This window comes from Eupeodes corollae, chromosome 1, assembly GCF_945859685.1.
Source record: "Eupeodes corollae chromosome 1, idEupCoro1.1, whole genome shotgun sequence".
Taxonomy (NCBI): Eukaryota; Metazoa; Arthropoda; class Insecta; order Diptera; family Syrphidae; genus Eupeodes; species Eupeodes corollae.
The window spans coordinates 41,368,472-41,482,874 of record NC_079147.1 but is presented as its reverse complement, the minus strand read 5'-3'; the positions used below and the strand labels follow the sequence as shown (position 1 = coordinate 41,482,874).

The 114,403-nt window shown below is 32.4% G+C and overlaps 1 protein-coding gene across 1 annotated transcript; it reads right to left on the bottom strand.

Moving 5' to 3' along the window:
• Positions 1–13,002: 13,002 nt before the first annotated feature.
• On the bottom strand, positions 13,003–113,557 carry LOC129942845 (corticotropin-releasing factor-binding protein). The gene is made up of 7 exons (XM_056051939.1): positions 112,824–113,557; positions 31,935–32,004; positions 14,340–14,542; positions 14,167–14,273; positions 13,981–14,099; positions 13,759–13,919; positions 13,003–13,700 (listed from the first exon to the last, which is right to left on the bottom strand). Exons 1-7 carry the CDS (start codon positions 112,872–112,874, stop codon positions 13,461–13,463), a joined length of 951 nt encoding a protein of 316 aa, XP_055907914.1. The 5' UTR covers positions 112,875–113,557; the 3' UTR covers positions 13,003–13,460.
• Between the last annotated feature and the right edge of the window lie 846 nt (positions 113,558–114,403).

The following is a 114,403-nucleotide window of genomic DNA, read 5'->3' as shown; positions in this document are numbered from 1 at the left end:
CTTCTACGGGACCAATCTTTTTAGGACTCGTACTATGGAGTCCTAAAAGATCTTATCATTAAATTCGCTTTTCCGGATGGTATCTCCGGTATTATTTCTAAGTGATTGGTAATACGGCTTTCATAGTAATAAGTCGGGCCACTGATGATCTCATGGTTCATCTCACCGAAAAGTCATATATATCTTTTAATCGTTTTTGTGAAAGTAAGACTATTTCATACCTATTAGATGCATTTGATAAATTCTGTTACCTTGCTCTCTTATTGAAAATGATTTTGCTATCGACGGATCCCTTCTGAATTATAGCTGCAACGGCACAATATGATAAGCTTATTTAATTCCGATGTATTTAAATGGGGTATAAAAAATCGTGTCAGGCTAGAGGTCTCGGGTTCGTTCCCTGCCTAAGCCATCTAAAGTTTTTTGCACGGGTACTGCCTCTTGCGAGGAATTGACAAATTCTCCAAGAGTAATTCTTGTCATGAAAAGTGCTTTCTTTAAATTATCTGTTCGGATTCAACTCAAAATTATAAGTCCCCTTGTCCTTCCTCTAACGCCTATGAACTTGACAACAAAGTCAATGACCTTACTTTATCTATGAACAGATCGCTAGAAATTACTTGTCCACTTATACACATAATAGGAAAGAGGAAACCACAATGGTGGGCCTAAGAGCTTGACTCGCTCAGGAAAGAATGCAAGAAACTTTTCAACCGGGCCAAAGCCACAAGACTAGTCTCTCACTGGGACTCCTACAAAGAATCCCAAAGAATCTACAAGAAAGCACTAAGGAAATCTAAGCGATCTTCTTGGCGATCCTTCTGTGGCACTATAGAAGAAACTTCTGAATCCTCTTGGTTACGGAAAATTCTTTCAACTGGTCTAGCGATGCCAAGCTGCTTGAAAAATGCAGACGGCTCCTAGACAAATTAAAGTAATGAATCGCTGAAACTTACTATTGGACACTCACTTTCCTGGTAGTTCTCTTACCGAAACTTGCAAAATTTATATACGTTCAAGTTCCAATACAACATATCCACAAGGTCTGATCACAAGGGACCAGCTACAATGGGCTCCCAACAGCCTCAAACCATTTAAACCTGCAGGACAAGATGGAATAATACCAGCCGAGCTACAAAAGGCTTTTGACATAATTGCACCAATACTTGAGGCAATTTTTACCAGCTGTCTTTACCTGGTCCATGTTCCCTCGGCATGGAGAGAAGTTAAAGTTGTTTTTATACCCAAAGCAGGTAATGCTCTCAAATCAATCTTAAAGATCTACGACCTATAAGTCTATCATCATTCCTTCTTAAGACCTTGGAAAGATTGATTGATATCCATTTAAGGACAAGTATTGATACAAGACTTCTGTCTTCGTCTCAACATGCCTACTGTAAAGGTAAATCGGTGGAAACAGCGTTACACACTTTAGTACACACCGTCGAATATTCCCTAGATCATAAAGAGTTCACTATGGTTGCTTTCCTTGACATCTAAGGTGCCTTTAACAACGTGGACAAATCTGCAATCACATCTGCACTAACATCTTTAAATGTAGAGAGTTAGCAGAAAAATTAACTCAAAACTGGGCAATTCTCCTGGCAGACGATTCGTTAGAAGAGGGACAACGCAAGGTGGTGTTAAATCCCCTCTCCTCTGGAACCTAGTGGTGAATGAAATCCTAACTAGTCTGGATGCGGATTGTTTCAGAGTGATAGCCTATGCAGACGACGACGTTGCTATAGTAGTTTCCTAAAAGAACTCTTAAAAAATGACTTACTCGTAGACACACTAATTCCTTGGGCTATATTAAAGGAGTCCAATTAAAATTCTTAGACGAGGCTAAATAACTGGGTTTTGTCTTAGACAAAAAACTAAACTGGAAACGCAACGTACAGGAAAGTGTCAAAAAGCTACCGTAGCTCTCCTTCCTTTCAAAAAAGCTATTGGTAATAAATGGGGCTTACAACCCAGAATCTCGCATTGGCTATACACATCGGTAATCAGACCGATTTTTTGTACGGTGTGGAGGTATAGTGGACTGCTTTAGAGAAACGTATAAACAGGGATAAGTTAAATAAAGTTCAACGTTCAGCTTGCCTATGTATAAGCGGATCGCTTCGCACGACCCCATCTACGGCACTGGACACCTTACTCTACCTAACACCTCTTGAAATATTAAGCAAACAAATAGCTGCAAACTCTGCTATTCGCCTCAAAGCTTCGTCGCAGTGGACCTTCAACAACATTGGCTGCTCCGTAATTCTTAGGTATTTATAATCAATTCCAAAGCACACAGACTACATCATCCACCAACTACAATTCGACAGAAACTTCCAGGTTTCTATAGCTTCCAAATCTTTATGCGAGGATAGGGCATTCCTGGAAGACGTGACGAGTCAATCCATTTTTAAAAAGATATTTCAAAAGCAAAAGAAGGGGTTGGTGGAAGTTTGCACTCTGAACGATTGAAATTTATTCTCTCATTCCGCCTTCTCAATCATTGTAGCGTGTTCCAGGTGGTGCTTTTGGCTATAAAATAAGTCTTGTCATGGCTTAACGAAAACGTGATATCAACGTCTGATATCCGTATCTTCTCAGATAGTCAGGCCGCTATCAAATCTCTGGACTCTGTCTCTACAAACTCTATAACAGTCCATAACTGTCGATCATTCCTTATAGAGATAGCACAACAGTTTAATATTCACCTTTGCTGGGTGCCGGGCCATAGAGACATTCCAGGTAACTGTAAGGCAGATGAACTCGCCAGGAATAGTACAGTACAGCCCATCCTACCACGTTTGAAAAATGCTGCAATACCAATCGCTACTTGTAAACTGTTGCTAATGCAAGACGATGTAAGGAGGGCAGGCACCAGGTGGAACAACATCACCACGTGTTAAGTCACAAAAAGCATCTGGCCAATACTGCATTCAAAACGTTCAAGGTGCTTGCTCACTCTAAACAGATCGTATATTAGCTCGATAATAGGTGTCATAACCGGACACTGTCTAATAGGAAAGCACGCCACGAGACTAGGCGTATTCTCAAATGACTTTTGCAGAAGCTGTATGGACGAGGAAGAAACAGTTCTTCATCTTCTCTGCACATGTCCTGATCTGGCTCGAAAACGCAAGAATTACCTAGGAGAATTCTTCTTCTCACGTTTCGTAAGGGGCTCAAACTGGTTCCATTGACCTTAGGAGGAAGCCTCAAGATTCAACGGACTGTTGCACCATCTTATTTAATTATTTTAAGAAATCGTGTGAAATGTAATGCTTCGAAAATCCAACGCTGTCTTATATCGTTAAAGTGTTACTATCTTTATTTAAAACGAGTTTAAACGATGAATAACAGCATTGAAATGATAATGAAACGCTTTTGTGGATGAAAACAGGAGTAAGTATGTCTGTTGGGTAAGTTTATCAAAAAGTGTTGAGTTTTCTGCAGCTAAATTTTAAAACACAAACAAATATTTGACAGTTCATAATATATACATAAATAATATTATTTATATTATATACAAAATACTAAAATACTATACCTCCATTCACTTGTTGCATGTTCTGAAATATATTGTTTCAAATTTAAGAGAGTAATTATTTCTTCTAAGGAAAATTCAAACCTTATTGATTGTAATAGAGTATTATATTTCATCTAAAAGAAAAAAAAAATATATTTAGAAAATTAGTTTATAAGGGTCTAAAACTTTTGCTCTAATAGCATGGTAATGATTTGATTCAATTAAAACACAACAATTACATTAGGTTTTTAAAGCTGTTTCCTAAGTCTTTGCAATATAAAAAGGGATCAAAAGGGTTGACCTTTTTCCACTTATCTTTCTTCTTTAGTTAATCACGATTCTATAGACGATTAGTATTTTTCTTGAAAAGTTTTTTCTACTTTAAGCAAAGTTTAACAAAGAAACTTTATTCTTTAAAGGAAAAGTATTGCTTTAACAAAATCTAATTTAACTTCTACAAATATTGGAGGTACGGACGGTAGGATGTTTTAAAAAATTGATTCGCTCACCGTCTGCTTTTGCAACAATCAATACTCACTCCATCACTTACTCATCATTATTATGAGGTATATAAACATTTGAAGATAATGAACATTAATTATAAAGATAGACTCAAATAAATTAATGTTAATTTGTTTTTAATAGAAGGGGAGACCAATATTGCCAATGGTTACCTGATTTTAAGACAACAACTGATATTTGCTACAACATAACAATTTAAAAATAGACATAGACACATTTCGAAATCTTCTTTGGGGTATAACACAATTATTTTATTAATTAAGATAATCAAAGTTACAATTTAGAAGTAAGAATTTTTTAAGTTTTAAATGAGTTTTGTTGAAAATAAATTATCAAAGAAATGGATTTAATTAAAAAAAAACAACATATTTTGATTAAATCGTGCAAAAGTTATAGGTTTGAAGAATAGAGGCACAGGTCAGCTGAAGTAAAAATGGAAGAAATGTACCACTTTTTCAGGCAGAAATAGTTCTTAGAATCAAAGTCATTAATATAAGAAATATTTAAAAAAGTGACTCTAAATTCAAATAAAATGTTCAAAGGAAACGTTGATGTTTTTAAATAAGTGATAATCTCGATCAAAGGAAATTTTATATAAATTTAAAGTCAGAAGCCACTTTAAACAAAAGTCACGAAAAATAATTAAAAAAATAGTTATCTAATGTCATTTTACAATTTTTCTATTTGTTATTAATGTTAAATAAAATAAAATAGCAAAATGCCTAAAACCCCCCTAAGATATGAGTAGAGTATCTTGAATAGTTTATGAAAACAATCCAAATTGTCAGGACAATAAATGTTTCTAATTATTGTTTATTATTATGGTTTCAATACCTTACTGATGAAAATAATATCTTTAAATACATTGAGCGAACGTGATCAAATATAACTGGAAAGAATAGCTTAAATAAAGATGGGAACGAGAATAGAGATGAAAGTTATGTGCAAGATACTTTTATTTTACAGTTTTTGTAACAAATTAAATGACAAAATAAAAAGATTCTAGGATGGCACCCACACTGATAACTTCCATCACCTCTGTCTATTTGTTTTGAAAACTTTGTAGGTTTTCGTGTTGGGTTATAAAAGTTGTCAATTGAATTATTCTTACAAATTTTAAAATTACCAACAATATTTTTGATAAAAAAAGAAATAGTTTAGTTTGAGAATCTAATTTTGTTTAAAAGATTTTTAGTCGAAAACAAATTTTTACCATTTCTTAAATTTTTACAAATTGGATGGAATGAAATTAATTTGAGAGATATCAAGAACCGAACATCAATTTTTTACCAAATTTGCGTTTTTTTTTGTAGATATCATTTTTTAAATCCAACGGTCCGTTAAAAAAAAAACTATTAAATATCAAAAAAATATTTTCTATGAAATAAACAAAGTTTGTAGACAATATTTTTAATTTTTGAAGAGCTATTTGAGTCGAAACTACATTTTTACCAAGTTTTAGTATTGTTTTTTTTTGTTAGGTTTTTATTTTTGTCAAAAAACTCTCAACTCGATTTCTCCGAATATTGAAAAAAATATTTCTTATAAGTTAAAATTAGTTGGAAGCCATAATGTTAAAGTTTTAAAAATATATTTGAGTCGAAAATCAATTTTTACCAAGTTTTGTTAATTTTTTTGTTTAGGTTTTTATTTTTTGTAAAAAAACTGTCAATTTGATTTTGCTCAAATTTTTTCAGAATGTTGACGATAATATTTCTCATAAGAAAAAATTAAATGGAAACCAAAATCTCAAATTTTTGAAAAGATATTTGTGTTGAAAATCAATGTTTACCAACTTTCGTTAAAGTTTTTCTTAAGTTTTTATTTTTTGTAAAACAAATTGTCAATTCTATTTACTCAAAATTTTACTGAATATTAAAAATAATGCTTTTCAAAAGATAAATGTTGTTTAAGCCATAATCTAAAATTTTTGAAAACATATTTGAGTCGAAAATCAATTTTTATCAACTGTCAATTCGATTTTTCTCAAAATTTTACCTTACTTACTTACTTAAGGTGGCGCTACAGTCCGGGGTGGACCTGGGCCTCAACCAACAAGCGTCTCCAGCCAGCTCGGTCCCTAGCTAGCTGTCTGCAGTTTCGCACGCCAAGTTGGTTGAGGTCCTCTCCCACCTGGGTGCGCCACCTGAGTCGCGGTCTTCCTCTCGGGATTGGATTCGAAGACCTTCCGGGCTGGAGCGTTGATGTCCATCCGCTCTACATGACCTAGCCATCTAAGCCGTTGGACTTTAATTCTGCTAACTAGCGCTGTACAGCCCGTACAGTTCGTCGTTATATCTTCTCCTCCATTCTCCATCTATGCGTACGGGACCAAAAATCACCCGAAGAATTTTTCTCTCGAAGCATCCTAAGACGTTCTCATCTTTCTTTGACAGGGTCCAGGCCTCAGCGCCATAAATGAGAACCGGGATGATGAGTGTCTTATAGATGGTGATTTTACATGCTCGAGAGAGGACTTTACTTCTAAATTGCCTTCTAAGTCCAAAGAAGCAGCGATTTGCAAGAGTTTTTCTTCGTTTGATTTCAGCGCTGGTGTAGTTGTCTGCATTAATAGCGGTGCCTAGGTAGACAAAGTCCTTAACTACCTCAAAGTTATAGCTGTCCATGGTGACGTTTTGTCCAATACGTCGTCGTTCAGTGTCCTTTTTTGATGACAGCATATACTTGGTCTTGCCCTCATTGACCACTAAACCTCTCTTCTTCGCTTCCGTCGCAATGCTCAAAAACGCTCCACTGACATCACGCTTTGATCTTCCAATTATGTCAATATCATCTGCGTATCCGAGTAATTGGATAGATCTTTGGAAGATTGTGCCTCTAGTGTTGACGGTTGAGTTTTGCACAATTTTTTCCAGAACGATGTTGAAGAAGTCGCATGACAGTGCATCGCCTTGTCTAAAACCTTTTTTGACATCAAATGCATCGGTAAGATCTTTTCCGACCTTGATAGAGCAGCGTGCATTCTCCATCGTCATTCTGCACAAACGGATAAGTTTGACAGGGATGCCAAAACTAGACATTGCTCGGTAGAGCTCTTCCCTATAGATGCTGTCATACGCGGCTTTAAAATCGATAAAGAGATGGTGGGTATCGATTTGAAGCTCCTGGGTTTTTTCCAAGATCTGCCGTAGTGTGAATATTTGGTCGATAGTGGACTTTCCTGGTCTGAAGCCACACTTATAAGGACCAATAAGGTTGTTGACGAATGGCTTCAGTTGTTCACATAACACGGCAGAGAGGATCTTATACGCAATGTTAAGGAGACTGATGCCTCTGTAGTTGGCGCAGTTCAGAGGGTCTCCTTTCTTATGTATCAGGCACATTATGCTGAGATTCCACTCATCGGGCATGCTTTCTTCCGACCATATTTTGCAGATGAGTTGGTGCATGCTCCCTACCAAGTCATCGCCTGCTGCTTTGAATAGTTCGGCGGTGATGCCGTCAGCTCCAGCAGTTTTGTTTGACTTAAGTTTAGATATAGCTATCTTCACTTCGTCAAGGTCGGGTAGGCGGAATTGTTGATCTGCGTCGCCGAGGTTGAGTGGTTCTATCTCCCTTACAGCGGAATTCGGTTCGTCATCGCCGTTATATAATTTGGAGAAGTGATCTTTCCATATTCTCAGCATCGACTGTGGTTCTACTACGATGTTCCCTTGATCGTCTTTACAGGCTTCGGTTCGTGGCTGGTACCCTTGGGAGGTTTTTTTTACCTTTTGGTAAAATTTACGAACCTCATTCCTGTTGTGACATCCCTCTATCTCCTCGATCGCGCGCTTCTCATGCTCTCTTTTTTTCCGTCTAAGAAGCCGGTGTTCCTCTCTCCTCTTCTGCTCGTAGAGCTCGCGAGCAGCTCTAGTCCTTTTGTGCAGCGCCGTTTTGTATGCCTCTTGTTTCGCTGCGTGAGCTTGCCGGCATTCGTCGTCAAACCAGGGGTTTCGCTGTGGTGGCCGTGTGAAACCTAGCACTTCAGAGGCGGCATCTCTGATGGCTGCAAGGCAATGTTGCCACTGGTTTTCAATGCTTAATGCAGGAAGCATAGGACTCCTTAGGAGGTTATTAGACACTCGATCGGAAAAGGACATGGCAGTCTCTTGCGATTGTAGCCGTCTAACGTCGAATTTTCTCACAGTACTTCCTTGCTTTGGCTTGGATCGGGATATCCGTAGCCGTACCTTGGCTACAACGAGGTAGTGGTCCGAGTCAATGTTGGCCTCTCGGAATGTTCGGATATCCTGGATACTGGAGAAGTGTCGTGCGTCGATCGCAATGTGGTCAATCTGGTTGACGGTTGATTGATCAGGAGATTTCCATGTCCATGTCGTGAACTGCGTACTAGCTACCAGAACGTCTCGCCCCGCAGCGAAATCGACCAGCCTGAATCCGTTGTCGGAGGTGGTGTCGTGCAGGCTGTATCTCCCGATTATGCCACCAAAGATGTCTTCTCTTCCTAGCTTGGCATTTAAATCTAATAACACAATTTTAATGTCATAGCCAGGGCACTGCTCATAAGTCTTGTCCAAGAGTTTGAAGAATATGTCTTTGGTGTCTTCATCTTTCTCCTCTGTTGGGGCATGCGCGCATATTAGGCTTATGTTGGCGAATTTAGCCTTGATGCGGATTGTCGTGATGCGCTCGCTCACGCTGTTGAAACTCAAGACTTTTTGCCTGAGCCTAGTTCCAACAACAAATCCACACCCAAATAGACGCTGTCTTTGTTCTGCGGTAGCAGTCGCCGTAGTAGATATCGCAGTCTTTTAGTTTGCGTTTGCCCGGTCCATCCCATCGCACTTCTTGGATGGCTGTAATATCTGCCTTGCAGCAGTTTAGGGCTTCCGCTAATTGTTCGGCTGCACGTGGTCTGTTAAGGGACCGAACATTCCACGTACATATTCGAAGTTCGTTGTCCTTATTTCGTTTGCGTGGGTTGTCAACAGTGAATTCGTCCGTATCCGAGGCTTGTTGTTGCTTCGAAACTATGATGTTTTTACGTGGCCAGGAAGTCACCCCGACGGCACAACCCCCAACCTGGAGGGCCAGATCCTTCGTATAACTCCAAGGAAGGGGAGCCGGATGAACCGCTCCTTATAGGCCTGGGCTCCGAATATGTCGAAGAAGCCCTATAAGGTGTTCACTAAGTAGTTCGACCTTACTGGAACTGTAGACGCCACCGTTGATTCTATCTCGAGAATTCGTCCGCTGCCGCCTGGATAAGGAGAGGTGCCTTAGTGGAAACACCTCTCCCCCCCTCTCTCGTTTGCTGCCCCCAACAACTTTCCACTGGGGTTGGAACCCAATCTCCAGTTGAGGTACTAGGCACCCGATGTTCACCGCGGGGAGGTGAGAGTAGGAGTTGATAGACAGAGGTGGGCTTTGAGAAAAACCTGTGGACGCTTGTGTCCTCTTGAATGCACATGTCTACCATTTGAACATCAAAATTTTACCAGATGCTTGAAACTTTATTTTTAGTTGCACACAATTGTTTTGGAGATGAAATCATTTGAATTCGTAAAATTTTTGAGGTGACAACATTTTTTTTTCAGTTTTTTTTTTTATTTATAAAGAAAACGTTATTTGAATTATTTTCAAAAAATATATATGTTTAGTTTCACATTACGATATATTATATAAAATTTAATTCAAGTCTCTAGCGTTTTTGGTTCGTAGGATATTTAGGGTTAACCAAAATGTTTATCTTTTTTTTTTTAAACTGCTATGTTAATAGTAGTACCCGTGGCATGATGGTTAGTGCGTTGGACTGTCCCTTGTTAGTGACGAAGGTTGAGCTTTAGCTCATCTTCAATTCAATAAAAAACAAAAAGTCAGCAGGTGTCGATGGTATATCCAACGTTGTACTAAGACATTTACCGATGGAGGCAATTGACATTTACACCACACTCTTCAATAATGCATTGAATAATGCATATTATCCAGTGCATTGCAAGACCGCTGTGATTCATCCTCTCCCGAAAAAGGGAAAGGAAAGGACAACCCCAACCCGTCAAATCTTCGGTCGATAAGTCTTCTTCTTGTCACATAAGTGACAATGTAACTTCTACCACTACATTCTCACTTAAAAATGGTCTTCAACAGGTCTTTACCGGCTTATATCGAACAGCCGTATCTTCTTATGTGCATTACTATTCCAACGAGGTCCTATTCAACGGGGCTCGAATCAACAGAATTGACAATTTCGTGATAAAACTCGTTCGAGGTCACATTGCAAGAGCTATGTCTTCGACCAACAATTTAATTTTCTGGGCGTTCTATCCGAACGACGAGTATTTTGAGAGTGACGCTTGAGCGGCTTCATTCCCCCAGAGGCATTCCTCTTTTTAGATAGATGCGGTCTGATACAGGATAGATTGGCAGTTCCGTTAATCTACCACGTCAGACGACAAAGCGTGGATAGGCGACTCCTGTACAATCGGGACGTTATAGCACAAGGCGGAGCAGAGCTCCTTCGGTTCAGTAGGGCTGTGTCCGGGACCGAACTGATAGGGTGAAGCAGGAGAACCAGTTATGATAGTGGGTAGTCGGGATGGGGTTTTAAGCCTTGGCCGGCTTACATACTTGTTTAATAGTATTAGGGTTTAGTTTTAAGTAGAATAGGCATGGTGGCAAAAAAAAAAATACAAAAAACAAAAAATATGAAAAAAAACATTAAAAAAACAATAAATAAAAAAAAGACAACAAAATATGAAAAACGAAAATGTTAAATAGTTAGATTTGCTGCTGTGGTTGTTTTAGTTTTAAGTACTTTATAGGTAGAATAGGTAGTTTAGGTTAGTTTTAATTTATATTTAAGGTCCTAATTTTAAGTAGTTTGTAAGTAAAAATAAAAAAGGATATTGATATTAGTTTTTGTTTTCAAATTTTCTAATAAATACAAAATAATTAAATTTAAATGAAATAAAATAGATCTTAGGGCCGAAAGGCATTAGTTTTAAGTGTTATAGTTTAACTTAGAGTGTCCGTATGGGACCATTAAGTTAGTTGTAAGTTATGTATAATTAGGCTAGTTTTATGAATTTTTGTTTAGCTTTAATGAATTAATAAAAATGAATGAAAAAAAAAGTGCGTTGGACTGTCATGCAAGGGGTCTTGGGTTCAATCCCTGCCTGTGCCACCTAAATTTCTTCACGGGTACTGCCTCTTGCAAGGAATTGACAAATCCTCCAAAAGTAATTCTTGTCATGAAAAAGTGCTTTCTCAAATTAGCCGTTCTGATTCGGCATATAAACTGTAGGTTCCTACCATCTCTGACAACATTACTCGCAAACAGGAAAGGTTGAGAAGTGTAAGTCACTAGGCCCTGCTTCTTCACGGACTGTTGTGCCACCTAATTTATTTATTTATGGTAAAAAACCACATTTTTTTGATAGTTCTTTTTGCATGTTTTTGCATTATTATCTGTGTATTCAAAAGCATTAAAAGTTTACTGGTTCTTGATATACAGACGAAGAAAACAGCTTCCCGAATGAATATCGATGATTTCAGACATTTCCGTATTCTTAGAAATGTAAACAAAATTTCTCAAGCTAATTTTTCACTCTTACTCTAAAAACAAAATTTATAAAGTGATCGAAGTTACTATAATGGGAGAAAGTTAGAAAGTATTTTCCTCTCATTTTCTTTTAATAGTTGAATTAGTGGGTGAGTTATGAATATGTTATAAATAATAGAAAAGAAATATGGAGCCGGAAATTCATACCACGACCATGTTTGTCAATTTTTCAAAAAGTCAAAATATTAATAACAAAACCTTTTTAGTCGAAAACAAATTTGCGTATAATTTTTTAGAAGTTTTAATTTTGTGTAGAATGAAAAAAATGTAAGTCTATATCTTTGTCTATTCTCAAAATATTCTAATGAAACATCAGTTTTTAACTATTTTGTGAATTATTATTTTGTAAATTCTTCTTCTGCTGCTAAGTGTTTAAGTTTTATCCGAAGATGCAAGATCCTATAAACTACTTGAGTCTCCTAGACAGAATTCAAAAAAGAGCTCGAGCACCGTCTCGTCTTAAGGTTTCACGCCCGTCATTATTTTATCGCTACTTTCATAAACAATGCTCTATTGAAATAGCCAGTTGCATTCCTCCCGTCAAACAATTTAACCATAAAACCGTACTTCTAGGAATGTTCATCAGTTTACCCTTGATCTCAATTTCGGACGTACTGTAAAGTACAGAGATTCTTTCTTTAGTCGCACTACACGAATGTGGAATGCTTTACCAGACTCAATGTTTCCCAGTCATTACAAAGTGCAGACATTCAAAACCAATGTGCATCGGTATCTCCTTTCTAATCCTATCCTCTCTTCCTAGTTGCTTGCATTGTGATTAATCATGATAAGGGTATTCATATCGCCTTGAGTGTGCGTATAATATAAAAAAAAATATAAAAAAATTGTCAATCGGATTTTTCTTATTTTTTTTAAATGTTAAAAACAGTATTATTCTTAAGATGAAATTATTTTAAGGGGAATATATTTTTTAAATATAATTGCTATAGTAAAAAAGACCAACTCAATTTTCTTAAAAGTTTATTCTGCATCTTTTGATGTTTTTATCTGTAAAACGCAATTTATTATATCTGACGATTTTTGAGATAAAGCAGACCGAAAAATCCGTCGAGAAACTTCAAAATTTCCAATTAGACAAATCGGACCGATTCAAATACTTATCGGGAGTATTGCAACGTCTTTAAAATGTTTTCCGATCGTTTTGTTAAAATATAAAATTTTCAGGAGCAATTGAGCAAAATAAAATAAAATATTTTCTTAATTTTTTTGATCCACTATACAAATCGTACCAAAATCCAGCGTCATCGGAAGTTTTTTTAGTAAATACTAACTTTTCTGGACCCGTTGGTAAGTTCTTTCAAAATAAACACAGTAAACAAGTTTTATCTTCAGATGTCTAATTATTTTATTCAATAAATTATTTTTTGTTTTGATTATTTTAACATTTATATACTCGAAAAGTATTTTAACATCAAATAATAATGATAATGATTTTTATTTTTTTGAATTTTTTAAGGTAGGTATTTTCAATTAGCATGTTTATGAATTGGTATTTACACATTTTGGAGATAATATATTTATTATTTTGCTTTTATTCTACATTTTATGAGACATTACTTCTTGTTTAGATGTAAGTACATAATGTACATTTTATATGCATTTGGTTTTTGGTCTATCACTACTTTTTTGGAGACATTTTTGGCTACTTTTAAAGTTTTCTTTTATGTTCTTATGTGTGGGAAATTTGTGATTATTAATAAATAATTGTTATGAGATATTTTTTGTTTTAAATAATATAAAATCGTAGAAGTTTTTTGTTGTTGTTTGTTGTCGATGGATGTTTTAAGAATATTGAAATTAAGCAAATTATAATGGACAGACAAGTGTAGCAATTTCCAAATCATTCTCATCGGCCTTTCTTAGCGCAACCACAGCTAAATTTTGATATTTTCCACTCGATACAAGACGAATTGTAGTAATGCCACAGAAAATAGCCTGTTCTGGACCACGTTCATCTGAATAGCCACAGACTTCACATGATTTCTCCAATCCACTCGAATCCAATCCAGATGTTCCTCCAATTTGAAGCCTATCAGGCATAGTACACTAAGGAATTGAAATTTGATATTTACATTTTTGATATATTTTAGAATAACGATCTTACCTCATAGTTAACTTTTTCCTTCATAGCACTTTTACCGCCAATTTTCAAATTTCCCAAAGCTACAACAGCTGGGAAAAGTGCTGACAGGGTACAATTTCTTTGATGTCCAAAATTACTTAGCTGATAGATGGCAACAGTGTCGTGGACGAGAATGTTGCAAGCTAGGAAATGAAAAATATATGCTTTTTGAGTTTGAATTTTAAAATCGATGTTTAAACTTACGTTGAGTAATTTTATGGAAACGGACATTTGCTATAAATGAACCTCGGGTTGGAATTCTGTATTGCAGCAGGGCTGCATTTTGATTGGACCGGAAGAATTTCTTATTGCTAATTGGTGGCCTATTTGAAAAAAGTAAAAATATTTGAATAGTTTTATAATAAATACTTTTATGAATAAATTGTTTACCATTGATTGTAATTATTACAAAACTCGACTATACGATCATCTCGTGACTTATGGTGATCTTCAATTCCAGGGAAGTATTCTCCATTAAGTTCCCAACCATCCACAAACTGTTGGGGTTAAAGTAAGTTTATAATTAGTTATCTCAAAACCATTCAGTTTTGTGAAGAACTTACCGCCATAAGTCCACCTGTTTCACAATTGACATCATAGTATTTCATTGTTATTTCGATTATAGTGTCAGGCTCTCCAATCACATATAAACCGCAAACTGCCATAGAATCTCCTACGTCTAATAAGTCTACTTCTTTGGGTGGAATCATGTGTGGAGTCTTCTTGAATACATAATCTCCTGGCTCGGATGCAACATGCATGCAATCTGGAAGTAGAAGAGGTTTCATGTTGTTAAATCTTAACTTATACGTTTGTCCCAAATTAATAAATAGACCACGGTTAACGTAAATGTCATTTTAGTGTCATTTGTTTAAAGGTACTCGTAAATGGCTGGCAGCAATATTTTTTGTCCATACATTTACATCTCTTACACAACTTAATGAGAAAATAAAGACGCTTGGAACGATTATACCAACATTTCATTGCCAATAATTCATCAGATTTCATGCTGGTATATAAAGAAACCATCCCACCGAACAAAAGAAAAGATAATGACATGAACATGAACATGAATACTTCCTTCCTTCCTTACATCGGGCATTTGAAGAGGCTCTATTACAAAAACAGTGATGTTTATTGACTCGTGGATTATACCTCTTAAGGATACCATATTCAAACAAAAATATACACTTGATGACTTTTCTATCCCATATTACTTGAATGTATAGATATGTATATAGTTATATGAAAATGAGTTCGATAATGTTCTTTTTATATAAAAGTTACATCACAACGATAAAATTAATCTTTTAATGATGAGACTTAAGTATATGCACAAACATTAGACCCACCTACAACTGTTTAAGGAGATTTAAAAAAAGTTGATTGAAAACTTTCTTTAAGACTTTTGTTTCCATCAGGTAAGTTCAATGGCGCAGGGCTAACATTCCGAAGAAGCTAACATTTGAGTAAGAGACTTTTGTAGGGATAGGTAAAATTAATTTAAAAAGAAATGCTTTTGTAACAAGCATTTTAATTTACGCAAAAGGATTTTCAATAAAAAATCCATTAATTAAAATAATTATTTTTCTTAGGAATGATACAATTGTCTAAATTAATCAATTTAATTTTGTTCTGTTTATAACTTAACTTAATTATAACAACAACGCTGTTCAATACATTCAAGAGGACACAAGCGTCCACAGGTTTTTGTCAAACCCCACCTCTGCATATTAACTCCTACTCTCACCTTCATCATCGGTGAACATCGGATGCCTAGTACCTCAACTGGAGATTGGGTTCTAACCCCAGTGAAAAGTTGTTGGGGGTAGCAAACGAGAGAGGTGTTTCCACTAAGGCACCTCTCTTTTCATCCAGACGGCAGCGGATGGATTAAACGATGGCGTCTATAGTTCAAGTTAGGTTGAACTACTTAGTTGAGCACCTTATAGGGCTTCTACGACACATTCGAAGCCCAGGCCTGTAAGGAGGGGTTATGCCGGTTCTCACCCTTGGAGTTAAATCGATTACTTGGTCCTTCAGGTTGGAGGTAGTGCTTCAGGGTGACTTCCTGACCACATGAACCCAGTTATGAAGCACCGACAAGCCTCGGATACGGACGGATTTACTGTTGACTGTTAATAGAACACATGCAGCCGTAGAACTAGGGAGGGCTCTAGACTGCTGTAATGCAGACATCACCACCATCCACGAAATACGATGATATGGGCCAGGCAAAAAGAAGATGCAAAACTGCGATATTAACTATGGTGATTGCGACCAGAAAAAAACCAACAACTCATATTTGGATGCGGCCTTGTCATTGGAGCAAGACTTAGTCCCACAAGTCTTGAGCTATGTGTGCATCAACGAGCGCCTCATGGCCATCTGTATCAAGGTTAAATTTGCTAACATTAGCCTAATATGCGCACACCAACAGAAAAGAAGGATGAGAAACTAAGGATATGTTTTTCGAGCTCTTGGATAAAATATACGAGCAGTGTCCTAGGTACGATATTAAAATTGTCGTGGGCAATTTTAATGCCAAGCTTGGTGGAATAATCGGGAAAAACAGACTGCACGACAACACTTCCGACAACGGCTTCAGGCTCAGACTTAAACCACTACCTCGTTGTAGCCAAGGTAGCACTTCGGGTTTCCAGACCCAAGGCAAAACAGGGGGGTCTACCACGATATCTAGAAATGAATTATCTAGATCTAGAAAGTAAAAATCTCGAATATGAAAATCTAGAATGGAAAAAATCTCGAAAACAAAAATCTAGAAAATAAAATCTCGAAATGCCAAAATCTAGAAAAAAAATCTCGAATGCAAAAATCCAGAATGTATGTTTGAATTTTTGAGCCTGTGTTCAAAATTCGCGCGATGGGAGAACGTCGAACGGCTACAATCGCAAGAGATCGCCAAATCCTTCTCCGACCGAGTTAGAAGTAACCTCTCTCGAAGTTCTCTGCCGCAAACACAATGTATCGAAAACCAGTGGAAACATTGCCAAGATGCAATCAGAGAAGCAGCCTCTGATGTGCTGGGTTTCAAGCAGCCACCAACAAGGAACCCCTGGTTTGATGAGGAATGTCGGCAGGCAAATGCAGCCAAACAACAGGCACGCAAAGCGGCGCTACATAAAAGGACGAGAGCTGTTCATGAGCTCTATGAGCAGAAGAGGCGAGAGGAACACAGAGTTCTCAGAAGGAAAAAGATAGAGCACGGTTTAAAAGCAGGAATGAAGTTCGAAAGTTTTATGAATAGGAGAAACGAAATTCACAAGTACATAAAACGCGAAGAGAAGGCTGCAAAGATGAAAGTGGAAACATCATAGTGGAACCGCAGTCAATGCTGAGGATATGGAAGGCCCACTTCTGCAGACTGTATAACGGCGACCACAAACCGAATTCCGCTGACAGGTATTCAACATAGTCGACGAAAGGCAAAAATTCCGTCTTCTCGACTTAGAAGAAGTAAAGATTGCAAAGATTGTGTCATAGGCTGATAACATTAACATAATTGGAAGAACTCAGCGTGAGGGCTTCTGTGAGTATTGAGGAAAAGGTTGCAAAAATAGGTTAAATGATTGCAAAACAAAGTACATGCTGGATTTATAACAAGTACCGACGACGTCTCGGTCAAAACGTCATTATCGAGAGGCGTAACTTTGGGGTAGTTAAGGACTTCGTCTACCAAGGCTCCGCTATAAACGCAGAAAACAACACCAGTGCTGAGATCAAACGAAGAATAACTCTTGCTAACAGCTGTTTCTTTACGCTAAGAAAGAAATTGAGATGCAAAGCCCTCTCTCGAAGGACCAAAGCGTCACTATAGAAGACCCTTATCATCCCCTCCTGCTATACGGTGCAGACGCATGGACTATGAAAAAAGCGGATGAAGGCACCTTGGGTCGTTTTGAGAGAAAAGTTCTTCGCGTGATCTACGTTACCGTATGTATAGAAGGGAAGTGGAGGAGAAGAAGAAACGACGAGCTGTACGGATTATACAGCGTCGTAGACTTAGTCAGAAGGGTAAAAGTCCAACTGCTGGGTACCGTAGAGCACATGAGAACCAATGCTCTGGTCCGGAAAGTCTTCGAATCCACACCCATCAGGGCAGAGCAGTAGAGGTAAACCGCGGATCAGGTGGTGCGCACAAATGGAAAGTGACCTCAATCAACTTCGAATGCGAAACTGGAGACATCTAGGAAGGGATCGAGCTGGATGGAGAAGTTTGTGTGAGGCCCTGGTTCACACAGGACTGTAGCGTAAGTAAGTAAGGTATAACATCAATATTTTCAATACGATAAAATAACTTTGAAGTCAGTTCCCCCATTTTTTCCCTAGATGTTTGTGTCGAAAATCAAACAGGCATCAAATTTTGGGAGGAGTGAAGTGATAACAAACATTCCAGCAGTGGTCAGGAGTAAGCGTTTGAAAATAGTAATTTTTCCGATTTTCAGGTGTAAATGATCATCAGGAATATGTGTGTTAAGAAAACAGAAAAAATCTTTAAATCAAAAATGTGAATCCAAGATTTTTTACTTTCAATAACAATTACGTTGAAACATAAAGTTAAAATTTGCATAATATACTTTGCCGTACGTAGTATAAAATATTAACGAATTCATTTAAAAATTCTGTATTTTGATACACTTTTGAATCTTAACTTATAAGAATAATAAAGAATAAAAATTATTAACTGAAAAATTTATTCAAAATAGCTATTTATAAAAGCTATGCAAATAGCCTCACAATTACTTGAGGAGTTTATGATAACAAAAGTGACCTTCTACCGTATTTTGTTTGCTCTCCTTGAATTTTTCTTTGCAAATTGTTTCTTTTATTCCCCAATAAATGCAAATTTATAACAAAATATCAAACTTTATATTCTATTCATTGAATAAAAATACACACATTCAATTCAATCGAAAATATTATTCTTATTTCTTTTTATGGTTGATAAAATCTATAAGAATCATTTTTACTTTTAGCATTCGTTTACAGAAATGGAAACCTCATTGTCCTCCTCAAACACATGCTATCCTTTCCAAACAAAGTCTATTCAAATAAACTGACGGTCTTTGAATAAGTATTTATTTGTATTTCGTTTACTTTAAACTTAAAAATGCAAAAAGACAAATATTATCTTTGGGTTGGCGCGTTTAGGACAAAGATATTCTTTTATTCCTTTTATGCTTGACCAAAAAATCTCATCTCATTCCTAAGCTTTTCCCTTCAAATTTCAAACAGCATGGGGTCATTTAACTCAAACTATATTAACTATCTTTAATTGATATTTTATTGATAAGTAAAAACATTAAAAAATATTGCAGTTACCATAAATAAAAACAAAGCCAAATGGCGTCTAGCGTTCTGCTCTAACGCCTCTTAAGTACCATAAAGAATTAATTAAAGATTAACTACATAAGCTAAATGACTCAAGAACAAACACAAAATATCCACTTAGTCCTTGATGATTAATTTTGACCTCGCTGTGATAATAATCTGCAATCAAATTCAAACAAAAGAAAATTGTAATAAAAATCCTTTTTATCACTTCATCTATACAATACAATGCTTTTGTTAGCAATAATAAAATACAAAAAAGTAGCTTCCAAAGTGGTTCTAGAGTTCATATAATGTCTACCGCAGCAGCTTATTTAGAGGGTGGTAACGAAGATGATGATGATGATGATCCAGCAGGGAACTTTCTCCTCGCATCGTGTCCTTTAAGTCCTTATGCGGTTGGGAAAACTTTTCGCTAAGTTAAGTGTCATTGGGGTCAATTCTTGAAAATATATAATTATAGAGGGTGTCGTATAGGGTATACGGTACATCCGATTCTGTTCAAGAAGACTAACTTTCGATATGCGATTTGGAACTATATAACAAAGATACTTTTTAAATGAGTTCATTCTGGAAATCTTTCACCATCATTTTGTTTGAGGCTATGAAAACTTTCAATAGATTGATAGCTTTCAAACTCCCCTCCTACCTTCGTCTTTTCTAGACAGAAGAAAAAGTTTCAATTGAAAATATCTGTTGTGATTTTTCATATTTTACTTTACTTTTTTTTCAAAAATCATAAATAAGTTATTTCTTAAGGGCAAATGATGGTTACGGGAAAAAAGTTGCAAAATTTCAAAACTAAATACCCACAGCAAGAACTTGGACTTAATGGGACTCAAAATTTAAAATTCAGGAAGTGTAAGCAAAAGTTAGTATTAGAGTTTTTTATTTTATCTTTCAATATAAATTTTTGAACACGTGACTTTCTCATGCCCACGGTTTTTAATTTTTCGGTGGATCATGTGTCAAACAGGGTGCACATACACATTGAATATTCCAATCTTAAAAAATCGTTTGATTTTACTGGATCTTTAAGTCCTTTTATCCCATTAACCAAACACTACTTTCTTAAAGGCTTCAGTTGTCCTGAAATCATATTTAATTTTTAATTTTTTCATCACATCAGATTTTTAAATATGCCTCTTTAAAAGTGTTAAAATAAACCGGTGTTTTTACGCTACAATTTAAACTGATGATTAAAGAATCAAAAAAGTAAAAATATTTATATTTTGGATATATGTAGTTTAAATCTTATCATTTATGAAGTTTTTATAAAAGTTGAATATTTTGCTTTCATTGTTTTTAAAAATATACAGTTACGTCTTGTTGGTGCTGATTTCGAACGATATAGCTGATATTTAAATAATTACACATTTCAATATCATTTCAAAAACTTCAATCGTTCTTAGATAGCACAAGAAATTATTTTGAAAGTGTTTTTGAAAAATTTCAAAAACCTGTATTTTGAAGTCCAATTCGATCTGAGATCACTAAAACCGATGGAAAAAGCTTAACTTAATTGCAAGGGAATAAAACCTTGTATAATAATATTTCAAAAATTATGATTTTTTTCCAAATTTCTTGCCAAGTGTTAACAACCTTACAAAAAAGGAACAATGGGACAGCTGAAAAATTGTACTTCCATACTTCCGTTTTAAGTTTACTTAAAAACTACTTCCGATTTAAAAAATGCTTTTCTCTGCACAAGCTGTTATACTCTCCAAATAATATTTGATGATTAAAAATGTCATTGATTTTATACATATTTACATTTTTTTAAATTTGATATATATTGTCTATGGTCTTAATATTCTACAAAGCCCGCAGAGTTTAAAATAAATGTTCACTCGCGGAAATCTTTACTCTTCAAATTTAAAATTTTAAAAAGGGGCTGTAATGCGACCTACACTGTTAACTTATCATCCCGTCTTTCGATTTGTCTTGCTTGAAAGTTTGTAGGTTTTCGTGTTGTGTTAAAAAGTTGTCAGTTGAATTATTCTTAAAAATTTAAAAATTACCCACAATATTTTGCATATAATGAAATACTTTGATTTAAAAATCTATTTTTGTTGACGAGATTTTTATTCGAAAGCCAATTTTTAGCATTTCTTAAAACTTTTTTGTCCTTAGACAATAAACGAATACAAATTGGATGAACGAAACTAATTTGAAGTTAATATCTTCTATTGCTCTTATCAATCAATTTTTACCTAATTTGAATACTATTTTTTTAGATTTTATTTTCTTTAAAAAACCCGGACTGTTGGATTTTTATACAAAAATTACTGAACGTCGAACAACAATATTTCTTAAAAGATAAAATTAGTTTAAAGCCAATATATCAAAGTTTTGAAAAGATATTTTAGTCAGAACTCAATTTTTACGAACTTTTATTAATTTTTCTTTTAAAAATGTACCATATTTTTTCCATTTTTTTTGTTTTTATAGAAAAAATCGTTAATTGGATTTTTTTTAAATATACTCTGCGTTACAGATTAGATTAGATTTTTTAGATTAACAAATGTTTTATTTTTCTTTAAGTCTTCAGATTATATATATATATAATAATAAACTAACATTTTTAGAGCATGGCCTAAGCCGTCTGCCAGTTGACAATATAAACTTTAAAGTAGATTTTAAGTAATTTTTTTTTGTATTTAAAAAAGTTCATCTGTAATTTTTTTTCTGTATGAAAGAGCAAGCTTGACAAATTGAAACAGGACTTTCCAATCAGCTCCATTGAGAATGGTTATCATTTCATCTTCACTCAGTAAACTCTTCCCAAAAACACTCCTCCGAGATTCCATTAAGATCGGGCATCTGCAAAGGAAGTGGTAGATGTTTTCCCTTTCTCCTTGGTTGCACAAATTGCAGATTTCCGAGCGTTCTTCTCTATGCGGCATAAAGTTGAGTGGCAGCAACTCTCCTCTTGTTTTTAAAACCAGTGACATGAGTTTGGATGAGTACTCTTCCTTGAAATAACTTCTGGTTGCAAGATTGTAATCGAGCATTGCGTAAATACGTCTGCTTGTCGACTCTCTAGCTTTTGTAATGAATTCCTCTCTTTTCTTCACATCAACTGCACTAATGAGATCATAAAGTTCAGCTTTCCATTGATCTGGCCTATTTTCGTTTAGAGTTAGCTGACGGTCACAAAGAGTAGCTAAGCTACTCCAGCTCTCGAACCAAGATGACTTCCTTCTTAAAATGACCATAGTTATTTTTTTGGGCAGCCTGTTCTCGTTCATGGTTAACGTCTTTATTATGTAGTCTACTTGCATTTTAAGTGTCGAAATGAATAGAGGAGGAAGACCCGTCTCGAGCATGAGAATGTGATTTGGAGTACTGTTTGGAAGCCTCAAAGTTCTCTTTAGAAAATATCTCAAAAGATATTCCACCTCACTGAATTCTTTGTGACCCCATACTTGTGCGGCGTAGCACATAACTGCCTTCGCCGTTGTTTCAAAAACTCGGAACTTTGAATTGAAATGAACGTCTTTGTTGTGCATAATGGACTTCCACGTTGCATTTAGTGCATTTTTTGATTTGGCTAGTTTCTCTACAATGTGGTTTCTCAGATTCAGATTTCTTGATATCTTTACTCCTAGGTAGTTGTAGTCACTTACTACTTCGATTTCCTTGCTATCAATCTCCACTTTTCGTTGCGACAGTTTGGGCCTCCACCGTTACGAAAGATCATAACCTTGGATTTGCTAAGGTTTACCTGAAGCCTCCATTTGTAGCAGTATGCAGCTATTCTGTTTATCATCAACTGGAGACTTTCAGGCGTTTCAGCAAATATTTCACTAGAAGATTTGATGTAACTTTTGCTCCACCCTGTAGATCGTCCTCCATGTCGTCTATGAAGAGTGCAAACAAAAGAGGGCTTAAGTTGCAACCTTGTCTTACTCCTACTTCCACTTCGTATGATTCCGCTATATCGTTGTTGAAAGAGATTGCAGATGTTGTAGATTCATAAAATTTTTCCAAAATGCGTCCAAACTTTGTTGAAACATCTTTGTTGTAAAGTTTAAGCATTAGAGCTTTTCTGTCGATGGTGTCGAAGGCAGCTTTAAAATCTATAAAGAAGGCATACAGCTTCTTTTTATCTTTAATGAAGATGTCCGCAATGGATGTGAGTGAGTAGATTTGGTCTATCGTTGAGTAGTTCTTGCGGAACCCGGCTTGAGACTCACCAAGGAGATGATTTGCTTGAACCCAACCGTAGAGTCTTTTGTATAGAAGCCTTGTCAGAATTTTCATTGAAGTGTTCAGCAAGGATATTCCTCTATAGTTTGCAGGATCAGTGCGGTCACCTTTCTTGAATATGGGAGTGACGATAGAATCCTTAAAATAAGTAGGTATGCATCCGTCTTCGTAAGCCTGGTTAAGCGCTAGAGTAAAGTGTTCGATGAATGAGGGTGTGCTGAATTTGTAAAATTCCGGCGGTATACCGTTGGATCCTGGAGCTTTGTTACATTTCAGTTCATCCAAAACTGCCTTTACCTCTAAGATACAGTAGGGGGCGTCCAAGGCGTCATCCGCCTGAAAAGGGATAGCAAATTGGAAGCTCGTAGTAAACTTGTCCTTTGTGAGGTTTTTGAAATGTTCGCATAAATCCTTCAGTTCGATCGGTAGGCAAGGTCGCGGTAATTGACTGTCGTTGTTTATAAGGCGTACTTTGCTCCAAAACTGTGACGCGTTCCTGCAACTTGAAAGATCGTGTGCAATGTTCTCAAAGTATGCTTGACGCTTAGACTTAAGCAAGGCTTTTAAAGTTTTGTTAGCGGACAAATATTCACGTTACAGTATATAATATAAAATTTAATTTAAGCCTCTAGCGCTTTTGGTTCGTAAGATATTTAGGGTTAACCTTAAGTTTGACCTTTTTTTATACTGCTATGGTAAAAAACCACCCATTCAATTTCTTGAGAGCCTTTTCTGCATCTTTCAGCACTACTAGCTACATAACAAATATATTTGAAGTCGATATGTCTACTGGTTCTTGAGCTATGGACGACGAAAAAACGTCACGAAAGTACGAACCTACGTACACATCCACGCACAGACATCTTTGTAAAGTATTTTATTTCTACTCTAGGGACCTTGAAACGTCGAGAAATTTCAAAATTTTCAATTTGACAAATCGGACCCATTACAATAACTTCCTATGGGAAGTATTTAATCGGAATATCCGTCATATTTCAAAAAATAAAACAATAGATACATTTAGGGAAACTAAATCAATTTGATATCCTTTTATGATATTATTAAAGTTAAAGGGGTACTGCTAGTAAGAAGCCCACAACAACTCTTTTATTAAATGAGGAAACTCAAAGTAACAACAACATCTACCCTATGCAAAGTATAAAGTGGTAATGGAAAAGAATGCTTATGCATAATGTGCAAGAAAAGTCATGAAGGACATGTATCTAAATTAGTTTTATGCACATTACTTTATTCTCTGAACTTCATTATTCAATACAAAAATTACAATACACAGAAAATAAATCACTTTTTTCTGTTGCTTAATAAACAAAAATAAATAACTTTCATTTTAATAATGAAGTATACATTTTAAATTTTACTTGCGACCAAATCCGGAGCCTTAAATTTTTGTTTTCACCAAACCTGGGTGACTGAAATTAATGTACTTGGTATCAATTGGAATGACTCTAAAAAATATGAAAAACTTTTTTTTTTAATTAGTTATGAATCTGAAATATTTTTTTTTGCTTACATAAGATACAAAATTTAAAAGCAATTTATGACTTCGCAACACATCAAGCCCTTTCCCCCAAATTATCATAATCGACAAAAAGAATTGTGTAAAAAGTAATAGAAATTAATCTATGTATATATGGACCTTTGTTTTGGGGATTGAATAAATAGATTTTTAATATATTAAACAACAATAAGTTTGGAAATTTAATTTCACTGTGTTGGAAAAATAAAGTAATGAGAACAAAATTATAGTAGTTTTTAAACAGTTCCGTAAAACACTGGTCAACAAAATTAGGTTTTTAGCCTGTTTCAGAAACAAAACAATTCCTTTTCAAACCATTAAATCATGTCCTAAATTCGAACCTCACCTTTAAATTTTTCCATCACAGCAGGTTTTTTTAAATATACCCGTTTAAAAGTGTTAAAAATAACAAAAAACAAGTTTTTATGGCTAAGCTAAAACTCAAAATATCTTTTCATACAAAATTGTATAGTTATTTTGCAAAGTACAAAACTCTTGTAGAGACAATTGAAATCAATTAAGTATCCTACTTAATTTCTGAAAATTCTTATCAAATTTATGAGTCTTAATTTGTTTAATAATATGAATTTAATGCTTTCATACTTTTAATAAATACGTTTTGAACTTTATTCTTTATTGCTGATTTCAAATTTAAACATTAGTTTCCATTATTTGCTAAAGTTAAAAAACATCCGTTTTTCAGTTTAAAACATTTTTTTTTTAATATATGTATTTCAAAAAGTTGATATTAATTGTTTTAGATTTTGTTACAAGAACAAAACTTCCTTTCCAATCGTTTTGCCTTTATCTGTTGAAAACAGTTTCGCCGTAAATGGATAAGCGTTTCTTTTAGTTTTTTGTAAGATAGTTGAAATTTTTACACTAGTGAAGGTTTTTTGAAAATCTTGTGAAATAATATAAATATTTAAACTCAATATTGCAGGGATTATAGATTTGGAAAACCATCACGGATTTTATTGAAAAAAATCTACATAATATGTTTAAATAGCCTCCAAAAGCATTCTACACATGTTTTTTTCGAATTTGAAAAAGTTATATATCAAAAACCTGACGTGCTTCATTAATTTTGAAGTAGGATTTGAATTTAGACTTTTAAGGCCCAGGTAAAATTTTATTGACAGGAAGAAAACCTTGTTGAGGGTACAAATTTTAATGTTATGGCTTAGTAGAAAACATTTTATGTATTATCATTTAATTTTTGATTGATATCAATTTTACCAAATTTAACAAATTAAATCAAATAAAAAAACATACACATAATATTTAGACAATTTTTTCAAAATGTAACTTTATTTTTCTAGGGAAGAGAAACAAGAATATGGTTTAATACAACTTCTTGCATTTAATTATTGGTTTGGTTTGGATTTAACATTACATTTTGTATAAATTTATACGACTTCTCAAAAAAAGAAAAAGGATTGAGGAAAGTTTAATACAGGAATCTTCGTCAGTTTTTTTTTATTCTAGAGTAGCTTAGAAATAAGTTTTTTTGATCAAACCTCTGACAGTACTTCAAGAACTATAGCTAAAATACAGCCGGAAATTCTAAATTTTTTAAATCTTATGCATGGAAATATTATGTTAGAGTAATTTTCCAGTTTCTTTCTCAAATAGTTTACGAAAAAACAATGATTTGAAGACCGAAATAGTTTTTTGCGACGAAGAATAGCATTTTTGACATCTGGTAAAAATTTGAGAAAAATTGAAATAATAGTTTTTTTTACAAAAAATAAGACCTAAGAAAAACACTTCTTAAAGTTAGTAAAACTTGATTTTCGACTCGAATATGTTGGCAAAACTTAAAGATGTTGGTTTCAAACTAAAAAATCTTATAAAATATATTGTTTTCGACATTCAATAAAAATTGTATAAGAATTTAACGGTCAGTTTTTTTATAAAAATTTAAATCTAAAAAAAATACCAAACAAAATTGGTAAAAATTGGTGTGTGACTCGATATCACTTAAATAAATGAATGTATTGTAACATTTTTTTGTTAACAGCAAAAAATGGTATTAGAAAAATCCAGTTTGCATTTTTTATATGCAAAATAAAAACTTTCAAAAATGGTACTAAAATTGATTTTCAGCTAAAACAAATATTAAAGTCAAACTCATTTTATCAAAATGAAAAAGAGGCCGAGATGCTACTCACACAGATAACTTCCTTTCCCTTTGGTCGATTTGTCTTGCTTAAAAGTTTGTAGGTTTTCGTGTTGGCTTAAAAAAGGTTTCAGTTGAATTATTCTAAAACATTTTAAATAATATTTTTCATGTAAAGAAATAGAAATAATAGAAAATCTAGTTTTGTTAAATAGATTTTTATTCGAAAACAACTTCTTACCAATTGAAGTAGCATTTCTTAAATTTTTACAAATTGGATGAAGGAAATTAATTTGAGGGATATCAAGAACCGAACATCAATCTTTACCAAATTTGCGTAATATTTCTTGAAGATCTTATTTTTTTTAATGAAAAAAAACGGACTGTTAGATTTTTATGAAAACAAACTACTGAATATAGGAAACAATATTTTCTGTGAAATAACAAAGTTTCAAGACAATATTGTTAATCTTTGAAAAGATATTTGAATCGAAAGTAAAGTTTTAAATTTTTATTTTGTTAGGTTTTCATTTTTTGTAAAAAAAAACTGTCAATTTGATTTTTCTCAAAATGTTTTCGAAAAAATAATTTTGAAGTTTTTGAAAAGACATTTGAGTCGAAATTCAATTTTTACCGCCTTTGAGTAATTTTTTTTTAGATTTTTAGTTTTTTTTTTTTGAAAAAAAAAATGGGAATTCTATTTTTCTCAAAATTTTAGTAGATGTCAAAAGCGGTATTTTTCGTTGCGAAAAATTGTTTTGGAGTAGAAATCGTTCTGTATTCGTAAAATTTTCGAGAAGACAAATTTTTTGTTCAGTTTTCTTTCTTGAGCTATGGACGATGAAAAAACGTAGCGGACGTAGGGACATACGAACGTACGTACACACGCATCTGTCTAAAAATCTTTTATTTCGACCATAGGGACCTTGAAAGAAATGTCAAAATTTTCAATTTGACAAATCGGACCCATTATAACTTATTTTATCATACGAAAAATATTATTGCTAACCTTCAGTTCATTTTTAGAAAACCTACAAAAACAAAAAAGAATTAATAAGAAAGAGTTTTCGACTTAAGGTAAGTGTAAATATAAAATTTTTCTTGACAGTTTGGAGAGTAAGAAAGCTTTATTTATAATTCACCAAAATGTAAGAAGCCTTTCGTTTTATTAGTTGGCAATCTGGACGCCTTTAAAAACTTATAGGAAATTATCTTTGTATCTAAAATTTGGATTTATTCATTCGAAATAATGTAGTATTCTTGGCTATATTTTTTTTGCCAATACAAATGACTCGTATGCTGCTGGTGGAGTAGGTGCTTTTGTAAGAGATACTTATAATATATGTGATATGAAATGCTATAAATTGACGAGTGCTGATGTTTTAAAAATTCCTTGTTGTTTTTTCAAAGAGTTATTTTGCTTTATTTGTATATAAAATATATAATCAAACACGACGTTTGAGTTTCTAAAAAAATTAGGTCTTTATTCTATCGGATCCTACTCAACACTGACTTTACAATATCAAAAAATTAACTTATATGATGTTAATGATGTAACAAGACCGAAATCAGATATCTGTCTTGACCACGTATTAGGCCGTTTCATTAGTATTCAATCCATTCAATGTGCTGGCATAAATTGTGATCTTCAAATTGCTGACCATTGTATGACTGGTATTTTGTTCTCAATCAGCCAATTTGAAACTTTTACTTATATATTTTATAAGAATCAATTTAAAATTTGAGCAAGGCAACAACGAATTTTGACAATTTAAATCTGAAATTGTTCAATCGAATTGAATAGAGTTGAATCATATTACACAGACGGAATGAAAATGATAATCAATTTGACTATCAAAAAATTGATAGTCAACTATCATCTTAGCCGATTCCACCCCTGGTCTTGAGATATTAAAAGCCATAAACTCTCTTAATAAATCTTTTGGTAATGATGGTATTTCTAACATTGTGTTAAAGATATTTTGACATATATTTTTAATTTGAGTATTTTTTCTGGAATCTTTCCTAACAAACTTTAACACACCATTGTGATACCCCTGTTTAAAAAAGGGAGTAAAAACGACAAAAATAATTATAGGCCAATTTCGTTGGTGCCTTCTATTTCAAAAATATTTGAAAAAGTAAATAAATGTAGGGTTTTGAACTTTCTCAAAAATTCCTCTACTGAGGATGCTTTGTTGGATTTTTGCTCTTTTATTCATAAAGAACTGGATGATAGAAGGTTTTGTAGTGGAATTTTGTGGATATTACGAAAGCCTTTGATATGGTAGACCACAATATTCTTTTGAACAAATTATATTATGCGGGATTCCATGGAATTATATATGAGTGGTTCAAGTAAACCCAATGTTATAAATCTTGGAGTTCCTCAGGGATCTGTTCTTGGTCGTATCATTTTTATAATATTAATTAATTCTATTTTTGATCAACCGTTTGTGGGCGAAGTAAGGGCGTTTGCAGATGATTTGGCAATTGCATACAGATTCGATAGTTTATTGAACCTATAGTGGCTGATTTAAATCATGATGTACACTTATTGAGAGTTTGGTTTGATGCACATAAACTTTTGGTAAGCAACAAAACTAAACTTATGTGTTTTTTCCCTTAGCTCTAACGTGACTCCAGACATTAATGTTATATTCCACTCATCGAACTGTGCAAGGTTTAATTTACACTTGAGTTCCTTTCAAAATTCGTATCACTATTTTAATGCTAATGTTTCTTGCGACATATGTTAGGGCTCAAACAATATTTTCTTTCAACAATCCGTTGTTTTTATCGCTTTAGAAAGTATTGTTCTGATAACACCATGAAAACCGTTTACTATGGGATCTAAGCTGTTGGGGAGGTGCTTATTGTGCTTCAAAAATGTGCTCTAAGAAAAGTGTGTAACTCATCCAGTCTCCCGTATAAAGATTTTGCCTGTCAGACAGTTATTCTATTACAAGGTTCTCAAGATTTTCTTTATAAGAGGCGGGTACTTGCAGAGTCCAATAAGTGAAGGCTATATCTTACGCAGTAATTATCAATCCTTAGTTGCCATTCCATCTTTTCGTACTTAAAGCTTTAGAAAGTCGTATTATGTTGTCTATTGCAAATTATAACCGCCTTCCAGCTAGCCTACGGAACCTACCAACTCTATTCGCCTTTTTGAAAAAAGTAAAACTGTGGCTTCTTGATTTCGATCATAATGAAATCGATGTTTTGTTGAGCTATATTATTAAATTGTTTAATTTAATTAATACTGTCAATGAATTTGAATTTCTTTTGAAAGTGCATTTTGATTTAATTCTTTTTAATTAATTTAACTTTCCTTATATTGTACACCCCACACTGAATTTTTGTGCTATGAAGTGGCATTATCTCTATTTTTGAGTAATCGTGACTTACAAATAGACATTACTAAGAAGAACCATTGATTTTGATTTCAGGGATTTTGAAACGTCGAGAGTAGGCAAAATTTAAATTAACTTCCTTAAGAAATTAATAACAATTTTTAAAAATATTTCGTTACAATATCTTTTTAATGTTTTGGAATTTTATCAAACCCTTGTTAACTTCTCTAGAGAAAGAAAGAAAATATTGTTTTTCTTGTGACTTCAATGAAATTGTATTTCCACGAGAGTTATAACTCCTATTAATGAATCACGTTGTACCTTGATTACAACCGAATAATTCTTAATACAATTTTGAACTACACTTCTGGCAGTAAGATCCACAAACCATTGATAATAGTTCGGCTGCATATGACATTTTAAAGAACCTGAAATTCCACCTACAAAGTTTAAATAACCTTTGGTATCAGACCTCCATTGTTACAAAAACAATAAGTGGTTCTAGCTTTAACACAAAAGAGGTGTTAACAAAGTGGTTGACTTTATACCCAAGGAGAAGTGTATTACCCTCATTCTTAGCCTTTGCAACCTTTTAATGGCGTTGACAGAGGATTCCTTACTTAAAGTTCTAATAAACTTCTATTTCTACCGTAAGGTACTTCACTCCAACCGGCTGGATGTAATGGGGTTAAAGGAAACTTGTACATTTTGAAAAAACTACGCGGATTCCAAACAGAACGATACGAAACTTATTCCTTTAATATTCATATATTGAAAGGATAATACCAATTACCGCAGTTATTGTTTTCAGTAAGAGAAAAAACGTGTCGTTCAACTCGCGGTATTGTATTATGATTACCAACTAAGTATACGTAAAACAAAAGTGCCATAACCCATTTAACGATAATTATGGTCTCAAGTTGAAAATTCCCTCTATATTTAAAAATAACCAAAAGTCAATAAATGTAAGGAAATAGTCGCAGCAATGTTTGCCCTCGCACGAATGCCATTCCGATTCCAGGTATTTATAAGCTTTTAAAAGTAGCTACCTAACATCTGCAATCCCTGGAATTCGTTCAGTAAAAACATTTATGAAACAAGAAAATAGTTTCAATACTTTTCCTTAGCTTTTGTGCAACTTAAAATACAACGATAAGTGGCGGAACAGAGTTGAAACTTTCTCTTCAACCGCATGCATGGTTGCGGATCCGGATGTGGATGTGGATGGATACAAAATGAAAAAGGTAAAAGTTGCACAAACTTAAATCCAATTTAAAACCATGTCACGCACATTGTTTCTATGAAATTACTGTCATGTGTCCCTACATCGTGTCCCTTCGTCGTGGTCGTGTCCTGTCCCGATCCCGATGGGGACTGTTTTGTTGAAAGTCATATTTTATTTATATTTTATGACATACATAGGTACTCGTATATTCAAACATTTATTTAAATACGCCAATCTGTGGGTGGGTCGCATTTTATCTCAGTCGGCTTATAATTTCAACTCCACTTGTAAAATGTGTTTGGAATAAAATATTATTATTGTCATTATTAATTCGCATAATTTTTTACTTCTTACCTGAAATCGTATGAACTTTATATCCTTCTGGAAAAACATCAAATGGCATTTTCATTGGTGATGGCCATGCCTGTAATGAAATATTATATTGTTTTTATTTTTTTATAAACATGTATATTTAAAATGGAAAGTATGTATCTATTTTGTAATTTTATTTTATATTTAGGTACTTATTAAAAGTGAATAAATTTAAACACTTATCAGAATACGACTTTCAATTATGAACATAATGCACAATTTATTGGCATTTGCATTTATATTTAAACACAAAATCAGTAAGTATTCAATTTTATTTATTAAAAACGAGCTAAAAATATATAATTTAATTTTTGAATGGAATCATAGAAGATATACCATACAGTCTTGATTTAATGAAAAATCTTACGAATAAAACGTATTTTACAATTTAAGATTCAAATTTTACAAATAGCTATAGTGTTTGAATAAAGGTTCTTTTAGAATTGAAAAAAAAATCTTAAAGCTGGAAAAACGCAAAGACACTCTTTATGAGCGAAAACGTTTTAACAATAGATGTGTGCGTGTAATTCATATACCGCACACGAACTTAAGATTATTTTCCACGAATTTATCATAAATTTCAAAAGTGTTCAAAAAATAAGAAAATGAAAACAAAGAATTTTAAAGTGCTTTTCTGACTTTAAAAGGGCAAGTTTTTTGAACAATGGGTTTATGAGTGCAAATGTATTAAATCTAATTTTGAATATGGGGATAATAAGCTAAATCGTAAGTTTTGAAAAGTTCTGCTTTTTTGTGTAATTGTTTTCTTTACATTATATTATTTTAAACAGTAGGGAGGCCAAATAAGTCTCACCTAATGGATTTTTCTAAATATCTTCTATGTTTTTGAGAATATCGGAGTAAACTAAAAATTGTATGATTCTTTGTCATATTATCTACATGAATAAATAGATTTAATTGTTTTTTTTTTCATTTTAATTGAAAAATTTATTATCTTATGTTGTTCTTAATAAGGCCCGTGGGGTCTTAATAAGGCCCACTGAGTTTTCTTAAGAGTTTCGCAAAATTTCTAGCTTTTGAAGCAAAAAGACAAACAAATTAGTAAATATATTCTTTTAAATTTATTTCATAAGATAACAAAGCAAAATAAACAAAAACTTAATTTTAACAAAAACCATAAACAAAAAACTTAAAACTTCACTTTTTTCATACAATTATAAAACTTTAACATCGTTAAAAAAAATCACAAAAAAACTTAACAAAAAAATAAGGAACAAAGTTTAATGATTTTAGGATTTAAATATGTGTATGTGCAGTGCATCCTTCAGGGCATTCAAATTTCTTATCTTCTAAGGTCAACCCAACACAAAGTTCATGTAACCAAGCTTCGCACTATTGACATGTCCTCCTTACAGGCATGACAATACCAATTTTCACGGTTTTGATGCCTTGCACTTTTTGAAGCTTCAGTGACTCGTTTTTGTCAATGAACCAGTCTTTAACCACCCCCTGACCTTTAAAGTTCAAGGCCTTTTTACGAAATGTTTTTTTTAGTTTTTAACTGGTTTTAGATCTGGTATGTCAGACGTTATACTGTCGTCAGTCGTACATTTGGACCAAACTTTATATAATATGAAGTTAAAACCTTATTTTATTCAACATGATATCGGAATGCTTTGCTGCGAATCTAAGCAATTCTTGATCCCAATGGTGCTCAAAATATCGATAGACTGATTTATCCAGATGTTGCAGTTCATGCGCCGTATTTGATGACAGACAACAAAGAGTTATTTGATAGCGCTCTGCCTCCTCTACCATGGAATAGTCCAGGTGACAATCGGAACCATACAAAATTAGCAAAGATGCACCCGGAGTCTTGAACTTGCTCAAACGGGATATGAACTCTACAAAGGTATAGTGATTCATGAATCTTTTTGGTTTCATTTTCACTAAAGACCCGAGTTGCAAATTGTCCGTGAATTCCGGCTTTAGTCTTTTTCCTTTGAAAAGGACAACTGGTGGAATACCCATTCCCATTGCGCTGACACAGCCAACAATCGTCAGATATGTTTGAGATATGATTTCTAAGCGTTCTTTGTGGACTGTTGAAGCGCTTAGAAGTTTCACGCTGTGCGTTTCACAGCCTGCAACGCGTTTTCCATATCGACTTCTGTCGAATTGGAAGCTCTTTATTAGGGTAAAGTTGACATTTTGTCTAAAAAACATTAAAAATACAAAATAAAAACCAATAACATAAAAACAAAATTTGCGTGTGCCTAATAAGGACAATCCCTTTTTATTTGGCCTTATTATTAACATGCAAGACTTTATAAAAAAATCATATACATCTAACTTTCAAATATTTTTTACAAACAAATGTTTTTATTTTCTCAAAATATCGCACATATATATATTATTGATGTAGATTTTTATTTAATAATGAATTACTCATAATAAAGCGTTATTACATTTTAACAGCCGATGCTGATTTGAATAAAGCAGACATTGTTTAGGAAATTATGTCATTTCTTTTTACTTACTTTCTTACTTAAGATGGCGTTACAGTCCTGTGTGAACTTGGGCCTCACCTAACAAGCTTCTCCATCTAGCTTGGTCCCCAGCTAGATGTCTCCAGTATCGTGCTCCAAGATGGATGAGGTCATTTTCCACTTGTGCGAGCCACCTGATCCGCGATCTTCCTCTACTGCGCTGTCCTGTCGGTGTGGATTCGAAGACTTTCCAGGCCGGAGCATTGATTTCCATGCGCTCTACGTGACACAGCCATCTTAGTCGTTGAACTTTTACGCTTCTGGCTAAGTCTATGTCGCTGTACAGCCTGTACAGCTCGTCGTTCCATCTTCTCCTTCACTCCCCTTCGATGCATAAATCACACGAAGAACTTTTCTCTCGAAACGACCCAAGGTGCTTTCATCCGCCTTTATCATAGTCAATGTCTGCATCATATAGCAGGACGGGGATGATAATGGTCTTATATAGCGACACTTTGTTCTTTCGAGAAAAGACTTTTCCACTCAATTTCTTTCTAACCCAAGGTTAGGTTAGGTTAGGTTATAGTGGCTGTCCAAGATGGAACGGACACACTTAGGCCAGTTTAATGGCCCATTGTGATACCACATGAACCTTGAGGCTTCCTCCTAAGCTCAATGGAACCAGTTAGAGTCTCTTACGAAACGTGAGAGGCTGATTATCCCGATATGATTTAGATCGTTTAGATCTTTAAAGAAGAATTCTCCTAGGTAATTCTTGCGTTCTCGAGCAGGGCATGTGCAGAGAAAATGAAGTACCGTTTCTTCCTCTTCCTCGTCCATACAGCTTCTGCAAAAGTCATTTGAGAATACGCCTAGTCTCATGGCGTGCTTTCCTATTAGACAGTGCCCGGTTTTGACACCTATTATCGAGCTTATATGCGATCTGCTTAGAGAGAGCAAGCACCTTGAACGTTTTAAATCCAGTGTTGGCTAGATGTTTTTTGTGGCTTGACACGTGGTGATGTTGGTCCACCTGGTGCCTGCCCTCCTCACAGCGTCTTGCATTAGTAGCAGTTTACAAGTAGCGATTGGTATGCCAGTACTTGCCAGACGTGGTAGGATGGGTTGTACTGTACCGTTCCTGGCGAGTTCATCTGCCTTGCAGTTACCTGGAATGTCTCTATGGCCTGGCACCCAGCAAAGGTGAATATTAAACTGTTGCGCCATCTCCATTAGAGATGATCGACAGTTATGGACTGTTATAGAGTTTGTAGAGACTGAGTCCAGAGATTTGATAGCGGCCTGGCTGTCGGAGAAAATAAGGATATCAGATGTTGATATCACGTTTTCTTTGAGCCAAGACAAGACTTCCTTAATCGCCAAAAGTTCCGCCTGGAACACGCTACAATGATTGGGAAGGCGGAATGAGAGACTTAATTTCAGTCGTTCAGAGTACACACCACCACCAACCCCTTCCTTGGTCTTTTAGCCATCTGTGTAAAAGTGGATTGACTCATCCTCTAAGAATGTCCTATCCTCCCAAAAAGATCTGGTAGGTATAGAAATCTGGAAATTCCTATCGAATTGTAGTTGGGGGATGGTGTAGTCTGTGTGCTTTGGAATTGATTCTAAGTACCTTAGAATTACGGAGTGGCCAATGTTGTTGTTAGTCCACTGCGACGAAGCATTGAGGCGGATAGCAGAGCTTGCAGCTATTTGTTTACTAAATATGTCAAGAGGTGTAAGGTAGAGCAAGGTGTCCAGTGCCGCAGACGGGGTCGTGCGAAGCGATCCGCTTATACATAGGCAGGCTGAACGTTGAACTTTATTCAACTTATCCCTGTTTATACCTTTCTCTAAAGCAGTCCACCATACTGCCACACCGTACGTTAAAATCGGTCTGATTACCGATGTGTATAGCCAATGCGTGATTCTGGGTTGTAAACCCCATTTATTACCAATAGCTTTTTTGCAAGAAAAGAGAGCTACAGTAGCTTTTTTGACTCTTTCCTGTACGTTGCGTTTCCAATTTAGTTTTTTGTCTAAGACAAGACCTAGGTATTTGGCCTCGTCTGAGAATTTTAATTGGATTCCTTTAATGTAAGGAGGGTTGACAAATGGAATTTTGTATCTCCTCGAAAATAAGACCAGATCGGTTTTGTGTGGGTTAACACCCAGTCCACACCGATCAGCCCAGAGTATTAGTCTGTCCAAGGCATTTTGTAAGAGTTCTTTTAGGATATTAAGATGCTTTCCTGAAACTGCTATAGCAACGTCGTCCGCATAGGCTATCACTCTGAAACCCTCCGCATCCAGACTAGTTAGGATTTCATTCACCACTAGGTTCCAGAGGAGAGGGGATAGAACACCACCTTGCGGTGTCCCTCTACTAACGAATCGTCTGCTAGAAGAGTTGTCCAGTTTTGAATTAATTATTCTGCTAGTAAGCATTAAATGAATTAACTCCCAAAGCGAACTTTCTACATTTAGAGATGTCAGTGCAGAAGTGATTGCAGATGTGTCCACGTTGTTAAAGGCACCTTCGATGTCAAGGAAAGCAACCATAGTGAACTCTTTATGATGGAGGGAATATTCGATGGTGCGTACTAAAGTGTGTAACGCTGTTTCCACCGATTTATCCTTACAGTAGGCATGTTGAGACGAAGACAGAAGTCTTGTATCGATACCTGCCCTTAAATGGATATCGATCAATCTTTCCAGGGTCTTAAGAAGGAATGATGATAGACTTATAGGTCGTAAATCTTTAGGATTAACTTGGGAGCATTTACCTGCTTTAGGTTTAAAGACAACTTTAACTTCTCTCCATGCCGAGGGAACATGGACCAGGTAAAGACAGCTGGTAAAAATTGCCTCAAGGACTGGTGCAATTATATCAGAGGCTTTTTGTAATCCTGCTGGTATTATTCCATCTGGTCCTGCAGCTTTAAATGGTTTGAAGCTGTTGAGAGCCCATTGTAACTTATCCTTTGTGATCAGACCTTGTGGATATGTTGTATTTGAACTTGAACGTGCAAAGCTGTTGCAAGTTTCGGTAAGAGAACTACCAGGAAAGTGAGTGTATAATAGTAGGTTCAGTGATTCATCACTTGAATTAGTCCACGAGCCGTCTGCATTTTTCAAGCAACTTGGCATAGCTGGATTAGTTGAAAGAATTTTCCGTAACCTAGAGGCTTCAGAAGTTTCTTCTATCATGCCACAGAAGCATCGCCAAGAAGATCGCTTGGATTTCCTTAGTGACTTCTTGTAGATTCTTAGGGATTCTTTGTAGGAGTCCCAATAAGAGGCTAGTCTTGCAGCTTTGGCCCGGTTGAAAAGTTTCCTGCATTCCTTCCTGAGTGAGTCAAGCTCTGAGGCCCACCATTGTGGTTTCCTCTTTCCTCTTATGTGTATTAGTGGACAAGAAATTTCTAGCGATCTGTTCATAGCTGAGGTAAGGTCATTGACTTTGTTGTCAAGTTCGTTAGCGTTAGAGGAAGGACTAGATAGTCCAGGTTCTAGTAAACTCTGTAATAAGTTCCTGTATAAAGCCCAGTCAGTTTTCCGATAGTTTCGAAAAGTCAATGGACTCGGGTTATCATCCACATTTATATTGAACTGGATATATCTATGATCAGAAAACGAGTGTTCTTTGGATACTTTCCAGTCCAAGATCATATGGTGTATACTATCTGAGACAAGAGTTATGTCTAAGACTTCTTGTCGAGTTTTAGTTATGAAGGTTGGTTCATTACCAACATTACTTACTAAGAGGTTAGTACCAAGAATATAATCAAAAAGAGACTCACCTCTGTCGTTGATATTCGTACTGCCCCATACAGTATGATGAGCGTTAGCATTGCTCCCAATAATTAGGCGGATCCTTTGCCTTTCCGCTTCAGCGACGACTTTCTCCAGGGTTTTTCCAGGGAGAGGGCCAAGGTGGTCATTCCCAAGATACGCCGATACCAGCCAGAAACTTCCTTTGGTTGTTTCTAGCCTAGCTACGGTGGTATCTTTGTCACTGAAACGATGGAGTAAAAATACATTAATGCTACGTTTCACTAGTATGCAAGATCTAGGTTCACCTTTATCTGTCACACAAAGTGTGTAGTATCCAGGAGTCCTGAGTCCTCGAACAACGGATCCTGCAACCCATGGCTCTTGGATCAGGACAATATCTTCCCCGTTAGTCGCCAGACGGAGAAGAAGTGAGGCCGAGGCCTTTATGGAGTGTTGGAGATTAATCTGTACTAACTGCAGCATTTTGGCTACAATTAGGCAGATCAACCTCCACCACGGTTTTGTTTTGATCCTCTGTGTCTGAGGATGAACCCAAGAGTTCGTCCTCGCTCAGAAGGATCATGTTAAGGTCGTCCTCAGTCTCCATTAAGGATGGACTGTCCACGACTTTTGTAGAGGGTGCATTCGCGATTGGAGAGGACAAGAGTGCATCGTCACCCTCTGTTAGGAGAGAAGACGACGTCCCAGGTTCACCAACCGCTAGTTCACCTTCGGTAGTTTTTTATAAGTCCTATCATGTAATGCTTTATTTCATTAGCACAATACTAATATTTGTTTAGGGTCTTAACTTACCAAGTTTAGTCAAATTTAATTTTAAAAAACTTATGTTGTCTTATTGTTGGTTATTTCATTAAATGCTTTTACACTTGATAACAGAAGCATAATTTTGATTCAGAATATAAATAAAAACTTATTATTCTAAATTTATATTCTGTTTTGGAATTGCCTGTATAACCAGAAAACAATGTTTCATGGCAATACTTGAATAAAAAAGTTTAATCTTCACTTTTGACACCTCCTTATTCACATACTAATCATTATATAACCATCTAGTTCTTTTATAAAAAAAATGTTTAATATGCAGACATTTTCAATGTCATTTGTAATTTGTTTAACAATTATGCAATACGATTTTTTTTTTTAAATTGAGATCCAACAATAACTCGAGAAAAATCACCATTTTGCTATCTTTTAAACGCTATTACTTTTTTGTTGTTACGCTTATTCCTAAAATATCCCTTCGGCAACACTGTTGGACACTGGAAAATACGTCAAATTATAACTTATTTCCGCTCATAAAGTTACACATGTTTGGAAGGATTCCCATAGTTTGAGAAACTTTAATTTTTAGAACATAAGTACTTTTAAGGTTTCACTGGCGAAAGTAAAATATTATGAAAACTAATCAGCAAAGTAAGGAAGTCTTTTTATAGTACAATTTGTCTCACAGAGTATATGGAAGTTAAAATACCTGAACTTATACCGAGGTATTTCCATTTTAAATGAATTAATTAATAAATACAAAATATTGATCTGTCTATTTTTATATTTGATAACATTTCAAGTTATCGTATTCTATAATTAAATTCTATTTTTATTTGCTTAGTTTATTTTTTATAAAAGTCTTTGAAAATGTTAATTAACACCAAATCAGCGAATCAATCAACTATAAAAGTATATCCATAAAAGATTTTTTTCTGGATATGGGGTGGCTACTTAAATAGGTCATAAAATCAAATAAAACTGAGGACCTTTTATATTTTAATATTATTCATCTTCATCGTTCCAAGAAAGTCAATGTTTTTCTTAAATTAGCATTTAAATCAAAAATTGTGGACTTTAAAATTCTTTTAATATTATAAATTTTCAACATGGTCTATAGGTTAGATTATGTTGTCTTTTTATTCTTAGACGTTTGACATGATAATGAAGACTTTAAATACATTTTGTCCTTGGTCTCTGAGAGAATATGATTTTGTTCGGACTTAAAACCTACATAGTAAAATGCACGATTGGATCGCATCAGTTTTTTTGTGGGTGTTTAATGATTTTAAAGAAATTATAATTAAAAAGTTATTTTAAGATTAATACAATGATTATAATTTAAAAAATGAGAAATGTTAAAAAAACTCAAATACACACACTGCCATATTTCTGACTTTTTACTAACCAAAATATGTAATAGAGCTATTGATAAAAAGCAAAATTAAAATCTATAAAATGAGACATAATAAAACAAATCGATTTGATTTGAAGCCTCAGGCAATATTTTGAAATTTTTGACAACAACAAACATCTTCAAGGAAATTTTCATTATTATCTACTTAATTCAATTATTCCTGCTCCCGGGTATTTAATTCTTTTTTAGTTGTTCACATAAGTTTTCATTTTGAAATAAACAATTGAATACAAATTATTACTTGAGGCTAATCAAATCAAACTTCTGATGTCTAAATCCACTTCTTGTTGATATTTAATAAATAATTGAATTCCTTTATAGCAGAGAGATGAGCATCGAATCCCTTAAGTCGTCAATTATTTTCTTTAATGTCACTCAACCTTTAGACCTACGAGTATATGCACATGAGAGATAGGGAACGGCATAATTGTGTTTGTCCAAAAACATTACTCATTGCATTTTTTTGCGAGAAAAATATTTAATTAGATTTTGTCATTTAAAGCAAATAAATTTATTTATCACGTGTCCATTTTGGCAAAAATTAAATTTTTCGACAAAAAAGTGAATTTTAACAGATCACACATTTTGATAACACAAGTCAACAACTTGAATATTTCGTTTGTAAAACCAAACTCTAGATGTTTGATAGTGCCAAAAAACACGAAGCATGGGTGAGCTGTAAAAGAAGTGTTGCCACGGCTTTGTTTGTATGGTAAAAGCCATGAAAAATGTCATAAAAAGACAAAAAGCTAAAGTGATGAAGCACGGCCGTTTTGTGTTTGCCTTTGCGCCTTAATAATTGTCATATCGAAACTAGCCTTTTGAATTGGAATATACTAATATTTTAGATTCCAAGAATTAATACATTTTCATCCTAACCATATGCCCTCGGATATGATATTATCAATAATAATGTTTCACCCAAGTTGGTTAACACAAAGTCTTGTACCTAAGCATAATCAAAAGACACAATATAAATTTCGCACAGGCATTACTGTCACGCCTAATTTCAATTATGAGGACGAATCGGACAGTTTAAGTGAGCTTTTCTGAGTCCATGACAGTGTCTGATGACAAATTCTTTCCCATATCAGCTGCGTCTTTAAAATTAAATCAGGTGGCGAAGCAGTCCCTGGAGAATTAGATCTTAGTGACTTAGAACTTTTAACCCTCTCTGGGTTCAATTAATGTTTTCAGGGATGGACAAAAATTACTCTGGAGGATTTGTCGCAGTACCTGTGAAATAAAGCTAAACATGGCAGAGGGAGGGATTAATCCCAAGACCTCTGGCATGACAGTCCTACGCACTGACCATCACACAACGGGTATTGTGACTTCAATATGTCTGAAATTGTTTTTAAAACACCTTCGTTTTTGATGCTAGACAGAGAAATTTATAGATATTTTTGTTATGTTGAGTTTATTTATTGACCAACTAACAATAACTAAGATAATTTGTATATTTTTTGTGTTAATAAAGTTCCCCTGAAGAAGGCAGCAACCCCTGCCGAAACTTTGGGAAAGTTAATGTAACTTAATTGTTTCATTGCGAAAATTATAGTGACCAAAAAAGCCGACGGAAAACTCTACTCCCACTAATCACAATTTTAGTTATGTAAATCAGGGAAAATACTTGCAATAAGTTCAGAATTAGATACCCTGTATTAAATTATAAAAATCTTCTGTTAGTGTCAAATAGCCGTCAGAATCACCCATCTCCTGTTTTTAATTAATTGTTTCTGCATATTTTCTTGCGTTTATGTCACCATAAACGCTTAATGAGGTCCAAAATTAGTTATAGCAAGGGAATACATTAAATTTCTAATTATAAGGGTTACCAGTGGAAATGTGTGGATGTGGAATAAGCTGTGTAAATGAGATATTTTAACGCTGTTAAAAGCAGCTTAAAACACACTTCAACCTTGTAACTACCTTCACACAGAAAATCATGTCATTTATAATATTGCTATTTTGCCAAATAAAGGACGGACAAACAAACAAAAAAAAATACACATTTATAATATTAGGATAGATTATTTATTGACCAACTTAACTTAAATAATATACAAATATAACAGATTTTTTCCCTTTTGGTTACCAAGAAAGTTGGCCTGGAATTTTTAAAAATGGAAACCCTACAATTTTGTCTTTATTTCCAATGTATCATCGATTTAAATCTTGATGATAAGCAAGTAATGATCTAAAAATAAATTACCAAAAATAGCTACAGATTTCTCATATTCAATTTCGAGAATTAACGTTTAATTCTCTTTCTTGTTTTTAACTTCCCATAAGAAGTTATTGTAATGGATGTGATTTTTCAAAAGAAAAATTTTGACATTTCTCGACGTTTCAAGGTCCCTATAGTCGAAATAAAAGTTTTTAGAAAAATGTCTGTGGGTGCGTGTAAAATGCAGAAAGATGCAGAAATGGCTCTCAAAGAAATTGCGAGGGTTGTTTTTTACCATAACAGTTTAAAAAAAGGTGAACATTTTGGTTGACCCCAAATATCTTACGACCGAAAAACGCTAGAGACTTGAATTAAACTTTCTATAATATATTGTATTGTGATACCATTCAAGTATATTTTCTGAAAAAAATGCAATTTACGGTTTTTTATAAATTAAAAAACAAAAAATAATGTCACCTCGAAAATTTAACGAAAACAAAATGATTTTAACTCCAAAACAAGTTTATGAGAAAAATCGAACTGACAGTTTTTTTTTACAAAACGTTACTCAAAGTTGGTAAAAATTGAATTTCCACTCAAATATCTTTTCAAAACTTTTGAGATTATTGCTTTCAACCAATTTTATCTTGTAAGAAATATTGTTCTCAACATTTGGTAAAATTTTGAGAATAATCGAATCAATAGTTTTTTCACAAAAAATAAATCCTAAAAAAAAATTAACAAAAGTTGTTAAAAATTAATTTTTGACTCAAATATCTCTTCAAAACTTTGAGGTATTCGCCTTAAAGTACTTTTATCTTTGAAAAAATGTTGTTGTCAATATTCAGTAAAATTTTGAGAAATATCGAATTGACAGTTTTCTTACAAAAAATTAACCCCTTACAAAAAAACAATACACTTGGTAAACATTTCAAATTTTTCAAAAATTAAAAATATTGTCTTCAAACTCTTTTATTTCACAGAAAATATTGTTTTCGGTATTCAGTAGTTTTTTTTATAAGTAAGTAAGTTTTTATAAAAAAATAAAATCTACAAGAAATAGTTCGCAAATTTGGTAACAATTGATGTTCGGTTCTTTATATCTCTGAAATTAATTTCAATTATCCAATTTATAAAAATTTAAGAAAATTGGTAAAAATTTGTTTTCAAGTAAAAATCTATTTATCAAAACTAGTTTTTCAAGCTAAACTTTTGCCTTTATACAAAAATGATTGTTGGTTTTTTAAACTTTTAAAAATAATTCAATTGACAACAATTCAAGCCCAATACGAAAACCTACAAAATTGTAAGCAAGAAAAATCGATGGAATTATTAAATTTATGAATAATATATGATAATTCCATAAAAGGTGATCTGTGATACAGATACCGAGTACTGACAGTTAATTAGTTTCCTGGATTCAAGTGCCATTCATAGATAGTGGTGTTACGCTTTAACGATAGGAGACAGTATTGAGTTTTCGAAGCATTCAATTCTACACGGTTTCTGACTCCTCATTTCAGAATTTGATGAGCTTATGATACAAAAATAAATAAATTGGGTGGCGCGACAGTCCGTTGAGAACCAAGGCCTAGTGACTTACAACTCTCAACCATTCCTGTGTGCGAGTAATGTTGTCATGAATGGAGGGGACCTACAGTTTATATGCCGACTCCGAACGGCTAATTTTGAGAAAGCACTTTTTCATGACAATAGTTACTCTTGGAGAATTTGTCAATTCCTCGCAAGAGGCAGTACCCGTGAAAAGACTTTAGATGGCATAGGCAGGGATCGAACCCAAGACCTCTAGCATGATAGTCCAACGCACTAACCATCATGCCACGGGTACCACTGATACGCTGCCGTTTAAATTCCACATCCGAAGGATACTGATGTGAATCTAGAAACGAGTATGAAAAGCTAAGGGTACTGTCGTAAGCGAAACAGTTTAATGGATAAGAAGTGGAACACATAAGATCATTTATGAATATAAGGAAGAGAGTTTGAGACAAAACGAAGCCCCGCGGGACACCAGCATTTATTTTACGAATTTCACACTTGAAACTATCCTATACAACTTTTATTGAATGGTTAGAAAGGTAATTTCTAATCAACAAAGAAGAGAGTCATCAATACCAAAAGCACGCATTTTCGATAAGAGAGTTTGGTGCCAAACTCTATCCAATGCTTTTGAAATATCAAGTGCTAGAATCTTACTTTCTCCAAAACGATGTAAAGATTTGTTCTGTCAAATAAACTATGAGATCACCAGTGGACCTATTGCTACGAAACTATACTGTCGATTATTAAGAAGCTTCCGTTCTTCAAGATATTTCTTGAAAGAAGGGACGTGAATGCTAATACCCGATGATTAGGGAAAGAAAAGAATTCGTCTTTTTTAGGGACAGGCTGGACAAAAACAGTTTTCCATTAATTTGGAAAGAGACCTGTAGAGTAGGAAAGATGAAAAAGTGTATGCAGTGCTTTTGCCAGCATTAAAGAACAACTTTTCGAACCAATTGGAGATGATGTGGTGTTTCGTACGTTTTTAACAAATGATCAGAAATTTGTACTACCTTTGGGACATTGTAGTATTTTTTTCCTTAATTTCTGATCATGCAAAAATTTTGTTCCTCGAATATGACCATTACTTCTAGCTTGTTCGAACTTATTCCGGTTTTCCTCAGTCTGGTTGGCTTTATAACAACGGAAATTTACATCTTTGAACCTAGTAACCTCTTTACAGCTCGAATCAAGCCAAAACCTCTTTACAGCTCGAATCAAACCATGAGTTCTCTTTGGATTTGATATATTTCACTCCATTCGGGATAATATTTTCCATTCCACAGTTAAAGAAATAAATTGAATATCTAAATATAACGGTTACCCATATTCAATTTCTGGAATTCGCGTTAAATTTCGTTTCTTGTTCTTTAAATTTTAATCTAAACAACGTTTTTTTAAGTTCGAACAATATCATTTATTTCGATTTTAGAATATAATGACGGTTGTGTAAAGAGTTTCCTGGGCTTGTTCTTTTTTACGACGCCAACGTTACCCAACCTTTAACTGAAAAACTGCCCAAAATATGCAAAGAATTGGTTCAAAATTATTTCAAAAAATAGGAAGATGCGGATCTGCCGCATAGTGCCCTTTAAACAAAAATGCATAACCTTATTCAAGCTATATTGATTAATCTCTTATTTGAAATTTTCTTAAAGCTTTCTTGACAAAATTTGGATCCCTGACTTGTTTTTACTTCTCTGCCAACTTCAAAAAGTAAAACTTGAGTGTTTGGGAATGCAAATCTGGATTTTGAATTTAAGGAAGGACACACAATACATATTCTATTGGCAAAGAGAAAAAAGATGCCTAGACATCTTTAAACGTGTACCAAAGCTAGCACTTGAAACTCCAAATAAATATAGTCCTGGTTTTTTTTGTTAAATTACTTTTTAGAAAAATTTACTGACATTTTTTTTGAGGCACTGTTAAAGCGACTGATACAATTCTCAGAGTTTTAAAAAGTTTAAAATAGCATAGCTTGTTGTTATATCCTAAAGCAAAGTCCTAACTCACCCCTTGGTTTCTTATATGCAACACATTGTTCGTTATTTCAGTACAAAACAAAATATATTTTTCCAGGAAAAATAAGCATCAGTATAACATCACATTGAAAAATCTCCCTCTCTTTGATTTACCACACCATCACACAAATATGATTACACACCATCAAACATAAATCAGTGTTTTTGCAAATTCAAAATCAATCAATTGACTGCCTTACAATATTCTCAATTTCAAAAACACAATCTTGAAAATAATAAGAAAATTGGCAATTTAAATTTCTTCTTCAAGTACCACATAACGCGCGCCTTTATATTTAGGGGCAGAGAAGAGTTTCTGTTAATGTTCCTGTTCCTGTTTCTATTTTTATTTTTGTTCATCGATTAGATTTATTTTCCATCGATGAAAATATTCCATCTGTAACGATGGATGATAGGATTTCCCTTTTATGTCATTCAGTTGTGAAATTAAGTCAGTATCACGCAGCGCCCGTCGTGCCGACATACAGTGTAAAAATGTCGCGAAGATTATAAATGGAATATCAAAAAGTATATTAATGACGTATATTTTGCATTTCCGTTTCCGCTTCTTCACGCCAAACAAACACTTTCTCTTTTTCTTCTTTTTCTGAATTCATACAAAGTGCATTTCTGTAGTTTTAGTTCCCACTTAAAGGACATTTACATATTTCGTGAAGTGCAGGATTAAGGAAGACTCAAGTCGAAGCAATCATCAGGAATCTAAAATCTTACGATAACGAGACAATTTTTCTTTCTCAAGTGATTTTGTTTTCACAGCTTTGTTTGAAGAATTTGCTCCATAAGTTGTTTTCTCTGAATTTTACATTCCTAATAATGTTTTAATACATATTATCCTTTTAAAGTGGATCTACCATCATCATCATCATCAAAAAAAAACCATGTTCTATGGGCTATGCCACAGATTGTGAAAAGCAGATGGTGCAAAACAGGGAGGTGGCACTTTTGGGAGGAATATTTCATTTTGTGTTTTTGATGTGGAAACCAGTTGATTGTTAACAATTTGAACTCATGTTTCGACACCCACAGAATTTCAAACTGATAAAGGTTATTTTTAGAATCGAAGCAATATTGCATTCGGCCATCCTCGTCGTCGCGGTCGTTAATTTGGTTACATAAAATTGAAAACTTGCCCTGTAATATTAAACAGTCTGGTTGTGTTTTAGTTACATAGAATTTTTGGATTTTTTGGATGTTTGGCAAATGCGTAGGTAAAGAACCTGAACTTTGCAACTTTGATTCTCTGTTAATTTATTTATTTTAGGCTGTATTGTAGCCTAATTTATAATTAAGTGTCTAGGTCTACTTACATACAGCGGCCGCGGTGAAGCCGCAGCGCTGAAACGACCACGCTTTTGTTAACATCTTTTCAAATAGGAAGTTAATACATCTTAATTTTGTTGACAATTTGTTGTGTCATATCAGTATGACAGCTTAAACATTAAATACATACAAAATATTAAGAAATACTATTGTATTATATTTATAATTAATTCTTTGAAATTATTTCAAAAGAATAAATTTTGATTTTTCAAAACCAATGTAAATGGTTTAAAATACTGAATTAAAAATTATAACATGAGAATATGAATTCATGGCCTCATAGATTTGAGAGAGATTTCTGTCCTTCGGTCGGGAAACCCGTACAGATATCAGGATTTGTAGAAATAACTTTTACAAAATTTATAGAATTTGGAATGCGACCCACATGATAACTTCCCATCCGGCGATTTGTCTAAAAGTTCAACAAAGCATTAGTAAAAACATTTTGTGTGAGATGACAAAATGTTAACTCAATACCTTTTTTTTCTCCTAATATTTGAGTCGAGAACCATTTCTTATCAGTTTTTTGTTGTTGTAGTTGGTTTTCGTGTTTTTAAATAATTGTGTCGATTCATTTTTTACAAAAAATTAAATAAAAGTAAGCAACAGTATTTTGTATGATAAGTAAAATAAGTTTGATTTCAAAATCCATGTTTGCATTTTTTGGTAAGTTTTAATTTCTTATATAAATAAAATGCACTACTGGATCCAAAGGCGGATCCAGACTTTTCATTAGGGGGGGGGGGGGGGTGAGTGTCACACGCTTAGATGAGTTTTACTTACCGCAAAAAAATGTTTTTTTAATGTTTTGTAAAGGAGGCTAACAAAATTTAAATAACATAATGTGTACGAGTATATTAACCTAACCTTTACACATTTCAATTGCTAAACTGACAACTTTAGTTATCAAATTATTTTAGAACACTGTTGTCCGGCAAGGTATGGTCTAACTATTTAATTTGGATTACTCCCTACATATGAAAGCATTCCTAGTTTCCAAAAGTGTTTTTAATATGCCATATTTAAGACCTAAAACATAGCAGTTTAGGTGGTTTTTGCTGCAATTTTCGCAGAAATGTAAGAAATTGTTTTGAAACGTAGCTTTTTTTCCAAAAATAAAACACACTTTTCTTGCATCCATTTCTATTTATGCTAAGAACGCTAAAAAAATTAAAAAATCCAAAAAATAAGAGAGGTCTGATATGAAGAAATGTCGGACTTTTTTTGACGAAGTTTTTTTGAACTCGATTTTCAGGAGTCTGTAATTACTATCGTTATCAGTCTGCTTACTCGTCGATCTTAAAAGTGTCAACAAAACTTAAAAATTTTAGAGATAAAAATGTTTGGTTCTTGAATTTGAGGAAATAGGTGGTTTTAAGTACATACTTTCTCTCGAAAATTAAATTAAAAAAATACATTACAATTTACACTACTATGCACATAAATGTGCAGAGTAGAGAACACAGCACCTTGAGCATCTAAGGCTATGTAAGGTGATAACAACACAAAACATTAATACAAGACAGAAGGACAGAAGAGAAAGAACAACAGAAAGAAAGAACACATGACAACAGCACGCGGTAAGTTTCGAGACGGTCCTCCATCTTTCTACTAACCACGCTCACTGATGCTTGATTTCGGTGATCGATGGGAACCGAAGCTTTATCAGTGACTAGGCCGTTGCCCTTAAAAAAATAAGTTGGGAAGAAAAGTTTGTGTTGCACTCACAAATTACACGTTTCAGAATCTCTTTTCACTTCAAATCTCAAGAGATTCAAAGCTTTTATATCAATAGATATGACCCGTTTATTATGTTTTTCAATTAGCCATTAGTTAAACAAAAGTGTCACTTTTACTGTTTTTGGGACATTTATATTATTGAAATTCGTGTTTAAATATTAGTTCTAGAGCATCCAAAGCAAATTCACTTCAAAAGTAGATTCATTTAATTTTTTAAGATCTTTGAAGATCTTTTGTATTCAACAGAAAACCAATTTTGAAATAAATAAAATGCACGGCTGGGTCGCTAGAGCTTGAAAATATATTTTCTGTTTAAAAATATCTCCTACATTTTAATATTTAAAAACGTATCTGCAAAACAAGTTTTTTCTCAAAAATTTAAATACCTTTTTATTTGTCAAAAAATCTAGATTAACTTATTTTTTTTCGAAAATCATTTAAAATTTGAAATTTTGTCTTAAAAATATTTTTGGTATATTTAAATGTCGTCAACAAATGTTGATCTCTTTCTGAGATATCGAGTTTTGTAAACAAAATTAATATTTTTTGATCATCAAAAAGAGCTTGCACAGAAAGAGAAGATTATTGAAATCGGTCCATTAGATCTTGAGAAAACTTAAAAACAAAATAAAGGTTTTTGATGGGTACCCTTCTGAAGTAATACCAAAATATGTTTTTCTTGTAGAAAGAAGCCAAATTAAGAACACAAAATTTAGAGAAAGTTTTAGAAAAATTACATGTTTAAACCAACAAATTTGTATGGACTGCTGTTATTTTTCGTATTAATAAAATAAAAAAACGCCTTACGCTATTCGCTTAAACCCTTATTTCAATCAACACAATTGTTTGGACTGTAGGAGCCAGGAAAGACAGACAGACTGACCCACTTTTTTTCGACTTCTTTACCGTTTTAATGTCACATTTGATTAAAAGCTCTAGTTGGAAATTGTTGACTAATGCATAACATACCATATAGTTCATATATGTCGAAAGTAAAATCACTTCAATATTCACTATTTATGTGTGTCAAAAAAAAATTAATAATACAATTGAAGGCTAGCTTAAGGAATTTAAAGGTAACTTAATATAAAATTGATGATCTCTTATTAAAGGTTTCTTCTTAAGGACCTGAATATTTGCTCTTTTTCTTAGAAATAATTTTCATCAAAATAATTAAAAGCATTACTAAAGTTTTTCTCAAATTCTAAGTTGAGTGAAAACAAAAATTTTAGTTGTTTTGGACAGCAAACCACTTTTTGGTGAATGTCTTTAAATTACTAATATAATACAGCTATAGATGAAATCTTTTCTCATACAACTTAACTATATGAGCCATAAAATATGACCCCCCTGGATCGCCAGTTGGTCAAAAGTTGATGAATTATGCTGAATTTCCCATTAAATTATGTTCTTCGTCCAGTCCTCAGTTAAAAGTAATACTTTTAGCAACAAAGTTTAAGGAAGTAAAATACAAATATTATTTTCATTTAAAAAAAAAATAAATAATTCAAAATATAATGGGGGTCATATCCATTAACGCAATACAATTCGCTTTGAATTGAAGGGAATTCCTATGAAAAAGCAAACAAATTATCTCCCAGTGGGGGTCATGACCCCTACGACCCCCCTCCCTGGATCCGCCATTGACTCGATCGTACGAACTTGCTCATGTACCTATTGTAGGAGTCTGTTTAAAAATATTTATTGTACCTTTACAAAATTTGCTTTCAAAAACTCAAGCGCCATTTGATTTCTCAAAAAAACCTATTTTTTTTCAAAATTTGTATTTGACAATTATTAGATCGTTACTTTTTTTTGTTAGAAATTTCGTTGTTTTGCATTTATAAGAACCAATCGGTTTGTTTTGAGAAAATTCGAATTTTCGATTTTTAACAATAACTCTAGGTGACCTGTGTTTTTTATATTCAGTATTCGCTCTCTAAACCACGTGAACGTATGTGCTGTGAGTGAAATAAAAATATTTTGAGTGATTATTTCAATTTTTTTTAAACAAAATGGATAAAAAATAATCGTCCAGAGGGACAAAAAAACGCGATTTCATTGCAATAGATTTACGGAACAGGAAAACATCTGTTTTAGGAGTGCATTAGCAGTGAAATTGAGGAAATCAAATGATGATGATGTGATTATAGATAATAATTACGGCTACTGTGTTTTGGAGTTTTTCAGGCTCTTTTCAGCGATTTTTAATGAAGGCTTTATACCGATATTGAAGATGATGACGATTATGGGAGTGAAAATACGGCCATTTGTTATCAGACGAGACAACGCCCGGATTGACCGCTCCGAGATACGAGTCGTCAAAGGAAACGAGGGAAATAGTTTTTCGAAGTCGAGGAAGGTCCGATGTATGCAGCAGGAATGGCAGATTAAATAAATGTGAATTAAAAGTATAATTTTATGACTTAGACTGGAAACATTTTACTTGAAACTTTAAACGGACCACTTTAAACGGGCTCCATCGGTAAGGATGATTTTTCGCACAAATTTGAGATCAACTACTCCAAAATCCATTTAGCGAACACACACGGGCGTGGCTGCGAAATTCTGAGGCCCACTTTCACGAACAGCTGCAATGTTTTCTTCGGATCTTGCACCTCGTTAACGTAAGGTGTCCGTCACGAACTGTTGTCCCACGTACACTTCATTTTTCTAAAACCTTTGATTTAGATTTTAGTCCAAATTGTCTATTCCACAAATCAGGCCCATACAATAACTTCTATTACCTTGAAAATAACTTCATATTCCCTATAAAATAAATTTTTAACGTCTTTCACAATTTTCAGATTTTTATAGTACCCTTGTGGTGATCATTAGAGCAAAGGACTGTCATGCTAGAGGTCTTAGGTCCAATCCCTGTCTGTGCAATCTAAATTTTTTCCATGGGTACTACCGCTTGCAAAAATTTGTAAAATCTTCACAAGAAGTTCTTTCTTAAATTAACCGTCCGTATTGGGCATAAGACTGTAAGTCGCCTCCATCCTTGATAAGACACGCACTCAGGAATGGTCGAGAGCTGTAAGTCACTAGGCCCTAGTTCTTAACGGACTGTTGCACCACCTAATTTATTTATTTTATTACAATTTTCCGAATCTAATCTAAATTTTTTTTACGAAATTTTAATAACTTTAGATACACGCCTTTAGATACACCCCTCATCTATAATTTTAATATGATTTTTGTTTGAATGAAATTAAAATCAGCTGAGGACATTATTATAAATAATGTTTTTTAATTTTCCGACACAAACATAAACGACGAAAATGGTTTGCTATTCACCATGCTGAAAACATTGGTTTTCGAGATTACTGGCTCAGACTCATAATAGTTGACCTTGATTGACTTTACTTGCAATTTGCTTTTAATTTAAATTTATCTTTAAAAAAATATGATTAAAAATAAAAAAAAAGTGTTATGAATGTTTCCCAATATTATTTTCGAACGTATCTTCTCAATTGTCTGTTTGTTTCTTTCATTCTAAAAATAAAAATAATTAACTTCTTATCCAAAAAACATAATCAAACTTTAAAATAAATTACAAATATGTAGGTATGTAGTGAAAGACTTTGAAATTTCTATTAAGTGAATCTATTTTGGTTAACTGACATTTGAATCTTTATAATTTTAATCTAGAAGAATGGTTTGACGTATGCCCTTCCGTTGTTCGTTTAATAATGTCGCATGACATTAATTAAGTTTGAATATTTTTAAATGATCTATGAATTTACCAAAAATATCAAAACCCACACCGTTTTCACGGACTTGAGTAGTTAAAATAGATGCCCTGTTTTTTCCCACCATCCTAATATTTGAGATTGATTCAGGTGTATTTTTGGTCCAGATTTTTTGTTCTTATAGATATTACTTACGTTGAGTCCTGAATTAATAAATGAAATGGTTTTTAAAATTAGATAAGCTATTATGGGCAGAATGATTGAGTTGGTAAACACGAATAATTAGAAGCTATTTTTTGACAAATAATGTAGTGATCAATAATTATTGTTTTATAAATTAGTTTAAATTAAGGTTTTCGGTTATGCATGACTTTAAAACTTTCATGTTTTATTTAATTCAAAACTGAAAGTAGTGGTTTTTGGATCCATAGAAGACTTTGTTGGTATAGTAAACGTATTAAATAATACGTCAGTTAGCTTAAAAGAAGACTTTCTACATCCTTATACTTTTAACAGAATTTTGTTTTTGTATTTACTGCCCTTCTCGATATTAAATAAAACTTTTTGATGCTTTGATGTTAAGGACCTTTTGTGTAGAAAACTGAATTTATTATAAAATTATTAAAAGTTTGCACCTACAACAAAAGTGTGGAGTCGTCTTCATAGTTAATAGGAAAGAAGTCAATTTCGTAGCCCAATGTACACGTTAAAGTTATATTTTTCATTGAATACAATCTGGCATAGTTAAACACAGCTGATATTCATTAAGAATTTGGCAGCTCCGTTAAGTTAGAAACATGTTAAAGGTATATTCTAATAAAATTCTAGTACAATTTCACCTAAACCTATACAAAATGGAACAAAATAAAATGCGATAGATGGAAAGCTAAAGTCCTTTAAATCCTTGAAATTATTCTATTTGATGTTAGGTTCTAGGGGTATTGAGACCAGTCCCCTTACAGGTGCCGAGATAAGTAATGCGATACATCTTCTAAAGAAAAACAAAGCAGCTGGACTTGACTTGATGGTATACCTGCAGAATTCCTAAAAGCAGACCCTGAGGCAGCATCCCGTATTTTGCTTAAACTCGTGCAGGTTGTCTGGGAGAGTAAAACTTACTCAAGGGACTGGAAAAATGAAGTTATTGTAAAGTTACCAAAGAAAGGAAACCTGGAAACTATTATTCTCGAATGGATGAAGTTCAGGATCGACCCCTCAATAGGCACCAAGCGAGGTTTCGCAGTGGCCGATCGTGCGTCGACCATACTCGATACATATACATACGATACATATACTCAAACAATCATCTGAGTACCAATAACCGCTGTACCTAATGTTTGTAGATTTTGATAAGGCGTTTGATCGGGTCAATCGTGAATGAATATGGAGATAGCTTATTGCGCGAGGAATCCCTGAGAAAATTGTCGCTGTTATTCAAGATTTGAACAACAACACAAAGTGTTTTGTGTTGTACAATGGACAGCTTTCCGACGCCTTCGATGTGAGTCAAGGAGTGAGACAAGGAGATGTCTTGTCACCAATTCTGTTTTTGCTGACGATTGACGATGTTATGACTGCCACTGTCGGCACAAATAAAATCAGATGTGTCAATCGCTGCAATCGAGAGGTGGCTGGCTTAAGGATTAACACAAACAAGACCAAAGTAATGACCACGGGACAAAGCACACAAGTTAATCTAAGGCTGGGGACCATAGAGGAGATCGAGCAGTTTAATTATCTGGGAAGTTTTTTAGCTCTCGATGGCGGAACGGACCTGGCTGTTAACAGGAGAATAAACAAAGCCCGTAGTGCATTTGGAAACCTTTCTCCTGTGGACTGCAAGCCTTTGTCAACCGTTGTCTGTGCTTTATTCTGAATATCCGGTGGCCGCAAACCATTTTTAACGTTGAGCTGTGTAATAGGACGGGACAGAAAAAATTGGACGTAAACATCATGCAACGGAAATGGCGTTGGATAGGCCATACACTGAGGAAACCGGACGATAACATAGCAAAAACAATCCGTACAATGGAATCCCCAAGGTAATAGACGCGTTGGAAGACCAAAGACAACTTGGAGGTGATTAGTTTTGAAGAAGGCTCGATCTCAAGGTATTCAAACGTGGCCACAGCTGAGGTCAGAGGCGGTGAATCAGGATAGGTGGAAGTATCTTGTTGCTGCCCTATGCTCCAGGAGGAGTTAAAGCGCTGCTGTACTTGCATCCGGACAACATATATATATAAATTTTAGGTGAGAAATTTGGTGCAAGTCGAGCTGGTGCTTTTAAGACATGGAAACACACAGATATTGGAAAACCTTTCATTGAATTTAATATTTAGAAGGTCAATCATTAACTTGACAATTTTTTTTGTCGAATCGATAGCTTTCATACAAATCATCGTCATCTATTCCAAAGGGGTCGAATGACGTTAAGTAGAGCTTTCGTTTTCTATTGGGTGGTAGCATTCCAACATCTAGCAAAATATCAAATTATTGTATATGCTTAATTCTTTTGATATTTTAATTTGTGTTTTTACATTTTCAAATAAAATATTTCGTAACTATTTACGCAATCAGTTTGTTTATTTTGGACGTTTAATAGATTTAGAAACAGCTTAAACGTAGGTTCTGTTGTGTTTATTTTTAGATTGCAAGTTATTGATTTAAAACGTTTTAAAATTGTCAATGAATGACATAAACTGGAATTTAGTTTAGCAAAGGACACAATTAGAACTTATCAAAGAACTATGAATATGGCAAAAAATGTTAGTTTTTTTATAACGGACACTTTTTTAGACGTGTGATTTTCAATCAGTTCTTTACATACATCCTCAAGAAGTTACTATTTCGTGTGATCTTTGGACGGAAGAAAACATTGGTTAATATTTCCTCAAAACTGAATTGCATAATTTGGAGAATGTTTGTGTGGACGACCTTTGGTTCCAACAAGACGACAGCTGCGCTACTAAGGAAATTTTTGTTTGAGTCCTTATCTCATATCGTGTGCCTGTAGCATGGGATCCAAAGCTGTTTGATTTCACACTGCTGGATTTTTTTTTGTCTTGGAAGAAAATATTCGATTAGTTACTGCTAGACACGGCCAAAATAGTAGTAAAAAGTTTGGCTTTCAGTAGGAAAGTTTCCGAGAAACAAGGCTAAGTAAAATAAAACCAACTTTTAAAAATTGACTTTATTTCAATATAAGGCCAATTGAGTGAGCAGTTGATAATATTACACTTTGAAAAAGTGAAACAAGGCGAAATTATTTTGAGAAATAAAACCAACTTATTTATCCACTGAGGCCAAGTCTTGAAATTCGGCATTATTTCAATTGGTTTTATTTCTCGTCACCAGTTGGAATATATCAATCTAGATGTAGCGACCACTTAACTGAAATTATGTTTAAAACATGAAGACAAAATCTTAACTTAGTTAGAAAGCTAAATTCTTGGTCATAAAACTATATACGTAATATTTCAAAGCAAGGAACCCCTCCTGAATTTGAGTACTACTTAAATTTGTTCTGTTGCTCATGCGACAAATATTTACTGTAACATTTATTTACATAGCATTTTCCTTTGACGAAAAATATGGTCCCATGTCCTTTTATAGAAAAATAAAACTAATAACCTTCTAAACTGCAAGAGACAACTCATCCAATGGATAAGACCATAAGATAGATACAATAATTGTAATTACGAAAACTATATTTATACTTAAACAAAATATTTGTTTCATTTTTTCAAGCGACGTAATATGTTTTCGACGTAATGAGTTTAAAAAAGTTTTTAAATACATTATAATATAAACATTCTTTATAAATAATTTATTGAACCTATACTCCTATACTTTAAAATATTTCATTACTAAGCAACTTAAATTTGTATGCGGATACCTCGTTTCTTTTTATTCTACCTTAATTCTTAAAACAAAGCCTTTTGTCCTTGTTTTAGTCTATAAGATAAATTGAAAAATTTTATTAAACTCAACAAATTTGACATTTTAAAATTTTAAAATTTTAAACCTATTCACATTCAGATTGCCAATGGCCATCTGTGTCGGTAGTCTCAAGGTTTATCTATCAATATAGCTTGCAACAGGAAGTCACTTATAGTGTAGAGTAGATATATGAACTCGAATAGAGGTTACGATATTTTCTTGAAAGTCTCTTCACTTTAATCTAAAGTGCATTTCATTTCCATTGCTCGCTGCAACATAATCGATAATGGCAGGAAATGAATTAATTGAAAACAAAAAAGGATCTGGAGAAATTTCCGGCTTTATTGTGTACGAGTATTGTGTTTCTGTTTTGTTACACAATAAAGAATGGATTCTTTATATTTTTGTATTTATTATGTATACAAACACATTCTCCTTATATATATGCAAGCATATTGATATAATATATAGACAAATGAATGCAATTATCTCAAATTGCAGAATATTGTGAATTTATTAACTTAATGAGAATTTCAATTACGTTTTTAGAGAGAGATGTGTATTGTGTATACACAAAGCCAAATGATATTTGACTCGAGGCATTATAAAATGAAACTTGATATATTACTCACTATATGACTGCTTTCTATAAATGATGGTCCTTTTTTATTTAATTAAACTTGTCATGCACATTTGCATTCATGCCAAACAAACAAATTGTTCATTGAAGTTTGAATGTTAAATCGAAGATGACGTCTAGTCCATATATATTTACATTACAGAAATGTTAAATGCCATGAGCTATAAAATAATATCCAACACCTACTTGATAATAAAACAAATGGGATATAAGAATATCCATTAATTTTTATTGCTTATGTTTCTTGTTGAGTTTTTTAGTAGAAATAAAGTGACACAGCAATAAATTATAATACTGCACTATAAAACTGAAATCATTGATAATTGAATGCATTTTAAAAATTGCTATGAGATCCAATTAAAACATATAAGGGTATATTTGCTGCAAGAATAAGAAAGTTCTTTATTTGCTTATGTATTTTATCTTTTCTGTTAACACTGAGATTAAGTCATCAAACCAAAATAAAGGTTTTTCCAACTAAATTTTTCATTTTTAATTTCTAAATATTGGTTAGATCATAAAACTGTGCTTTAAACAATATTTGTGAACATTCTGTTAGACAAAAATTTATAACTCAAGATTCTGGTAAACCTGAATCTACAAATAGGGTATAAATAAGTCCCGATGATAGTATTAAAAAAGTGTAGTGCTTTAGTTGAACTATTTTCAATGTTTATATTCAAACTTTCTTTAAAATAAGCTTAAATTCCCAGTACATGGAAGAACTCATTTCTTACACCAAAGTTTAAGAAAGGTTTATTATTTTGAAGAAGTGTTCTTCCAAGCTAGCAAAACCAATGCGCAAGCTTTTTCATTTGTCCTATTCTACTGGTCTCTTTCCGAGTGGATAGAACTGTATTTGTCCAGCCTGTTCCTAGAAAAGGTGAATCCTCCTCCCCTTCTAACCATCGTCCAATCTCACTAACGTGCCTTCTTTCAAAGGTCATGGAAACGCTGGTCAATTTCAGCTTAAGAAATATCTTGATGAACGGAAACTGCTTTATGACCGGCAGTATGGCTTTCGTAGCAATAGGTCCACTGGTGATCTCATGGTTCATCTGACCGAGCAGTGGAGCAAACCTTTACAACATTTTGGAGAAAGTAAGATTATTGCACTTGATATGTCAAAACCATTTGACAGGGTTCGGCATCAGACCCTCTATACGTGCATTCGGTCATCATCAATCCCTCCTTCATTAAATTAGTAATTACCTTTCGAATCCTTTAATACAAGTTGTATCGCGATGGATTCAAAATAAATGCTGGTGTGCCCCAGGGCTCTGTTCTATCTCCAAATTTCTTATTTTCATTTATGACATTCTGTCTACAACTTCTAATCCAAAAAATTGTTTCGTTAACAATAGTACTCTTAGCTTTTCATATTCGTTTTCAGATTCACATCCCTCTTCTTCGAATGTGGAACTGCAACGACAAAATATAATAAGCTCATTTAATTCCGACCTAAATAGAATTGAACAATGGAACCGCATGGAATTTAATACTTCGAAAACCCGATACTGTCTTGTATCGTTAAAACGAGATATACCCCTCTTTCGATTATTCATAGATGGCACTTGCATTGAGGAGACTGAACATCTCGAACGATCACATACGCGATATCGCTAAGAATGCAGCAAGATGTTAGTGTTTTCTAAGGCAATGCAAGAAGTTTTTCTTCCTCTCTGATCTGGCTGTTATCTACAAAACGTATATACGTCGAAAGCTTGAGTATAACTCTAATCTTTGACCTAATGCTCCTGCAACTTACTTAAGCCTCTTGGACAGCATCGAACGTAGAACATTGAAATTCATTGGTGATAACACCATCATAGGATCATTTACGTTGCTTGAACTTCGTCGTAAGATCTCTTGTCTCACGCTTCTATACCGTTATTTTAATGGACTATGCTCTAGTGAAATAGCCAGTTGCATTCGTCCCTAAAAAAGTTTAACCGTAAAACCCGCGCTTCTAGGGTGAAAATCCACATTTAATTTATCTACACAACAATTACTGTTTGGTGGTTATTCGGCCCTATTTGTTTGTCGCGGTAACTATCGTCAAGTTAGCGCGAATTACTGATTATTTTTTGCCCGAATTTAAAGGTATGGACTTGACAAAAAGCACACCTCACAATTAATTTATTCAAAATTACATTTGATAAGCATGTTATTTCAAGAAATGGGACAATCGATTGGTCGCTCGTTTTTGCGATTTTGGACTAATTTCTTTGTTGCTATTAAGGCAACGACAAACAGACGATTGGTAAAAAAACTCAAAGCTCAAATTAAATGTGAAAGAGTGACCGTTTTGCCCAAAACTGCGTCTGCCTCTTCAAACGGAAAAAAAGAACAATTTTTGAAATTTTTGAAAGAAAATATTAGGAGGAGGTTGTATTTTAAAAAAGTAATACCGGTGGCATGATGGTTAGTGCGTTGTTCTGTCATGCTAGGGGTCTTGGGTTCAATCCCTGCCTGTGCCACGTTAATTTAAAAAAAAAAAAAAACAAATTTCGCGGGTACTGCCTCTTGCGAGGAATTGACAAATCCTTTGAGAGTAATTCTTGTCATGAAAAAGTACTTTCTCAAATATGCCCTTCGGATTCGGCATATAAACTGTAGGTTCCCTCTATCCCTGCAATTACTCGCACACAGGAATGGTTGAGAGTTGTAAGTCACTGGCCCTGGTTCCCAACAGACTGTTGCGCAAACCAATTTATTTTATTTTGTATTTTAAAAAGCTTACAAGTCATGTAGAAGCTGTCATCTATTGAAACATAAAGATCAAAAACTACGCCACCATTATTAGCTTCCCATAGGAAGTTATGGGTTCGATTTGCTCAATTGAAAATTTTGACATTTCTGGACGTTTCAAGATCCTTAGAGTCATACTTCCGTACGTTAGCGACGTTTTTTTCGTCTTCCATAGCTCAAGAACCAGAAAAGATATCGACTCCAAATAAATTTTGTTATGCAGATACTAAGGCTTAACGATGCAGAAAGGGCTCTCAAAAAATGGAGTGGGTGTTTTTTTACCATAGCAGTTTAAAAAAAGAGGCTGGGATGCGACCCACACTGATAACTTCAGATCCCGTCTGTCGATTTGTCTTGCTTAAAAGTTTGTCTATATGTACTAGTATCAATTTTACCAAATTTGCGTACTATTTTTTGTAGATTTTATTTTTTATGAAAATAGAGACTGTTGGATGTTTATATAAAAATTACTGAATATTGAAAACAATATTTTCTGTGAAATAAAATAAGTTTGAATCCAATATTTTTAATTTTTGAAAAGCTATTTGAGCCGAAAGTAAATTTTTACCAAGTTTTAGTATTGTTTTTTTTTAGAGTTTTATTTTTTGTAAGAATACTGTCAATTCGAATTTTTTTCAAAATTTCACCAAATGTTGAAAACAATATTTCTTATAAGATAAAATTAGTTTGAAGCCAATATTTAAAATTTTTGAAGAGATATTTGAGTCGAAAATCAATTTTTACCAACTTTAATACATTTTTTTAGGTTTTTATTTTTTGTAAAAATCTGTCAATTCGATTTTTTTCAACATTTTTCAGAATGTTGAAAACAATATTTCTTATAAGATACAATAAGTTTGAAGCCTAAATTTCAAGTTTTTGAAAAGATATTTGAATCGATATTCAATTTTTACGAACTTTGAGTAATGTTTTTTAGATTTTTATTTTTTATAAAAAAACTGTCCATTCGTTTTTTTCAAAATTTTATCAGATGTCAAAAACATTATTCTTCGTTGAAAAAAATTGTTTTAGAGATGAAATCATATTTGAGTCGTGAAATTTTGGAGGTGACAAATTTTTTTTTTCAGTTTTATTGATTTATAAAAAAACCGTTATATTGATTTTTTTCAAAAAATATACCTGTTAGGTATCACATTACAATATATTATATACATTTTAATTCAAGTCTCTAGCGTTTTTGGTTCGTAAGTTATTTAGGGTTAATCAAAATTTTCTCCTTTTTTTTCAAACTGCTATGGTAAAAAAATAAATAAATGTAACGGTTATTTTTTAAATAAAAAATAACTGACAGACAAAATTTGTCAGCTCAAAATTTTACGAATACAAAATGATTTTATCTCCAAAACATTTACTCGTAACATAACGTTTGACAATTTTTGATACATTTTTTTTTTATAAAAAATAATACTCAAAGTTGGTAAAGATTGAATTTCAACTCAAACATCTTTCCAAAAATTTGAGATTATGGCTTTTATCTTTAAAAAATATTGTTGTCAACGATCAGTAAAATAAAAATAATAAAATATTGTTTTCAACATTTGATAGAATTTTAAAGAAAATCGAATTGACGGTTTTTTTTACAAAAAATAAAACTCTAAAAAAAACAATACTAAAACTTGGTCAAAATGTACTTTCGACTCAAATAGCTTTTCAAAAATTAAAAATATTAGCTTCAAACTTATTTTATTTTACAGAAAATATAGTTTTCGATATTCAGTGATTTCTATATATAAAAATCCAACAGTCCGTTTTTCATAAAAAATAAAATCTATACAAAATAGTACGCAAATTTGGTAAAATTGATACTAGTACATATAGACAAACTTTTAAGCAAGACAAATCGACAGACTGGATTGGAAGTTATCAGTGTGGCTCGCGTCCCAGCCTCTTCTTAAAAATGATTAATTAAGCATTAATCACAATAATTTAAATTTTCATCGAAAGATCACCTTTAGTTATGAGGCCCATTTTCACTTCGGAATCTGTGGTAAAAAGCGGAATTGTCTACCCTAGGGCGCCAAGAATGATTTTTAAAAAACCTCTCTATTCTTAATGTGGCATTGTCAATTGCCATTTTGTGGCTGGTGTTGTGATTGGACTTGACTTATTGAAAAATGAGACGGGTGCAACTGTTGCGATGAATACATTGAGCAATAGCTATTGATATTCCTAAAGCCGAAACATGAATGGCATTTGATGCCACGTTAAAGATAAATTCTTAGCCAATGCTGTATATTCGATTCATTTCATTTGACATGGTTTTTAATTGTTATTGACATAGTTTCAAATTGTTATTGATATAGTTCTAAATTGATTTCTCTCTTAAATGAAATAATCATTAACTAATGTCTGTTAAGAAAAATCTACGGTCTGTGGAGTACCTCTGTAATCATGGAGTCATTTTTTATACGGCATTTATAGTAAATGCACTAATAAACAATTCCTTGTGTTAAAAATAAATCGTCCAATCAATAAATAACAACAATGTAAAGATTCTATCAACTTTTGAATTTTTTGTAATTTGATTATTGGAAACGCTAACCTTATAAAATTCAAACCTTCTCCACCAAACAACAACGCGGTTACAAATCATCCCATCTATGTTTTGTCTTGTTCTATATAAATTCCTTCTAACCTCAAATTTTAATTGAATTATTTTATAAAAGCCGCATTCTAGAGGGTTTCTAACATCGTATCGCGCTTAGGCTGAGAGTTTGAGGCTGTTGCCATCATATAAGAGTATGGTCGTATATTCCTTTATCAAGAGATGACAACGTGTCAACAAGTAAAAAGCAATATGAATGTTTCACTTTGGATTTTGCCTATGTTCTATGTTGGATGCTAATAAGAAGTCCTTTGTCAATTTATTTTTCAAAGCAAAAAAAGACTCATGTTACGCATTTATAAATTTTCCTCAGATAAGGGACGACCGACGCACGCCACGAAGACGACGATGACGTGTAAAACCGCTGATTGTTCCAAAATTATATCTTTATATACATTTTTTTTTTAAATTTCTGAGACGTAAAATGGCAGAAAATTACATTATTTTATTCAATTAACGTGATTGAGAAAGGTGTGGTATTTTATGTCAAAAATGTCTCATTTAAAAATATCTTTCGATTATAAATATATATTAGAATTTTAGCAAATTACATTGCTTAAATGTCAGCTTTCAACTTAAATAAAATACTTAACAAAAAAATAATTTATTTGTTTTAAAACCCGAAAACATCAACATAACTTTTTTTGTTTTTTAAATTGTTCAGGTTTTCAATTTTAAAAATCATATGGGAATTAAAAATGAGGTTTTCATTAAGAGCACAAGTGGGTGGAGATATATTATGTACAAAGACGTGATAAATGGCTCTACAAAATATGGAGTGGGGTTAATTTGATGCACCTTAAGGACAAACAATTTCCCAAGGAAAGGTTGTGTAAACACAAAGTGGGAATATACAAGAAGAAAACTTTTCTATTTTCTTCAAAAACAGAGGGAGAAAATTTTCAAAAAGAAAAAGTTAAATAGATAAAGTTCAATGCTCTTGAGCAAATATGTATGTATATATACATAAATATGGTCATTTAAACTCTTCTTCAACTTTGCGACTTTATATTTTACCGTCTTTATTTTTTTGTTCTTAATACAAAAACTTTATTTCTAGGCTTATGAAAAATATTCTTCTTTCATTTTATAAATACTCACCTAAGTACTCGTACTTGTTGTTTTAAATACTTTTTCAAAGCGATTCGATTTTTTGGTTTTAAAAGCGATTTTGTTTAACAAACAAATAAGATTCTAAAAGTTTTTCCATTTGATAGGTGAACTTTATGGTCTCAATAGACCGGGTCTCTTTGAACCTGTCCATCAACAAACAGAGATTGAAAGAAATAGTTTCCTAAACGAATTAACTCCTTATGCAATACAAAAAAATACCTTACCTCAATGTAGAAAAACTTTGTCTAAATACATTTTATAAAAAAACTTTATTTGCATGCTATTGTTGCAAAGATCAATATATCAATGTTTTTAAAAATAATAATACCAACATTTTATAAACTTAATATCTTTCTTTGTTCTCAAGATACCTGAGTCGAATACAATTTTTTATCAGTATTTGGTTGTTTTTAAAAAACTTCCTTTTTTATAAAAAAGTAGTGAATTAGATTTTCCTTAAAAATTAACTAAAAGTTAACAACAACATTTTTCCTGTGACAAAATAAGTTCGATTTCAATATCTGTTTATTTTTGAAAGATATTTTGTTAGAAATCCAATTTTTCCTGATGGTTAGCAAAATTTTTTGAATGTTTTTATTTGTTATACAAAAAAGCTAAAAGTTAATTTCCAAAAAAAAAAAACAACTTTATGTTAACAACAACATCCTCTTAACATATTCAAATATTTCGGATTTTGTCATACATGGTATACGAAAGTGCTTAAAATGTTACGAAACAAGATAAACATAAACAAGGCTTTGAAAAATCTCAAACAAATCATGTCCCCTAAAGGTCGTGAATTATATGTTACCTTAGGTCACTGTATCACATGAATTTCTCATTGTTTTCAAAAAAGGTCTTGTCAATTTATAAATTCAGAAGTTTTTTCTTCAACGTTTTCATTGCCAAATCAGGAGTTCTTCAAGGTAGTCATTTAGGACCACTACTCTTTATCTTAGCTATCAATGATATACCCGTGTAGGATACAGTAACATTATTAATATTCGTGAATGATATGAAAATCTTCGAAAGCACAAAATCTCTTAATGATCGATTACAACTCTAAGAGGTGCAAAAGAAATGAGCTGAACCTTTATTAATAGTTCCATTAATTATAAAATTCTAAGCTCTTTTTACATCAAATTTATATTTTAAAGGACGTTGGAATTCTTTTTTACGCGAACCATACTAATTCGATCGTTAGTATGGCCAATTCTATAGTGGGATTTGTTAAACATTGGTCTCAAAAATTTTAGTATCCTTGTGTTAACTCGCTTTATATAGCGTTTTTTTTAGTAAGGGCGGGTAGATGTTGCGTGAAGATGTCGTGGCGTTTGCTGTGTGGTACGGTCTTCTTCAACCCAACGTTGAAGGTTGTGAAGGGCCACCACGCCCACCTTAAAATGGACACAATGCGCTCAACGTTAACGTTCGCGAACATTCATTTTATTATTAAAGTTTTATCATTTGTATTTGCTATTCAATCGTGTAACTTGCCATGATGATACACAAAAGATTTGACAGATGTCACCCAAACAAAATGGCCACCGGGGGCTTCAACATCCACTCAAGTAGATTCAATAACAATTTAATCCAACATAGACGAAGAAAGCCGACAATCCCGCCCTCCCAACTTAGACGAAGTAAAGATTGCTTATCTAAGCTGAATTCTAACAAAGCCGCTGGAGCTGATGTCATGAATGCCGAGTTCTTTAAAGCAGCTGGAAATAAGTTGGTTAGGAACATGCACCAACTTATCTGTAAGATATGGTAGGAAGAAAGCATGCCCGATGAATGGAACCTCAGTATTGTTTGGGCATTAAAATCGCCCAGACGATTTTGATATCTTAGCTAGGACGCTGCTCATATGTTTTGTCTAAGAGCTCGAAGAACATTTCTTTGGTGTTGTCGTCTTTCTCTTCTGTGGGGGTGTGCGCACATATCAGGCTAATGTTGCCGAATTTAGCCTTGACGCGTATTGTCATGAGGCGCTCATTGATGCACCTATAGCTCACGACTTCTTGCCTAAGTCTGGCTCCAATGACGAAGCCGCATCCAAATAAGCGCTGTTGGTTTTCGTGGTTTTCAGTCACCATAGTAAATATCGCAGTTTTTCATCCTTTTTTTGCCTGGCGCATCCCATCGTATTTCCTGGATGGCGTTGATGTCTGCTTTATAGCGGTCTAGGGCCTCCGCTAATTCTTCGGCCGCACATGGTCTGTTAAGGACCTAATATTCCACCTGCATATCCGAAGTTCGTTATCCTTAATTCGTTTGCGTTGGTTGTCAACAGTAAATCCGTCCGTATTCGAGGCTTGTTGGTGCTTTGCAACTATGAAAGCTTTTACTTGGCCAGGAAGTCACCAAGACGGCACATGCCCCAACCTGGAGGGCATGATCCTAAGTATAACTCCAAGGATGGGGAGCCGGATAAAACTGCTCCTTATAGGACTGGGCTCCGAATAAGTCGAAGAAGCCCGATAAGGTGTTCACTAAGTAGTTCAACCTTACTGGAACTGTAGACGCCACCGTTGATTCCATCTCGCGAATTCCTCCGCTGCCGTCTGGATAAGGAGAGGGGCCTTAGTGGAAACACCTCTGCCCCCTCTCTCGTTGGCTTTGAATCAAAACGTCATCTCGATCAAAACGTCACCATCGACAGACATAACTTTGGGGTGGTTAAGGACTTCGTCTAACTAGGCTCCGCTATAAGCGCAGAAAACAACACCATCAAATGACGAATAACTCTTGCTTACTGCTGTTTTTTTGGGCTAAGAAAGCTATAGAGTGGCAAAGCCTCTCTTGAGGGACCAAAGTGTCGCTTTGTAAGACCCTCATCATACCCTATACGGTGCAGAAACATGGAGTATGACAGAAGAGAATGAAAGCACTTTGTCTCGTTTGGGGAAAAAAGTTCTTCGTGTGATCTGCGGTGCCGTATGCATCAACAGGACAGTGGAGGAGAAGATGGAACAACGGGCTGTACGGGCTGTACAACGACGTAGACTTAGCCAAAAGGCTAAAAGTCCAACGACTAAGATGGCTGGATCACGTAAAGTGCATGAAAACCAATACTTCAGCCTGGAAAGTCTTATGTCACGCACACAAGTGGAAAGTGACTTTACTCAACTTGGAGCCCGAAACTGGAGATATCTAGCTAGGGACTAGGGGCCGAGCTAGATATAGAAGTTTTTTGGGTGAGGCCCTAGACTGTAGCGCCAGCTTAAGTAAGAAAGTAAGTAAGTTAATCCATCTTGAGTACGCATCTCAGGCATGGACTCAATTTAACGCGAGATCCACGAGAATGTGATAGAATCTCTTCTACGTAACTAAGGGGGCTACAATGCTCTACAACCTGCTTGCTTATGAACATCGTACAAAGCTTATCTTCAAATGAAGCCACTATCACAATTGATTTATTAGATTATAAAAGTTTGAACTACCATGTACTCACAGAATTTATAATATTTTGGTATGACATCTCAATGTTTAACATAAACTCAAATTGAAGTGGCTATTGTTATTGGGTCGGTTAAAAATGTTTGACTTTGGAAATAGTTGTCAAGTTTTAAAATATTTAGGTCAAAATAAGAACGAATTATCTTGTTTTTAGTTTTAATTCACCAATAATTAAAAAAAATTGCTAGGGAATTCTATTCAACAGGTCATTTGCATGACCGTAGCCATTTTCTTTTTTGTCTAATAACGTGTTAAAACTAGAGAAAATTTTAAAAATGGGCTAGTTTTAATAAAGTGTTTAAATGCTTCAATTCTAGTGGAAAATAACTTCAATTATAACATCTCATAGTCTCATAGGAAGTTATTTTGTGAAGTTATTACCCACGCAAGGGAAACTTTAAAAAGGTAAATTATCGTTGCATATACGCAGCATATCTAACTGTTTGATTCCGTTTATACTGATTAGTGTTTCATAAGTTTCTTTGGATAACTTAACTCTATATTACTTGATGCAATTTTTAATGTGATTAAATATGTTCAGCGTTCGAATTTTTTTTAGCGGCATATTTAAATTTTAGGAAATAATTTAATAAATTATTTTTGAAATTAAGATTAATTTTGTGTATTGTTGATTTAAATAATAATGTCCTGTTACTATTCCATACCAAATATTTAGATATAGATAAAAGATGACAGAAAGAAAAAGCTTATTAAACATTTGTATGTCATCCTTTTTGGCTTTTCGGTTCGGCCAACCCTGATTAGCTAAGTTTTGAAAATTGGAAAGAAGAGGCCCGCGAAATGAATGATTAAATTTCATTTGCTGATGCTTACTTTTTTTGTAATTTGTCGAATTTGTATTCAAAGAATTTTCATAAGTATTCAATCAACAATTAAAGTTTAAACAATTTCTTGTTGAAATACATATGTACATATTTAGGTATTGGTAGGAATCTTAAGGCCGAAAGGCATTAGTAATTAGTGTTATAGTTTAGCTTAGAGTGTCCGTATGGGAGCATTAAGTTAGTTGTAAGTTATGGATAATTAGGCTAGTTTTATGAATTTTTGTCTAGCTTTAAGATAGGTTGAAGATTGAATAAATAAAAATGAATTTGAAAAAAAAAAAAAAAAAAAAGGTATTGGTAGGAAATTTTATTTTCAGTTTTCATTTTAATTCACTGATTTTTTATAAAAGTTTTGTCTCCACATTTCGATGTTATAAAATGTAAAATATCATTTATTTAAAGTCGATACCTTCATTCGCACTTGATACATAAATTTAGATTCTATTGACTCGCTGAATAGCCAAATTTTCAATTTGACAAATCGAACCTGTTACAATAACTTCCAATGGGAACTTATAAATATGAACACGGTTAAACACACACAATGTCAAAACATACATTAGAATAAAACCATTTCTACTAATTATAATTTAATATTCTTCCATTAAATATCTTGTCATTTAAATTCATTGACACTAACCTTATTTCTGTAATGAATTATCTATTGTTCAGTTGCAAGTCTTATTTGCATATTAAATTTTGAAACTTGGGGTGAATAAAATTTTAAATATTGTAACTTTATATTGCGTCGAAAGGTCTTTACATCTTATTAAGGTAATATTTGAATTGACATTTATCAATATTAAAATATTCACAAAATATACAAAATTCTGAGAAATTAAGCAACAAATCGTCGTCTTTGTGAAGACTGCAAAATGTCGTAGGTCACTTCCACGAAAACAAAAAAGACATTTAATATAAGTATATTTATTGTTTGTTCCAAGTTGATAGCTTTGGCATGTGACACTTTCAAACTAAACTGTCATTTTAAGTGTCATGAAATTATTTTTAATTATATTATTTAAGATAATGCATCGTTTAGCAATCAAACGACGCGTTGAAAGGTAAAAAATAAGGCCTCATTATGTTCGTCATAATTGACAGACTACTCATGCAATCAGAAACATTGTGAACAAATTAAAGAGGGAGTAAGTAATGCTTGTGTAATGGCAAAAAGGCTGGAGAGAGAAGCTGAAAATCAACACTCAGTGGAAGAAGTAGAGAGTTGTCAGTATCTTGGAAGTATGGTCTCTACTGAAAGCACAACTAAACAAGGTATCACTGGCCGTATCCGGAGATTTAAGAAATGACCATCTTAGCTTGAATGTAAAGCTATGACTGTAATGCTTGACAAGACGGAAAGTGTCGGCAGACTGAGAAGCAGGTAGAGAAGAACAGTCAAGAAGAAATCGTTGAGATTGGGAAAGAGAATCGGAAACTATTTCGCGTAGGAGCAGTTGAGTCTTTTGTCCCGCTAGGAAATACCTACGGACTTTATTGTTCAGAGGACAAAAGTTCCAGCGATATTGTCGAACGATAACCGTTGTTTTTTAGTTGGAAATTATAGATTATAAAATAATAATGCTAGAACAATGTGTTGTTTCAACAATACGGGACAGCAAGTCTCACAGCACGCCAAACTTTAGATATATTGCGTGAAAAAGTATCCTTTGAAGCATCGTTTTGACTTTAATCGCACGACCTTAATTAGATACTAGAGGAATCTAATATGCCATAGTTATATTTTAACTTTAAAACTACGTAAACAATATTTCTGGGCCAATAATCGAGCTTAAGACGCATTAAAACCTAACATTGCTTAAGTTTTTGTCGAGTTATCGACTAAAATGTTTGAAAAAAGTGGTTAAATATAGTTCAAAAGAATTGCATAATTCTTATTTTTCCGAACGAAATCACAATATCATTACCAATTGATTGATATTGTGTTTCACTTAAAAAGTAAAGACTAAACTTTCTTATGAAACGTGTATCACTATGTTTTATTTATCTTCAATTTCGAAATCAAAAAACTGACTGACAATGTAATAATATCGTATTGTATGTTGTATGTTTTAATAGTAATTAAATAAAAGTCGACTGCGATGCAAAATACATTGATAACTTTTCATTCCGTCTGTCGATTTGTCTTGCTTAAAACTTTAAACAAATATTCAAGACAATATTTTGTGTGAGAGAAATAATTTGAAGTCAATATCTTTCATTATTCTGCTAATACTTCAGTCAAAAACCATTTCTTATCAGTTTCGTTGTTTTTGTAGGTTTTCTTCTTATGTTAAATAAGTTGTCAACAATATTTTCAATATAGATTGACTTCAAAATCTGTTTTTATTAACGAATTTTCAGTCAAAAACCAATTTTCGTAGCATTACTTAAAAGTTTTTATATCTTACATATGTATGTAAACAAATACAGATTTTATTTTTTGAAGAAAGTTTTTTTAAAGTCAATACCTTCATTTATTCACGATATATCGAGAATCGAACATCAATTTTTACCAATTCTGATTGCTACTTTTTGAAGATTTCAATTTTTATGAGAAAAACTTAGCGTTGATTTTTTATGAAAAAAATGCTGAATGTTGAAAACTATATTTTTTCTAAGATGAAATCAGTTTGAAGATATTTGCGCCAAAAACAAAATGTTATCATTTGTAAACCAACTTTCCATTAAATTGTTCTCAAAATGTTATCAGATGTCAAAAACGTTATTCTTCGTTGCATAAAATTGCTGTGTGAAAAAAACCAGCACAACGTTAATTTGAAGTCAATATCTCTACTGTTTCTTGAGATATGAAGGACGATAAAAGCTTCGGAATGATCTCTACTGAAGTTTGAGAAGAAAAACCCAACTGTTCTGTTCAAACGTAGAATCAAAAAGTAACAACAAATTAACGGAAAATCGCCGACCCTCATAATTAGGCGTCTATGACATATTTTCCCAAAGCGTATATCTAATGAAGAACCATATAGGATTACGGTTCAGGAACTCATTGACACTATTGTACGAAGGAGATAACGTGAAGAACAACAGACTTGGAGGAATTGCCAGGATCGGGGAATAGATGAAGGAAGCTCAAACTTATTGACGGAAACCGCACATGACAGCGCGTAGGAGCAGTTGAGGCCCTTTGCCCCGCTGCTGGAATCAACTACAGACGTTATAGGTCTGAAGATGTCAACCAAACTTTAAACTTCCCATCCCATCTGTCGATTTGTCTTGCTTAAAAGTTTGAAGGTTTTTGTGTTTTGTTAAAAAAGTAGTCAGTTTAATTATACTTAAATACAAAAATTACCAACAATATCTTATTTATGACGAAATAGTTTGATTTCAATATCTATTTTTGTTAACTACCAATTTCAGTAGTATTTTTTTAAAATTTTTATTTTATTAATGAAATTTATTTGTAAATTTATAAGTAAATTATTACCAAGTTTCAATATTGTTTTTTTTTTTACGTTTTTATTTTTCGTAAAACAACTATCCATTAGATTTTTCTAAAAATTTTAACGAGTGTTGAAAAAAATATTTCTTATAAGATAAAATTAATTGGAAGCTATAATCTCAAATTTTAAAATATATTTGAGTAGAAAATCAATTTTTACCAACTTTTGTTAATTTTTTAGGTCTTTAATTTTTCATAAACAAAATGTCAATTCGATTTTTCCCAAAATTATACCATATATTGAAAACGTTACTTTTCGTTGCACAAAATTGTTTTGGAGATAAAATCGGTTTTTGTTCATAAAATTTTGGAAGTAAAAAATATTTGTTTTTCAGTTTTTATTTTTCATAAAAAAAAACGTTAATTGGATTTTTTTCTAAAAATATACTTGTTTTGTATCACTTTCAAATTTATAATATAAAATTAAATTCAAGTCTTTAGCGTTATAACTTCGTGAGATCTTTGGGGTTAACCAACATTTTCATCTTTTTTGAAATGCTGTGGTAAAAAAATCACCAAGACGTAAAAAGTGCGTATACGCTCAAGTGTACCATTCAAGAAAAATTCTTTTATAATAATTTCTTTCATTTTATTTTTTATTTTGCAGTTTCAAGAACATCTGTCAAAAATTACATGCAAATTGTTAAAATCTACTAAGAAAATTGTGATTCTACCACAGCCATATATCGTGCCTCAAGAGGAGATTATGGTTTGGCAAATTGTGAAGAAATTTGAAGAAACTGGACGTTTCACTCGTACCACAGAGAATTATGAATTAGGACTGTCTTTCTACACATTATATGGCGTATTTTGCATTTGCGTGTACACCTACATCCATATAAAGTCCAGCTCACACAACAACTGAAGTCAGATGAAACGTCAGATTGATTTCTCACTCGGTGGGTATGTTAATGAACAAAATGTTCGTATTTGGGGTTCTAAAAAGGCTCAAGTAATTGAAGAGGGGCCGTTACATCGGCAAGACGTCACTGTTTGGTGCACTTTTTAAATCGTAATAGTGATTGCATCTTACTTCTTCGAAAACGACAATGGAACGGCTATCACCAATTCGCAGCGTTATGGTCATACGAAAAATGGACTTTTTTGCCTGCTATTGGAGAATACGAGTTGGACAATATATATTTTAAACAAGAATGTGCCACATGATACACAGTTTGAGCGAATATGGCTTTATTGCAGGAAAAATTTCCTGTGGCTGCGTAATTTTTTGTGGTGGCGATATCAACTGGCCCACCAAGGTCATTCGATTTGACACCGCTGTATTTTGCTGTAGGGCTACTCGATAGACCGTGTTTAATCGTATGCAGATAAACCTTTAACTCTTGACTCTTGAGCATCAACATTTATTTAGTTACGGCTGAGATAACACCCAAAATGTGTCAAAAAATGGTCAAAAATTACCTTAAAAGAATCGATGCTAGCAACAACTCGAGTGGTGGTCATTAAAATTATGTAGTGTTTAACACACAATGTCCCCGTTTAAGCTTTATAGAAAAAAAAATCATGAACAAAAATATTTAATATGTGTTTTATTTACGTTTACTTTTGAAACAGCAAAGTGGATAGCCCGTTAAATAATAAAAGTGAACCCTTCATCAAAAATGCTTTTATTCTAATTCCTTTCTTAATAATAATAATAAACAGTAATATTTTTAATAAGATGAATATTTCTTCATATTACGCTTAAAACTAAGAACACGCAAAATTGATTGATTTAACTGCTTCAAGTACAAATAAAATAAATAGAATAAACACAGGTTTATTTTTATATTTTGAACTACGTACTGAAGTAAACCTCAATGTATATAATTTTTCGTAGAAAATGTCTCAGCATTAAAAGATTGTTTTTCTTTTTTGCCATTTAACTTTTACCTTACCTTTAATTACATCAAAGATATTTTTCGTCGAATAACGTGTCAGAAGCAAAAAATTCTTCAAGTGAACGAAATTTCTTGAGTAATTCTTATTAATTAGGGACATTAGTGAAGAATAATTTTTATTTTCTATTGAAAGGGCTAAAGAGTAAATATCTTAAGATCAAACAAATGCTAAAGCCTCCTGATGTGACATTTTTGTTTTAATTAAGCTGCTGATGCCCTTTAAATGTTCCCCCATTTTGTCAAGGTTGAATCTAGCTTTTAGCAAAAGAATTCAAAAACATCGGATTATCTTCTGGTCATATATTGTGCATATCCTTTTTACAGCTTTAAAATAAAATGTAATGCAAAATAGAAAAACCCATAGAATAAATGACTAAGATCTTTAGAAAAATTACTCGTCCTTAAGCAGATTACGTTAAAAAGCAACGCATATATACCACGTGCTTGATAATTGTGCCCACACCATATCCTTTTAAGAAAAAAGAAACTTTTCTGCAAAATAGCCCTTAGATTATAGAATTAAGTTAAGTCATGCATAGTGAGAGTCAATGAACACCAATTAACATACCCGACCTTAACAACATTTTAATATGTTTTCAAAGAAGAATGCCAATGCTATACATGAACATTGAGACAAACAAAAAACCTATTTTAATATTATTTAATTGAAAAATTACTTACAAATAGAATAAAGTCGTCAACAAAGTAAGAGTCTAAAAATAACTCTCGTGTAAAATTCTTAAATTAAAAGAAACATTCTTTATTCATCTTTAATTATTTGTTTATTATTATTAAAAGCAAGAGAGCCTAAGGTACATTCATTTTCAGATTTAAGATTTAAACTTTACAAATTAATTATTGTTTAACCATCAGAGTTTATCCTTTTCATTAATTTGCAACAAATTATACACCGACGATGACGACGATAACAAAATTAAGGGCTTTTCTAATCGTTATCCTTTAAAGGACTCCCACTCTCTCTTTAATTAAATTTCTATTAAATCTGGCTAATTGTTTATCATTTATTTATATATATTATATATTGTGTCATCTATCTCTTTGTCAATTCAAGGTAATTGATGTAAATGACTTTCCGCAACAAAGTTAATTCTCAGGATTTAACTCAAAAACAAATAACCGATTAACCCATTTTAATTTATATCCTTTTAAGCTAAATTACCATTATCATCAATTTTGAATTAATTTTCACTTAAATATTAAGGAGATAATAGCAAAAGGGAAATTCTTTATTATTTTTGATGTCCTTAAATGATTCATCTACGAACCTATATAAAAATGTATAAATTTATGTATATCAATGGAACACATGTAGAATGGATAGATTTTTATTTCATTGAAATTGTCTCATTGATGTGATTCAATTTAGTTTCTAAAGCTTGTCAAGCAATGAAATTCAAACTGACATAAAACTTTCTACGTGTGTACTTGCAAAACAATATTGTTTTTCTTTCAAAACTTTTCTATAAATAAATATGAATTTGATATCTATATCTATTTGATATAGATTCATAAGCAGGAGACACTTGGGCGTATGTGGAATAATATTTCTCATGAAATCTGTTTTACTTTATCAGAAGGAAATAAAAATAAAATACTAAATGTTTTGCCATCATAAATATAAAACTATTTTATATGGCTTGGACGCATAAACTATAGCAAGCTTTTAAATTGTATTTCAAAAATACAATCAACTTAACTGCATAACATGAGAGGTTTAAATTTAAATTTAAATTTTAAGTTCTTAGGAAAGTAAGAAAAATAAAAATGCATGAATAAATCGCATGAGTTTTAGTTTCTGGAGTTTAAAAGAACTAATGTCTTGTTATGGAATGTTTCGAAAAAAAATCAGAAGTCTTAATTTGTATGGTAAGAAAAGCCGATGTTTGTTAAATTTTAGATGCAATGTTCTTTAAAGATTTCGAGTTGCAAACTTGAATTGATCAAGCCATATAACCCAATGGAATAAGTATAGAATCAATTGAATCATTATTAAAGAAAACTTAGGGGAAAATCGTATTTTTGAAAATCAGTAGGGTAAAACGAAGGTGTTCAGGCTTGGAAACTCTCGGTTATCCTTTCAGATTCCGCAGTTACCTTTAGAGAAAGTGACAATTTCCAGTATCTTTAAGGTATTATCTCTAAAGAAGGTGGAACCAAACAAGATATCGTTCGTCAACCATATCTAGAAACCAAAGACTTTTTTGGAACAATAATTATTTCAGCCTTAGCACAAAACTAATCTGTTAATGTTGTGATTAGTGAAAATATGGTTTTCCATCGGCTGTTTTGGTCGATGTAGTTTTTGCAATGAAACAATTAAATTACATTAATACAAAGAAAAATACAAATAATCTTAGTTAGATCAATGGGATACAAATACAATAAAGTTTACTCACTCAAGAAAAATAGGAAAAAAATGTAATATTAATTATGATAATTACTATAAATTTAAAATAAAACTAAAGAAATAATTAGCAGTCTTAATTTAGTATGCACAAATTACATTTAAAAAGGAAGAAGATAGCAATATATAGCAGAAATGTTTTGTGTGTCTTGTTTTCGGTTCATGTTGATTGGTTATTGAGAATATGTCATATTTCTAACGTGTATCGTTTCGAAACTTGTTTCTCTGTCTATAGAACTTGACGCCTTAAATGTTTAGAGAATGTGACTGGCCAGGCCTGTCTTCTCAGATTTGTTTAGTTTTACGTCGGACTTATGATTCGAGATGGGTTGTCAAAGAAGTTGTTTTGTGGTCGATTGCATTGTTCATTTGATTTACCATTGCAGTTAATTTTGTAGATTACATCTGTTTGTTTGTCCTTATCAAGTTTCGTCTTGAGTTTAGTAAAGTATTGGTCAAGTGTTTTTTTTTATTTAAAAGCAAGGCGAACCTCTGTCAATTTTTTGGAAATGGATTTTTTGAAGTTGTAGGATAAAGTTGGGACCATGGTTTTCGGGTGCGTTCTAACGGGTTCATCAATATTTTCTCGTGGTATTTGCGTTTTGTGTTTAAAAAGGAGACTTCGAATTATCATAGAAGGATAACCATTATCACTTAAGAATGGAATCTTACATCACTTATTTTGAAAATTTTATTCACGAGGTTGAACGAAGTATTAATGATAATATGCCTTGTTTGATTTGATCGGGAATTAAAGGCTGTTGGTTTTTGATACCAGTCGAAAAGCAAACGATTTTCTTCACGGTAAATTTTTACATCTAAGAAATTTATTGTTCTTCTAACCTCATTTTCAATTGTAAATTGAATTTTTGGGTAGAATCCGTTTAGAATTTCTAGTACTTCGTCTATGTTTCTTTTATCCATCATTGAAAATATGTCGTCAACATACAGGTTTTTCTTCAATGTTATTTAAACATTCATCTAAAACGTTGGCATCCCAAAAATTTGTTTGTAGCTAGTTTCTTTGTATTGAAGAAAATTATTTTCTTAAAGACAAAAGTCTAGAATCTCAATAAATTTGTTTTGTGCAATCTTTGTATTTTTATTTATTATATCCCATTTCTTCTCGGGAACGGTGATAGCCTATTGAACGGGGATGTTAGTGAATAATGAAACTGCATCAAACGAGGCTAAAACATCATTTTAATGATGTTAATGTTGAATCAGTACTTTTTAAAAATGCAAGACATAAAAAATAAAATCAACTGTCACTTACAAATTGCAAACCTTCATTAATAGATGACTACCGAACAATCGAACACAATGTTACCAATCGCTTATCCAACGATGGTCTTTTCAGAAGAAAAGAATCAGTAACGAATAGACTATGACAAGCCTAGACGAAATTTAAAACTTTATAGAAATCGTAGCAAATGTTATCAATCTGTTGTTCTTCTGTTTCTATCGCTTTTTTGGAAGTTGTTTTAATCGGCCACATTTGTAAAGTTAAAAGTTTTGACATTTGTTGAAGTTGCAGAATCCCTTCATTGCGATATCTCATGGTTGCATGACATGGGGATAGTTTTAAATCAGCCAAGATTGCGTTTGTGTTTAGGACATTTTAAACTTCACTTGATATTCAATTTTTCAGCAGTTTTTCTACGATTTTCCTTTAAAAAATGCAATTACATTTTTGTATTCATATTGGTTTCAATAAATACCAGGTTCCCAACTCCAGCCCACAACATACTGTCTCAAGCCTTAACGTGACCTTCACCGTGTTTAACTGTACCATTCAAATTCTTTGGCTGCGGCTCTCCTCTAAAGTACGCTTTGCCATCTGATGTGTGAATGTTAAATTTGCTACCGAACCATTCAAGTCAGGAACTTGAAATTTGCAACACTAACAGCACAAGTTGATAACTAACTGAAGTTCTAACACACGGCACTTCTTAAAATTTCTCATAAAGAAAAGTCTTATAAAAAAAAAAAACGAACAAAAAGATTTTTGATTTAGGGGGCGTTGTGTCCACCCACAAAAATATACAAGGCATCAAGTAAAAATAGCATTTAGATCAATAAAATTTAGTAGGTGTGCATTCAAAAACATACAAATCCATACAGTCATACAAGTCACACTTTCTTAAGCAAAGTACGTGTTGTAAGTGCTGTAAAACAATAGAACTAAATGGATTGATGTTTATTGAAAGGTAAAAATAATAAATCTGAGATTATACACTACTAGGGCATGTTATCCGCTAATAGGCTTACTTAAAATTTTTTAGAATATTGTAAAGAAAAAGTATCTCGGACGAAGATATTTAGTTAAACATCTGAAACTTCGGTAATTTTAGTATTTTTTGTTTTCTATTATGGGTAAGAAAAAGACTTCCAAAAGCCTCAAGACCAGTAAAGATATATACCTAATGACATTTGTTGCCTCAAATATTTTCTGAACCAACAATGATATTATTAATGGAAAAATGTTATGTGAAGAAGAACAATGTTTATGATATCTGGTAAAATTTTGAGAAAAATCGACGTAAACAAAAATATCAAATTAATCACTAACTAACTTGAAGCTGCTAAAAATTGATTTCAGATATAAAATTAAATGTTTATAAAAAAACAAATCTCAGATTTTTGTTTGAAAAATCGACTAACGGGTACGGATAGGAACTTATCAGTGTCGGTTGTATATAACCGTTTAAACTTCCGATAGGGAGTTATTGTAGTCGGTCCAATTTGTCGAATTGAAATTAATTGAGGTTTCAACGTCTCTAGAGTCTAAATAAAAGATTTTGAAAGGGATAGTGCGTGCGTTCGGAAGCATTTCTCGTCATCTATATATGAAGATCCAGTGTATATATCGACTTCAAATACATTATTTAATGCAGACAATAATGTACAAAAATGCAGAAAGAAAATTAAGTTTGTGTTTTTTTACCACAGCAATTTAAAAAAAAAGTGAAAACTTTAATTTAACCAAAATATCTCACGAACAAATAACGAATATTTTTTGAACAACAAATGATTTTATCATCGAAATAATTTTATGCAACGAAAAATAACCCTTTTGACATCTAGTAAAATTTTGAGAAAAATAAAATTGAAGGGTTTTCACAAAAAATTAAAACCTTAAAAAAAACTGGTAAAAATTTACTTTCGACTCAAATGTCTTCTCAAAAATTAAAAATACTTCACGGGATGAAAAATTATCAGTGTAGGTCCATCCCACGCCCTTTTTTATTACTGTCATACTTACTTACTTAAGTCCTCAGACCTTTAAAGTCCGTTGGAAACCCCTTAAGAGGCATAGGGCCTCTTCTACACCTACGCGCCATCGTGTACGGTTTCCGGAGATGTTTTTTAGCTCCCTCCAACTTTTGCCTAGTGACGCTGATTCTTCCTCGACTGTAATGCACCATGTGCTCTTCATCACCCAGCTCTTCTCCATTCTTGTCTTAGTGGATTCCACTGTATAGCTTGGCATGCAATGCAGTCGTTACCTTTTAGAAGCGTATGTCCAGTCCATTGCCACTTACGTTTTCGTATTATACATTCTATAGGTCCCTGACCTGTCCTTCTATGAAGGACCTCATTTAATATACGGTTTGGCCAGGAAATCCTTAGGATATTACAGAGACATCTATTCACGAATAGATGAAGTAACCTTCTAAGTGCTGCACCCATTAAGAAGCTCAGATTCAACATTTGTGCTAAATACTCTTAACTTTGTTCTTAAGCTTATAGAGTTATTCCTCCAAATTTTTGACAGCATACCGAACGCCACTTTTGCTTTGCCGATGCAGCAGATGACGTCTTGTTTGGTTCCACCTTCGATGAAAACGATTTTTCCTAGGTATTGAAAGCTCTCCACTTTTTCCACCGGTTGCGAGAAAGTATTTGTTTGAGAGGATGGTCGGGTTCGGAGTCTGATCATTTTTGTTTTGTCGGAATTAATTTTCAGCTCCACAACTTCTACTTCCCTCTCCACACTTGTTGTCATTTGATTGAGGTCCATGATCCAATGAGAGAGTAAGCAAGTAATCCAAGTCCTTTAAATAGAATGTCAAAGTCCCTTGGATCCCACCGATCTCTGACAGAGCTGATAGCAGTACATCGCCTATCACCAACAAAAACAATGTTGGCGACAGAATACAGCCCTGTCTGACTCCACTTCAGATTTCAAAATTATCTGACAACCTACTTGGATCTATCATATGTTGCTTTAATAATAGCAATTAGTTTTTCTGGGATGCCTCTCCTCCGCAAAGCTAACCAGATGTACTCCCTGTTAAAGCTAACAAAGGCCTTCTCGAAGTCGATGAACAGCAGATGTTGTGGTGATCGATATTCAACGCAATGTTCAATAATGATCTGCAGGGTGTTGATATCAATACAGGAGGATCCAGCGCGGAATCCTGCTTGTTCGGCATCGAGTGTGGCTTCAAGGTGTTCTTTGATGCGTTAAAGTATGACTTTTGCTAATATTTTGGCAACGCCAGGTAGAAAGCAAATTCCTCTCCAGTTTTCGCACTTTGTAGATCTCCTTTTTTGGGTGCTTGACGATATTTCCCTTCTTCCACTCATGGGGGAAGCTTTAGGTGGTTCGCTTGATAACCTTGGTCCTACCGCTTTGTTGTTCTTAAGTGCTTTAATTGCGCCAACGATCTCATCTTTACTGGGAGGTGCAGTGCGGATTCGGGGATTAGTTTCTTTAGGTACTTCAGAAGGTATCGGTTCCACGTCATTTGCAAACACTTGGTTTAAAACCGAGGAAAAGTATTCCTTCCACCTTCTGACTTGCTCATCCACCGAACTTATATCACAATACTGTCTACTTTTTTCACCAGGTGTTGCTTTGAGCTGCGTGTACCGGTCAACTCTTTGGTTATTCTGTAAACGGTCTTGTTGTCCCACCTGTTTGCAGCATCTTCTGCTTCTTGTGCCAATGAGTTGATGTTGATGTATTTAAGCTTGTCGCGGCGGACACTGCGGTAAACCTCTCTTTATTATTGTGATGAGTAAACCCATCAATTCAAAACGAATTCCTTAATTTGGTCTGTGGGGTCTTACGGGATTCTGTTCGACTCCCACAGAAAAGAGCCTACTTCAGTATACAAATTGCATAATTTTAGAAGTTCTTTCTATGACAATATGGTTTAAGAAAAAAATAAACCAGATACAATTTGGGAAAATTATCAGTACAGCCTCTTTTTCCATAAACAAATTTTTTTCCTTTTTTTCATGCCATTAAGAATTTTGAAAATAAGAAGAAAATCGTATAACAATCTTATGCACTGCTTTTGAAATTCTTAAAGTAACTAAAAAACTGTGTTTTACGTTCAAAAAATTGAATTTTCGTTAGCTATCAATCATTTTATAATAATTTAATTCATATTTGAAACATATACACCATACAAACATTAGTACATTAGGTACTTTTTTGTGTATATTAAGTTAGTCAGAACTTCTTGAGAGTAGCACTTGAGTGTTTCTAATAGAAACATGAATATTATTTTCCTCATAATTTATCTTTTTCTTCACTTGAGTACTCCATAAAAATGTTACTTCTGACACGTCTCCGATGGAAAACATTTTACTTTTACATAATTTTCTGTGAGGTGTAAATTAAATCGAGAAGAAAAAACACTCTTTTGGTATTAATTTTCCTTTAAGCTTGAAAAGACATTTTCTTGGAATAATTATATGTTTATCTTAGTTGTTTTGACAATAACGTAATAAACGTGAATAAGCGAAATTTTGTCTTTCTTTGTTTATTTGTTTCCACTTCGAGTAAATTAAACCATTTTTGCTTATATCTTGTTCTTTTTAGTTAATTACACATGAAGTTTATATTGAATATAAAGAAACATACCTGTTAATTACAATTTTATTGCAAGTGCTCATAAACTGTCAAAAAAGTATACGAATAAATGGATATTTTCTTAGTGGGTACACTAAGGCGTATACGCATTTATTTTGAATGTTGTTAAATTTCTTAGAATTGTTATGTTTGTTTGCAAACCTTGCTAAGTATGTCAATTCAAATATTACCTCATCTCGGTATGTGAAGACATTTTCCCACAATGTTTCCAAAATGTATTTACCCCAAACTTTTAAATTAAATATAGAACTCCAATTTGCAATTAAACGAGATATTTTATTAAAAAATAAAAAAAAAGTCTGGCTACGTCTCACACACTGGGAACTTCTTTTTGGTGTCGTTTTATAGACTTGCAGACTTGAATAAACTTTAAATAAACTAACACAATAGATGTTAAAGGACGTGATGAAAAATAGTTTTATTTTTGGTTTCAAAAGCAATCAAAACTTGTGTTTAAGATTCGACATCGTTCTTATATCCACCAGTTGCATTTTAACATCAGCCAATTCATTGAATGTCATTCAATATTGGCACCAAGCTTTACTGACGATTGCGTAGAGTATTGAAGTCTCAAATGGCTAGGACCATCGCTCTAAAAAACTCTGACTTTTCAATCGGTTTATTGCTGTAATCAGAGTGTGGTTTGTGCCAAACGTCGTGTTGTCTTGTTCAAACTATAAAGTCATATATTTCTAATGCATAACATTGATAGAATAAATAGTGTAATAAAATTTGTTTGTCACGATATCTATTTACTGTTGGTCATATTCATCAACTTAAAAAACAGACGTGTTTAAATGCAATTTCTGGATTCCAACGAATCAATTAAACTTATACGATTTAAGATTCATACATAAATAAGAACTATTGTAAGAGTTATTAATTCAACAGCACCAATTCAACAATTCATAAAAAAAAGGCTTACAAATAGATTTACTGGATTATCTAAAAGCTTATTCGGAAAGATAAAATAAAAAGAGCATTCCATGTTATGACCTAAAGGCTAAAGGGTAAAATAGTGAAATAGATTTTGGTCATGTGGGAGTTTTTGACTTATTTCTAAAAGATAAAAGAAAACATTTCCTTTGATTTAAAGAGATAAAGAAAAGCATAAGACTGTTATTCTATATTTTGTAATCCTAATAGCTTAAGCATTTAAGTCAATCAAATAATAAAAATATGACTTGGGAAAACAACAAATCTAAAATCTTATCAAAACACAAAAGTTAATGAAAGTTTTGGGAAAAAGGGTTAAGGGATTTACTTCATCTATACTCCCGAAGGAAGGGATGAAAGGGATTTTATATATTACATATGTATATTACTACATACAAAAAAATGGGTGAAACAATGTAAACTTTAGAAAACGTCATCCTGATTTACATATGAATGCTTTAGATGAGATAACGATTTTTGTTTGCTTGTATAGCAGAAATTTTAGTCCGACTTAATTAATGACAATGATAGAGACAGAGGAATTCTGTGTAAGTGTAAACTATGAACCTAACTTCCTTAAAAAATTAAAGAAAGGTCATTCTCCATTTCAAAGGGTAAATTGATAATTTTTATCAGCTCAGCAATTTAAACTGTTAAAAATACGTTTTTCTAACTTGAAACGATTAATGTAAACAAAGAACATTGTACTTTTAGTTTAAGTTTTATACTAGTACCATATAGTTACATTAAGATTATTGATGCAACATCGTAAGTTAACATATAGTGTAAAATGATGAATCCTACCTAATTGAATCAACTATTCGTTGAACGTCAATTAAGACGTATTTGTATTTTGTGGTAATTTCAAAATGGATGTATCGGAAGGGTAAATATTTTAGATAACTTCTGTTAGTTTTCTATAAACAAGTCGTAAGTGAACCTCACGTAAGTGAATCATAATATTTTGAGTCCAGAACAAAATAAGAGAAATATTGATTTATGTTATAATTCTAGCAGGTTCAGATTACTTCCAACTGCCTCCAATTATTGACACTTTCCTAAGCATATGTGAAATGTTTAATGGCAACGACAAAAGGTCAATAATAAGCTGTCAGATAGTTCAGTAATATTTTTAGTTTCTTGGGTCATAAAAGTTAAAATAACATTAAGCATGATTTTTATTCAGTTTGAGTAAGCCATTTCCCATACAAAATATAAATTTCTTCAGTATTTTAATGAATTTTTTGAAATGTATTTAGTTGATGTTTAATTGTTTTAACATAAATTGCTTCAACATTATTTTAGTAAATTGTTTTTGAACTAGAAAATTGTTATCATGTATAATGCTTACACTTTTGTACTAGGCTTTTTAAGATTTTTGGTTTTATTTAAACGCAACAAATGTTAAAACCAAGAACTTCTAAATAATTGAACTCTGAAAGAGTTTAAGTCTGTGTTGATTAGGTGAAGATCGTAGGAATTATTTTATCCCTACCCCGTTAACGCAAATCTAAGGAAACTTTTTTTCAGCAGTTCTAGTCTGGATTTATGACAGGTATAATTTGGTGCCTCTTAATTATATGAAGAATTGAATTAGCCTTATTGGTTACTAGCGGCCCTTGCCAGCTTCGCACGGGTAGACATAAATAGGTACAGATATTTAAGTAAAAACCATGATAATTAAAACGACCATGATTCACTTAATTAGAAAAACACTACGTTGGCTGCGGTATTTGTAGGTGGCAAGAAAGTGCCACATACAATCGCCCGTGGGAAAAGCACTCTTTCCTTAATTCGATACCATCTATGGAAAAAGTTTGTACCTGGGATTTATTTATTGTTATGATCCGCGTAACATGTGCGAGCTGAACGACCGCGGGACCCGTAATGAAAGTTGCTACAAACACATTATCTCTTATTTCTTTGATAAATAGTCTTGTACCATTACATTTATTGGGAGGACTTAAATTTCTTAAAATCATAACAGGCGTACTTATTTTTAGTAATTTTTTTTTATCTCATTTAATGAGTGTATTCTGGGTGACAATATCGCAGAGAAATTAAGAATAAACTAATAATATTAATAATAAAAAGAAATTATTTAAGTTCAAAGTGATAGTTCTAAAAAGAACTTTTGACAAATATTATGAAAAAGTGTGATTCCTAGGTAGTTTAACAAAGGAAATAGCGTACGTCGACAATTTAATTGCATACAGAACGGCCCGAAAGGCTGAGGTTATTAGAATTCTCTTGCAGCGTGATTTCGACAAGATTCAGCGATATTGCGACGACTGGAAACTGAAAATAAATGTCCAGATGTCGGAGACAATTCTGTTGCAGACTCCGTTGGCTAAGGCCACGTGGGATCCGTTCAAGAGTTGGCGCAAGATGGTCACCGTTGATCTTAACGGCCAACGATCAAAAGTATAAATACTGCTCTGATCAGGGCCAAAGGAAAGTGGTTCAACGTTCACCCTTCCCAGATGGAGACGCTGTACCGGCTCGTTCGAGTTCACATTGCAGAAGCAATTTAATTTTCGGGGCACTCTTGACCGGCTTCATTCTACCAGAGACATTCCTTTTCTTAGATAGATGCGGTATGATACAGAATAAATTGGCAGTTCCGTCAATCTACCACGTCAGACGATGAACCGTGGATAGGCGACTCCTGTACGATCGGAACGTCATGGCACAAGGCGGAGCAGAGCTCATTGGGGTCAGTAGGGCTGTGTCCTAGCGTACTGCCTTTTGGGAATAATTGACAAATCCTCCAAGAGTACTTCTTGTCATAAAATGCGTTCTCAAATTATCCGTTCAGATTCAGCTTCAGACTGTAGGTCTTCAACATCCCTGACAACATTACATACTCGTCCATAGGAATGGTTCTTACAGGACTGTTGTGCCACTTAATTCATTTTTTATTTAACACAAGGCTAGATATTATTAACACCAGATACACCTTCAAACATATTATTGAAGTAAATTATAGAAACCTTTCTCGTAAAGCTCATAGTTTTAAATTTATCAAAGTAAAAAAGTAGGTAGTTACGAACACACCAATCAAAAATCTAATTTAGATCACATGTGTTTTAAAACATTTTTAAAAATAGTAACATCTTCTGCACAAATGATGAATTTAGAGTCCTTCAACACAGACGGTCGTTTGTCAACAAAATAAAGAGAATAGTCCTTAAAAGCAACCTTATAGAATTCCATATTTAACTTTGATTTTGTTTTATTTGCAACCATTGAAAAGTACAGAGTTTGATGTTATCATATCAATAAACAAGATTGAAATTATTTTAGGAATTGCCTATAAAACCCAGTTTTCTTAAATTCCTTACTGAAGTCAGTAAGAATACAGTCCAATTGTGTTTTGCAGTTCTCGCAACCGTAAATTTGTTCTGGTAGGGTCATATTTTTATACAGTAGCAGTTTGGTATTTATAATCAGATTTGTACCTTCCAAAAATTTTTGATAAATCATAGTAAGTTCTGTAGGCTTCTGCGGTTTCCTTATAAATCACAAAAAAGGATTATCATGTAAGCATAAACAATATAACATTGTGTATTGATAGGATAGATTACAAGTCCAATCTTTTCACATGGTAATTTCTTTTACTTAGTTTCGTTCCAAGACTGCTCATAACGTAAGCGTAATCGCATTCCAAAAAATATTAAATACCAGAAATAAACTGATACTGGTTATGTTTAAATTATCTTCTTTAAATGGTCAGCTAATTTAAGAGATGATTCAAACCTCAACTTAAATTTATTGTAGTTTTTAAAAAAATGTCCCACTGCAAAAATTCACATATGTACACACCATTTTTGCCATATTTTTCCAGTATTTCATACTTTTTTATTATAAAAATTCAACAATGTTTCTCAGTTTTAACTTAATCAGATTTCTAACGTTGTGTATAGTGTCACATCTTTTAACCACACATCAAGAATGTTGAATGCATTACCCAACTCTATATAAACTATTGGTTTAAAGTCCAATATACCCAGGTGTCTTTTCTTAAATTTGTCCCACCTTTCCTAATGTTTCAAACTCTCTTTGAACATGTTAAGGATGGTCATAACCCCTTAAGTGTTTGCAAATAAAAAAATAACCAACACTTTTTAAGTCCATTGCCATTTCTCTTTTCGATGATTCTGTTGTAACATACATACATAGAATGTTCTTAAAGTAAGATAGTAAGAATATTCATTTAATTATTGATTTTATGTCTTAAGAGTCAAACATCATTAAAAATAATAATGTTATTGTTATTACATTTTTTACTACACGCGCTCTCCATGGTATATGAACTTAAGTCTCATTCAAGACAGTAAATCCTTTCTTAAGGACTTTCTTTGTTAAATTTCACATCATCTTATACCCAAGTTAATAAGCTGTATACACTCACTATATTATTTATTATCATTTATTCAAAAGCTATACCAAAAGTCAAGAACCTAATCATAAAGCAAAATAATAATATTGTTCATTATTCTATGAGCGAATAATTCCATATTTGTTAACAAAGGATTAAGAGATCATTTTCATTAAATATTTATAACTTCCTTCTTTCAGTGTTGTACTGGGAATTCCTCATGCTAAAGTCTCGTCCTAAGTCTGCGAGCTTTTGTAGTTCCCGAGAATAAAAAATGAAAGCGCATATTATATCTCCAAGTGCACTCATCGCTAGTAAATATAAACTCATTGCTTCTTCTTCGTCTCAAAGCAAATGCCAAACAATGCGAGGTATAATAATAAATAAATATTGTACAATAATATGAATGAGTATTTCTTTACAAAAGTAATTGCTTTGAATTCTGATTGCAGACAGAAATTACAGTGGTATCCTTTTATTTTTCTTCTTTAGGTAATTTTACCTTAACTCAATTTACTCCATTACTAAGTTTGTGTTGTTAATAAATTGAATGCAAATTTGTATTCAAACAAAGTCAAAGAAAGTTATTTTTTTTTGAGGAAAATATTGTTGACTCTTATTGTCGTTATAATTATTTTTTAAATTATTAGCAGAATGATAAAGTTCACAGAAAATCAGAGTGGAGAAAGTAAAGTTGTTATTGTTTCTTCTTTTGTTGTATGATTATGTGATTATGATTGTCAATTGAATTGCATTCGAAATGTGACAATTAAGTTTTAATTAAAAGCAAATACATATATCACTTGAAGCCTTTTAACTGCGTAATCGATTGCTGTGCTAGTGCTGATAACTCAGCAAACAGAATCTATTTCCGCGTAAATTTATTTCCCTTGAGGGTATCGTATTGGTTTTGAGGAAAATTTGCTACATTTGAAGCACCATCATTTCTGTATGTATTATAACTTCATTGATTCCATCTTTGAGGGCTTCAATCGAATGTGGAGTATTGGCATTGAACTTATCTTTTAATGAAAAAAGTTTAAGTGTTTTAAATAACAAGTTCTTAGTGCCTAATTGACTGTGTACTGCAAATTGTTACCTAAAATGTATCACAATTGTAAAAATGTCAACACGTTGTTGAAGTGAATATCATTCCATTTTATTTAATGGCGTAGTTTTTGCTTCTTAAATATCAAAGGTGAGAATTAAAAAGTAACAGCTGCTCAAAGAGCTGGCAATTCAAATTGAAGACTCCTATAAGAATATTGTATTTAAAATTGTATGTAATCAATTAGTTCATTTAACGAATAACTACAATTTGCAGTTGTATTTTTATGTTGGTTTCAAAGATACAAATATAAATAAACGCACGACTGGGTGATATGAAATTTGTCATGTATCGAAAGAGTCTGTTTCAAGATTTAAAAATGTACCTGCAAAAAATGTTTGTTTTCAAAAATGTAAACGCCATTTTTAATTTCCCATAGGAAGTTATTGTAATGGGTCCGATTTGTCAAATTGAAAATTTTGACATTTATCGACGTTTCAAGGTCCCTAGAGTCGAAATAAAAGATGTCTGTGCGTGCGTATGTACGTACGTTCGCGACGTTTTCTTCGTCCTCCATAGATCAAGAACCAGAAGAGATACCGATTTCAAATAAATGTTGTTATACAACTAATAAGGCAGAAAGGTGCAGAAAGGGCTCTCAAGACAATTGCGAGGGTGATTTTTTTACCATAGCAGTTTGAAAAAAGATGAAAATTTTGGTTAACCCTAAATATCTTACGAACCAAAAACGCTAGAGACTTCAATTAAATTTTATATAATAAACTTTGATGTGATACCAAACAAGTAAATTTTTGGGAAAAATTCCATTTAACGGTTTTTTTATAAATCAATAAAACTTAAAAATAAAATTTGTCACCTCCAAAATTTTACGACTTAAATACGATTTCATCTCCAAAACAGTTTTACAAAAAATAAAAACCTAAACAAATTTATTAAAGTTGGTAAAAATTGATTTTCGACTCAAATATTTTTTCCAAAACTGTAGATATTGGCTTTTTTTTAAAACTACTTTTATCTTTCAAAAAATATTGTTGTTAACATTCAGTAAAATTTCGAAAAAAATTGAATTGACAGTTTTTGTACAAAAAATTAAAAACCTAAAAAAAATTTTACAAAAGTTGGTAAAAATTGATTTTCGATTAAAATTTCTTTTCAAAAATTTGAAATATTGGCTTCAAACAAATTTTATCTTATAAGAATATTGTTTTCAACTTTCGGTAAAATTTTGAAACTGACAGTTTTTTTTACAAAAAATAAAACTCTAAAAAAAAAACAATACTAAAATTTGGTAAAAATTTACTTTCGACTCAAATAGCTTTTCAAAAATTATTGGCTTTAAACTTATTTTATTTCACAGAAAATATTGTTTTCGATATTCAGTAATTTTTATATATATATCCAACAGTAAGTTTTTTTCATAAAAAATAAAATCTACAAAAAATAGTACGCAAATTTGGTAAAAATTGATACGAGTACATATAGACAAACTTTTAAGCAAGAAAAATCAACAGACGGGATGGGAAGTTGTCAGTGTGGGTCCCAGCCTCTTTTTCATGTTAAGAAAAAACCTTAATATTTCAAAATTTGTATTTGAAAATGGTTAGAGCAGTTTTTTTTAAATTTATTTTTCAATTTAAATTATTTTGTATGCAGTTTTATGGTATTTATAAATATATGTTCTACATTTCAATTTTGTATACAAATTGTGAACCATTTTCAAGATATCGAATTTCTAAAAAAAAAGGTAATATTTTTTTTTTAATCAAAACATTTTTGATTATCAAATATTATTGATACAGTATAAAAGCTTGTGCAGAAAAATAATTGAAAGGGGGACCATTCTGGAGAAAATCAGAAATAACATCTGTATGTTTGGGATGAAGGGGCCAGAACGGACAGACAGACGGACGGAATCTGGGGCCCAATTTGTTTGATTTCTTAGTTCGATATTTCTTACGAATGGAAAACTTGCCTTTAATGCGTCATGTTCATTCTCCAGAACAACTTATTAAAGTAGAAACTTGCATTCGCATTCCCTGCCTCAATTAATCCGCAAAACAGTATTATGAGTCAGGCTTATCATGCTTACATCCTTGAAATTTATTTTTGACATACTGCAAAATATAGAGATTCTTTTTTTAGTCGCACTACATGAATGTGAAATATTTAAGATAGCTCAATATTTCTCTCTGATAGCCTGTGCATCTGTTTCTGATTTTTGAATCTTAGCCTAGCAACGTTTCTTGAATTAATTTTGCTAAGCGTATTATTGGTCCCTTGTGCACAAAATAAAAGACAAATCGAGATAAGCCAACAAATACAGAAACAACAACATTTTGTCAAATATTTTGTATAACTGATTTATATTTGTATCTGCCAGTAAAACAATGTTCCAATATGTCTTACAATCATCTGAACTTACATATTTGTATGATAACATTGAAAAAAACGTCATCGTCAAACTTTGTGAAACGACATTTGAATTTATCAAACATTTTTGTTACAGCAAATTATTTCTATGATTTTAGATATAATTGTATAACATAAAGAACCATGCTTTGATTTATATTTTACTAGCTGACCCGGCCACTCGTTGCTGTTGCTAACGTTTTTGTCATATTACATTCCTGTAAACTATTGAAAGGGAACGGTAGGAGAGCATTGCACATGGGCACCACAATGCGTTTTTTACATATGTAGATGCAATTTATAAGAAAACATGGCGACCTTCTTGACGGATTTTCTACTACCGTTACTCGTTATTACAATTAATTTATTATTTACGAACGAAGACGGAAACGTTTAAGCTTGTATACAAATTTACTGGTTTTAGATTTGAAGGAGAAGAACTTTGAAAACTATTGATAAAAATAAAGAAAGAATTCAATTTTAAATACATACATACATTTTTTTTATATTCAAGTTTTTAACAAATAGTATATTATAAAGTTTGCAGTAAATAACATGTGAAAGTTAAATTTAATATTATTAATTATGAATACTTCTAGTTTCAATTTAATTTCTAAATTTAAACCATAAATGGACATTGCTTAGACTTGAAACTTATTTAAAGGCAAGGTAAAAGCTAATCGAATTGGAAACTGTAACCTTCTGATTGGTATGATATAATCTAATGGTATTATTGGAACTCGTGGCAACAGGACCAATTTTCTTTTAAACTTTTCAGTTAAAATGTTTGCTACAAGAAAATTTTCAGTGATTTTTTTGATGACCAAATATTAACCGTTGTATTATTAATGTTGTTACAAATTACGAAGAAGTAAATATAAAGGGTGATTTTTTTGAGGTTAGGATTTTCATGCATTAGTATTTGACAGATCACGCGGGATTTCAGACATGGTGTCAAAGAGAAAGATGCTCAGTATGCTTTGACATTTCATCATGAATAGACTTACTAACGAGCAACGCTTGCAAATCATTGAATTTTATTACCAAAATCAGTGTTCGGTTCGAAATGTGTTTCGCGCTTTACGTCCGATTTAGGGTCTACATAATCGACCAAGTGAGCAAACAATTAATGCGATTGTGCCCAAGTTTCGCACTCAGTTTACTTTATTGGACATTAAACTAACCACACGAATGCGTACAGTGCGTACAGAAGAGAATATTGCGTCTGTTTCTGAGAGTGTTGCTGAAGAGTGTGCAAGAACTGAAGCCGAACGATCTGCCACAACGTCGAATTTTCAGTGAATGGGCCCTAGAAAAGTTGGCAGAAAATCCGCTTTTTTATCGACAAATTTTGTTCAGCGATGAGGCTCATTTCTGGTTGAATGGCTACGTAAATAAGCAAAATTGCCGCATTTGGAGTGAAGAGCAACCAGAAGCCGTTCAAGAACTGCCCATGCATCCCGAAAAATGCACTGTTTGGTGTGGTTTGTACGCTGGTGGAATCATTGGACCGTATTTTTTCAAAGATGCTGTTGGACGCAACGTTACGGTGAATGGCGATCGCTATCGTTCAATGCTAACAAACTTTTTGTTGCCAAAAATGGAAGAACTGAACTTGGTTGACATGTGGTTTCAACAAGATGGCGCTACATGCCACACAGCTCGCGATTCTATGGCCATTTTGAGGGAAAACTTCGGAGAACAATTCATCTCAAGGAATGGACCGGTAAGTTGGCCACCAAGATCATGCGATTTGACGCCTTTAGACTATTTTTTATGGGGCTACGTCAAGTCTTAAGTCTACACAAATAAGCCAGCAACTATTCCAGCTTTGGAAGACAACATTTCCGAAGAAATTCGGGCTATTCCGGCCGAAATGCTCGAAAAAGTTACCCAAAATTGGACTTTCCGAATGGACCACCTAAGACGCAGCCGCGGTCAACATTTAAATGAAATTATCTTCAAATAGTAAATGTCATGGACCAATCTAACGTTTCAAATAAAGAATCGATGAGATTTTGCAAATTTTATGCGTTTTTTTTCTTTAAAAAGTTCTCAAGCTCTTAAAAATTCACCGTTTAAGAGCTGAACTAATCTTTAATCGAAGATTATGTGATGGCACTAAAAATTCAATTGGAGAATGTAAACTGTCATTTGCATTAACGACAGTATCGATTGATTTAAAAGACATCAGATGGCCTGGTAACAAATGTTAGATCTGGAAGTTAATTTCGTCAACATTAATATTTTTGCTTGCCAAAATAGCAAAATGACTGAGTCAGTTATGATTCAAGTAATTACTCTGTAAATCCGAAAAAATACTCTGAATCAATTCTTTTTTTTTCCTGAAGAACAGTGCAGAAATTGTCTGGCAGCTGAATGCATTGCGTATTTGGTTGTATTATATATTCACTATTGTATAAATTTAATTTATACTTCAGTCTAAATCATAAGTTGGATTAAACTGCAAATGGTGTACAAATTTGATGAAAATCGGTTAAGTAGTTTAGGAGTGCATCGCGGACAAACATCGTGACACTTTATTTTCATATACTAAAAAGATACAGCAAAAACGTTCAACTGGTTCGTGTGTTGTAGAATTTATTTTTGTATTTCAGAGTAGTTCTGGGAAAGGCAACTCTTATTATACTTACATATTTATGTTCACGTCCTGCACAAAACACAACACACAGCCAAAACGTAAGTAATTCACGTTCAAATCGATTTGGAAAAGCCATCATTTTACCTATAACCTATTCCAACCTTTGCTGCGCCTATCAATTTGGTATAAAAATAAGTCATATGCAAATACTGTGTGTTACTTAGTATACCCTTTTATGGCAAATAAATATAGTATGAAAGCTTGTATCAACATACATTAAAATGACTATATTGGAACTTTACATAATATCCTCGGGCAAAAATAGCAAAAAGGAACACCGAACACTTTGTGGTTATCAGAAGTGGGAATTCTTGGAATTCTTAAATTTGAATGTATATCAGTCGGAAATTGACTTTTAGAATTAAGTTCAAAGATTAGAATCAATTAGAATAGAAAAGTTATTTTTATTCAGAATTCTTGGATCCATTTTCGATGTAAAAGGCTTTAAATAAACATTATTTCTTCAATGAACTTAGGATGCATATTGTTGTTTTGTACTGTACAAAAAATTACAATGTGGTAATCTAAATATTGTCCATATTAAAAAAAAATATTGTATTCTTTTTAGTTACTTTTATTATAAAATAACCTAATTCCAATTTAAGTTTAACCTCGAATTGTTTTTTGTACGAATTTAAAACCTAAGAAACCTTAAAAAACAACGCATATATATTGTAGGTAAGGTTGAAGGGTGGTTCATGATGGAGCTGGACAAACGTTGGCTAGTTGTTGGTCCGTGAATCTTGTTGGAAAGGCTGAATTGGAGACTCAAGTGCGGATCCAGACTTTTAGACAGGGAGAGGGGTCACGCATTAAACATAAAGATAACTTTTTGACCACAGCTTAAAAATGTTCTTTAAAGGAGGCTGAAACAATATTAAATAACACAATGTATATATTAATCTTATATTTACACATTTAAGAGGCTAAAGTGAAAACTTTAATTATTAGATTATTTTAGAACACTGTTGTCTAGCAACATATGAAAGCATACCAAAATTGAAACATTTTTCTAAAATGCAATAGTTTAGAGGATTTTTGGTGCATTTCACGCAGAAATGTTAGCAATTCCAAAAAATAATATTTTCTGCTTTTGTTGGCATGAGAAATTTAACAGAAACTAATATGAAGAATTTTCTGGTTAATTTATAAGTTTTTTTTCGAACTCGATTTTCAGGATTCTATTATTAGTATCGTTATCAGTCTACTTATTCGTATACTGGAGCTGATGCTAGAAGAAAAATTCTAACTAATTACTGTTTTACGTTAACCTTTTGAAAATATTTTGATCTTAAAAGAGTCAACAAAACTTACAAATTTTAGAGAGAATAATGTTTGGTTCTTTAATTTAGGGACATAGGTGCATTAAAGTACATAGTTTTTCTAAAAATTTAATAATAACAAATCAAGGTAAAGTATAGTACTTGTTGTTTTCACTTCAGTTCTCGAAAAATTCAAAGCTTTTATTTAAATTAATAGATTTGAAACAAACGTTCATTTTTTTTTCATTTAGCGTTTTAGCCATTAGTTTTAGGAAAGTTTTACTTTTGCCTTCTTGAAATTCATCTTCAAATCTCAGTTCTTGAGCATCCAAAGCAAATTTACTTTAAAAAGTAGATTTCTTAAATAAGTAAGATCTTAAAAAAATTTTGTTTTTAATAGAAAACCAGATTTTGTCAGTAAAAATCGCTTTTTTGTGAATATCTTTAAATTACTTACAAATCTTTAAATACAATCTTTACTAATACAACTTAACTGTGCCCTTAAGCGTTATATATTCCCCCCTGGATGGTTTATTTGTGAAAAGATGATGAATTAGTGCAGAGTGATTGGAATAAGGATGGATTTTTGATTCACATTATGTTCTTGGTCTATATTGCTCAGTTAAAAGTAGCAATTTTAGCACCAAAGTTTTAGCAGTCATGACCGCTACGACCAGCTCCCACTCCCACTTGTATCCGCCTTGGAATTAATTCTAAAAAAGAGTCTGGGATAATTTCCTATCCCGTCTTAGACATTATGAAAATAGTAGTAACAATATTTTTAGTGAGTTTAAAAATTTGAAGTCAATAATAATATCGACATGAGTCATAAACAGTTATATCGAAAAACTGATAAAATTTTTTACCAATTTTGTGTGGTATTTTTGTAGATATTAATTTTTATAGAAAAACTGACTGTTGGATTTTTATACAAAAAATTACAGAATGTTGAAAAAAGTGTTTTTAACTTCCCATAAGAAGTTATTGTAATAGGTCCGATTTGTCAAATTGAACATTTTGACATTTCTTGACGTTTCAAGGTTCCTATAGTTAAAATTAAAATTTTTTAGAAAGATGTTTTTGCGTGCGTGTGTACGTACGTTCGTACGTTCGCGACGTTTTATCGTCGTCCATAGCTCAAGAACCAGAAGAGATATCAACTTCAAATAAGTTTTTTTTTTCAGATAAAAGAAAGATGCAGAAAGGGCTCTCAAGAAAATTGCGCAGGTGGTTATTTTACCATAGCAGTTTAAAAAAAAGGTGAACATTTTGGTTAACCCTAAATATCTCATGAACCAGTTGTGCTAGAGACTTGAATACATTTTGTATTATATATTTTAACGTGATACCAAACAAGTTTATTTTGGGAAAAAAATTCAACTAATGGTTTTTTTATAAATCAAAAAAACTGAAACACAAATTTGACTTAAATATGATTTCATCTCCAAAACAACTTTGTGCAACGAAGAATAATGTTTTTGACAATTGACAAAATTTTAAAAAAAATCAGTTTTTTTATAAAAATAAAAACCTAAAAAATAAACATTACTCAAAGTTGGTAAAAACTGAATTTCGACTTAAATATCTTTTAAAAACTTGAGATTAAGGCTTCAAATTTATTGTTATGTTATATAAAATATTGTTTTTAAAATTCTGAAAAATGTTGATAAAAATCAAATTGATAAAAACCTAAACACTTAGTGTCGGAATTTAATATCATAAACAGTAACTTAGATTCAACTTGAATACGGATTTGATGGTTTCAAGTGCTATACAAACAAGATTCAATAATTTACTTTGCTTTTTCTTTCGAAAATTTTGTTAACGATGAAAGTGTCGTGAGGGTTGAATCTTGTATCTTCTTTTACCTACTTTAATATATTTTTTTTTTTTTTTGTAACTTATGTTTATTAATAGCGTAACCATTTTTAGAACTTTATAAATTTGAAATATGAAATCATCTTCGTGGGCAGTTTTGTTTCTTGTTTTCATTTAAAATTTCTACCTTCATTTTCTCTGCCCACATAATTACGGAGAGGTCTAAAGAATCGTTAAATCAATTTAAGTACGAACATTAAAATAGGAGACCTTTGCAATTATCCTATTTTAAAGCCAAAATATCCTTCCAGCAATATGACTCCAAATCGAGTTAATAAGAAATCTATGTATTAGTATGTTAAGGTTTATTAGAGTTTATATCAGATAAAACCAGATTGGATAATATAATCTTATATTATCTTCTTCAATAATTGTATTAACTTCAAAAACCTTGTCTCTCAAATAAGTTTATATTTTCCATTCGACTTGCTTGAACCACAATAACCAATAAGCTTTGGAGGAAGCTACGCAACAGGATAAGATTTTTTTCTGGTTAGAGCTTATAAATTTTCAATTTATGTTCTTTGAAGCACATTTTATATGAATACGTATAAAAGGATGCACTCGATTTATGTAGATATCAAAAACAAAAATTAAGTGTTAGAAATTATGTGTATGCTAAATTATATACACTTGATTTATGTTAATACCTCATATAGTATTGAAAACGTTAAGTTATTTGAATATTTATATGTTACATGTCAAGCTAAGGTACATATGGTATAAATGTTTGTAAAGGGTTTGTCAATAAGATGTTTCATTTTAAATGACAAACTATTTGGCCATATTTTGACCTCTAACAAGCTAAAACTATGGCATTACTAATTTTGACGGGTATCTTTAATGCAGCTTTTAACTTATTTATAACTTATAGGAAAAAAAGGAATTTCTCAAAACCTCCGTGGTTTCGTTAATTTCGTAAAGAATTCATGGCAAATTCTTGCATAGAAATTATGTCTCAAATATTGAACTTAATCTGACGAGTTACCCGAAATAATTCTGGAGTTTTATTTACTCTAAAAGAAAATCCATTGGCATTGCAACTTCAATGGACTCTTGAGTTTTTTCTTAATTTTTTTTTAAATAATTTACACAACTTCACAATATGCTGCTTTACTATCAGATATTACCCATAAAGTTGATATTGGTACAACACACAAAGATTTTCTAATGTATTTTAGTGCTAATGATGGTAAGTGCTTAGGACTGTCAGGTCCCCTTCATCCCTGAGAACATTACTCGCACACAGGCAGGGTTGAGAGTGGTAAAACACTAGGCCCTAGTTATTAACGGACTTTTGCGCCAAAGCATGTCTTGAGTATGCTGATTTTATAGGTTTTTTTTTCAATAAGGGCGAGTAGATGTTGTGTGCCGATATCGTGGCGTTTGGTGTGTGGCACGTAGCGCAGCACCGTCCTACTGGAACAACATGTCGTCTAGGTCCATATGGTTCAATTTGTTCAATAAGAAATTAGTTATCATCGTTATGTAGCGCTCGCTGTTAACGATGACCGTCTCACTAATGTCGTTTTTAAAAAATTACGGACCAATAACCACCGCACGCCGGCAGCCTGCCCAAATCCACACCAAACGTACAATTTTTGAGGGTGAGGTCGGCAATTTTGCTTGTTAACACAGCCATTCATCCAAAAATGTGCCTCGTCACTAAAGACGATTTTTCGACCAAAATTGTCGAACAAACGATGATGTCTATGTTCATGAACTTTGAGCTCCGGTTCAGTTGGATCTTGTATGGGTGTAGGTCCAAGTCCCGATGCAAATTTCGATGTAAGTCTTCGAAAGGCCGAGTTCTTATACACGACGAGGAAGCGACTGCCTCGGGTTCTGCTGTTCACTTTCACGGACCGCGGAGGTGTTCTCAGCATTCCTTCAACTTTAGGCTGTTGTCGGATTGTTTACTGAACCAGTCGTCTCAAATTTAGCCGCCAAATGTAAACCGTAAACCGTACCGTAAAATAGGCGCAATGTGCATAACGTTTGCGTTACCGAACACTCATTTTAATAATAAAGTTTTATTACTTGAAAGTGATGTTCAATCGTGTAATTTGTCATGATGATTCGGAATAAACAACTGAATAATAGACAAAAGCTTTGACAAATGTCACCAAAACAAAATGGCCGTCGTGGAGCACCAAAATCTACCCGCTCCAATTAAAAAGCCTTATATATAGGCTTTCCAACAAACGTTTTTGATACAATTGAGAAAGTTCAGAATCCTTTCACAAGATTTATATTTTTTTAAATGCGATGGAATTTATGCCCAGATTTTCAAGCTCGAAATAGTCTTCTGGGTTAACATATTAATTGCTTCAACCTTGTATCTTTAGTTTGGATTTATGTACCGATAAGACCATTTAGAGAATGATACTTTCTTTTTTCAGGCTTGAGTAAACTTAGGACAAATTATAGTGTGAATGAAACAATTTTAGAGACTTCAATGAAGTAACTAGTCATATTGACTAAGAATTTTTATTTTTAACAAATAAAAGATATGGCTTCATAATTGTTTCAAAAACTTAAAGATGAAAACAGTAACGTTATCAGGGATATATACTTTACAGCTGCAAATGATTGGTCATGGAATATTTTATAAAAAGAATATTTTCCTTCAACCGATAATTTTGTTTATTATTAATGAATGAATGACCTACACGTTTGGAATAAGTCAAACAGAATTGATTCTCTCCAAAAAGAGACTTGGATGCGAACCACATTGAAAACTTCCAATCCCAACTTTTTTTCATTTTAGTTTCTTTATTTGGTAATAAAAAAAATTGTCAATTCCATTTTTCTCAAAATGTCACTGAATTTTGACAACGACATTTAAGAAAAAATTGTTTAAATTCAATGACTTAAAATTTTAAAAAATTATTTGAGTCGAAAAGCAATTTTTACTAACTTTTATTCATTTTTTTTTTTAGGTTTTTTATTTTTTCTAAAAAGACTACCAATTGGATCTTTATCAAAATTTTACCGAATGCTGAAAACAATATTTCTTATAAGATCAGATAAGTTTAAAGCCATAGTCTCAAATTTTTGAAAGATATTTGAGTCGAAATTCAATTTTTACCAATTTTGAGTAATGTAAGTTTTTTTTTCAGGTTTTATTTTACCAATTATGAGTAATGTAAGTTTTTTTCAGGTCTTATTTTTTGTAAAAAAAACTGTCAATTCGAATTTTCTCAAAATTTTACCTGATATCGAAACTGTTATATGTCGTTCGACAAAATTGTTTTGGAGATAAAACCAAGTTTTATTCGTAAAATTTTCGAGGTGAAGAATTTTGTTTCAGTTTTTCCGATTTATAAGAAAACCGTTTATTGTTTTTTTTTCAAAAATATACTGGTTTCGTATCACGTATATATATGATTTAATTCAAGTCTCTAGAGTTATTAGTTCGTGAGATATTTATCGTTAACCAAAATTGTCAACTGTTATTTAAATTTATTTGAAGTCGATATCTCTTTTGGATCTCGAGCTATGGACGTCGTTAACGTACGGACGTACAAACGTACGAACACACGCACGCACATATATCTTTCTAAAAATCTTTTATTTCGAATCTAGGGACCTTGAAACGTCAAAAAATGTCAAAATTTTCAATTCAACAAATCGGACCCATTACAAAAACTCAATATGGAATTTATTTTTTTTTAACACCAAACTGAAACCTCTGATTGGAAGCCTGCAGATTGAAATTTAAGAACACATGGAAAACCTTTCTTAACCCTTAGTGAAAGATTTTACTGGCAGAATTGAAATATTAAACGTGTCACTTAATACAAAAAAAAACTTTATATTAATTGTGGCATTATATTTGCATCTTCACGGGCGGTTTGATATTATTGAAATATAAATTCAACCAAAAAGTCTATTTTTTAGTTAAAACTTTAATTTATTTTTGTTAGCTTTATTTTTCCCACAACACAAACATAATTTTGTTGACATATTTTTTTAAACTTGCTTCTGACTTTATAGTATAAATTTTCTTTAAATATATCATTCAATTAAGTACATTTTATCCCTTCATTTTCAAATCAAAGTCAAGTCACGTTTTAACTTTGAGCCACAAGAGCAAGATTTATTTCAAATTTAAAAATAATTTTCTTTTTTATTTTATTATTATGGTTATGTTTGACAAAATGAATAATTTTAAATCGAATCAACTTTTATTTTCTTCTTTTTTATATTGATCGAAATTGATTTGATTATAGAATTTCGGTAAAGGAAACAATCTGAAAGATAAATTGTTACAAAAAATAATCTTTTTTTATTTTGGCTTGTTGTTTTTGTAAGACATATTTTAGACTTTGACATAAAGACAAGACTTACTTTCAATCTTTTTTCGCAAAATGTAACTATAACAAACATCATAATATGTATCTGCTTATTGTTATTCCTAACAAAACAACGACGCGACGTCAGACATCTGAGTTAAAATTGACAGTGAGTAGGATTAGAGAGTGTCATTTCCTTAATTTAAGATGTTTTGCTAACAGTTATTCCTTCTTTCGTAGGGAGCCAATTAAGGGAATAAACAAACAAAACTTAGTTTATTTTCATGTCACAAGAACAAAATGCAATCTTAGGCTAAATGTTTTGGAATTTAAAATGTGTAAGCCTATAAATTCTCCAAACCAAATTTTCATTTAAGAATTTCACTTCACTTTTATATATATTTTCTACCAAAGTATTATGAAGAGTTTCTTTTTGTCGATTTTGTTCGAGAAATATTGGAATTTTGTTTAGTTATTTTAATTCATAAGAAACTGTTAAACAATTTTTATTTAGGTCAATACCAATTCCGTATGTCATCATTAAGCGTTAGAAACAATTTAATTGAAACATTTGAATGAAGTATGGAAGACGATAAAAAGGTATCCCAAAAGTGCGAACGTACGAATATTGACAAATCCAACCCACTACTACAACAACTTTCTATGAACATTTTCAAATAGTTGACAGGAGAATCTAAATCATCAATTAATAAAAAGTTTGTCACTAAGGAAGCTATCACTTCAAAAACTATGATCTTTTGACAATAAACAGGACAACGCTACGCCTTTACTAAATATGGTTTTGCAATATATTGACATATTACGTGAATGAAGTGGAGTAAGGTTATCTTTCAAAAATTGGATATATTTTAGTTCTGCAAAATGCAATAATGCCAATTAGTTTTATTGCACTTTCAACAGTTTGGGTTACATCTAGCATTACGGTGGGTCTGCAAATTGTAATCAGGAATTTTTTTGAAATTTGGTCCTTTTAAATTAGCTTTATTTTACAGAACTATTTTGACATTATTAAAACTCACTATATATAAGAAAACAGGCAATTTCGCAGTAACTGTTTACAAACGGAAACACCATTAGCTTGTCATCAAACACGAAAAGCGCAGCATCAATTAAGAACAATTAAGCATATTACTTCTTTAGCCCGTAGTATAAACGAAAACTCAGGTTTTTCGATTCGATCTTTGACATAAAGTCAATAATAAACGCATTTTGCGTAAATAACACTAGTTGGCAACAAAATTGCGTTTTTCCAATGGGTTTCAATGGCCTAAATTTGAATACGACTTCAAAATTAATGTAAAGAGTCAGATTTTTGAGATATTTCTCTTTATTAAAGTTGGCTATTTGAGGCCATCATTTTTCAACAAATTAATGGCGTGATTATTTTCGAAATCTTTAAATAATTTCTTCAATATTTAGTTTAAATTTGTATAATATTTAACATAATATTCGAAAAATCTACATAAGTTGTAAGATTTCACATGTCCTAAAAAATTATAAGAAATCGCTAAGTCATTAAAAATAAAAGTGTTGTAAACGGAAAGAAACTAAACGGTTTAAAAGTAAGTTCTGTTCTTGTAACGAATCTGTTGTCTTTACAGTTATCTTATATCAAGTTTTTTTTATAAAAAAATAATGTTGAAAAACAGGTATTTTTAAAACTTGGGTAAATACTTGAAATTAAGGCTTTGATTCGAAATCAGCACTAAAAATTTACTCCAAAACTATTTTTTTTTTTAAATTAAAAAAAGTATTAAATTTAGGGTATGCTCAAAACTTCATACAGAGTCAAATAAAGATTCATCATAACCAATAATAACTTTCAAAAATAAAGTAAGATGCTAAAATGATTTAATTTGTATCTAGAAAAAATATATTTGTTCACATTTTAAAAACCTGATGTGATAGAAAAATGCGAGATTCAAAATAAGGACATCTTAATCCTTTAAAAAAGTATTGTTTTTTGTGCTTCCTCAAAAATAACGTCCACCAGTTAAATGATTCTACTCGTATAAAGGTTTAAATAACAAAAGAACTCAACAACGTCGTTTCTTCTCTGATTGTCAGGACTTTCATCGAAACATCAAATTTAAAGCTCCAAATATACAAGAATGATTGTGCCACTGTTTGATGCGGTTTTTAGGTTTGCGTTATGAGCTATGAGCTATGAATGTACTGCATTACCAAGCTACATTTTCTAAAAGAAAAAGTCTGAAGAAGTCAAATCACACGATCTTTATGCTCAACTCATGTCATCGCTTTGGTGCAATATAACCATAGCATAATACCAACCCTAATATTAAATTTATTTCGATGAATTGGCACCCCGTGAGTCTCGCGTGAATTGACGTCGTCCCAATTTTGCTTATTCACATGCCCACATTGCATCGTTGCTTCTAGATAACACCCATTTTGATAATAAAGTTTTATTATTTGAACGTGTTACTAGACGCTAGAACTTTAAGGAAATTATGGTGACAGAAAGTCAAAGAAAGAATGTGGCCACCACGAGCTGTCAAAGGCAACTCTTAACTATTGAAAAACCCTCTGAATCCTACCATTTTAGAACAACTTTTGAAAAAGTCAAACTTATTTAAATTCGTTTTAAGATAATTAAACAATTACCTTAATAAGTTTCCCATTTTTATTTGCCCTCCAAACCAGAACCATACAAATATAAATACAATCAATAACAGGTGCTAAAGCACTAATTTGTTAATTAAATATTTGGGTACCAATTAATCACTAACCAAGTTCACTCAAAATCTGTATACCTATATTTTCAAATTCATTATTAAAAACTTCAAAATGTTTTTCAAACCACATGCAATTAAATTGTTGAATGTCTTTAATTGATTACAAATATTCGTTATAAGTGCATTTTCATGTTGTGGTAAATTTGTATGAATAGGAGAAGGTAGGAATGAACTTTTTGGTATAAAGGGAGAATTAATTTATAAATTCTTGTATCTTGATCACATTAAGTTTAAGGCAAAGTGCAGTCTTTATTAAATTATAAGATATATCTGCTTGAAATAATTTGAATTGATTGGAACTTTAACATTATAAACATTGATATTACATTTGTATGTAATAAATCCAGTGAAGAATTAAATTACATTATGTCCTTAATTAAAGTAACCATAGCATTTAAATATTGAAATTTCACATTTTTATCAATTCGATATTCAATGGCGCCATGTAAATGTAAAAAGCCAGCTTCGCAAGGAAAAGGAAGTTATTTTGATATTTAAAAGTTTTTTTTTTTTTTTATTTTTAAAATGTGAATATCAGTGTAAAATATTTTATGATAATTTGTATGTTTCGTTAATTTCTCAAAATACCAACCTGAAACGCTGAGATTCACATTATTCTCAATCTACTACGATAGCAGGTTTTAAAATCTTCTTAAGTGATTTTTGTAAAATTAAATTAAGTTAAGTAAAAAAGAAAGCAACAGATAAACAAAAACTTGTTTTAAATTTTTAAAGAAAATCGAATGTTTAGATCCAGGATTGTACTGTAATAACAAAAGTCAAGTATGAACTTCAAATGTGCAAATTGATATCCAAAAATATGGAAATGGCCACTTAATAACTTAATTGTTTTGTATATCTTTGAATTAAAATAAATAAATGTGAAAATAGAAATAAGCTAGCCCGCTAGAGAAGATGGCTTCAAAAAAAAGAAGCTAGTAAATTTGTCAATTTTTGTTTGAAATAACTTTTAAAACTCAAACTTTTCTGAAAAATAGTAATGGCTAAGGGGTTTATCGAGTAATTAAAGCTTTTGTAATTATTCGATAACCAGCCTTCAACTATATGAAAACTATGAGAACTTGATAACATCTGATACAGTTTTAAAGGAATCTTATGGCTAGAAACGTAGCATGTGGAAAACTATTCGATTCAATTGAATTTATAAAATAGATTTCTTAGTTATTGGAATAGATTCTTTGAACAAAAGTTGTCTTTGTTTTGTTGATAAATTTAAACCTGCGACTTTACTCGTATTCAATTCTTCAATTAAAATCGCGAAATAAATGAAGAATAATAGTTTATTCATATATTTTCATATATTTGTTTTATATTTTCACACATCTAGAATAAGAAATATTATATCATACAAATTGAATTAAAGTAAAATTCTTTGCACGATAAACATGGGAAAACTTAAACATATCATACAATTATGAAAAAAATAGTAGGTACTAAGACTTGTCACAAATTCTACCATAAAAAATTAGTAATCCCCAAAGGCCAGCCACCTTAATAGCTCTCAGAAAACTTATACAAAAAATAGTTTTTAGAAATTGGATTCATTCAGAAAACGTTTATATTTTACTACGGCCATCTCATTGTAGATTTTATATTCAGATCACATTAAACTTTAGTAATATCAACTTTTTAAATTTGAACAAATTAAAAAATGAATTAAAAAGTTTGTATTCATTGAACTTGAGGTGATTTCTTGAATCTATAAATCAATCTTTAATAAAAATAAAATAAATTAGGTGGCATAACAGTCTGTTAAGAACTAGGGCCTAGTGACTTACAGCCTGTGTGTAAGTACTGTTGTCAGGCATTGAAGAGACCTACAGTTTTAAGCCGAATACGAACGGCTAATTTGAGAAAACACTTTTCGTGACCAGAATTACTCTTGGAGGATTTGTCAATTACTCGCAAGAGAAAGTACCCGTGCAAAAAAGTTTAGATGACACAGGCAGGGATTGAACCCAAGACCTCTGGCAGGACAATACAACTAAAAATAAAATAAATACGCGTACTACTAATCAATCTTTAATATTCAATTTTAAACTAGTTACAGAAAAAGGCAAAACGATTTAAAAGTATTTTTTCCGTTTTATAAAGAATCTATCTTTAATCAAGTTTTTGAAATTTTATTCAGAAACAGTGTAATGAGTATTAGCTGCCTTATAACTTAAATAAAAGTTTGGATTCAAAATAGACACCGAAACACAATTTTTAAAATTATGAAAGCACTAGATTCAAGTTTAATCAAAACTTCATATAAATAATAAATATGAAGTAATAATTCATTTCAAAACTAATCCAGAAGATACAGATTTTTCGATGTGTTTTGACTTAGGCTGAACACACGCTATTTTAAAAACATTTTTAACAAAGCATATTATATTATTTCACAAAACTGATTTAATGAAAGAATTATAGACGAGATTAGAATTCAGGACAATTTTTTCAATTTTGTTTGGCTTTGGAGTAAAAAAAATACTTAATTCGTCGGAGAGTCTAATGTAATTAAAAGAGAAATGTTTCACTTGGGATGCGACCCACACTGATAACTTTACATCCCGTCTGTCGATTTGTCTTGCTTAAAAGTTTGTCTATATGTACTCGTATCAATTTTTACCAAATTTGCGTACTATTTTTTGTAAATTTTATTTTTTATGAAAAAACGGATTGTTGGATTTTTATATGAAAATTTCTGAATATCGAAAACAATATTTGCTGTGAAATAAAATAAGTTTAAAGCCAATAATTTTAATTTTTAAAAAGCTATTTGAGTCGAAAATCAATTTTTACCAACTTTTGTTAAATTTTGTTTAGGTTTTTAATTTTTTGTACAAAAACATTCAATTCGATCTCTTTCAAAATTTAACTGAATGTTAACAACAATATTTTTTGAAAGATAAAATTAGTTTAAAGCCAATATTTCAAAATTTGAAAAGACATTTGAGTCGAAAATCAATTTTTACAAACTTTTATACATTTTTTTTAGGTTTTTATTTTTTGTAAAAAAAACTGTCAGTTCGATTTTTCTCAAAATTTGTCCTAATGTTAAAAACAATATTTCCTATAAGTAAAAATTAGTAAGAAGCTATTATGTCAAATTTTAAAAAATATATTTGAGTCGAAAATCATTTTTACCAACTTTTGTTAATTTTTTTTCGGTTTTTAATTTTTTGTAGAAAACCTGTCTATTCGATTTTTTTCAAAATTTGATCGAATGTTGAAAATAATATTTCTTATAAAATAAAATAAGTTTTAAGCCAATATTTCAAAGTTTTGAAAAAAAAATATATTTCTTTAATATCACTTTTCAATATATTATATACAATTTAATTCAAGTCTCTAGCGTTTTTGGTTCGTAAGATAATTTGGGTTAACCAAAATGTTGACCTTTTTTTCAAACTACTATGGTAATCTGCATCTTTCTGCCTTATTATCTGTATAACAAAATTTATTTGAAATCGATATCTCTTCTGGTTCTTGAGCTATGGAAGACGAAAAAAACGTCGCGAACGTACGGACGTACAAACATACGTACACACGCACGCACAGACATCTTTCTAAAAATCTTTTATTTTGACTCTAGGGACCTTGAAACGTCGAGAAATGTCAAAATTTTCAATTTGACAAATCGGACCCATTACAATTATTACCTATGGGAAGTTAAAAAACACTTTATGACAACCTTACTCGCTACAAATGCGTCAATCTCTTATTCAAGGTTTCTGTTTAAAAATCTGAATATTTGCTCTTTCTCTCAGAAAAAATCTTAAATTTTTTTTTCCAAATTTTACATTTTTAATATATTTAAGTTTATTACAAAGGTTTTAGTTATTTTTGATAGACAAGCAGCTTTTTTGCTGAATATCTCTAAACTACCAATAAATCTGTAGACGAAATCTTTGCTCATACAACTAAACTCTATAAGCCTTATGACTCGTATGACCTCTTTCGCCAAATTTGTCTTTAGATTTTTGGGATCCTACCTTTTTAAATTCCAAAAAAAACTAAATTATAGCAGGTTCTTTGATAATATTTGATATATTTGACTTCAATATTTAATTTAAAAATTACAAGTACATACTTCATAAAATTATCATAAGTTTTTAGTGTTTATATGTCCAACATACCTTAAATTTTAATGCTGAAACGGTATTCACAGAAATAGAGAAAGCGATTTTTAGTTAATATTTAGGAACAAAGATGTGTTTTTACTCAGCTAGAAAACAAGGTTTCTTAAACTTTTTATGGCGTCATATTAAATTATTTCATGATTTGTTGGAAAATTATGGAATGGATTCGAATTCAAAACAATTGTTTAGTTTTTAATACAAACAAATTTAAATCGAGGGCAAGTCCACAGTAATTTAAAGACATACTCCACTTCATTACCTGAAACAAAAATCCTTATGATTCTCTTCGAAAACGTCCTCATAAGAAAAAGTGATATTCACAGTTAATGAATACGTTTTTAAAAGTATTGGCTGAATTTAATTTAGACAACTGAAGTGATACTTTCCATCTTCCCTTTAATTGTAAGGTTTAAGAAAGAATGCAACTTTGTATCCATACTCGTAAGTAATAGATGTATTGGATTCAAAAATATCAAACATCGAAAAACAACTTCTAGTAAAATAAATTTTCCTTAGAATTTTAATTATAAACAAAAAAATATGATTTGTTTTTAACTTGTAGGTACTTACTTCTTGCGATATTAGAAAAACATTTGCTGAGATACCACCCACACTGATAACATGCCACTGTAAGGTCTTAATTATATAAACTCTTACTAATCAAGGTGTCAATTAAGTTTAAAAGGGTCTGTTACTATATTTCTGCAGTGGTATTTTATGGAAACAAATTTGACATTTTTTTATTTTTGTCAAAAACTGGTATCCCACAGCGAAGTGTTTTAAGTCCGTTAATGTTCGCCTTGTTTAGAAACGATATCGAAAATCATGTACCAAAGCGACTTTGGTGATGTATTTGTAAAAAATGTGACACTTCAAATATATAAGCTTGAGGTGGTTTCCGATTTATGGGATTTAAAAATGAATTCTGCAAAATCTAAAATTATGGTGATTTCGGCACAAAACTCGGTCTGACAGAAACTCGAAGACATATACATTACAGGCATCAGCATCGAATTTGTCAATGAATTTTAATGTTTAGGTTTTATTATTAATGGATAGATAATATTGAAAAAATCCTAGCAATTTTCTTTAAACAAATTTTCAAATTACCCTCGAATACTCCGAACTATGCCAGATTCCGGTTAACCTCTAATTTGTATCCAAAATCCGAAGGCTAATGCTGACTATTTGATCAAATTTATAAATAGAACTGACAACAACTTACACAAAAGAATACTCCTTGCTTCTCTACGATGCGGTTCTACTCCTTTTAAAAATTGGTAAGAACTTACTTTGAAGTATAGTTTTTCAATTTAAGTACAATAAATGTAGCAGAATGTCAAAATATTTTGTAAGAATGCATTGCAAAAGGCTCTGTTTGTCTTTTGCAATGCAATGCTATGTTTAAAACTTTAAATTTGAATCTAGGTGAAAACAATTATTTTAGAAGATTTCTTTGTGCCTCTGATATAAACATTATAATCGAAGTGGTATTAACTCTATTCGCTGCCTGTGTATCTTAAATCAAAATGGAGGCATTTATCATTTTATAAGCGATATGTCCCATTTGCAAGAAATTTGCAGAATTTGCCATCAAATTTATTCTAAGTCAATATCCTTGCTCAAAATGTCAGTTTAACAAATCAGACCGATTAAAATTGCTTCTAAAGTTAGGAATTTAAATAATTTAGAAAAGTTTCCAAAAAGTGACATAAAACTTTTTGAAGTACCAAAAACATTCACAAATTATTTTTCAGCCTAATTTATTATTATTATTAAGTAATTTAATTTTTGTATGAAATTATTTTTTCTTTGAAAATCTTTCTTACATTATTATTTTAGTCCACGACAAACAAGTCTTTCAAAGAATTAGATTTTTAGAAAGCTCTACATATTTTTCCTTAATGACCTAATAGAACTTTAATGCCTAGGTGCAACATAAGTCAGAAAAAACCTTCTCTTTCAATGCCTAATCATAACCTCTTTCAAAACTACCGGTCAATTAATGTTCACTTCAATCTTCTTTTGAATGCAATAAACTTTGGGAATTCACTTAAGGATAATGAGCTTAATTAACGATAGGTATAGAGCAAAGAAAAAAAAACTCAAAGGACTCTCGAAATAGAAACAAGAAACAATTAGTAAATTGCACACTTGCTCAGCATCCGGTTCCACTTACTTTTACTCGTAATTCTTAATTGTAATCAAAAGGCAGAATAAAAACAAAGGAAACGCATAAGGAGCAACGGCGGCTGTACCTTAAGTGCGCTAGTGCGCTGAACACCCAATTCAAAAGATGCTATATTTTTATATTACCATGTTAATATTTATTTTTTAACTTTTAAACATACAAAAACATAAAAAACCCAAATTTCCAATTATGCCGCAACAATTAAAATGAAAATTAGTTTTATTTTCCCTGCGAAGAAAAAATTCTCGTGCGCTTCGGCGAGTGCACGAGGATTGCTTGTATAACTTGTATCAGATAGATGATTATAGGCCTGAAGCGTGAAACAAAAGATATTTCATTGAAATATACCGATTAATGAGTCTGCTCTCGTGCGCCGCACGAGCTAATAGAAAATTATTGATGACTTATACAGAGCACCCGTTCGATGTTTGAAATTGTATGTTTGAATCTAGCAAGGATGACTAGATGACAAGTAGTTCATAGTAGCAGCTGTATTAGGTTCTGTGCTATTATTATATTGTCTGTACATAATTGTTTTTCTTTTTTATTTTGGTTGTGTTTGATGTAAGATAGAGTCAAAATGAATATTGATTATATTAAAGAAAATAACAAAACTTAAAATAATAAAATAAATTTAAAACAAGAATGCAAATCGAAAAATAAAGAATTCACTCGAAGTTTTAAAAGTGAAATGCATACTAAAAAGAAATAGTTGTGTGGATATGAACGTCTTAATGCATTCTTTTATTTTCATTGCATTATTTTTAGTGGAGAATCAATTTGGACAGAAATTGGAATCAAAGATTTGAAATTTTGTTTTAAATATTCTAAAAAATGTTGAAAAAATCTAATTAACAGTTTTTTTACAAAAAATAAAAACCTAAAAAGGAAATGTACAAAAGTTGGTAAAAATTGATTTTCGACTCAAATATCTTTTCAAAAATTGTAGATATTGGTTTTAAAATACTTTTATTTTCAAAAAATATTGTTGTTAACATTCAGTAAAATTTTGAAAAAAAACGAATTGACAGTTTTTGTACAAAAAATTAAAAACTAAAAAAATTAACAAAAGTTGGTAAAAATTGATTTTCGACTCAAATATCTATTCAAAAATTTGAAATATTGGCTACAAACTAATTTTATCTTATAAGAAATATTGTTGTCAACATTCCATAAAATTTTGAAAAAAAAATCGAATTGACAGTTTTTTTTACAAAAAATACAAACTTTTAAGCAAGACAAATCGACAGACGGGATAGGAAGTTATCAAAGTGGGTCGCATCCCAGCCTCTTTTTTTATTCAATGTATATAATGTAAATTAAAAATATGAAGAATAATATAACAAAGTTAATTTTTGAAACCTACTTCCATTTTTCTCAATTTACTTCACTTTTTACTATAATCTACGTCCACTTTTTTTTAAGAAGTGGTAACGCTGACTCAATGCAGATGGTTATGATTTTACGATACGAGCAAAATGGAAATAGTCATGAACGCTTTTGGAAATATCTTACGCCACATTCGCATACAGCTAAAGGGCTTAGTTCTGTTATTATAACAGATTTACAGTCACTTCAAATAACTCCGCAATAGTTAATAGCACAATGTTACGATGGCGCCTCTGTAATGAGCGGGAATGTTGGTGGAGTACAAGCTAAAGTAAAAACCATCTATCCAAATGCTTCATTTGTTCATTATTACGCCCACCAACTCAACTTAATAATAGAAAAAAGTGTAAAAAAAAGAAGATTCTAGCTGCTCCGCAAACGAGATGGAACTTTAATTCTCGAACGGATTGCGGCCATATTATTTCACTGCGAGAACTCTAAAACATACCGTTCTACTTTTCCCGATAAAGATTCACGATCACATTTAGCACTTACGCTGCTTTGAACAAAAACAAATTGAAAAACGAACGCTGTGCAATATACAATCGTGACGATTTCATCACTGCAAATAGTGCAGTTGCAATTTTACAATTGTTACATAATAATGACCTCTCTGAATCATTTTCAGAGTCAATAAAACTACTGCGAATCCTGTGCACTATACCAATGATGTCAGTAGAGAGCCAGCGATGTTTTTTGACACTGAAAAGAATACAAAAAATTTTGCTAAACACCATGTCTCAGAATGGACTAAATGCACTTTCTGTGCTTAGCATTGAAAAAAAATTATACAAACAATACCCGATTTCATTAAAAAGGTGATTGAACATTTCGCTTCTGAAAAATGTCGTCGCATTGATTTAATGTATAAAAAATAATAAAAAATCAATGTATTTTTTTAAATTGTTTCTTGTTTTCATTTCTAATCTTCAAACTTTGATAACAGGAAAAGTGCACCACCAGTTTGAAAACTCACCAGCCGCCACTGATAAGGAGTAAGGACTTTAAGCTATGTACGATGTCTGAACCTATACAAAAATAGGTACAAATCTCCTTAAACAATTTAACTCATTTATTTTGCTGTTGTTGTTGTTTGTGAATAATGATAAATATATATCATGCACTCCTAATCCCACATCATGAATAGAATATTATATATGCCACAACTTTGCATCCACCACGCACTTATAATACTTAAGATAAACACCGCATTCAGCAACAGTGTCACGAATGTTGGTAATTGAAAAAAATTACCTAGGATATAGGATCAGGCCACATCTACTTTATCACAAGCAGCACAGCCCTTATAACCCACCCAATGGGGAAGGAAAAAGAAGAATAAAAAAGGATACCTTGATGTTGCTTTATTATAATATGAACAAGAATAAGAAACCCGGGTCATTGTTAGTCATATTGATGACCAACCACGATTCTTGTAATCACCCCAATAACTCACCTTAACACCAAGGATTAAAATTGATAGCGATAGAAATAGCACAGCCTTCATGATGTTTGCCTTTTACGTTCGTTGTTGACACTTACACTGGCACTGGCACTGACACTAGTCCTGGCACTTTTGATCCTTTTTTAGAAACGAATATTCGCGCAGATGGAAATTCACACCGGATCTATAAGATCTCACACGAAACCGAAATAACTCACCGGAAATGTAATTAGATTAGTCGACGACACTCTGATAGCTTATGGCTGATGTCTGACGTCCGTCGTAGCTTGTTTCTATTCAAACCGCAGGACAATGAATAGTATTTATAACACGAGGAGGTATTAAGAAGACACAAATAGAGTAGTAAAAAGGATAAAAATAAAATCCTTTTTATTTTGTATTTTATTCAGGATATCTTCACTTAACACAAAGTGCACAAAATATTGTAAAATAAAACACTCAAGTTTCTATTAACTGAATAGTGGTGCACAAAATCTCTCCTCTTCGAGCTCAGGACTTTTTATCCTTTTTTTGTTTTGTGTTTTTGTGGTACTGGTAGTAAAAATAAAAACTAGTTGATTCAAAAACGTTCCAATCTTTTTAAAACTTATTGACTGAAAAATCTTTTAAGTGCGACACGACTAAAACACTATGCGAGGAGAACGATGTAAAAAGCCGATTTGTAAGGACGACAACTGCTGCGAGAAAGCAATTCAACCATGGAAGACCATCGCCGGAATGGTGTCGTTATCAGTGGCGCGTATCCTTTTATAGCCGAGGCGAGATGCCTTTAGTAGCTTGTTGTTTCGTTGTCGATGTCGTTGATGCTATGCCTTGTGCCTGTGCTGTGTTGTGCTGAAAGCTTACAGATTTTCCTCCTCACCAGGGGCGACTTACCAACCAGATTTGCACAGAAGAGTGTAGGAGGGATTGTGAATGGGAATGGCGATGGGGTGGACGGATGGGAGTTTTGAAAGGCAGTTAAAGGCAAAAAAGAGGAAAATTGGCAGAGCTATTAAGGTGGTCGTTTTGTTGCCTCTATAGCACTTGTTGCCTGACTCCATGCTGCTGCTTCTGCTGCTGTTGCTGGTGGGTTCTTTGTACAAGATGTGAACGAGTATAATATATGAACTATGAGCTGAGCATGTGCTTTTTTTGTATAGAATATCGAAATGAAAGAGAATTGGGAATAAAAATGATGATGAAGAGGATGGAATATTATAATATTGCAGTGGTGACCAGAGTATGTATACTGTGGTGTTAAAAATGATGTTGTTTTAGCGAGGTGAAATTGTTGATTATACTTTTAAGATAGGTCAAGAAGGGCTTTTGATATTGAAATTAATAATTTGATTGAAAGTAAGCTGTTTGGATATAGAGATGTAATTTTTAATTGAAAACATAGTTCAAGCAGTACTTTTGATTGATTTTAATAACATCATTAATATAAATGTAACGGGTCTTACATTTTGCGTTTTCAAAAGTGTAGGGATGGAAATCGAAATGTGTCAAATATAAGTTGACATTTACAAAAATGGATCGCTTAATTATTGCACAACGCATTTAAATTATTTAAACCTAGAACAAAAAAG

Excerpts from the sequence above, each read along its gene's own strand:
- LOC129942845 (XM_056051939.1), bottom strand. The coding sequence starts at position 112,874 with ATGAAGGCTGTGCTATTTCTATCGCTATCAATTTTAATCCTTGGTGTT. Across the intron at positions 32,005-112,823 it reads TTTTAATCCTTGGTGTTAAG|GCATGGCCATCACCAATGAA; the intron begins GTGAGTTATTGG and ends ATTTCATTACAG. Across the intron at positions 14,274-14,339 it reads AAACAGGTGGACTTATGGCG|TTTGTGGATGGTTGGGAACT; the intron begins GTAAGTTCTTCA and ends TAACCCCAACAG.